The following is a 134,154-nucleotide window of genomic DNA, read 5'->3' as shown; positions in this document are numbered from 1 at the left end:
GAGCGGGTTCCACCCCTGCTGCTGCATGAGGGTGCTGGGAGGGTGGGGAGGCTTTCCAAGGACACAGCACAGCACACATCAGGCCAGGATGGGTCTGAGCTCTGTTAACAGCACCTGGGGTTAGAAGAGGAAGCGAGCAGGATGCTGGGAGGTGAGTGGTGAGGAGCTTGGTCCTTCCAGGCCCCAAAATGTCTGGGCTGCAGCACTGAGAGCAGCTCGGTGCCCCACAGCGCCGATGCAGAGAGGGGGGTGGGAGGGAGGCATGTTGCTACAGTTCTGCCATTACCACATCCAAAATTATCGTTCACATAAACAAAGCAAGCAAGAAGCAAACCTCAGGACAAACCAGAACTCGTCTGGGGGGAGCGGGAAAAGGCAGGAGCCACAGGGAGGGGATGGGAGGTGGGCTCCTGCTGCTGGCACTGCGGTTTAACCCCTCACAGGACCCTCTCAGCCACCTCACCTGGGGCTGAGGGGCTGAATTTCCCCTGGTGCAGGTTGGAGGGGGGAGATGAGGAGGTGAAGGAGCAGGGGTACCTGGGGAGCAGCTCCTCCGTGCTGATGTAGGAGCTTCTCCCCAGCCCCAGGCAAGTATCCAGCAGCAATTATCTCCGGTGGGTGCCACCCAGAGCGAAGCTCTCCTGGGTTTTATTTCCCGGCCATCTCTTGAGCTGCATGAAGAAAGCTCTGCTGTAAAACCTGTGTTCCTCCTCTCACAGTGAGGGCTGTGCCTGGCTGGCTTGTACTCGGATAAATAACAGCAAATGGGCTCTGTGCAGGGCACTGGGCAGCAAAGGGACCATCTGCCAGGCTGAGGTTTAAAGCCTAGGCTGGAATGTTGGAATAAATCATCTTCCCATTCAGCTTTCCCACCTCTCCAGACTCCGATGCACCCCTGTGGTAATATAGGGAGGTTTTAGCTCCATGGAGCCCAGTCAGTGTTGTGTGCCATGACTGCCCCTTGGGGCTGAGAATGGCGATTTGACACTGAGTTTTAGAAGAAGTCATCAGGTATTAGGTGGCTTCTCTTAGGGAATTCAAAGGGAATTAACCTAAGGGTTCACACACCTGGCTCTGGAGGGGATGTCTGTGCTTCAGGTGGCTGAGTGACCACTGGGGTCATTCTGCCTTCTGAGGGGCTCTCCCTGGTATCTGGAGAGTGGCTCACTTCAGCATTTTCTTGCTGATAGGGTTTTATTTATTGCCAAATGAGTAATCTGCAGTAATCTGCAAAGTGAGCAGTTTGAACATCCTCGGTGTCAAATCAGAGGAGTGAAATATCAAAGTGCCTGAAATGTGGAATTTGAAGCACTAGGAGAGCAGGAATTGAGAAATAACCAGTTCCTTGACTGATCATGGGAAACCCATCCTTCTAGTCTGCTGCAGCACAAGTGTTGCAGGGATGCAGGCAGGCAGATGGATGGGTGAGATCTCATAAATATGGGCCAATGCTGACATGGCTTGGTGTGTGTGTGTACAGGGGATGATTGTGAGCAGCCTTAATGTGATTGTTGGGCAATAGTTTGCTGTTATGCAAATCACACCAGCGTTGCACAACCAGGGAGGGGTAATTCCTCAGGTGTCCCAGTGCCTCAGCTGGGGCTCTGCTTGGCTGAGATCATCTTGAGCAGCACTGCAGGAGCATGATGAGGGGCACAATGTGCAGATTAATGTCTTTTTCTGGGCTCAGAGGACAGATCCTGCTCCCTCTCTTTTGCTCTGTTGTCACAAAATCCACCCAGCTGGCTGAGGTGCTTCTCTCTGTGTCCATCTGCCACCACCTATCCCTTCATTTAACACTGTTCAAAGCTGGACAGGGGCACAGGTGCTGTGGCTCTTGCACAGAGCCACTCCAGACACAGCTCTGCTCTCAGATAAGCTTGGGGCCAGGTGTTTCATCCAGTTTTAAGTCTGGAGAACTTCTTGCTTGCAGCCCCAGGGCGTGAGGAGCCCAGGCTGGCTGCAGCTGGGAACACACCCTGATGTCAATGCCTCTGCTGGGAAGTGTGGCACTGTGAGCTGTTCCCATGTGGATCTGCACTGGCTGATCCCTGGCCAAGCCCAGATTGCTGCTAATGTGCTCTTAATGCTCCCTAAGCTGGTTATAGAGGAAATTCTCCTTTAGACACCACCGTGAGCTCCCTGCCAGTCCTTAGCACAGCTCAGTGGCTTTCAGCAGCATGCAAGGTTCCCAAATGAATAGGAAATTATGGGGCATAGCTTTGTTAGGTGCTTGGAGAGGATTTCCTTCTGCAAAGCAGCGTGTTGTGTTAATGGGAGAAATTATAAAGGGATTAGGAGGGAACATAACTCTGCAGCGGATGGGCAAGGGCAGAGCAGTACAGGAAAGTGCAGTGGAGCTGGACCCTGTGGGAGCTCCCTGGGCTGGGGACAGGGAAACCTGGGGCGTGCAGAGCTGGAGAGGGGAGAGCCAAAGCCCCTGGCTGTGCACGGTTCTCTCAGGGCAGATCAGATCAGATCAGATCAGCCTTTGCAGCTCCTGCACCATGGGCCTTATCAGTGGTGGTGACTGATAATCCTCAGGTGAGGGGCAGAGCTGTCAGCTGGCACTTGTTCTGAGTGAGCCCCTGGGGAGCCTTATTCAGGGGGGCTTCAAACCACTGAATCCAAGGGGTTTAAGGGGAGCAGAACCTCCCTGCTGGGCTGTGCTCTGCTCTGGGGAGATGCAGTTTCAGGGTGAAGCAAGTGCTGGGTGCATGCACTGGCTCTGGCTGTGAGTCCTGGGAAGCAGGACATCCATCAGCCTGAGTGCCAAGGCTGGTGTAAGGTGAGAGCAGGTCCAGGTTCACCAAACCAGTGCCTTGAGCCAAAGCTTACAGCGTTCCTGGAGAGTGGGGCAGGTCAGGGGTTTCTGTGCCAGCTGGTGTGCCTGCTGGCCAGGCTGGCTCCAAACACGGCCCAGTGAGTGCAGCAGGGAGTGTGTGCATGGACAGGAGCCCCACAGTGCCCAGCAGGGACGTTTGCTTCCTGGCTGCAGGGTTTGACATTCTTCTGCTCTTTGTTTTCTGGCAGAACAGGAGAGTGTGTGGATTCTCACAAGTTCTGGTATCTCTGATTTATCTCCTTTCTCTTCATACCTGAAATCACCGAGGATGGGGAACAGAAAGCCTGACTGCCAGCAGCACTGAAAGTGCCCTCAATGTTACCTGTGGTTTATAATTTCCCAAGTGCTTCTGTCCAAAATTACCACAGGGCAGAACGGCTGTGGGGAATGTGGAAACAACAACAGGATGGTCACAGCTCGCTCATGTTTATACAGGAATGGACCAGCAAGGCAGTGGGAGTGTGTGAGTGCCAGATGGGCAAATGGACAAATCCCTGGGAGCTCCTCACATGGATGGACCTGGCCAGTGTCTTCTGCTGTGATGGATTTGTGCATGTATGGGCTGCAAACAGAGGGGAAAGGCAAAGTGACCACAGGCTGTGGTGTTCCACCACCTTCCTGAGTGTGCTTTTGTTCTTACAGAGACACATGGACCCGTGTGGGGCTCAGGAGACAGCAAACTGAAGGTGGGGGGAACTGTTCTCTACCAGGGCCTTTGATGAGAGGCAGCTCTGGAGGCAGAGGTAATTCCAAGGGAAAGAACACAGACGTTGGGGTGTTTTTAGGATCAAGGGATTGCCTTCAAAGCTGGTTGGGCATCTCAGGCTAACCTACGGTAGGTGTTGCAAATAAAACAAGTGACCTGTGAGATACAGCAGCTCTTCACATCTCTGCTTTCCCTTCTGCTGGGCAGCCAGGATGCAGAGGCTGGGGCAGGTTGGTGGGGAACAGTGCTGATCCAAGGACATGACAGCAGCAGTGGAGAAAACCAGGCCAAAGTTGTGCATGTGCAGAAATGAGTGGTTTTAGGGACATGGGATGAACACTTAACACACACATGTGTCAAAACACCTCTGTAAGGTGCAGAAGCAGCTGGTGGTGCAGAATGTATTTATGTGGAAATATGTCTGGGGGTAGTAAACAGCAGTTTGTGCTCCTCTCCATGTATGTGCACAATGCCTTTCATGGCATAACGTGAACATGGCTGAAGGGGAGGCCTGGTAATCGAGATGAGAAAAGATATGGAAGCACATGAAAGGCAGAGATTATACATTCTTGTACAGCCTTCAAAGGTGAATTCATGCACTGGTATACAAATATGCAGGGTGGGGGGAAGAGATGTACCCAAACACATCAACAGGGAATTATACCCACAGAGAGGTGAGCAGTCCCCCTCTCCTTTTGGAGGTATGTTTAATACCTTTGTGATGATAATTAAAGCCCCTGTTTGGGTGTTGCATCTTGTGATTTACTGCGGTCTTATAAATCTTTCAGCAATTTGAAATCTGCAGGGAACAAAGGTACTGCAGAGCTTGGAAAAGAAACAAAGAGAAGGAGCTGCACCGCATTGAGCAGAGGGTACCCTGGGCTATCTGGAAAGGGTGGCTGATAGGCAGGGAGGGTAGGAGGTCCCACAGGACTTTCCAGCCCAGGAAACCAAAACCTGTTGCCTGTGGACCCCAATTCCTTCCACCAAAGGGAGGCACCCATCCAAAGCACCTCTCCCTCTGGCTGGCTCTTGCACTTGTGGAAGGGGATCTGGGTCTGATTTCTCTCCAAAAGGGCAGAACCTTTCCTGATGGCTCCGTGCCCTCCTAGAGAGATGGAAGAGGAGGGGAGGGCTGAAGGTGGGCAGGGAAAGGCACGTGTGAGGGAGCTGTGGGTGGAGGCAGGCAGAGAGAACACTTGGGAGCAGGCAGAAATGGGGTGGAGATGGTTTTTGGGAGCTGGGGAGGGAAATGGAGCCAGTGAGGGATGTGCTGGTGAGTGATAGAAGTAGAGCAGAAATACTCAGATGAGATGTGTGAAATGGGGAGCTGTGGCAAGAGGCACTGGATGCAGAATTAAGAGGGTGAAGATGGTAGAGTCTGGAAGGAAGAGCCAGAGGGCTGGAGAGCTGTATGGAGACCCAGAGGAGTGGAAAAAGGATGTCACAGTGGGATGGAGAGCAGAAATGAGATCTCTCTAAGAGGATGGATGTGCAAGAGGCAGCTGGGCCAGGAGGGCTCCACTCCGCCACTCCAGCCCTGCTGCAGGTCAGGGAGAGATCTTGAGGAGGGATCTCTGACCCTCTGACAACGGGAGCATTGCAGTGCTGTCTGTGGACATGCACAAACCACATCTCCCTGCCCTCTCTGTGACCTTGCAGGGTGCTCCTGTCCCTGCTGATCCAGGAGCTGATCAGGCTGGGTCAGCAGGGCAGAGCTGAGGGCTCAGTCGGTTTCCTTGTGCCACCCCAGCCCTCTCAGACAGACTGTTTTCTTGCGCCACCCTTCTTTGGCGTTTGTTTTGCTACCCTGACACTGAACTTGTTTTCCTCTCCTTTTGGCCAGCTCGCCTGGTGCCCAGTTGGCATTTGGTGGGATAGCAGTCACAGTCATGACAGCAGTCCTGACTATTCCTGCCAAGAAATCAAAGCTGGAGAATGTGGAGGTGCAGGTGATGGTGGGACTGAGGGGTGGGGAGGCATGAGAGGCCATCTGCAGAGAGCACGGGGTGGTCTGTGCAGCTGACACGGAGCACCATGACTTGCCCGGTGGAGATGGTGATTTCTGGCTTCCTTTCCAGGGTGAGATCATTCATTGGATTCCCACCAAAAAATCAGCACTCCCTCCCTCAAACAGTTCAAGCCTGCTGAGGGCATCTGTGCTGGTTATTGCTGTGGATGAGGCTCCAGGAACGCTGAGGGCTGATCCTTCAGGGAATCGAAGCCTGGCCATGTGTGGGTGGATGGGGAAGGGAATAAAAGGATGAAGAACTTGGTCAATCGATGCCTCCCAGTGCTGGAATCCTGCTTGTCATCATCAGTCAGGTGAAATGGGAGGCACTGGCACTGAGCAAAACTGGAAATGGAGAGAAGTCAGTGGAGGTTTTGGGTGGTTTTTTGTGTGATTATTGTTTCAAAGCAGCACATGGCTTAATTCTGGGTTCTGCAAGGAGGAAAAACGTTGTTGCCAGGCCACTTCCAATACCCTGAATAATCTACAAGAAATCCAACCATCTCTTCTTCAGCAAGGCAGGGTCACACTCAAAGTACTCAGATCAGAGCTGGGCCCCACAGCTAACCCCATTCCTGGGGTGCCTGCAGATGAACAAACTCAGCTGGAAGGCTGAGACCCTTCAGTTTGGGCTCATGTTTTACAACTTTGCTCCTCTGCAGGTCTCTAGGCAGAGGTCACAGGCAGGGTCCTGCCTGGAAAACGTGCTGAGAGATCAGTGCCTGCTCAACCCCTGAGGCTGAGGGGGGAAGGAGAGGCTGATGGGGCCAGGGAATGAAGGCTGATATTCCCCTGTGGGTGAGCCATGGACTTGCCAAGAGGGTGGGGAGCAGAGCCTCCTGTTTAGCTCTGGGGGAAGGTTGACTTCACTGCAGAGGGATGGGAGCAGTGCTGGGGTGGCTGCTGGCTGTGGCACGTCCCTGGTGATTTAGATCTGGAGATATGGAGGAGGAAACCCCAGCACAGAGAGGCAGAAAATCCCTTCCAGCATTTCCTGGGAAGTCTGCTGGGTTCTGGAGAAGGCAGGATGGAAGGTGGGCAGGACAAAGGGGTCCTGGGCTGCTCAGAGGAGCTCAGAGTAGCTCTCCAGCCCTGTGTGGGGACCAGTTTGGGGACAGCTGTGGCTCTGAGGAGCTGGCTTGGCAGGATAAGATGGAGACAGGGAATGCAGAGATGGAGGGTTTGAATGGATAGATGAATGGATGCTCCCATCCAGAGGCACCCACCCACCAAGAGTTGTCTCTTGGGTTAACAAGCCCCAGAACAAGCTCCTGTTCTCTGTTGGGATGGTGTGTCAGAGCCAGAGAGTCAGAGCCACCTGGACTCAGCTTTACCCTCAACTCAACTCACTGGGAGGGAAGGAGCTGTGCAAGGATAAGCTGAGCCCAGGGAGAAGCAAGAGAGGGAGTAGAACATGGAAGAAGAAGTAGAAGCTTGTCACGTAACCCAAGAACTCCTGTTTGTGTGTGGGTGTGCACACGTGTGTGTGTGAAGCACAGCTCTGCCATTTGGTCTTGGTTTGGTCTGCATGGAAGGGGAAGATTTTTGCTCTCGCACCTGGATGGAAAGAGGAAACATTTCCAAAGAAGCAGGGATGCCAAGGCAGGTTCATTCACTCTCTTCACAGATCCTTTGGCACCCTCACAGAAGGAACCTTTAGCAGCAGGGGCATGTCTCAACCCCATCTTGTTTCCTCTGTCCCTGTGGCTGCCAGCGGTTCCATCCCTCTCTGCCTCCTCCCTGGGTCCATTCAGAGCCTTCCCAGACAGGGTTGGATCAGGAAGCCTCTCCCAGCTTTGGCAGTCCAAGGCTGGCCTTTCCCCAGCAATTCAATCATTCCTTCTCTCCCAAACGGAACGTGCCCCAACACCTTTGCCTTGAACCGAGCTGCGTTCAGGAACCTGGGTTTGCCCACACATGTTAAAGGTACAGCTGGAGGCCAGGAGCAGGGAATCCAGCCACAGCTCCAGCGTGGAGGGAAAGGGGAGCCCTCAGCAGAGCCCCGAGCTTGGGGCTGAGGAGGGGGGGCTGGCTGCTGGAGCAGCAAGGTGTGCCCTGACATCCCAGCTCCTTTCCAAAGGAGCTCCGCCTCAGCTAACATTTGGCTTTTCAAGCCAGAATTGAGCGTCCTTGGGGAGAGAAACCATCCAGAGTAGGAGGGCTGGGTCTGCCAGGGGGTCATTGCCTGCATGCCTGTGATGCTGCAGCTGTGTGGTGTAATGGGGTCTGGGGGTGATGCTGCAGCTGTGTGCTGGTCATGGGCTCTGGGGGTGGCAGCAGCAGGGATGGGCACAGCAGGGTGGGAGCACCAGGCTGAGCCCTGCAGTGCCCAGGGCTGTGAGGCTGCTTGGCTCCAGCCCTGCTCTCCTCCAAGCACGGGCAGGGGTTTGTAGGTGTGAGCTCTGGGTGCAGCACTTTCATCCCCGCCAGTTTTTAGGCAGAGGCAGCCAAGGAGAGGAGGAGGATGGTCTTCTCCTCCCTTCCTCTTTTGCCCTTTGCATACAGAGAGGGAAATTCATTCTCCTTCCACCCTGTGTGCCATGCCAAGATCTCCAGGGGAAATGAGTTTCCATGGGCAGGGATTGAAGTTTGCCAGCACAGGCCCTGTGTTATGGTTAATGTGCAAGGGATATGGGCATCTCCTCTGAAGGGCAACAAACCTCTGGAGCCCTCCAGATTTCCCCTCTGATTGTTACAGCATGTTTCTTCCTGCCACAGTTAGTTCATCCCATGCCAGCTGCCAGGCAAAGGAGAAGGATGCAAACAAGACATGTTAAGTGAAATACTCCTGAATGAGCAAGCTGTAAAGGAAAAGGAAATCATTCCTGTGGAGCAGGATAAAGGCTCCCCAAACAGACAGCATGTGGGCAGTGCTCAGAATAGGGAAGGGCTCTTTGAAGGGCATGAAAATCTGCACCAGAGCTAAAAGCTGGAGCTGGCTCTCAGGTGAAGGGGGAATCATCTGATGGAAGATAAGGTAAGGTTTTCATTGAGGACACCATGGCCAGGAGGAAACAACAGGAATCCTGCAGGATGAATGGTGCTGCTCAAGCCCCAGCAGACAGGGCATGATTGCAGGTGTGGTTAGTGCAGAAGAGCAGCAGGACTGGGTCAGACCAAAGGTCTGCCCTGACTCATCTCTGCTCTCAACAGCAGATGCTTCAGGGAGAAGGAGCAGAGCAAACAAGTGGTGATACTTGACCCAGATATTAACCAGCTTCCAGACTGCATCCAGTTCAGGCACCTGTGAGCTGAAGAAGCAGCTCTTCTGGGGACATTGGTGTTGGGGGAGAAAGAGCCTCCAGTTTCCAGGAGATCCCTCATTTCACGGGAAGGAAATGCACTGCATGGTGGGGCACCACTGGATGCTCAGTGTAGGAGTCCTGTGGTGGTTTTACACTGCTCCTGGCTGTGAAAAGCCCTGTGAGTGTCAGGCACAGCCCTGGCCACCAGGAATTGTCCTGCCAGGCATGGCTGTGGTGCCACAACTGCCCTGGGCAGCCGCAGACAGTCACATCAGGCTGTGGCCAGGCTTGGCTTTGAGCATGGGGAATTTCAGCCCCAGAGCTGACAGCAGCAGAGTCTCCAAAACCCAGGCAGAGAAGGTGATCAGTGAGGTGTTTGGACAAGAAACAACAAGAGACTTGTGCAGTCTCTCAAATCCAGATGGAGTAGCAATCAAAAGGAATATGAAATTAAGAAAAATGTAGAGAATGCACATAAAAATGTGTCCTGGAGCGAGTTGTTTCCCAAGAATCACAGAATCAGAGTTTCTTTGATTAGGAGCATAATAGTGAGCCTGGCAAAAATGGGCTCAGTTGGGAAATGGCCCTTGTTTATGTGGTAGGACAGAAAGTAATGGAAGTTCTCCATGGGCAGTGGAGAAACTGGATAAAACCTGACACAAATAATTACTTATTGTGCAATTACCTCGGCACCAGAGCATCAGGCCGAGCCCAGCTCCTGTTAGAATTCAGCATCACTGTGCAGTGAAGTACTTGTCTGTCTGTCTGTCTGTCTGTCTGTCTGCATCCTCTCTCTGTCCTCAGGCCACCCAGAGGAGCCCTATGGCTGTGGTTTATGTCCTATCAAATCAAGGTAAGACCAGCCAGCAGGTTAAAAAATTACAGAGAATGGTAATGAGGAAGACAGAGTGAGCTGCAAAGCACAAAGCTTGGAATCTATAAGCCATGAGTCCTTGAGAGTGCAAAATGAGCTGTGCTCCAGAAGGGCTGGGGGAGCTCAGGCACCTCGGGGTGAGGTGGGGTGGTGTCATTTGGTCACTTAAAGAGTCACTGACAAAGATGTCAGCAAAAGCAGGTTTGAATGAAACTTTGTCAGACTGCAACTTAACAGTTTGATGGGCAACATCCACTCTGTCACTTCCTATGTGGATGAAGCATACAGAGGAAAATTGACCAAAATCATCTTAAACGGATTTGCTTGGAGACCAGGGACACAAAAGGATAAGAGTGCAAAGGGTGAGGAAGAGCCTCCCATCGAGTCATGAGGTTCAGAGTGGATCCCCTGGCCAAACTTAGCCTGAGATTTGAACAACTACTTCGATCAAATATAATATATTATACATAGTATAAATATAATAAATAATTAATAAATATTTAATTATATGTATATTTAATAAATAATTATTTAATTTAATAAATAATATTTATTATAAATGTCATAAACCATTATTTATTGTTCATTATAATAAATAAATAAAAATAATGAATATAAACAAATAATAAATATTATAAATAAGTTTTATAATTTATAAAATCATTTATTATATAAAATCTATAAAATTATTTATAAAATAATATAAAATATATTGCACATATCATAAATATAATAAATAAATAATAAATATTTCTTTATACATCTATATATTAAAGAAATATTTATTAAATAGAATAAATTATATTTATTATAAATGTCATAATTATTTATTATTTAATATATTAAATAATAAATACAATAAACAAATAATATTTTATAAATTATAAATAAATTTTATAATTTATAGAATCAATTCTAAATAAAATTTATAATTTATAAAATAGATTATAAATATTATAAATACAAATATATTTGTATAAAGTGTTTAGCAAATGGGATGGGATGGGATGGGATGGGATGGGATGGGATGGGATGGGATGGGATGGGGTGGGATGGGATGGGATGGGATGGGATGGGATGGGATGGGATGGGATGGGATGGGATGGGATGCGATGGGATGGGATGCGATGCGGTGGGATGCGATGGGATGCGATGGGTTGGGATGGGATGGGTTGGGATGGGATGGGATGGGATGGGTTGGGATGGGATGGGATGGGATGGGATGCGATGGGATGGGTTGGGATGCCGTAGCCCGGCGCGGTGGGCACGGAGCCCTAAAGGGAGCAGGGCTCTGAGCCGCTCCGCTGCGAGTGGCAGAGCCCTCGGCTGAGGGATGCGGAGCGGGTCCCTCCTCTCTCCCTGCGCCCGGGCAGCCCCGGCACAAGCTCCCTGTGCCCGCTCCGCTCGGGCAGCGCCTCCCGCAGCCCCGGCTCCATCCCCGGCCGCAGCGCTCCCCCCGCCGGCCGCTCCGCGCCGCTGCCGCTGCCGCTGCCGAGGATGGCACCGGCCGGGAGGAGCGGGACGGGGAGGGAGGAGAGAGAGGAGGCGCGTCTCACAGCTTCAGGGGTCAGCAAAAGTGTGTGTGCTTCCCTCCCCTCTGCCGTCCCTCCCGGCCGGCCGCAGGAGATGCGTGCCTCGAAGGGTTTCCCCCGGCATTGTCTCCTCGCTGGAGGCTGGACAAGATTTGACTGAGTTCGTGCATCTTTCAAACATAAGGGATTTTAAGACCAGAGGATGCTGCACAGGGGATAAGGGCAGTTTGGGAGCTGCTCCTCAGGCTGGAGCAGGGCAGATGGATGGAGGAAATCCTGACACTGGGGAACACCCTCTGTGCCAGACCCATGGCAAGATCCCCCCTAATTCTGGGGGTGTTTGAGCTGCCGTGGCAGAGAGCTGTGTGTGAGATTCCCACTGGGAATGGTGGCTCCATCGACCCCACCACCCTGGGTGCCTGAACACGGGGCAAAGCCCTCAGATACATGGTCAATCTTCCTTTGCAGGGCTGATTTTAGCTGGTGAGGCTCAAACCTGTGTGAAATACCAGCCTTCACGCATGGAGCCTAAGGGAATGGTGTGAAGCTGTGTCAGGAGAGGCTTAGGTTGGATATTAGCAGATATCCAGAGGGTGTTGGGTGCTGGAAGAGGCTCCCAAGGGAAGTGGCCACCGTCCCTGCCTGATTTTTAGAATCATTTGGACAGCACATGTTGTAATTCTTGGGGTAGTCCTGTTGCAGGAGTTGGACTCAGAGATCCTTTCCAGCTCAGAATTTTGATTCCATGATTCTGTGCTGTAGGATGAGTTTAATTCCACAGGTTTCCAGTGTCACTGTTAGCTAGAGCAGAAGCAGCTCCAGGTGCAGCTGCACCTCACAAACAGTGGGGCTCTGAGTCCAGGCTGTTTCCAGGTGTGACTGGAGCCGTCCTGGTGATCCCTGGCTTGTCCCTTTTCCATCACCTGCATTTTGTACATTTCAGCCACAAACCTCAATGCAGTACTTATGCCACAGTTTGTTTCTCTTACAAAAAGTAAGGGTCAGGAAAACAGACAGGACAGCACAAATCTCTACAGAAATCTTTGTCTGCCCCATCTTTCCTCTCTTGAATGCAGGAATGGCTCAGTGGGTAACTACACCAAGAGGAGCCATCTCTGCAGATGCACTGTAGCACTTGGGTCAGGCTGGTGCTGGTTTTGGATCCAGGTCTGTCTGTTAGTTTTCTATTTAGTTTGTTGTGTTTTTTTTTCTTTTTCAGGTTTGCAAACTGTGTCCTCAGTCAGCACAAACCACAGGGAGAATTTCCACTCGGAAAGTACAGGGCAGTTTCTTTACTGCTGTGCAGCACGGGAAGGCTCCATTTCAGCTCCAACAGGGAAAGGGCTGTTCTGTTCCACCCTTGCTGACTGTCTGGGACTGAAAGCTCAAAGAGGCCAGCTTATTCCTCAAGTCCTGACATAACCCCTTGTATGGCATTTGCCCCAAGGCAGTGAAATTCCAACCACTTGATACTTCAGGCTGTGAACTTGGAAGGGTTAAGAGAGCCCCAGCTCAAACCTTCTGAGCTCATTCTGATGCTCAGTTAAAGCCAGGCCAGCTGCACTTTGTTGTAGCTCTGGGTCGGCTCCTTTGGGCTCTGCCAGGCTGCTGGGACAGCAGTGTTGTCCCATGGGGTGGGACATGGCCTTGGAGAGAGATCTCTGCACGTTCAGAGCTGTGATAGCCAGCTCTCCTGGGGCAGCCTGTTGGCTTTCCTGAGCTTGCTGGGGAAGGCAGGGGAGAGCAGGGCTGGAGAGCCTTCCCCTGCACAGGACCCAAGCTCCTGTGCTGTTTGGTGGCACTGGCAGGAGGGCTGGGATGGAAGGAGAGGAGGAGCCTCTCACAGAGGAGCAGAGTGAGGGTTTCTGGCTGAGAGGGAGTGACAGGACAGCAGTTTGCACTCATCTCCTGCAGCCCCTGCCTGTCTTCCTGTCCTCTCCCCTGCCCAAACCTTCTCCCAACAGGCCTGGGGGTGGGTCACATCCAGCTGGCTCTTGCAGGGGACATGGGCAGTGGTGTCGCTCTCTGTGTCAGGTCTGCCAGTTTGTAGAGCTGCTCCCACCGTGGGGAGGCATTCACCGTGTCTCCCCTGAGAGCCCCCTTTGGCTAACAGCCCTGGGAGGCAGTGTGGCCAGGGGAAGGGTGCTGTGCTTCACCTGGCCTCTCTGGGCTGAGCTTTTCCCCCCATGGGGGTCACACACCTTGGCCATGCAGGGTGTCTGTGTCCTGTGGGATCTGCCCTGCAGGAGTGTGGCCCTGTGCAGGATCCTGACAGCACATTCCACAGGGGCTGTCAGCAGGGACCTCACAGCTGAGCCAGAGCTCTTCAAACGTGGCTATTTTTAGCCCATGCAAATGGGGGTGTTTATTTTCCTACTCTCGTGCCTTTTTGCCTTTCCCAGGGATTTTATTGCTGATGAAAGCAAGGGCCTGAGAGCCATGTGAGTGTCTGTGCTGGCTGCTGCAGCGACCCCATCTCTGCCCACATCCAATATTCCCCAAGCCCTTTACAGTGATGGGCTGGAATGGGCAGAAACACCTCATCTTACCTTGGACCAGAACCTTTTTGGGGCTGGGAGATCTGTGGGAACAACTTGAACCCATGCATGAGGTTGGTGATGAGGGGGCAGTCCCTCTCACCAGGATGGGATAAAACAGAGGAACATTGCAGGCTGGTTTATTGTCAGTGTTTCAAATCAGTATTTTTTATTAGAGAAACTCATCAGGTTGCTCACACTGTGGCAGGAATTTAATAATATAAGGCACAGGGAACATTCAGAGGTAAAAAAAGAGTTCTCAGCCTGTGAGATTTAACCATCACTTTGCTCCTGTCAGGACCCCCTCTTATAAAGCAAAATCCAAATACCTTCTCCCTTCCATCCTTTGCATCCCTTAAATCCACAACAGGAAAAAAACATTACAGCATTTCCCTCGAGCACGTGGCACACAGGCCACTTTCTGGGCAGAAATATCCCTTCCAAGTGTGACACAGCTTCCCTGGAAGAGCAGGGCTGGAATTGAGGCACAGCCAGGGCAGAGGGGTGGGAAGTGCTTCGGGGCACTGTGATTTGGGGAGAGCCAAGAGCTTTGTCTCACCTGCAGCTGAACCACAGCACCAAGGTGAGCCACACATACACCCTGGGGAACAGGCAGCCACACAGAAAACACGACAGCAGCGTGGTCATCGAGTGATGGTGAAGCATGGAGCACTTTCAAACCTTTATTATTCAAGAGGATTTTACAGGATGGGAATAATTTCATCTTATTTGTTTTAAATTCTGTGCGCTTCCCTATTTGCTTGTTGAGTTTATATTTTTTTTTTCTGTGCCCAATAACTGCTAAACCCTGGGAATGGGAGGGAAAAAAAAAAAAAAAGAAAACAAAATCCTACCACTCTCTGTCTTTCTCACCCCTCTCCATCCTTCCTGCCACGAGCTGGGTGGCCACAATGCCACCTGCAGCTGCTCTGCTTGAGAACCCAATCCTCCTACATCCTCTGGCTCTGCCTTCCCTCGCTGGCATCTGCGCCTGGGGTGGTGAATCAGCTGAGAGGGTTTTGTGTCTGAGTGTCCAGGAACGTGCTGCTAGCGAGAAGTCAAGAGAAGCCTGAGAGCGGATGGTGAGGCAGAGCGGATATTTAGCACAGGAACAATCAGCAGTGAAGACGCAGGAGAGAGAAAAGGCTGGTGAGAGCGTGTGGAAACAGCTGGGTGAGTAATCTAGTGGTGATAGATAAGGCTATGAATGAGGACTGTTATTTCTCTTAGCACCGTTACTACATATGTTTTGACCTATATTAGCACCTTGTTCCCAGGGAAAAACAAAACAAAACAAAAGCAGTTTAAAAACCAAAGGAAGTGGGAAGGTTAAAACATGACAAAGTTGGCAGCAGAGCAAGAAGGTGAGCGTTTAGATCACGAGATCCTTGTCTATGTCCTCTGTGGAAGGAAAAGAGAGAGACAAAGTTAGGAGGTGGATGCTGCCAAGCTCCCACTGTTCCTGCACCCTCCCCTCACCCTGTGCTGCATTGTTTCATGCACATTGGGGGTTCTGGGGGTGCTCTCCAGCCTCCCCCACCCCATTCCTCCTGGGTACTTACTCTCCTTGATGCCAAAGCAGCTGGCCCACTCCTCCAGGGCGATGTACTTGTCGTTGTCCAGGTCGCAGGCCTCGAAGAAGCGAGTGGTGCAGTGCTCCATGGGGATCAGGGGGGCACGCAGCGGGGCCAGCTCCGTGTGGGACAGGTACCTGCCAGGGCCACCACACCCTCACTGCAGGGAAGGTGCTGCCCCAGCTCTCTGCTCTGGCTGCTGTCCCTGTGCCCTCCCAGGATCAGCCACTGAGTGCCAAGGGCTGGTCACAAAATAGCCACCAGCTGGGGGTCCCTGCCAGCTGCCCCCACCCCACAGGCCTGAGTGTGTGATCACTCCCATGCCCCTCTGCAGCCCACAGCTAAGCCAGCAGCTGCTATCTCAGCTGCTGCAGTTATCCCAGCCTTTGCACTAAGATATTTTAGGGGACTGTCATAGAACAGTAAATCTGAGAAGAGAGAAACTCCACACCCAAGGGAGTGGGAGCAGCTGGGGCTGGGGGAGGTCCCTCTTGCAGGAGGCAGAGGTTCTTCTACCCCAGCCTGGTTTGCCACAACCTCTGCCACCAGCCACCCGCTTGTGTCACGTCTCCAGCCTGCCTTGACACCTTCCACTGCCAAATCACCCTGCTCCTCAGGCAGGAGATGGTTCTGGGGTCCTCGTCCCGCTCTGGTGGCACTCACCCATCAATGGGGTGCTGGTCCAGCTGCCCGAACTGCCAGTGCACAGGGAAGATGTACATATTGTAGTTCTTCTCAAAGTCCCTGGCCAGGAGCTCCACGGTGTGGTCACCGGCCTCCAGACGCTTCTCGTTCTCGTGGATCTTCTTCACCTGCCGTGGGAGAGGTGGGGAGGCCTTGTCAGCAGGGAAATGGGGGCCAAGGCTCAATCCCCCAGGTCATTTGGATGTGCTGGCCTCCACTGTGGGGGTGAGCCCCCAGACCCTCGCCCTGCGCCCCACCTTGAGCTTCTGCTTCTCGGTCAGCAGGTTGTTGTCCTCGTCGCGCTCGTACAGCGTGATCAGCACGTTCTTGAGCCAGTCCCGCATGCGCAGGGGGAACTCGGTCAGCTCCGTGTCCAGGCAGGCAGGGATGACTGCAAGTCACACACAGGGCTCAGTGCAGCATCTGCACATGCAGCTCCATGCCCCGGTGCCCTCCCACCTCAGCCCCGAGCTTGCCACCACCTTTGCTCCCCACTCGGCTGTGCCCAGTTAGGGGTGCCTTTGTCTGAGGGAGTGGCTCCACTTACATTTGCAAGGCCCAATGTAGTCCAGGTGCAGCTTGTGTCCCTTCTTGGTTCCCTCCAAGGTGCACTTGGTGGCAAAGAAATGGCAGGAGGAGTCGTAGGTCTTGTTGTCAGTGCCACAGACCTGCACGGGAAGGGGAGATGCTGCGTGAGAGGCAGGCAGAGCCTCCAGATGAGATGTTTAACTTGTTCCTGGGGTGGGCAAGCGGTCCTTCTTCACCACCAGATGGGGACCAGCCACCCTGACCCTGTCTCCACATGCCACCATCTCTGGCACAGCCCATGTGGGTCCCTCCCTGCCCTGGGCACTGAGCAGATCCTGCCCTCACCTTCTCGAAGACGCCGGCGCTGGCGGGGCAGCTGGAGGGGTCCTGGCACACACACATGGGAGAGTTGTTGTCATCCACCTCACACACCTTGCCGTGCTTGCAGTGGTGGTTCTGGCAGGGGTCTGCAGCAGGAGGGGAGCAAAGTTAGAGCCAGCCACGTCCTCACATCCCACGAGATGCTCAGGGCACCTCAGTGCACAGGGAAGACTGAGACTTCACCAGGGACACCTCCCACATGTGTTCTAACACTGGGAAGATGGACAGGTTTACAGAAGTCCATGTTAGCCCTGGGGTTAATCCTGGACTCCTTTCTGTAGCCACACCAGTGGCTTTTCTGTTGCAAAGATGGGCTTGCAGAGAGCTGGAAGAGGCCACGTCCCTCTTGCTTTGAATGTGCACCCAGGCTGGCATTGTCCTTGTGCTACAGCCCTTCCCAAAGGAGCCCCTCACTGTTTGGGGTGACTAAAGCTGCCTCACACAGGGAGGGGACAGTGTCCCTGCCAGCTGGCGAGCAGGGGAGGTGACTTACTCTCTGCAACAATCTCCTCTACATCCTCGGTGGGTTCCTCGAACTCTCCCACCTCCACCTGGACAGGGTTAGCCCCCACGGGCTCCTGCAAAAGAGGTTGGTGTTTCTGCTGGGGGTGCACAGCTCCTGGGGGGCAGAGCAGCCCCCCATGGCTCCCCAGAGCTTTGTTTGGAGATGCTCTTTGCAGAGCAGTGGGTGCTGAGGGGATGGGTGAGGAGGAGGAAGGACAGAACCACCTACCTCTGTGGTGGGATCCTCGATGACCTCTGTCTCATCGGGCAGAGCCTCCTGCTGCAGAGGAAAATGCACATGAGTGGGGGTCCAAGGGGGATGACCCAGCCTCAAATTGTCCCTCATTCCTCAGTACTTTATTTTTTATAAAAGCAAATTCCCTTGGCTGCTCCAGATGAACAACCCTGACAGCTCTGCTGTCTCCTGCACTTACCGGTGCTGCCAGGGCTTTGCCTGCCAGGCAGAGAAGGAAGAAAATCCAGGCCCTCATCTTTCAGCAGACCTTGAATAAAGCAGAGGAAAAGGAGGGATGAGGAAGGAGGCCCCTGTGTGCTGCTAGGCTCCAGGCTGAGCAGACACTTCGAGGAAGGCGCTCTCTCCATTTCCTGCCTCGTCTGTTCGGTGTTACAGACCCACATGCTGGCTTCTCTAGCCAGAACCTTGGGCCAAATCATGTTTCCAAGATAAATTAGTTTGATTTTGCAAAATGAGACAGTGGGGTTTAGATGTCTGTTGCTCTCCTGGACGCCTTTAGGAAAATCACAGTAAAAATGGCTCCTTCCCTGGAGTTTTTTCTTTTTTCACCAATCCCCCACATTTTTCACATTAAAAATCCCCTGATGTGAGTGCCAGGTACAAAGAATGAAACTCCATCATCTTAGTTGCCAATCAGAATAAATATGGAAGTGGATGAAAGAAAGAGATAACAGAGAGACAATGAGACAGAGTACTTGAGAGTTAAATCCTTTAGAAAACCCCTTCCCCCATGGACACAGACACCCCTAGGGGTATCAGAGACCAGTCCCTCATCCCCAGCACCCCAAAATATTGGTGTGTCTATTGTTTTTCCCTTTCCTGCTCAGACCTAGGGGTATCAGAGACCAGTACCCCATCCCCAGCACCCCAAAATATTGATGTGTCTATTGTTTTTCCCTTTCCTGCTCAGACCCGAGGGTCCCCAGACTGGATTTGAGGGATCTAAGGCACTTTGGGGTTGTGTCCTGCTGTGATACCAGCTCCAGAAGGACGAGCCCTTTGCACCCCCACAGTCTGGGCTGCTGCAGAGCCCCTGCAGGAGAGGCAGAGGCTGCTGTGAGAGCCAGCAGAGCACAGCTGGTGACATCCCCGTGTCCTTGTCCCCCCCGGTTCCTGTTTGGCAGGGCGCAGTGCTCTGTGTGCGGGCAGAGGGAGCTCAGCTGCCCGCTTGGTATGCGGCTGGCATCGCTGCTGGAACATCCTCTGTGCCCTCCATCCTGCCAGCCAGGGGACCTGTGCCCCTGCCAAGCCTCCCCTTCCGCCTGCCCTCCTCCCCTCCACCTGCACGCAGCCCGCCCTGGGGCCGGCCACGGAGCTGTTCATGATTATTGCTGGGACAGAAAGCTTTGGGTGAGGTTTCTGCTTCTCCCCCAGGGTATCCGATGTCACTGCAGCCTCTTCCTGCTCGTTCACAGCAGCTCTCTGGGTGTAAAGCCACCCCAAAGCTGTGCTGCCAGGGCACCAACCCGGCTGGGCTCTGCTGCCTGATTTAGAGAGGTTTGGCCACTCAGAAAATCCTCTTTCCAATCTCAGGAGCTCACCCAGCCTCTAGTAGGGTGTGTGTGCAAAATAGGGGTCAGGGAAAGGAGGGAAGCTTTTTTGGGATGTGTCTGTGTAAAATAGGGGTCAGGGAAAGGAGGGAAGCTTTTTTGGGATGTGTCTGTGTAAAATAGGGGTCAGGGAAAGGAGGGAAGCTTTTTTGGGATGTCAGAGGGCTGGGAGGGGGTGATGGAGATGGCTGGTGTGGTGGCATGAAGGAGAGGGGTGATGAGCTCTTTGGGGCCATGAGCAGGGGTGATGAGCTCTTTGGGGCTATAGGGAGGGGTGATGAGCTCTTTGGGGCTATAGGGAGGGGTGATGAGCTCTTTGGGGCTGTGGGGAGGGCTGATGAGCTCTTTGGCTCTGTTGAGGCTGCAGCTGAGCTGCTCCCTCCTCTCCTGCTTGGTGTGATCTGTCCTTTCCCTTTGTCTTGGTTCGTTCTGGAGGTTTCTGTGAGCTCTGCCAGCATTTGCCAGCAAAGATCACTGGTTCTTTCTTCCTGCAAGGGTTGTTTGGGAAGTGAGGTGGAAAAGTACAGGTGATTCTGGCAATCTCCTCCTTGCTGGTATCCCCTGGCTAGGAAAGGCTCCTCCTGGGCTTGCTTGCTTTGGAAGGTGCTCTGAGGTTCAGTGGTGCCCAGCCTGGAGGAGAGGGCAGTGCATGCACATGTGGAAGGTGGCACTAAGAAGAACCCAACCCCATGCCAAGGCCATCTTAGATCATTTCCCCAAGCTTTAAAAAAGCCTTGAATTTCAAAGTCTGGGCATGCAGTCAGTGGGGTCGGGGAATTAGGTGTTTGCTAGGAGCCAGCAGACAGCTGGAGCTGCCAGTGTTGTGTTTGGAGGAAGAAGGAGCATGAAAAAGTCTGAGCAAACAACCTCTGCAGAACTGTCTTGTGCCTTAGATGGTAAAACAGATTTATAATAAAATAACAACTTTTTGGAGGCAAAGCTGTGCAGTGAGGACATTACAGGGTCTGTGAGCCCCTGGCTGGGTTGCAAATGGTCGTTCCTGAATGCCTGGTGGCCAAAAGTCCTGAAATAACAGCTCAGGAGCCCTGCAAACGGGGTTGCTCTAGCAGGATAACATAGTCCATGGTGCAAGTCTCCCTCCTTGTGGAGCAACCACAGTCCTGCTATGCAAGAGGATGCTCTTTGGAGCTCAGCATCCATCCCCCAGCTGAGGGACCTGGGAGGATCCCTGAGGGGCTCTGCACTGCGAATGCCTGGAGCTGCTTTGTGAGCCCCATGGAGGGCAGAGGGCAGCAAGGGAGGGGTGCAGCCATGGGGTCATTTTGGACAGAAGAAAAGAAGGAAAAAGATTTCAGCAAGCAGGGACTTAGGCCCTTCTGCATCCTGAAGCAATCAACAGACACCAGCACTTTGCAGGATGCTGGAAACCAGCACAGAAAAGGCTGTTGAATATAGAATAGGAGAAGTTCCATGGCCACCACCCTCTCCTCAGGCCTGCCCTCCTGAATGCTGTGGATTGAGCAGACAACAGGGCACCATGGGCTGCAGGACCCATGGGCTGTGCAGATTTTTTAAGACCTGATCCCAGTTACATCCTACACGGGGACTTCAGCTCCCAGTCACTCTTTAAACAGAGTCTGGGGGCTCCCCCAAACTCCTCCCATTGGCTCACGTCTCCAGCACGGCCCTCAGCACCAGCTGCTCATTGCATTTCACAGCCATAACCCAGAGAAGAAAACCATGGGGTGTAGAGAGGAAGAGCCTGACCCTCAGCACCTCCATAAACCCCAAGCCAGCTGCTCAGGGAACTCGTTACCACGCTCCCCCCAAGCTTGTGGCACCACCATCAGCTCCTCCTGACAGGGAACATACCCTGCAGGGATGCACAGAGAGTCTGTGACACTGGGTCTTTCCTGGGGACCCCAGACAGGGCCTCTGTGGGCTGGGAGGACACTGATGGGGCGGGTGCAGCCTCCAGGAGAGGCTCCATGGATGGTGGAGCTGGTCCATGTGGCGCTGGCCCTGGCCAGGGTTGCGTAAGCCCTTTGGGATGCCACGTTAGCGTGGGGAGGAGTCTCTCCCTGGCCCTTGGGCAGCTCCTCCTCAAGCCCTGCTACCCCAGGCCAGGGCTCTGCTGCCTCCTCCCACTGCAGCCACGGAGGCAGGAATGGGCAATGGGGGGCACAGCCCTGCCTGCACCCCAGCCCACCAGCAGGGTCTCCTGCACCACCCTCCCTCTTCTCACTGCCCCTCCGAGCCTCTGGAGGATCTGACCTTCCCCCACCTCACACTGAGTGTGAAGGCAAAGCTGGTCCAGAAAAAGATTCTGCCAAACCCAACTGGGGTCACAGTGCTCAAGGTGCAGGTGGATGACCAAGTGTGACCCCAGAGACACAGCACCAGGGCTGGGTCCCCAATCCTGCCCTGCCCTCCCTTTGCAGGCAAGGCCCTCTGAGCTTTGCTCAGCAGCCACTCCCAGGCTGAAATTCCATTTGAAGCAGGAGATGTTTGTGTGAGTTCCCGTGAAGCTCCCTGCTGAACACGTCCCTGCACGTTCGGTGCTGGCTCACCCAGATGTGCTGCAGCTGCCTGGGGAGCAGGGCACGGACTGGGCAGAAACCAGCCTGGCTCCTGCCACCTGCACAGACCCCTCTGACACACTCAGAGAGCCATGCAAGGCTTAGATAGAAGCGAAATTCCCTTTAGCTCACACTTTCAGTAAACACAGCAAGGGAAAAAAATCCCCCTACCCCATGTGCTTGTGTAGAGTCACTAAAGACACCACAGCACTGTGTGAGCCCATTCCCTGTGTGCTGGGAGCTCTGTGTGAGCCCAGAAATGCTCAGATCTCACAGGGCTTGTTGATACAACAGCAAGAGCCCAGCCCCATCACAGCTGTGTGCTGGAGCTGCCATAGTTTCTCCAGGTTACAGACTGAATCCATAATGGAAAACAATTAAATTAGTCCCAAGCAAAGAGCCTGGATGTGCTGTGGGCTGCAGGCAGCCGCTCATGGATGAGCCCTGTGCAGACAGGCGAGGCAGAATTTTGCTGTCCTGCCTGAGCTTTTCCTTTTGTGTGGGCTGGAACTCGGGCAGTGCCCAAAGCTGCCCGGACGCTTTGTGCCAGGTGCTGGAGGTCCCTCTGGCCCCGGGGGTGCCACCAGCTGATCCCACACAGCTCCACAAAGGAGAATTCATTATATTCTCCACAAAGAGAATAAACTGTCCGATAAATATTCTGCAAAAAATGCAAACCATCTCCAGAGCACTCCCTGGACCTGCCCTGCCACAAGCGCTGCAGCGATAACAGCCCCGACATCCCTCGGACCAGAGGACCCAAAGGTTTCCATGGGAGCCGACATTCCTCTGGGGCTGAGTCATGGAAGAGCGGGGTGCTGTGGAAGGAAGGGCTTGAAAAAAAGTTCGAAAAGTTTATTTCTGCTCTTCCCCCTCCCAACAGCGCCCGCACCCCTGCTCCTGCCGATGTGGCAGACAATGGCTTGGCTTTAGTTGCTGTGCAGGACGCCACAGCTTTTATTTTCTGCTTAAAACTCGCCTGGCCGACCCTAACAAACGGCTGTAATTAATTTCTGTCCTTTTGGAGGGATGCTTTTTGGACTGTTTCGAGTTGGTCCCCTCTGAGGACTCGGGAGCGCTGGTGACCTTGCCGGTACCCCCCGTTTCACTCCAACTTGGAACTTCTGCCTTTTGTTTGGGTGGGAATTCAGCTCCCAACCGGTTAAATTTCCCTTTTTTTTGGCTGGATGCTTTCTCAGAGAAGGGACACAAAGAGCAGAGACTGTCACGTCAGCGGGCCGGGAAGGACAGCGGCTGCCTTTAAAGGAAACGAGCCCTCGTCTCTTCTGTGTGGACCGAAAATTGTGCCCGATGGAACCCAAGTTCTTAAAACTTAAAAAAACTTCCCGAAAGAGTTTTGCTCCTCCTCTCCTGCAATCTCCGTCACCCTAACAGTCGATCAGCCCGAGTTTGGCAAGCCGGGGCAGCAGACTTGAAAGGCATTCAGAGTTTGCTTGGAACAAAAAGCCGAGTGTCTTTTTTTTTTTTTTTTTTTTTTTTTTTTTTTTTTTTTTCCAAAGGAGAAATAAGACCGGCTGCACTGAAAAAAAATAAACCCGCTGACATGAAGCCAGCAGCTCTTTTGTTCTTCCTCTGGATACTCTGGTGAGTAAAACATCACCCTCCAACACACCTCAGGCTGGGAGAAGTGGGGACTGTTCGTAACTACATCTGATTTTTCTGCAGGTTGGTTTGATGTGCCCACACCTTGGTGTCATGGATCTCACTAAAGAACTACCCACCAGCTGAAAACACAGAGAGGAAAAGGGAGGAGAGAGAAGAATGAGGGCAAATCAAACCTTTACAGTCAGATGCCACCAAAGCATTAAAGCTCTGGCAGCGAAATTGAATACGAGACAGTTTAGAAGGGGAAACGCTGCGAAGAGGAGAAGGGGATGAAGTCAGGAGGGGTCTCTAAATGCACCGCGTCCAGCTCCCCATGCCGAGTGACGCCCTGCCAGCACTGGGTGGGGACAGGGCAGGGACAGCGGGACCCCCACGAGTGGGGCCGTGGGACCCCCGTGCCGGCAGGGAAAGCGCAGCAAAGGCAATCGCGGAGCTCGGGCCATACCTCGCAGTCCCGGCAGCACGGCTGAGGGAACTCCAGGCGCTCGGACGGGCTGGAGGAATCTGCAAGTTTTAGAAGGAGGCAGGAGGAAGGCAAAGGGTGGGCTGGGTTTCCCTCTGCCTCTCCCCCTCCTCCTCCTCTCTGGCTTTCCAAATCGGTCTCTTCCTCTCCTCCGCTTCCCAGTGGGCAGTCCCTGAGCCTGGCTCCAAAGGATAGACCAGAGGAATCAAGCTGAAAATCAAAGGGTCCCTGTCAGGGACAGAGCAGTCCCCAGCAGTCACTGTCACAGCACTGCCTGCGCTGAGTTTTCAGTTCTCTGTCTCTCTCGGACTGACAGCACACGGGGATGGGGAAATGCCATCTCTCTGCCTGGTTCTGCACCTCCTAACACCTCGACCTGCTGTAATTATAATGTTAAATGCTGTCATTTCTCAGTCCCTGAGCTGGTGTTTCCCATCCTCAGGGGGATGCAGAGAAAACCAGTTATTTTTCTTCTCCGTCCTGTCTCCTAACATTGCTGCTATCTGTGACTGCCTTGTGGAGAGGGAGAAGAAAGAATGACCTAGAGAATGTGGACGGTAGATAATTTCATATCTGAAATGCCATAAGTAGGCAGAGAAATGCTGGGCTGGTAGATGTGACTCTCAGCACAATGATCTCTCTGTTGTGGTTATCATCCAGCAGATCTGGACTGACTGAACAAAACCCACAGCCAGAATTGCCACTCAGCTGAATTTGGTGGTCTCTTCAGACATCACTCACTATTTACAGATCATAACTCAGCTGGAGCAGCTGCCCAGCCAGAGGCAGCCAAGCAGCAAAGCTGTTTGCAGTTGAGTTTTCCCATCTGTTCCTCTCTTTGCCCAGAGTGAAAACCCAGCTCCTCTCCCCTTGCTTCTCTCTGTGGCTGAGAGGATCTGAGGTGCATCTGCTCCCCCAGCACCAGCATGGCCTTGGCACTGCACTGCAAAGGAGAACCAGTAGCCAAAAATTGCTACAGTTTGGGCATCCCCAAAGAATATCTCTGTGCCATGTCCTGAGCCCTGTGGATAATCCAGCTCTTTGCATCTTGTGATCTCCCTGTGGCTGCTCTCCAGGGCAATGGAAAGATGATGTCTCGTGTAGCCGGCAGGACTGAGGACATCTGGGCACCAGCAGTGAGATTGTGGATGCTGGGTGAAGGACACTGAGATCACAGCAAAATTCAACGTCATGTTTTGTCTCGGCTGCCAGTGGTTTGGGCTCATTCTTGATTATGTGCTATCTTTGAGAGGGCTGAGACATGGACCTGGGTGCTTAGCTCTTCCCACTGATGCTGCTGAGGATTTAGATATCAGCACAGGGACTGGGCTGCGATGACCTGCCCGGCTGTGCTGGCTCCTTGCTCTGTGGATGCCTTTGTGTCATGGCTCTGTATCAGCTCACTCCTTACCCAGCCTAGCAACACTTCTGCTGCATGTGGGAGGTCAGATGTAAGACTAAACATCCCATGGCCAACAAGGAGAAAAATATAAACAGGACAGAAAGGGAAGGCAGAGAGGAAAGAATGGAGGAGGGGTTAATGAGAACCCATCATCACTTCCCAGTGAACAGGCAGTCTCTGTGATCAGGCAGCTTAGGAGGCTGGTGGCAAAGAACAAGAGAAGAAAATCTTCTTCACCCATTTCTTTACCTGGCTGCACATTTCCAAAAGCCATTCCTGGGTGCTGATATGTGGATGTTGATACCACTCACAGAGACATTCTTAAATATTCCATGTGACTCTCCCAGCTCCCTGTGGAGGCTGGATTTGTGATGGTGTCTGCTCCTTCTAATGCAATTGACTGGAGCACCTTGTCCTGCTGCCACAAGTGTCTGTAGATCCCAGGTGTCACTTGTAGGTCCAGTTTGGCTCCAAGAGGTCACACATCCCCTGAACCAAAGTTTAATTTGCTTGAGTCATAACCCAAGGAGCTGGACACAGCTGTTGAATGCTCTCTGCAGTGGATTAGTCACGGCTCGCATTGAAATTGTGCCACTGCTGGTTCTTCTCCTAAGGAAAAAAAAAAAAGACATCTGGAAAAAATTTTAGAGAGGGGAAAAAAAAAAGGAGAGAAAAGAAACCACGACTTTTCTAGCTGACAACGTGGCAATTGCTCTGCACTGCAGCCTGAAGTTAAGCCCTCTGCTAAGGGCTTAAACAAATGATAATGCCACAGAGATAATTATAGCAGGGGTTTCTTTGTGGATGTGGTGATTTAGGCCCTGGGTCTGAGTGAGAGCAAAAAGCAGTGGTGCACTCACATCTGGAAAATCTGGAAATGGCCCCCAAGCTCATCCAGCGAGCCCAGGGGAGTGGGAGTGAGGGGGGCTCACGGTGCGCAGGGTGGGGACAGCCAGGTCTGTGCCTTGGGAAGGACACAGTGCCAGGCATCAGCAGTGGGATGGAGGGGATCACAAAGAGCCTGGAGCAACAGCCTGGCTCTGTAAACTCAGCAGCTTTAAAGAGCTCCAGAAATGACTGAGAGCTTGCAAAGGAAGTCCTGGAAAGTCCTTTCCACTCTTGTAAGGCTTAGTGGGGTCAGCAAAGAGGAGATTTTGCTCTCAGGCTGCCAGGAGGAAACCTGGACCTCACACATATTTAGAAAGCTGTCTTATGCCATTTGGGGCACTGGATGGGCAGGAGATTGCCCAAGGGGCCTCCTCAGCCCCAGGAACCCTGGCAGGGCTGCAGCAGGTCCAGCTCAGGCTCCTGACCCTGTGCCAGTGAAATTTGGGCACAGCAGATGAACCCCAGGGCTCTCGGTGCTCACTCCCACCTCAAGTGACTGCACAAACTCTGATGGAAACAGCAAACAGGACAGGACCCTATGGGGCCTGAGATCATTTTACAGCAAAGCCAAGAGGTTTGGAGGGGTGAAGTTTGAACTCCAGCTAACCCCAGATGAAAATCCAAATTTCTTCATCCTGCTTTGAGCCAGGCTGGGCAGATCTGGGCTGGTGCAGTTGAGAAAACCTTGGTGCTTTCCAAGAGGGGAAAAATTCTGCTGCAAGAGATGGAGAAAAAGGCAAGTGAGCAGCTCTGCAGGAGTGATACAAGTGTAGATTAATAATCCTGCTGTCACAAAGCTGTCAGTGTGAGGAGTCTTTCCTTCCCTCTGCTCTGGGAGGGATTCTCTAATGAGTTTTACTCAGAGGACGTGTCTGCATTAATTTCTGGTGGATGCTGCTGCAAAACAATGAGCCCAAAGTGCATATAAATAAACAGGATGCCCTGGAACCACAGTGGGAATGTAATTTGCTAAATCTTCCTCCCTGGGTGTGTGGCTGAAGGCTGAGCTCCTCACAGGTGCAGGGCAGTGTGCAGGAAGTCAATGGCTGCAGGAGTGGGAGCACCCAGCTCAGGAAAAGTTGAGAGTAAATGCAGAGCAGAGAGGAATCTGCTTATCCCAGGAATTTCCCATCTCTCCTGCTCTCTGGGAGTGTGTCAGCTGGAGGCTGGTTTTTTCCATTTCAGAAGCAGATCAGAGGCAGAAGGGCTGTGCTCTCTGGGCTTGCACTAAGCAGATGCAGGGCACTGAAGCAACATCTGCACGGGGCAGGAAGAACCCAAATGCACTTGGAACATGCCTGAGAGTGGCTGTGTTTGTCCCTGTGTTTGTGGGGCAAGGAATTCTTCCCAGTGGGATGGGGCTCTGTCCCTCAGCTGAGCTGTGGAGCTGCTGCCTGGTTCAGATGGAGCAGAGGGACACTCACAGTCTCTTGGATGCCTGCTCTGGGTGCTGGTCAGAAGCAGATGGAGAAGGAGGAGTGGATTGCAGATTCTCAGCTGTGATCCAGCAGGGCAGGGGATGGAAAGGCAGCTGTGCATGGCTCTGCAGTGACTCATGGCCTGGGAGCAGGCTGCAGAGCCAGAAAGCAGGACAGGCTTACTGTGAGATGTCTGGTTCTTTCCATGAGCTGTGGGGACACTCACAGCTGTCCCAGGGCTCTCTGGTGGAAGGCTCTTCCGTGCCCCATGGGGAAGGTCTCATCTCTGCCTCCATCAAACTGCCCCTGCATTATCATCTCACTCACTTGGAAATGTGTGGGGCTGCAGGCCTGGGAGCAGCCTGGCTGTCCTCCCTGAAACCAAACTGAGGCCAAACTGAGCTGTGCTGGAGCTGTGGCTGCATCCACAGTGCTTGAGGTGCCTGAGGTACTTGGGCCACCCTTGGCTGAGTCTGCACCCATCCGCCCTGAGAATCCACATTTTTATCTCCATTGCTCTGCCACTTTCTGCTCCAGCTGAGCTCACTTCAGAACAAGCCCTGGCTTGAACCAGGCTCCTGCATGCAGGAGGCTCCATAAACAGGCTGTCCCTCAGAGGAGGCAAAATGGGGTTGGTTTTGGCAAAATGCATTTGGGAGGATTGGGTACAGAGGGGAAAGCGTTGGTGCTTGGTTGCCCACTGGGATTACACAACCATAGCCAGTCACAGGCAGCCTTAGAAGCTGGCAAAGGAGATATTAGGGGAGACAGTGGGAAATATTTTTTGACAAGACTTGGGGCAGGGTATTTTGTGAGCCTGAGCCACCCCTGTTGTGCAGGAGCCATGTGAAGGGCTGTAGGGTCAGGCAGGCAGGGCTGGTAGGGGCAGTGCTGGGATTTTGGCGTCTGACTGTGATTTACAGACATGGCCATGCCAGGCTAACACCAAGTGCAAGCACTGACCTCCACACCATCTCTGCTTGCTGGCTCCTTTCAAATCAGATCCTGTGCACCTTTGAACCTCTCTAAGCTCCCCTGTCCAGTGTGGATTTTACTCTGGGAAGTTCAAGTTCCTTAAAGTCTTCTTACCTTGAGCAATTCCGATCTTTAAGGCCACGTCTAGACCCTTGCAAGAGCCAGTCAGTGCAGGAATCATTCACATCATCTGTGTGGAGCTTGATGGAATTTCACTGATGAGGGAGTAAAGGAAACCCAAGAGGACACAACCCCCTTAGGGGGATGAAAATCCAGCGGACATATGTGGGCAGAAAATACCTCATCCATCAGTGCTTCAGTGTGTGAGCTGCGGGGATCTCAATTTAGCCCTGGAGCTTGTTTACTTCCCTTCAGAAACCACCATCCCCTCTGGCCGGGTTTGCAGAGCGGGGCTGTGGGAGGCCCAGGGCTGAGGCCACGCTGTGTCTGTGGGCTTGGGGCAAGGAGGGACGTGGGCAGCCCCAGAATAGTGAGGTCATGTGGGGCCCTGAGCAAACGCTGTGACTTTCCATCCTGTGCCCGGCCAGACCAGGGCCCTCCCTCAGGAGCTGCTGCTAAAATTAGCAGTGCTTCCCCAGCCTATGCCCTGCGTGTGTTATCAGCAGCTGTTTGAGGAGAGGGAGGGACCAAAATCACATGAAAAAAAAAAAACCCTATCAAATTTGGAGAAGTCCCCTTTAAGCTTCTATTTTATGGGAAAAGCAGAGAGAAAGCATCCTTCCTGAAATGTGGGAGAGAGAGAACTCTGGACTCTCCCCTGTGTAATGCTGCTAATGAACATTAATTGTATCAGGCATCTGCAAAGACTAACCAGAAAATTTGAGAGATGAGACACAAGCCCTGGTGATGTCACCCCCCAGTTCCTTAACTTCAGACATGCCCACAAGGTACCCTCTGCAATCTCTCTCCTGTGCCTGCCCATGTTACCCCAGGGAGCAAGATTGCCCAGGATTTACTACCAGCATTACTGGAGTGGATTTTTAATGGCATGAACATTCAAAATATTCTGTTGTTCACTTAGGGGGAAACGGTGGGAACTGGGAAATTATGGAAACAGCAGCTTTCTCAATGAGTGGGGTGGTACAGGGAATTGTCTGAGCCCTTCTGGAGGTACTCAGCTGCAAAACAGGAGGGAGACCACATTGTGCTTTTGGATTATTGAAGGCCACCAGCAGGATCCAGGCACCATGGGGATGTTCCTCTGCTCCTTCAATAATGCACACAGAGGCTGTGGACAACAAGGGCATCTGGGCAGCTGCTGAGGGATCTTGGCTCCTGCTTGTGCCCAAGGGCTCCTTTCCTGTTCCTCTCCCCCAGGGAACTCTGGAGAATCCCAGAACCATACAAGAGTTTGGATTGGAAAGGACCTTTAAAAATCATCCACTGCAGCCCCAAGAACAGAGGTCCTCACTGCCTGAGGTGTGCCTGGCCTGACACTGATGCCATCTCTCTCAAGGCCAGGCCATTCATGCTGGTTTTTCTCCTAGGTATTAGAAATAGTGAGTGCTACCAAGGGAATCTGTGCTGCTTCTGGATGGAAAGTGAAAAGGTGGGTGAGAAGTGACACCTCTTTCTCTGACCCCTCCCCAAATCTCTCTGTGTTCAACCATTTCCAGTGCGATCACAAAGTTCATCCCTCTCCCTGAATTTCTGTGGCTCTGGAAGAAATGAAGGGAGGAGTGAGTTCTCATCTCCTGTCCCCTTTTTGCACCTCCCAAGGGCCACATCTGAAGCGTGGTCCCAGCCTGGTGTGCCTCGGGGGGCTCCAGCTGCTGCCCCCAGCCCTGGAGCAAGGTCTGCAGCCCAGGGAGGGCTCTCTGCAGCTGGGACAGGGACACTTTCCCTCCTGCTCCCCACATGTTGTGAGGCTCAGACAGCTGGGGACAGAGGGACAATGCCAGCGTGGGGAGCAATGCCTGGCTGTCAGTTTTGTGCAGACACACAAACAAGTTTGCTGCTCTGGCAGGAACTGGCTGCTCCTCTGTTGGGGTTGCAAATCTGGAAATAACAGCTGGAGGTTTTCAGCATTATCCTGCTCTAGGGATGAATTTTAAAATCCTCTAGCACTGGGTTGGGTCTATTGTTTTCCACGGCAAAGAGCAGTTCATACCCAGCTCCCTTTGCCTCAAAGTGGATCTTCAGCATTGATTCTAAGCACAGCTCCTGCTGTTCACTGGGTCTCTGGGTGGCCCACAGGGAAGGTTTGTTGGCCTATTGTAAGGCCTGGGGTGCAGCTGAGCCTGTGCCATCCCACTGGCATGCTCTTTGGAGGAATTCTGAGCAGTTCTCTGCCAGGGGAAGGAAAGCAAGGGTATGGCAGGAGGGGGTTGGAGACACTTTGCTGAGTTGATTTCTGGACTTCTTCTGGACACACCAGGACTTGTATCTTCAGCTGTTCATAGCAGAGGTGACCAGCACAAGTGGCAAAGGATGACGATTCATACCTGGGGATATACATCTGTGTCTGTAGCACATGGACCCTTGGTGAGAAGCTCAGCACAGAGCCTTTAGAGCCAGAGCTGGCCTCCTGCCTCCCTATGCTCTTGCTTTGACCATGCTTTGACACATTCTGACCTCGGGGCAAGGCAAGCTTGGAGGGCTGCTCCTGAAACTGGAAAGCTGAAAATCCCCCAGCAGTTGTAAAGCCAGCTGGGAGGACTCTGGATGTGCCACATCTCTGCTTTTTTGGCCTCTTCCCTGGCAAAAGACAGGCTGAATTAAGAAAGCAAACGGAGAGGAAACTGTGGAGAAATAAGAGCGGCTCTGTGAGTCGAGGACACTCTGGACTCAGTCCCGTCCCAGTTGCCCTGGAAATTGGATCATTCCCACCAAGCTGCCTGCTTTGCTGGCTGCTCCTGGGAGGGCACAAGCATGAAGCACTGGACAGATGCAGGGGAAGGAAAAAACACAGGGAAACAGAGATGCAAATGTTGGTGTCAGAGTTTTTTCCACCAAAGGGAGACCCTGTGTCCCATGGCTTTGTGGGGATATAAAATAATACAATAATAATAATAACCAGCTGACAAAGGCAAGGGAGAAGCCAAAGGACCTTAGGCTCTATTTGTAGAGCAGCACAGCACAAGCCTGCACTGTGGCTTTTCCACAGACCCTGGGACAGCCCCAGGGACACCAGAGCTGCTCCCCAGGCACCCCCACCCTGGGCCCTGGAGACAGCCCCGTGTCCCAAGCAGACTGGTGATGCAATTGATGGGATCACCCTGACAATAGCTGTGTGGGATGGGGCTTTTTGAAGCTGTGCACCACAGATTAAGCTCGAGGCCCCTGTTGTCATTGCCAGGCATTGTGCACCCTGCTGACATTGGCTTCTGTGGGCCAAGCTCTGCCCACAGCCCTGCAGGAGCTTCAGAGGGGGGGAAATTGCTCCATCTGAGATGGAACAGGAGGGTACCTGCACACAGTGGATTCCTGCTCCATTCAAGCATCTCCTTGCATTTACAAGGGGATGAGTTGTGTTTGTTGTTTCAGTATTTTCTCACCCATCTGTTGAAAATAGGTGAGCAGGTCGCAGATGGGCTGAGAGAGATAGCCCTACCCTAGGAATTCCATGCCAGCTGGCAATTGTGGAAAAGTCAGAAATGCTGCAAGATCTCTCTTCTGTCTTGCCCCAGTGACAGCAACCCACTAGTGTGGAGTGATGAAGAGGAAACTGAAACCAGCTCTGCAGCACCCAGCAGTGCTTAGGGAGGTGCTCAGGAACAGACATGATGAGCAGAGGGACAATAGCAAGAAGGGCCAGGCTGAAGGCTCCCATCCATGCAGACCAGTTTCCCTCATCCCTTCAGGGTACCTGGACAGGCCCTTGTAGCAGAGGAGTCAGAGGGCAGATCTGCTCCCCCCAGGGCAGCCAGGGTCCTCACGTCATGTCCTGTGCATCCCACAGCCCCTCTGAGGGAGCTGCTCCCTTATCAGAGCTGGCTCCCACCCCTTCCCTGCCTCTGCCCCAATGTGCCATCGCCTGCAGCAGCTGTGGGGCTGTGAACCTCGGCTCTCCAGAGCCCAATAAATTAAACCTTAGTCCAAAAGGGGCTTGGGCTGTCTTTTGCAAACAGACGCTGCACAAAAGCTGCCTTTCTCCCTCTCGTTTGACTTTGTTTTCTCTCCCTCCCCATCTGCTTTTAGCCAAATGGTTGAATAGCTTCAGTATATACTGTGGGAGCCCAAAGCCAAGGCTGGAGCATGGGGAAGGATGCAGAACAGCAGTGCCCTGTGGCCGCTGCCTTCCGGAGGGGCTGGGAACTGTTTGCTACCCTTGCTCTGTAACCCAGCCTCCATCACCTCACTGAACCCTTGGAGAAAGCAGCTCCAAAAGAAAATATTTGTGCTCTGGCAAGCACACGTGTGCACATTTCCTGCTCTTGAAGTCCTTAATTAAGCCTGTTTTTTGTTTGTTTGATTTGTTGGGTGGGTTTTTTTTTTCTATTTATGCTGCCACAGTCTTGGAGGGGGAGTCTGTCAGAACCCTGTGTGTTTTCCTGTTTTGGAGGGGGAGTCTGTCAGTCCCTGTGTGTTTTGCTGCTTTGGGAGCTGCAATGTGGAAAGCTGCCTGTGATAATCACTCAGGGAATCTGCGTGTATCAACAGGGCAGCTGGGAACCAGCCAGGCCTTTGATGTTGCTGTGTGTGTCAGTGCTGCATTGGGACAGTTCTGCAAATCACCCAGCACAGAGGGGCCTCAGCCCAGCTGAGGCAGATTGGCTCTTTGCAGACCTCTTTTAAGAGATTCAAGACCAGCACATTTAGCTCAGAGAGACCACCAAGCTTTTTCCAGCCAGTTTGGGGTCCTCCTGAGGGACACATCATTTGCAGAGAGGTTTGCCCACTTCAGGTGATGCTTTTGACTTTGAACACCCAGCCCAGGGCAGCCCCCAGGCCCAGCTGCACAGCTTTAGCTCAAAGAGCAGCTGCTCAGGGCAATGGTGCTGATGTTGACCCCAAAAGTGTGGGGGTATGATCCTGCCACCAGCCCATCACTCGTGGTGCTCATCACCCCCCAGCTCTGCCACTGGGCTGGGAACAGGCAGGCAAGCGAAGGTGGAAGCCTGGGCTGGGCTGTTTCTCACAGCAAACATTTAAAAGCACAGTAAGACTAGAAAATCCCCATCTTTTGGTAATAAATCCCCCATGGAACCATGCAACACGTGTGTCTTAACACCCAGAGAGCCACGCCTGTGAAATTCCTGAGATTGTTGCAAACTGAACCCTTCTTTCCCACCCTGAAATTTCACAGCAATTTATCTCCTAGCCACCAGGAATCACCATTTGCAGGCACTGAGGGGGATCTCCTGTCCTTTGCCTGCTTTCTGCAGCCCGTGGTGCTATTTTGGAAATTCTCTCATTTACTGGGTGGTTCGACTGAGTACAACTGCTCTTTTGGCTAAAATCATCCCCTGCCTGTCATCAGGTAATTAGAAAGTGCCCAAAAGCCAGTGGTGCTTAAGGCAGCCCTGGGATAACCACGGCTTTTCTTTTGTGGACAAACGATTGGGCTTTGGAGGCTGTAGACTTTTTCCACTTAAATTAGATTTTTGTTTAAAATGTGGGGGAAGGTAACACTGGGTGAAAAATGACACCCAGAAGCACAGCAGCAATGCTGCAAACACACAGGGATGGGTGAGAAAAGCGAATGCTGTCTGCTGGAAACACTGTGGAGGAGGGGTCAGGGGGAAAGATCACTTTGAGACAGGGGAAACAAAAGAACTTTTAGAGCCAGTCCCTCAGGGTTTGCCCAGCTCTTACTGGTGCTGCAGCTAGAGGCAGTTTGTGGATTCTCACAGTTCAGCTGGAGCTGGGCTGAGACCCTTCTGAAGAAACCAGAAGTGAAGAAATTAAATAAAAAGAAAAGAGACCAGCAGTGAAGCCTCCCTGCAGCTGGGACGCCACATTCATGGATGGCAATGAACCATGGACCTGACCAGCTGCTCATCCTGCTGACACATCACTCTTCCAGCAGGCCCTGGGATGTCCTGCACAGTCTGGTGTCTGTGGTATAGGAAAGCTCCTTTTCCAAGTGCCACCCTTTCCTGTTTGCACTGCAAACTGAGCATTTCCTTGTCTGAAAACAGCCTCAGTGTCTGGCATATTGTTTCCTGTGGAAAATACTGTGGTGATGTTATCCGTGCGGGCTTGTCAGGGTCCCTCTCCATGAGATGCAGTCAAGTTCAGGGTAACATGATAAATGATGTTCCAGCTGGGCAGTGGTGGAACAATGAAACTCTGCTTAGGTAGTGACTCTCCAACTCTTTTAGTCTATGAAGTTGTTTTTTCTCCCAAGGCTTTGCCATAAACCTCTCAGGCAGCCACCCTGCAGGCCTGCAGCTCTGTTCAGACTCAACCACCCCAGCTGTATCCAGCCCAAATGCAGCCCACACTCCAAAGTGAGGACTGTCACAGGACGTCATTACTCAACAGGCCAGAGCCTAAAGCAGAGTCTGCCCTCTGCCCACACTGAACAATGAAGGGGAGAGCTGGGAGACTGCAGCCCTGCAGATGGGTGCTGGAGCTTCAGGTATGTGCATGAACCTCCTGGCTGGCTGTGGACAGAAACCTTTCCTTGTCTGCCTCAGGGATAACCCTCAGGCTTTACCCAAAGCAGAGCGAGGAGGAGGGAGCAGAGCAGCCAGGGCAGTGTGGGCAGCATAAACTGCTCCCCACACACCAAGCTGACGAGCAGCTTGGTCTCAGCAAGATGGAGTGGGAGCTGTCCTGTGTGCGCACCACACTGCCCCTGGCCCCTGCCAGCCCGGCAGACAGCAAGTGCCACAAGGATTGTGGCTCCAAGGCCACTGTGCCATCCAGCTCCTCGCCAGGTGCCAGCACACGTCCTCCCCAGCCACCAGAGCTGAGCCACTGGCTCTGGCCAAGCCCGGGAGGAAGATGAGAGCAATAAATAATAACTGAGCTTGGCAAACACCAGCTCAGGGCAGCAAGGGCAGTCCAGGGAAAGGGATTCACTCACTACCCCGGACCCTGGAGGGGTCACACAGGGCATCTGAATGCATGGACACAAAGCAGAAATAGGTCTTGGTTCTGGGTCTTGGCTCTGGAAACTTCCTGCCAAACTGGGAGACTTTAAGGCAAGAAAATGAAGCAATGATGTTACACTTGTAGCCTTTAGCTTCCCTTAATTTAAACATAATAAAAAGTGTCTGTAACACATTCCTTGAAGTGCTTCTCCAGCCCCCTTCAAGTCCACCTAGAGCAATTAATCATGCTTGGATCAAAGGTAAAGAAGGACTTTGAAGCAGTAAACTACTCTAAGAAAGAATAAATTGCAATTATGTCAAAATTAATTTAAATTAGTTACAAAAAAAATCTGAAATGCAGGGTAACCTTTTCCTCCAAACTTTAGTTGTGTTTCCTTTCTGTAGAACAAGCCCTGTCACTGGTAGGTGTGGGAAACCAGACAGCAGACTGGGACACACATATGCGATCCCTCACTGGGCTGAAAACCTGAATTAAATGAAAGTAGCAGTACAGTCCACAAGGCTGGTCACTGGGCCAGGAAATGAGAGACCTTGGATATGCCCACACCCTAATCCTTCCTCCATCCCTTCTGTGTTTCTCATCAGGCCAGGCATTCTCTTTTGCACACTTGTGCCTCAAGGCCACATTGAGCTCTAAAGGACCCTTGGTTATCCTTGATTTACAGGGGCTGCTAAAGTCCCTTCTTCCTAGCACTTGCATCTCAAATGGAAAGTTTGTTTGTTCTGTAATGGAAAAAGGATTTCCAAGATGCAGATTCCCTGAATCTAAGTGACATTCAAGCACAGTTCTCCTGAGATGTGGTCCTCTGGCAGAGGTTGCAGTCAGCTTCTAAGGATAGCTGCAATTTCCTGGGAGACGTGTTGTGCATGGAAAGGGGAGTTTTCCATCCCTAAAAGCTGCCTCTTTCACAGAAAACCACTTAAAGCAGTGCAAAGACACACAGGACACACAGACACACACGGAAAGTTAAAAGCAGTGCCTTCATTTACTGTGGGACTAGAAACACCACACAACCTCCTCCCCCAGCCCTCTCCACTTCTGGAGCACACGGCCCAGCTGTCTCCTCTGCCAGCCCTCTGCTTTCTGACATCTGGCAAAGGTCAAATGACACAGCAAGCCGGGACACATGCAGACTGTTAAGCCATCTTTTTGCTGAAGTCATGATTGAGTTCCTGCAAAATAAATACATAAATGAATAAATGAAGGGGAGAGAACGGCAAGGCCCAGAGCAGATAATGTTATACAGAGATGCCCTCTGCCGGTCAAGCAGGAGGAGGGCCAAAGGAAATCCATCCAGCAGAGCCAAGGATTTGCAACTTCCCTCCCTCCTTTTACAGATGGGCCCCTAAAAACATTCCCTATGTGCTGTGCAAAATTTAAATTTAGTGAATTTTCAGCCTGACTGCTGAAGTGATCTTGCAAGGGCAGTCCAGCCCCCTGCTCTCCTTCGTTTTGAGTCTTGAGATCCTTGGATAAGTCAAAGAACTTGAAACAAGAAAAATGCAACAGGAAAACAAAGGCATCCAGAGAAATGTTCTGCCACGCTGGCCAGCTGAACTGACTCACCAGCTGCCTTGATGTCTTATAAGGAAAGAAATGGGAAAATTGGGCCAGGAAAAGAGACACACCCCCCTTATGTGAGATTGACTTTGCTGTAATAGTTAAATTCTGCAGACAAATAGTCCACAAGTCTCTGCAAGCTGTAACAGCCCTTGCAGTCAATACTAGGAAACTGAAATACACTGAAAACTATTTAAGATACTGATCAATTCAGAACAGCTTCCGTCTGTTAAGTGGGGTTGTTATTTGATTACAGCTATGATTTTAAATAATTTCTAAGAAGCACAGATAGCTTGCTCAAATGATACAAACTGCAGATTTTAAATCTGTTGTCAGCCTATTAAGCAATGCAGATCCATTGCACACACATCACTATCAGCTCAGCTCTTTCTTGTATCAATTTAATTCCTGCTGGTATAAATCCCTGATTTAATTTACTCACTGGGAATTAAATCAGCATGAACTGGTTTCAGTGCATCTGTGCTGGGCATTTGTGATGATCCAACTAGACCATTAAAAAAAATGTCACTGGATCAGAAAGCTGCAGTGACAGAAACAAATTCTTAGGAGACGCCATGTAATAATTTTGCACACTAAAGAATGATACATGCAGTGAGTGGGCAGCCTTCTCCCACTTTATTCTTTTCACTGAAATTGAACCTTGTCTGCCAATATATTTTACAGTCAGCACAGTTTTGTACATGTCTTCATAATGCTGGAATTCTGGGAAAATTGACAGGCTACAACCATCAGGTTGTCATTGGAGTAGAGAGTTGGCCAGGGAATGTGTGTACTGGGAGCTATTCTGAAATCCAACATTTTACATCCAGAAGAGTAGCAGGGAGCTGCTTTTTTTCCATCCTTAAGTGTAATGAAGGATTAAAAGCCTTATCAGGAGAATCAGCTGTTGGAGGTCCTTGTGCTGAGAGCCAGCCCACAGCATCTCACACCCAAAGGGCTCTTTGTGTCCCATCACCCTCCCACCACTCTCTCTGCCCAGCTGTTAAGTGTGTTTGGGATTTGTTTTCATGCACAATGTGCTCTGGCAAACTCTGGGTCCATCTGGGAATGGCACAGAGACTGTGTTCTACCTCTCCACTACAGCCAAGGCTGGCATCACACAGGCTGTGCAGAACAGCTAAGGTTGTGTGTGCTCCAGCTGCTTCTCTGACATGAGGGGTTTGCTGAAGCTGGACCTGCAGATCTTTTTAAATTTGTGCTTTCCAGGAAGATGCTGTTTTACTGGGAGAGCTGGAAAAAGCTCAGATGTCTCTCTTCCACACTGGGTACAGCTGGAATATACCTAGCTCCTCACACCAGGCAAGGCTACTGTGCAGACTTTTCCCCAAGGTAGGAAGCATTCTTTCCAGTCTTCTTGAGGGTTTCCAAGAGGGTGTCAACGTTGTGCTCTGAGTCAATGTACACCTTCTTGTTGGGCAGGTCAATATCAAAGTTGACACCTACAAGGAAAAGCATTTTGCAGAGTTAGAAGCAGCCAAATGGTGTAAGCACAGGGGAAGCTCACCTTCACACATCTCTGCTCCCCAGGGCATCAGTCAAATGGACATTTATCTCCTGCCAGCACACTCTGACACCACCACCAGCCACCAAAACCAGCCTGCTGTCCTGCCAGCCATGGTATGAAGGAAGTTAAATCTGCTCTAGCTCCACATCAGGTATCAGTCTCTGAACTGCTTTAATCTGCTCACACCTCCTTGGATCAACACAGTCACTCATGTAGGAATCTGTGTAAGCTGAGTTCAAACCAGCCACTAAAATTTCCACCCAGCTCAGTCTGTGCTCTGGTTTAGTGTGAATAGGGTTAGGAAAGGCTCAGGACAAGATGCCTAAACTGGCAGTACCACCTACCAGCTGGAAGTAAAAGGAGGAAAAAGACATTTTACCATGTGGATTTCCCTGTGCCTAATAAAGGTGAGCCACTCTCACCCCAGTGAGAGGAACTGGACATGCAGTCTCTATCCAGTTATGTATTTCACAAAACCTGCAGGTATGGATCAGCTTTGAGAACTATGCCTCATCATCACTGAGGCTGATACTGGCCAGCCTGTTGAAGAGTGATGGAGGTGCTGACAACCACACACAGAGACAATGGAATTGTCACAGCCTCATCATCACTGAGGCTGATACTGGCCAGCCTGTTGAAGAGTGATGGAGGTGCTGACAACCACACACAGAGACAATGGAATTGTCACAGCCTCATCATCACTGAGGCTGATACTGGCCAGCCTGTTGAAGAGTGATGGAGGTGCTGACAACCACACACAGAGACAATGGAATTGTCACAGCCTGGTAATGGGGTCTGGAAGAAGTTGCAAGGCCTTTGCCTTGGTGGCTGGAAGCTGCTCTCCCTCAGAGGGGAACAGGTCCTCACAACTGATGAGTGCAGGCCAGATCCTTCTCTCTTGGAAATGCCAGCAAACAAAAGATGGGTTACAATTTTTATAATTTTCCAGGTGGTACTAAAAATAGGCTACACAGACAAGCACCAAAGGCTCTGCTCAGCAGCTCTTCCCTGTAACTGCTGATGACACATCTGGGGAAGCACCACGGACACCCCAGGCCTCCTTGGAAACAGGGCCAGGCAGGACATTCACCTCCCTTCCCTCTGGCAGCCTGAGCAGGGGTCCACAGTGTCCTTCCCCAGGGCTCAGGTGAGGCCCTGGTGACTCAGAGCCACCTGCAGCCATGGCAGCTCCTCCCTCCCTTGACACTTCTCCAAGGGTCACAGACCTGCAAACAACCAGTGACTTGTCACCAGCTAAGGAGCAGCCTCAGAGCAGAGCAAGGACAAGTCCCACAGTGTTATCCTCGAGGATGGAGGCGCCCAGGGCACTGCCCTGGAGCTGGCTGTGCCACAGCCAGCACTGACTCACCTCCCAGCCTGTGCAGGACACGGGTGACTGCATTGGAACAGCCCTCACAGGTCATGTCCACGAAGAACTCGTGTTTCTGGAGACAAAAGAGGCAGTCCAGGGTCAGGGAGAGCACAGCTGGAAATGCACCATGAGCACTCCACACCTGCCTTTTTCCTTGGAGAGGTTCAAAGCCTCCCAAGTCAAAAGGTCCATACACACACCACTAAGGGATCCTCAGCAAAACTGAGAACTCTTGGTAGTCCTCCCTATGGTGTCCTTGTGCTGTCCCCCACAGCATAATCCTGAGGCACCTTTGGAGATTGTGTGGCTACCTCAGAGTCAGCACAAATGGCCATCTCCATGGCCTCTGCTGGACTCAGCCTGTCCAGGGGACCCAAGGAGAGGCAAATCTCCTGCCTCAGCTACTCGCTGTCCTGACTTAAGTCTGTGAGGTTTTCACCTCATCCTACTCTTCTGGCATCTACAAGGCTTCTGGTCCCCAACATAATAAAAATAAAAGCAAACCAGAAATTTAAAGGCCATTAGTGCTGTTCTTCCATCCCTCCACTCCACTGGGGCCCCAGCGATATCTTCACTACTTGTGATCAACACTGGGTCAACAAAACACTGTTTGCCTGTAACCAACCACTGCCTTCAACCTTTGGCACCAGATGGGTCCTAATTTCCTTCTCTTGCACGTGCTTTTTACTTTCCTTTAAAAAGAAAAGTAAAACTATTGTGCCTGCAACCCATATTTCCTTCTATTCAGAACCACCCTGTGCCCCCTGCCACTGTGAAGCTAAAACCCTCTTGGGATCTTTCACCCAGGAAGGAGCCTGGGATGGAAGTTCCCATTAGGGTTTTTTCAGTGTAATTGCCACTTTCTCCAGTTTTATTTCCTAAAGGCCCTGTGTGCTTTGGGGCAGTGTGCAGGCGGGGGGGGAAGGAGGATCCCATCAATGGTGCCCTTCTGTGTCTGAGCCCTGGGGGTCGGGGGTGGCCTGGGGTTTGGGGGAGTTTGGGACTGGGGGAGCCTTGGGGTTTGGGGCAGCTGCAGGATCTGGGGAGGACCTTGGAGGGCTGGGGGAGCCCTGGGGAACTAGGGGAGCACCGAGGAGAGGGGAAACTCTGGGGGCTGGGGGAGCCTCGAGGACTGAGAGAATCGGGGGCTTTGGGGGAGCCCCAGAGCCTGGAGAAGCCTCGGGGGACTGGGGAGCGCGGGGGGCTGAAAGAGCCCCGGAGGTCCGGGGAACCTCGGGGCCTGCGGGAGCACCGCGGGTCGGGGGAGCCCTCCCTGCCCCGCCGCCCGCCACGTCCCCCGGCCCCGCAGCGGCCCCGCACCCACCGGCATGGCGGAGCCGCTCCCGGATCCCGGATCCCGATCGCGGCTGCGGGCGCGGCGCGGAGGAAGGGGCGGGCCCGCCCCGGCCTCGGGAGGCGGGGATGCCGCGGAGGGCGAGGGAAGAAGCGGCGCTGGGGCTTGGGGTGGTGGCTGGGCCGTGTGGAGCTCCAGCACGGGTGCTCTGCTCGCCTTCAGGCTGGGGATCAGCACGGACAAAGGGCAGCGGGAGGGCGGTGGGGACAGCCATGAGGATGGGCTGCTAGAAAGCTCGTTCGTGTCCGACTTTTGAGGTTTTGAGATTTATTGGCTTGGGAGAGTTTCGGTAGACTGGATATTGAGGGCGGGAGGTTTGGGGGAAATCCCTAAAGCAGAGGAGCATGTTGAGAAGAAGGGTCCTGGTCCTTGAAGATGTGTCTGCTTTGTTTTTTTTTTTTTTTTTTTTTTTTTGTTTTTGTTTTTTTTTTTTTTCTTCCCTGGCTGTATGGTCCTTTTGAAGGAAAAATGAGCCCCTTTCTAAAAAACTTGGGTCAAGGTGGAGGACCTGGGAGCAGGGAAGCTGGAGAGGGGGCAGAGCATCACATCACACCAGGGCTGAGGAGAGCTGGCAGAGCTCTGTGTGTGTGACACTTCCCCACCACGTGCTGGCTCTCAGCATCTTCCCCTTGAGAAGCCCAACCTGTAGCGGGCAATGTAACCAGCGTGTTTCTTGTTTTCTGCCTCACCAGCTGGGGGTCTGGGCATTGCTTTTGAGGTGCACAGGATGCTGCTGCTGTACCGATGGTTTTATAAAAGGGGAATTCCCTGCCCCACTATTGCTCTGCAGAGAGATGCCATAGATCCCCCTGGCAGAGTTTATTCGGGGCAGGCTGTTGTGCTGGGTCACTGGGCTCACGTTAAACTTTGTAAAAGTCTGCAGTGCTGATTTATGATCTGGCAGATTGCAGCTTGGCTTAGGCTAAAAATAGTCAGAGGTATTGGGGGAGGATATTAATGCCGAGGGTGGCCCCATGCCAACCCTGTCTATCCCTTGCAAGGCATTGCAGGGAGGGGTTTAGGCAGCACTCAGGGATGTGGCGGTGGGCAGGAAGTAATTTTTATAGGGTGAAATCCATCTCTGAGTGCTTCATGTCATAGATACGTGTGGGATGGGATGTGACACAAACAAATGGAAAGCTATGGCTGCCTGGAAGCTGCTTAGCTCTGGCTCACTGCCTGCTTCCATCCCCTCCTGCTCGCCGGGGTCCCTGGACCAGCACCTGCTGGTGAGCAAGAGGATCTGAGAACTTCCAGGCCTTGCTCCTCCTTTGTAGGTGTGTTAGAAAATGCTGCTGCTTGGCTTCCTCTGGGGCAGACGATGCTGAGTCTGCTTTGCTCAGAAGCTGTGAGGGAAAAGCAGAGCTGGGTGAGCCTCCCGGAATGGGCAGGGGTCAGTGACCACCGGTGACCACCACGGTCAGCTTGGCGTGAGCGGCCGGGCTGGGTGTGGTGGAGGCGCCTTGGGGCGAGCAGCTCCTTCCGCCCACCCGCACTGGGGGTTTCTCTCAGGTGCGTGGGACAGGTGAGCCCCAAGCAGCCTGTGGAGACACAGCCAAAGCGGGCGGCCACTGCCTGGGAGTCCGCAGCGCTCGGCCGCGGGGGCAGGGCCCTGATTCCCCCCTCAGCCCCCTCACGACGCCCGCCGCCATGTTAGCGCCCCCTCCCTCCCTGCAGCAGGGAGCGCTGCGGAGCGCCGGACGCCGCCCCGCGTGGCGGCCGCCTGCCCCTTTAAGAGCCGCGGCGGGGAACTGTCCGTCATTGCAGAGCGCGCCCTCCCATTGGCCGCCTCTCCCCGCGGGGCCCGCCCCATCTATAACGGGGTTTACCACCACCTTCTCAAGGGCGCTGCAGTGCGGCTCAACCACACTGCGGCGTCCGGCGCGCGCCGCCTTGCGCGCCTGCTGGCGAGGGGAGCGTCGTCCCATTGGCCAAAGCGCAAATCTATCAGCAATCGCCCGCCGCCTATTGGTTCACCCGTCTGTCAATCACTCTCCCCGCCCCGCGGAGCGCTGCCGCATGGTTGGCTGGCTGAGCTGTCCCTCAGCTCTCCGCCCGCCTCCTCACGGCTGTGAGCCAACCGGCATCCGAGCGAGGTCGAGCGCCGCTCTCTGACTGGCTGGGCCGCGCCCGCTGGGATAGGCTGCGCGCCGGATATATGTAGCCGGCGGCAGAGCACGCCGCTGCGTGAGGCGCTTCTCGTCCGCCGGGCCCTGTGGTGAAGCGGCGCCTCCGCTCCCGTCCCGCTCTGCCCGCAGGTGAGGGGGTGGGGGGCGCGGGGAGACACCGGCGCGGCCGCGCCTTTCCCGGGGGGACCGCGGGCCGCACGCACCGCCCCGGCTCCGCGGCGCCCCCGGCTCTCAGTAGGCCGCGGGCCGTGCGGGACGGCGCTGCTGGCGCCCCCCTCCCCCTCATCCCGCCCGCTCCCCGCCGCGCTTTGTGGCGGGCGCCGGCGCCCTCCCGCCCGACCCGCGGCCGCGCGGCCCCCGCGGGCTCCGCAGCCTTCGGCCGAGCTCCCGGTGCCGCAGCGGCCTCGGAGCTGCCGGCGGGAGCGGTGCGGGGCAGGGGGGGCGGCGGGGGAGCGGCTGCTCGCGGGCCCGCATTGTGCGAGGCGAGGGGTGCGGGTCGAGCTTTGTTCTCGCCTTTCCAGGCTCGGAGGTTTTTTCGCTCTCCGCTTTTGGGTTTTGTTTTGGGCAGGTGGGGCCGGGGAGGAGCCCACCCGAAGGCCGAGGTGTTCCCGGTTCAGGGGGAGCTGTGGCTGCGGATGGAGGGGCAGCGCTGGCTGCTCGCTCGGTCCGGACCTGGGTATCAGCTCGGGGTGCCTCCCTTGCTGTAACTTTATAGGTGAAGGAAGTTAAAATTCCAGCAGGAGAGCGTGGATCTTAACCTGGTTTACCGCATGACCTTGGCTGAATCCGAGATTAAGCTAAGATTTAAATGCGAAGTCGTGCTTGTAATGAGACTTTCCAGCATCCTGTAAGGTCCCAGATGAACGTGCTGGAGAAAGCCCAGAGAAAAGGTTTCCATACATCTTCCAGTCGCTCCCAGTGTTGATCTGGGTGTTCTACGGCATTACTCATTCTCTGCGGGCTTACCTGGTGACCTCCTGTGTCAAGGCTTGCATGAATAGAATAAGCAGTCTTTACCAAAAAAAGGATTTTTTTGTTCCACCATCGGGGGAAAGCAGCATTTGCAGCACGCCGCCATGTTTCCAGTGTGTGCTATTTTTGGCAAGCCCCTGCTCTCACAGCCAGGAGTGACAGATTTAGGAAATCTGGACACTGCTATCAAGCTTTGGAAGCTGATGCTTCCAGATGCCATAAATCAAACGTGGCGAGGGGTGTGTTGGATATTTTTTTTTTTAGCTAACAAAGCTTGTTAGATTGATGTCATAAAGGGAAGTGCAGAAGTTGACAGACAAAAACTGCATTTTATACCTTTCCTGATATTTTTCCCTTCGACCAAATTTTCACTTTTCTTATTCTCTGTCTGTAAAGAATAAGCCAAACCATTTTTCTGGATAGCTCTGTGATACTTCCTTGGTGCTGATGGCAGCATCTTTTCATCCTGTGAACTGAACTCACCTTTCCTGGAATGTGTCAGTCACCATATATAACAATGTAAAGTTGTGAGTTTAGCTTTTTTGTTTTAGTGGATGGCACATGGAGCTAATTTGAAGGCTGGCTGGAAGTGTTCACGTGCTTAAAGTCTTACATCCTTATCTTTGTGATGGAAATCTCACGACCTTTTTGACAGCATCACGTGTTGCAGGGACTGGTTTGCTTCAAGGCACTACTGAAACCTGCTAGAAAGTGTAATTGTACAAAGTCTGTTAGGAAAGGAAATCGATGCTGGAACCTTTGCAAATGTATGCCATAATTTTATAAATATAAATATTTTTAAAAACCTTAGGCTTGTATACATCAGGAGTAAAGAGTGGCCCCAGTTCCTGACTGGGGTAAATTTGCCCTTTTTTTGCTAGATTGTGTTAAGTGTGGACTCCTTAAGTTTAAGGCAGGGAAACATAATTAAAATGAAAGAAGAAAACCTGGTGGAGAGGACTTAGTCAGTGTGTGCCAAGCCCATCAGGATTTCTGTTGGAAATCTTTGTATTTGCAGCCTGAGAAACAACAAAAGGATTTGTTTGTGCTGTGATGGCAGGACCACTGCTCTGCTGCTCCCTTTGGTGCTGGCACCACAGCATCACTAGAGTTCAACACATCTGGTGGAGTTTGAACACCTGAATTTTAAACAGAGTCTTTAGGCACTCAATGAAACAGCAAATTCTTTGTTTCAGAGCTTTATTTTTCACATTGCAAATTGTAAGGCAAACATACAGAGCAACGCTTTACTGAAATGGAGATAAAGCAAAGGTGATGTTATTTTAAGTACATCTTGATATTTCTGTTCAAAACAGTAGGAGCTGATGAGAGAGCACTCATAAAGGGGCATAAATGGCCTGTTAGAATTAGAAAACACCATTCTAGTTTTTAATATTAGCACCTGGGCCTTTTTGCCTGACGGGGCTGATGGCTGAAGAATGAAGGAGGAAATCCAAGCAGAGCAGGACTTCAGCAGGGTGGTGCTGGTTGCTGTGCTGGCTGGAGTCTGCTCTGCCTGGAACAAACCAAAAGTGATAGTTTGCTCTAGAAGTCCAGGTGATTTTTATTATTTTTTTATAGGTGCCTATATAAAATCAGCTGAGTTAAAGTAGTTATTTGATTTCCTGGGGTACCTACTAGTAGACTTGATAACCTTAAGCTACCCCATTGAGTAATTAGAAAGAAAACCAGAAGTGTGATCCTCAGGTACTGTAAAAGAATCCTTAAACCTTGCAGGCAGTGAGTTGTGCTGGCTTGAGGTCCCAGCTTTGCTATATTAAGTCTGGAGCTCTTCCAGGAGGCCATGGCTGGTGCAGAGCAGCTTTCAGAGCTGGACCTGGCTGCTGTCAGTTATGCAGGAGTGATCTGTGCTGGACCTGATCCTTGCTGAGGCAAACGTGCAGCTCTGCTCTGCACTGCCCACCTTCCATTTCCATCTGCTCTGCCCTGTGCTGTTCCCTGCCTGCTGCTGGGCTGGCTGTGGTTTGTTTTAATGTAACAGTGCTGGGATGGGTCAGTCCTGAGTGCCAGGATGCAGCTGATACATCAGGTTTAAGCCTCTTCTGTGACCTAAGTGGGTAGAGGTGAAAGAGTTGATTCTCTTTACAGTTCTCTGTTGCTTGGCATGCAGAAAATATTTTGAATCTTAATCTTGGTGATTCTAATCTGAGTGGCATTAAGCTTGAATTTTGCTGTAGTGTTGGTGTAGCTCAGGGTTCTGATCTGCCTCTTCTGACTGCTGATGAGTAACTTTTGCTTTTTTACTTTAAGAAGCTGCACTGGAGCCAAATGGAAAATTTGCATACCTAAGAGAAGATGACTGGACCTGCTGCCAACTTCATCGAGATGTTGGAGCAGCTCTTGGATGTCAAAACAAAACCTGTTCTAATGGCAAAATCACAGGGTCTAAGTAGCTGCTTTATCATGAAGTGATCTGGAGAGCAGTAGAGGCAGAAAGCTGACTTATTTCTTACTAAAGAAAAAGTAAACAAACCATTCAGCACTATCCTACTGCCCTTCAGGATGAAATTTATGTGTTTAAAATGTAATTTTGCAGAAAAACATTGCTCCTAACTGAGGGGTCTATGAGGTTAAAGTAAATTCAGTTAGAAAGGCAAATCCTTCCCCCACATTTGAGAGCCTGTTTAGGATAATCTGATTTTAGGATTATTAAAAATGTAGGAATATTTCTGGGAATTCTCAAGGCTTTGCGTTTTCAGAGAACTCAGATTTTGTGTTCCTTTTTGTGAAATTCCTTTTTCCATAAAAAGGAACACAAAATCTGAGTTCCTTTTTGGCTTCTGTCAAATCACAAGGGCCACATGTTTTTCTGTATGCTAAATGCAACAGAGCTCTCTTTTTGTGAGGCTGTGAAGTGTTGCTCCTTAGGCTCAGGACAAATCACTTCAGTTTAATGTTACAGCAGGTAACTGCTGAATAGAAGTGAAGATTGGTATCAAGTAGAAACTTGGAAGCCAGATGAAACAGCTTTAAAAAGGAAGGAAAAAACTCTCAAACCCACACCACACTAGGGTGTGGAAGGGGAGGCAAAGTGTTTTTAGGGAGGAAGAGAAAAGCCAAACACCTTGTTAAAAATTCCGTACTGTATCACTTAGTTTTAATGGCAGGTTTTTAGGATTCTTCTGGGTTAGATTTTTTCCCCTTCTCTTGTAAGCAGAACCTGATTTGCTATTTGTCTTTGGAGCTTTATGCTCTTAGCCACAGGAATAGTGTTTGGGATCATTTTCCTTACCCAGATGAATGTTCATCCCTTACTGTAGGGGTTTGCTTATATCAGGTACCCTGACTTACACTTCAGGTCATCTTTGTGTTTTTAATCTGCTCTTGAGTTTAATGCCCTGGAAATAACATTTCTCCAAAATTATCTCTTTTCTTTTAGATTGACTGAAAGCATTAGAAGTCTTCAGTTTGTCTCTTTCTTGCTTGGTAGAGCTGAAAAACACAAGTGCTGAATTTTGTCTAAGAAATGGCAGACTCCAGCATATCCATCAACTTGTGGATCACACTTAGGTTTGTTAGCAAAAACACAGGCAGACTTCTCCACTGACAGCTCTTCAGCAATTGCTGCCTTGTTTATTTGTATTCTGCCAGTGTTTGAAGGGCTGTGCATTGCTGCTGAGTAAGGCTTCCCATCTGCCACTGGCAAGCAGAGGGGTTTGGTACTAGCATGGGCAGTGCTGAATGTAATTCTGAATTAGTTTTTAATCTTGTGATGAAAACTTCTTTTTATTGTGCTTAAATTTTGTTTGAGTGGATGATTTGATTAGAAAAGAGTTAAGCTTCTAACTTAATTTTTCTTATCCATGTGTTGGTGTGATACATGGCTTTTCTAGAGAGTCCCATGTCAGTGTGTCTCAGAAGGGGCTCAGGTATTGCTCTGCTTTTCTGCTGCATCTGGGTAATTCAGTGTAGAGAAAGCTGATTGCCTGAAAAAATAATATTTTTTTTAGGTTCTAGTTCCCTGTAACACCTCAAGTATCTTATGAATGTAGGCACTGCCTGTCTTTGTAGGTTGTGTGGGTCACACAGTCGAGATGAGTCACAAGTGAAAGGAGAAATAACTGTGCTGTTTGACAGTCAAGATCCACGTTTTATTAGGTGTTTGGAAAATTATTAAAGGCTCCTCTGTCTGCATGATATATCTGACACTTCATTCACTGCTTGCTTCTGGAAGTTCTGGTGAATACATTCACCTTACAGACTCTCAGTGTTTCCTGGAGATGCTTGTAAGAGTTGAATGCTGGTAGCTTCACAACTTGTCCCAATTTGATCTGCAAATATTTATTTATTGCATAACTTATCCCATCATTGAGCTTCCATTGACAGTGGCTACCAAGCATCTTGCCTCCTATGGAATAGTGCTGACTTAAGATAACTTCTTCCAGGCTGAATCCTTTGCCTCTGAATCTGTCAAAAGGCAGAAAAGATGAGCTGGTTACAGGTAGGCAGCTGCAATGGTTTGTGTGAAATCCAGGCTGTGCTGCTGGCACTCTGTCCCAGTGACATTGTCTGCCTCTGCATCAGTGGGAGGCAAGTAATGAGACCTATTTTTTAAAGCAGATTAGTGTTTTGGGACTTCATCTGCCTGCTTATTTGAGGTGCATTTTCAGCTCTCTATAATTTAAGCTCAGGTCAACAACTGGATTGTTTTTGGTGTCTTTGTTGCCCTTGGATAGTTAAGGCTGTATTAAAAGAAGGGTATCTCAGTGGATCTGTCTGCAGTCTTTGTGTTTAAATACACATTTACTTATCACTCTTCTACTTGAGAGCAAGCTGGTGTGATCTAAATCCCCAGCTGAGATGGGCCCTGGAATTTGCCATGGGGTGCAAGTTTAGCTTGTTCACTGTAATATTTTATATCATGGTTCACACAGGTGCCAGCCTCATGGTTTTTTCTTTTATTGCTTAGTCAGCAGCAGAGCAGATGCCAGTCATGTAAAATGTATGGAGAGTTGGAATTAACTGCATTTGTTGTTTTGTAGTTAAACTTTGTCTATATTATCCCTCTTAGAGGCCTGCTGGCGTTTTCTTCCATTGCTTTAATTTTTTTTGTCCATAACAGCAGCAGTAACTGCTTCTAGACCTGGTTATTCCATCTAAATAAATGGTTTGTGGCTTTGAGCATGCTCACCTGTTGCTAAGCAACTTGGAGAAATCCCAAATGACACTTAATTATGCAATCCCATTAACTATGGACCAGACCTTTAATTTCCAGCAAAATTGCTGTTTGCCACATTTGTGTTGTGTTGTGCTTGGATACAGACCCCTCTTTTCTCTGTAAGCTTCTCCTGCTGTTTCTTCAATTTCCAAAAAGCCTTTTTTAGTTAAGGAATTCACTGATACCAAAATGAGGGAGTGGGGTTGTGTGAAAAGTTTGACAGTCTGAAATGGTGTTTTGGCACCCTGTGAACTCCACCAGTTTGTAGAGGTGGAAGGAGTGGAGTTCAGATGTGAGTAGCCAAAGGAGAAAGGGGTGAGCTGTGTGTAATATTCCACTCTGGACTAGAATGCATTGTAGGAACTTTGGGTTTCTTGAGAAGGTTCCTTGTATTAAAATACAAGTCAAAAAAATGTAATTAGAGATGGCAGAGAACAAAGAAATGAGGCTAATATTAAAAACACATCAGAGCCTGTTGAGATTATGATTCAGTTTTAATTTGTCTTCTTGTTAGTTCTAACCTTTTTTTCTTAGCAGAAGTTTAAAATTGCCACACTCTTTGGGAAGTGAAGTTTGGGTTTTGTTCCTTTGGCTTCTTACATCAGGCCAAGGAGCTTTTGCCTGGGTTGTCCTGAGAGCCCCAACATCCTGTGATGAGCATAACACACACTTCTGTTGTGTAGGAAGTCCAATAGAAGCAACATTCAGGCTAAACTTGCCCGATTCAAATTTTTTTTAAAAACCCAAATCCACAAAAACCCCAAACAAATTGAGTTGGGACAGCAGTGATTAGTTTGCTTTCACCACGTTGCAGTTTGGTAAGAAAATAATAACCCATGCTAGATGGGAGTGCTGAGTCCATTTTTCTGAGCACTAATATACTAATAGGTTTTGTGGGCCTAAATCTGAATTTGCTAATGTGGAATTTACATAAATGGCTCTAATTTACATAACACTATTTCAGAAATTCAGTGCCTGACATTGATTTTCTGCCAAGTGGGAGCATTGTGACAGATGGTGGAATTTTCCATCAGCCAGGTGATAACCACTGTAAAGGAGGTATTTGTCTTCCTCTAAGTCCTTGGCTTAAGAAAGGGGCTCAGTTATGCTGCAGAATTGTTATAGTGTACTTGTTAAAATTGGATTTATCCAATTTGTTTTACATATGGGACAATATGAACGCATGATTATGAATGAATCTTAAATAATCAGATTTTCGGCTTTTCCTGTCAATTTTCACCCTTTCATCATTATGTCAATTGACAGGAAAATGTGTGGATAAGCTTTTATCAGGAGTAGCACAGTGACAGTTCAAACATTTGGTGCTATTATGTGCTGTGCAATGAAAATGTAGTATGAAGTATTAGCAGTTTTTTTGGATCAGGGAATAGTGGAGTAGTAAATTGCTCATGAGTGGTAGGGAGCAAATGCTCTCTGAGGAGATGCTTGGCTTCCACCATTCAGGTTGTGCTGGCTGGGGAACAGGAGCAGATGGCAACTGGCAACGTAGCAGCAGGTGCAGCAGCAGTAAAAACAGATTGTTGTCCTCTGATTAGGTCATGTAGGTCTTTCCCATTTCTTTTCAGATCTGCTTGAGAACAACTGGGCACTCAGCAATTCCTCTTTTCATGGTAGGAGTTAGTTCTGATAGATTTTTCACCCGTAGCAGGAGGGAAGTTCTTTTATGCATATTTTTAAGCATTTAAATATGACAGAACTAATCAAGCCACTTCACTTCCAATATTTTTTGAGACCAGCACAGAAAGTGATGTGTCTGTGGGTTAATGTGGGTGAGGGCTTTCACTGAAGATCAGAAATGTGAAAGAGCTGTTGGTGAATCAGCTGTTGAACTTTGAGTGCTGCAGGAGGATTTTGCCATAATGTGAGAATGTCGGGCTTTGTACATTGGTGTTCTAGGAAGCACTCGAAAATAATTCTCAGAAGAGCCCAATTCATCATTTATCAGAACTGAATAGAAAACCTGCCTATTTACATTTGTAGAAATAAGCTTGAATTCCAGGGAAACTGGAATTCACAAAGAAATGAAGTGTGCCTCCTGTCATTCTCCAAATGATGATGTGGTGTATGGTGGGACTGGCTTCCTGGCTGTAAACTGTCAGCACAGAAGCAAATTTTTAACTGTTGTGCAGCAAAGAAATCCTGCCTTGTCAGTTAAGCTGACTGGAGCTAAAAGTGCAGTAAAAGTGCAGGTCATGTCACTGCCATTTCTACTCCCAGTGCTTTAGGCCTGGCCTGCTCCTTCTAGAGCTTCACAGGTACTCAGGAGGAAACACAGTGGGATGAGGAAGTCAGCAGTGGTAGTCACCACTTAGCTGTACTTTACCTTTGCTGGGTTCTTTTACTGTCTGATAACATTTTATGGGGATCTCAGTTAACGTGCAGTAGAAGGCAGGAGTTCATCTCTTGAGGGCTTTTGTCACCTCACACTGTGCTGTGGGTGTTGGACATCTGTATCTGTAATACATTACATTTTGAGTTCAGAGGCTTCTGCAAAACCACAGACAGTAGAACCTTCCTGAAATGAAAATGGTTTGCAGAATCTGAGCATTTCCTGCAGGCCAGACCCAGCCATGGACTCTTTCTTCCTTTCTGCATGGTTAACTCTTGAAAGTCCTCTAACAGCTGAAAGCTTATGAATGTTTTGAAAAGCCTGTTTAAGTTCTAGGTCATATTTAATCTTATTTTTTCTGCACATTATAATGTAGGTAACATTTCTTTATGTGGTGATGATAGGCACATTTCCTGCTGAAAGAGAGGGAGTTCATGGACACATTTTCTGGAGCTCCCCAGATGTTTCTTGCTGTATTTAAACTTAGAGAAAAGTGTGTTTTAAAATAGAATGGGAAATTTTCTCATTTTTTCTAGACTTAAAAAGATGGTAACATGTGATTATATTAAAAGCAGAGCAAAACACCTCAATGTATACAAAATTATGGCTCTGCTGTTGTGTCTTCTGCCTTGAGTCTTAGCTGCATTCCTGCAGCAAAGCTGATTGCAGTTCATTCTGGCCCCTGCTGGGAGCTTGGGTGTGATCACATCCTCAGATCTGTTACCTGGGTGTTCTGACAGTGTGGCTAAACATTGCCTTGTCCCTTGATTACCATGTGTTGCGTGTTTGAACATTGACTGAGATAGATTAAATTTGCCAGGTTCATTGGGACTTGGCTTCACGCACAGTGCCAGCTTCCATGGCATCTTCCTAAGTACATTCATCTCTTTGGGGCTTAAAGCTTCTGTTTTGCATTCCTGGTCCATCCAGCAGTGTGGTTGCGATTTCCTTTGCAGCTCTGTGTATGTTGTGTTTGCAATTAACACCAGCCTGGTCACCTCTGTCTCCTGAAGCTCTGCTCTCTTGTCAGTTTTTGGTGTCTAAAGAACAAATTCTCTGAAATTCACTAAATACAGTGAGTATCAAACGTTTAAGATCCTTGGATGAACTGGGATAGGGTTGAGTACAAGCAGGTGGGAAAGCCACTCTTTCTTTCCCTTTTGCTATGTTTGAAGCATAAGTTGTGGGCAACTGAGTTTTCTCAGGATAGGGGATGCTCTTGGATATTGTGACAAGAGAAAGCTTGTCCTGAGACATGCCTGGCTTGGCACGAGCTTTTGCAGACTCCTTCTGGATTATTCTATGCTAAAAGACTACTTAGTTTGGCTTCCTTTTTTTCCTCCCATTCTGTGTTCTGGCTGTGACCCAGTCTGGGTTTCCCCCCAGTCGTTGATGCCATCATTTCTTGTCTCTATTTATAGTTATCAGTATTAAATAAAAGCAGATAAGTGATCGATGATTCCTGAATTGCTTTTTAGAGGGCTCAGATGAGTAGTGTCAGTTTTGACTTGCTTGTCATACCTGGAGGATGTGCATATGGAGTTTGAATACCATGTGGTTGGGAAAAGAGCTCTGTAGTGAAGGAGAGAGTTGCACCAATCAGTAGAGAGTGGGGGCTTAGCAAACTGAGTGTGAAGCAGAAAATCTGCTGTTGGTTCTGTGTTTGGTACCAAGAACATGGCCTGCTATTGGTGCTTATCCCTGTGAGTTTAAAACTAGTTTGAGTGAGTTTGAACAGTGTTTGAGTATTTAATAACAAGGAAATGTGGGAATCTGCTCTGGTTTGAGCTGAAGATACCTGTAATGTGTAACCAACCTGCAAATACTTTATTTTTGTAACTTACAGCTCCATGGAAGGTAGGTAGAAGTACCCAGATGGATTTGTCCCTGGGCATGGGTGGTGCTGTTCACTTGACTGGTGGTCTGAATTCAAGTGAGAAATGACTTGCTGAGATTGGTGGAAGCAGGGGAAGAGCAGTTTGTGTTATTGTGTAGCATAATAATTTTAATATAATCTAATATTCCTGCAGAGTGCTTGACACTCACAGCAAGTAGTGCTGTGCTGCTGATAAAAATAGATTGGACTTATTCTGACCTTCTAAAAATGCCCTTAATACAGTAGCACAGGCTTTGCCTGAGAACATCTGACTTTTAATTCTGATTGTGAAGTCAAGTGAGGTAAGTAGAATTTGGATTGACTGTAAATGTCTTAGCCACTTAGCAAATCCTCTTGAAGAACCTTACTTGCTTGCCACCTGCTTTTTCCTGAGGATATGTGGGCAGGTTATGAGGTGACCTGCCTTGGCCATGCAGCCTCTCCCACCTCTGGTTTGGTACCCAGGAATCCTCTCCCTGGCACCAAAACTCTGATGACTCTGAAAACACATTGCTTAAACTGCTTACAGGGTAAAACAGTCCTGGTGCGTGCTTTCCACTGTGATTAGGTGGCTTATGCAATCAGGATGAGAACAGCCATTTGAAATGCTCGTGGTTTATGGAGCTTTTGTTTTTTCCCCTAGTTTTCAGTTGACCAAAGAAATGGTGATGGAGAAGCCAAGTCCCCTGCTGGTCGGGCGGGAGTTCGTGAGGCAGTACTATACCCTGCTGAACCAAGCACCTGACTATTTGCACAGGTAAAGCTCTGCTTCGCTTGGAGCTGGTTTTCTGGGGGAATTTCTTAACTTGTGTGTTAAAATTGGTGAATGATCTTATTCCTGTGTCTTAGTTTGCTGAATTTTGTCACTTAAACTGATTTATTCAAGATGCTAAGCATCGTTTACTTTTGATTTTGTTCAGCTGGGTTAAAAGATGGATAATAAAGATTACAGGAGTTCTTTAAATATCTGAGTTCTGGTTCTTGCTGAAATGCTGCTTGCCACTTCTGCTTGTAATCAGTGTAAAGTGAAGTTGGAGAAATACCACTTAGTTGGCTATTTCTGTCATTTTTGGCTTGATAAAATGCCCTCTCACTAGAAGGAAAGATTGAATAAGCTTTGTGCATGTCTGCTGGTCTCTCTTGGGAGTCACACCAGCTCTTTCTTAAAAGGAAAGTCAAGGTAATTGTGGATATGCAGCAGACTATAATCTATTATCTAAACAAATCAGTCCTGTTTGGTGTGACAGGTACCCTTCTGAAACTAGTCCTGTTTATGAAGAGACACTTCATTTTGTTGTATTTTGATAAAGTTTCTGACAACTTCCCCCCATCCAGTCTCAGGAACAGTTACTCAGAGTGTTTTTCCACTTGGGTGAATAGCTGGCCTCATCCCTGTGGGTCAGGGGACGGTTGACTCTGTGCCATGGAATCCATTCCAGTCTTTTATCTGCTGGCAGAGTCCAGTGCCATGGTGCTTGGGGCATTTCAGCTGGTAACCTCTCAGTTCCAGAAAGGAAGATCTACTTGCAATATATTTTTTACTGTAAGAGAGCAAAACAGTCCCATTGCTCCTTGCTCAAGCTTGAAATCGGAACTTGAGAGGGAGCCTTCAGCATTCCAGATGTTCAGGGTGTTGTTTTGGGGACCTCATGCAGAAAGAGGATAATGGGATTGGATCATGAGCTCTCATGAGACTTTGGTTTTGGTTGTTGGTGCCTGGGTCTCTGACACACCTGAATGCTACAGCTTACATTAGAAAATTTTGGTTTCCCCCCACCCTCTGATTAGTAACAGGATTATGAGATTTTGTGGCTTTATTCTGGTGATTCAGACAGGAAACTTACTTAAAAGTGAATTATTTGTACTGCACTCTAATGTAGAAGCTCAATGTTCTTACACAGCAAAGCTTGGCATTAAAATATTTCTTTCCAACAGGTTTTATGGAAAGAACTCTTCCTATGTCCACGGTGGCTTGGATTCCAATGGAAAACCAGCTGACGCAGTCTATGGGCAATCTGTAAGAACTTTTAAATAAGAAAGCTGTTCTTTCCTTCTATTTTGTCACCTTATGGTTGAGAAATGTATCCAGCTGTGATTCACCCCCACACTGTGCAAGTGCCTTCTGTAAAAGAAGGGAAAAAATGGGGAGGAAAAAAACCCTCTTGACTGTAGACAGCAGTAGTTAGGCAAAATGTGCTTCCTTTATAGAAGGTTTATAATGTAAAATTGCTTGCAAAGCAAACTTAACAAGCATCCTGCCAATCTCTCTCTCTCTCCAGAGTTAGGGACTGTATCTTAAACCAGTTTTTATGATGTTTCTTTCTCTGAAAGCTGCTTACTTGGCAGAAATGGCTTCTGCAGCATAACCCACGTGTACCATTCTTTCCTAGGATATCCACAAGAAGGTGCTGTCACTGAACTTCAAGGATTGCCACACAAAGATCCGTCACGTGGACGCCCACGCCACCCTCAACGACGGCGTGGTGGTGCAGGTGATGGGGGAGCTCTCCAACAACATGCAGCCCGTGCGCAGGTTCATGCAGACCTTCGTGCTCGCTCCTGAGGTGGGTGTGCTGCTGGCACCACTGCTGAGCTCTGGCTGCCTCAGGGCTGTCATCTCAAGGCTTAGACTAGGAACGTTACTTGCCACACAATTCAGCAGTTACATTCTGAAAATTCCTTTGGGAATCACACTACTTCTGTGTGATTGTACATTGACCTTGGATATCGAAATCAGTTATAAATATCCTGACTTTGGACTCCTAGGTTAGTGCAACACTTTTTTTTTCTTAAGCATATTAAAATTATATTGTCTTGATTTGCTATCCTAGCAACTGTTTTTTTTACTGAAAAGGGGGTAGTAGAAAGAGGGAAATGCTTCCTGTCACTTTGAAAATATGGGTTCCAGATTTTCTTTTTCATAAAGTGCAGACTTAGCATTTGAAGTGGGATTTTTAAATAGACTTTTTTAACAAAGCAGTTCACAGAAATGAAAATGATAGTGAAAAAGGAGTGTTGCAAGATCACTCTGTTTGACAATATGACTTGGAGATAAAAATTAATACTTTGAACACCAGGAAGTTGTTAATCACACTTCTTTAGTGTTGTGACCTATTGGAATTACAAGCACTTCAAAAATTTTTTTTTCTTTGTTCCATCCATACCTAACTTGTTAGGAGTGATGTGTTTTTAGTTTCTCGCTTTCCCGCCCCACATAACATTATTTTCTTAAAAGAGGCAAATTTGGATTAATCTTGTGGGAAGGACAGTTTGTTCAAACCTTTCTTGTTTTCACATTATTTCAATTTTTACATTACTGGATTGTTGTAATTGATTCAGTTCTTCCCTTTGATTTGCTCTTAGGGCTCTGTTGCAAACAAGTTCTATGTCCACAACGATATCTTCCGCTACCAGGACGAGGTTTTTGGGGACTCTGATACTGAGCCTCCAGAGGGTAAGCAGCAGAAATTTTTGGATGGTTCTGTTGGTGTTTGGTTCTGGATCTATATCAACATTCTATTCCCAGATTAGATTTCATGTGCTTGTAGGTTTTTTCCTTGCCTGTGGTTCTTTACAGTGCACCAAGGAGTTGTGACATGCAGATGATTATTTTTCTGGCATAATCTGTTTCTATTACAAGAACTGTAAGACTTATTTTGGCAGTTGCAGTCAGATTTGTAGGTTATAAATCTTGTTCTCTGAAATATTTGGAGCACATTTTTTAACCTTGGTCAAAACTGAATAACCAGAGTGATAGTGGAAATATACAAAAATGTCTGTTTCATGTCACATCTCAAAAGTGCTTCTTGTGTGTTCTTTGGCAGAAACTTCACCTGTATTTTGTGATAAGTGACTTGTGTTTGAGCCTCTTACTAAAGATGTGTGTTTTTTTTTTTTCTTTTCTAACCTTATTTAGAATCAGAGGAGGAAGGGGAGGAACCTGAGGAAAGACAGCAGACACCTGAGGCTGTTCCTGATGATAGTGGTGCTTATTATGAGCAGGCTGTCAGGTAATAATATATTTATAGATGAAGTCAGGCATTCTGTGGGACAGGCTGCTTGTAGAACAGGTCACATGAATTTATTGCTATTAATAGTTTTCTTCTGACAGTCAAAAAAATTCTGTTTATTGATCAGCTGAAATTAAAATGCTGTTAGACTGAACATGGAGACTCTGGATTTTTTTGTTTTGCTGCTTCATAGTGTACCAATGCAAAATGTGCATCCTTGTGCAATGTGGCCTTATTTGGCCTTGTTCTTCCTCTCATATGTCATGAGCCTGACTTCTGTATTGCATAAGTAGCACTGCTTATCACCAGTAATAGAATAAATACAATAACACCTCTTTCCTGCTTTTTGTGCTGCTGTGTAATAGCAATGACATTGAGGAACACCTGGAAGAGACAGCTGCAGAGGCAGAGCCTGAGCCAGAGGCAGAACCTGAACAGGAGCCTGAACCAGAGGTGCAGGAAGAAAAGTCAGAGCCAGTATTAGAGGAATCTGCTCCAGAAGAGACTGTGGAAAAGAGTCCTTCTCCAGCTCCTGCTGATCCAGCTCCTGCAGTGCAAGAGGACTCCAGGGTAATGACTGTGGATCTCTCTTTTCTCTAATGTGGTTTCATCAGTGTCTATTTACACAGCTTTATTTTTACCTGGAGATTTTTGTCACTTCTCAGTGTTAAGGAAGGTAAAGTAGACAGATTTGGGTTCAGGAATCCAATACTTTGATTAACCTTGATGTGATACTTGGTGTTTGGTGTTGGGCCACTGCTGTGTCCCGTTTCAACTCTCCATTGTCATTGCACTGAGTCTTTTGAATTTAAATAATTTGAAGGAAATTGTGGGGAAACTGCTATTGGCTGGCTCCTGATTTTCAAGTACAAGTTAAAATTTGTTCCTGGTATCCTGTGTCTGTTAGCTGTCCTGTCAGTAATAAATTTCAGATGGAGATGTAGTTAGTTAATATCATTCTGTTTTTTTTTTTTAAGACATTTTCCTGGGCATCAGTAACCAGCAAGAACCTTCCTCCCAGTGGGGCTGTCCCAGTATCAGGAATACCACCTCATGTTGTGAAAGTACCGGTCTCACAGGTAGGAATCCAGCATCTGGAGAAGTTTAAGTACTAAACTGGCTGACAGGGGAAAAAGAATGAAATCTGCTTGTTTCTGATTTGACTTCCCAGGCCCCAAAGACTTTAGCATTCTGTGATTCCTGGTAGACTTTATGAAGATGTTATTCCTTGGTTTTTGGGTTGAGAATTAATTTTTACTCATGGAGGAAAACAGGGAATGTTCATGGGAATGCTGCTTGCTTTTAGCATATAAGCCAACATGAGCTAACATGTGTTTTAGTCACAGGTGGAAAAACCTATTACCTTTTCCTGTATTTTTTTATTACCAACTTGATAGTGAGCTCTTAAAAGCTGAACCTGCTGGTATTTCTGACTCTCAACTGTTCACTCCTTTTTCAATTGATGCAGCCCCGCCCTGAGGCAAAGCCTGAATCCCAGACCCCCCCTCAGAGACCTCAGAGGGATCAGCGAGTGAGGGAGCAGCGAACGAGCATCCCACCTCAGCGGGGTCCTAGGCCAAGTAAGAGGAGCTGCAAAGAAGCTGGTTTCTGTGCTTAAAGGTTTTGGAGAAGCAATGTGTTAATTGAAGCTTTTGAAATATCATTATTTTTGTCAGTAAGCACATGATTTTTACTCAAGTAAAAATTTAAGCTTGGCCTCAGCCAGGTGATTAAAAAGGAAATCATTACGCACTTGCTAGTATAGACTGCTTTCCTGTTTTGTATATGAATGGATAGACAATGTGAATTGATTCTTTCTAATGGTGATAATTCTCACCATGGCTTGTTTTTCTGTTTGTTCTTGTTCCGTTTGTTTTTTCTGTTTGTTGACTTTTCTAAAATCAGTTTTGCTTTTCTCTTCTCTTGAAGTTCGCGAGGGTGAACAAGGCGATGTTGAAACCAGGCGGATTGTGAGATACCCAGACAGTCATCAGCTGTTTGTTGGGAACCTTCCCCATGATGTGGATAAATCTGAACTTAAAGACTTTTTCCAAAGTAAGTTGGTTTCTTTGCTGCTCTCTGAGGGGATGGGGGTTGCAGCCATGGGCGTGGCCAACAGAGCATTCTAATGTATGACCCAAGAACTTGGCTTTTCTCTTGCAGGCTATGGCAATGTTGTTGAACTCCGCATCAACAGTGGTGGAAAGCTCCCTAATTTTGGGTTTGTGGTGTTTGATGATCCTGAGCCGGTTCAGAAGATCCTTAGCAACAGGGTAAATAACTTTCCAGGCAGTGGTTTTTGGTCTGTTAACAGCAGACAGTGTTTTTCAGCTTAACAGGAAGAGAATGTACTTGATACCTTTAGATTTTTTTGAGCATATTAAAGTAGATATAATGTTTTTCCCTCTTATTACCAAGATTTGTGTAGTCTTTGTCATTGAAGTAGCTTGTAGGAGCTCATTACAGAGCCTTTTTCTAGTGGGAGATTGCTGAACACAGGAAGTGTATAAATAGCTTTCAGGAGGACAAGGTAGAGAGAGTCTGATTCTATGGACAAGTAGAATCTTGTTTGTCAGAGGCTGAAAGGAAGAAGCTGTATTGGTGTGCACGCTGAAAAGAATTTTGCTAACAAAGGCAGGAGGTACCTGCTCAGCCTGTCAGCAATGATTGCTAATGCAGAATGTGTGTCCATGCCTGCCTGCTGTGGTAGGCAGGGACTCTGAATGCACCCTCATAGCCATGCAGGGAGCTTTTCTGAAACCCATCAGAATGTTCTGTGTTCAGCCTGAGATGGCTTTTCAAAGGTCACTCCTTCACATCTTTAATTCTTCTACTAAAGCCCCAAGACTGGATGCATGGTTTTACTATTGCCATTGTTTAGTAGGTAATCCTAAGACCCTTCAGTCTTTCATGGAGAGGAGGATATGAGACAAAGTTGCAGGAATCTGCTTGACCTTGAAGAGCTCCTGGTGACCCATTAATGACAGCACCTTCTGTGCTTCTATTGCAGCCCATCATGTTCAGGGGAGAGGTGCGCCTGAACGTGGAGGAGAAGAAAACACGAGCTGCCAGGGAGGGTGACCGCAGAGATAACAGACCCCGTGGACCTGGAGGCACTCGTGGGGGGCTGGGAGGTGGGATTCGAGGGCCTCCTCGTGGAGGAATGTCCCAGAAGCCAGGATTTGGAGCTGGAAGGGGGATCGGGCAACGCCAGTGAATTCATCGCGGATGTTGACGTGATGGCGCAAACCCTTTTTCCTGCAGATTTGTGAATTTCAGCCTTGGGTATCTTGGAATGTGGCCCTAGCCTGTTATAGACTGCTACGTTTGATACTATTTTGGCCCCTTTTTGTTTGTGTTATGGTTCTGTGATTTATTTTTTTCTAGTCCTTGTCCCAGATTCCAGCTTTGTGGAACAACGTTTTAGGAAAAGTGGATTTTAAAAAGAAAAGAACTGAATTTTCTTCTTCACCTCAAACTTACGGACTGATTTTTGGTTTTTTTGGTACCAGTGGTTTTTCCTAAGGAATGTCTTTCTTTTTTCTTTTATTTTTTTTTCCTCCCCTCTTTCTAATGAATTTGGGTGCAGTCAGCGGAATAATATTTCACGTGCATGCATTCAAGAGCCTGTAGGAAAACATAGTTCTTGGCAAGTATTCCAAGGGCAGAAAAGCAAAACTCTTGGTGTTTCTTTGAGGGTCATATGAACATCCTCCGGTCTGGAGACATTGCCACTTGAAAAAATTGACTTTCACCTTTCTGTGGCGCTGTAAAAGTGGAATAATGGGTATCCGTAGAATCTCTTTTCCTTTTGATACATGATCACAGCAAGGAATTCGAACTACTGTTTTACCACTTTGAAATTTTGGATTGTGGGATAGGTTTTAAATGTCTAGAACTTGACTCTTCAAACACTTTTCCTGAACTTGTGAAATTTTTTATTGAAATAGGGAGTTTTTTTCATGTTTAGTTTGTATTTGTATAAAAAAAAGCAAAATTGTTGTGCCTTCTATTTATCTCTCATTCCAGTTTTGGCAAATTGTTTAAAAAAAATAAAATAAAAAAGGTCTAGATTTGCTTTATCAAGTCAAGAGTATTTTGGAGTTTGTCCAAGGGGAAGAGGCTCTTCAGTCACTAGGTTTACATGGTAGAGGTGGTTGTAGCTAAAGGTCTTAATACCTTCTGTGCATCACTTTGCATTTAAATTATTGAAAACAAATACTTCTTGGATGCAGAAGTTAATAACTTGAACTTGAAGCTGGGCAGGTCCTGTTGTAACTATTGCAAAATTACAAGCAAAGCAGAAATACCTCTGTCACATACTTTACATTTCCAACTGCTGTAAGTAATAATTATTTTTGCAGTACTTCATTCCTTGCTTCAGACCTGAAGTGGATAAGAAGGAATTTTTGTCAGAAGTATGGAAGGTGCTTGTCTGTCCTGGTGTTAAGATGTTGAACACCCTCCACTGCCTCTGGAAGAAGATGAAACTGAAAATACAAAACTGGGTAATTTCAGACCAAGAGATCCTGTAAGATGGTGCTGCACAAAGCAGTATTTCTGTAATGGCTGGTGTTAAACATTTGGATAAAAATGGTGGATTTGTGTTTCCACTGGACCTGCAGGTCTCTTGGTAGCACAGTAGAGCTGTGTAGGAAGTTGGCTAATCTGTGTCAGGTGTCAGTGTTTCCATGTTTCTTGGTTTATGACTATAATGACTGTGCATATGCAGTGTATCATCTCTTGACCTGTGCTTGCTGTAAGCTCTGGAGCAGAGCTGCCCTCGGTATTACCTGTCCCCAACAGTCATGTTTTGCCTTTTCCTCTGCCAGATTTATTGGTTGAAGCTGGTTGTACTAAATGTTGCTGAAGTGTTGGTTTCTGTTTTATTTTTCTCTTTGCATTTGTTACACTGTTTGTCCCTTCCCTCCTTACACCTGTGTCAGATTGGCCTGCCTACCATCTGTACCTGGAGATGTGATACCTTAGTGAGCTGGGGGAGTGTGAGCTGTGCTGTGCTCTCACAGCCAGCATTTGGGGAAATTCTGCTGCTTCCTCTTGTGGTGGTAACTGGTATTTTTTTAAAAAAACAAAAGCTGTCTGCATTTTTCCTATCAGGAATGCCTGTGAGGTGAAAGTATGCAATGGAGATCTTTTACTGAACCCTGTCCTTGTTGTTTGTGATGTTTTTTTTCCCCTTTGTTGGGTTTCTACTGTTCTTGACGTTGAATCCGAAGACTGCAGTAACAGGTTGCACTTCAGACTTATCAAAGTGCTTTTAACAGAAGCTTTTACAGCTCTTAACCAAATCTGCAAAAGCATCCATAAGCTTGAACCCCCATTTCTGTAGTGGGAGCTGGACAGTTCTGGCTCATTGCTGTCTGATTTGAAAGAAGAGTGTCAGTAAAGAATTTTAAAAGGGTGAAGTGTGTGCTTGTTCTCATATGAATCATACTCAATATGTTGACCCAGAAAGTCATGTTCTTGTCTCAAGATGACAGGCAAATAAAATATTTACATAAAATTCTGTGGGAATGTCTTGTAAAGAAACACTTTCAAAAAGAAAGTTATGTTACAGAATGGCTCTTGGTATTTGCGTTTTGGTGGCTCTGGTACTCACTAATAACAAAGTCCTCTGAAGAGACTTGCTGTAAGATGTTGCACGTTGATTTTGATGTTTAGGCTTTATGTAGCCTCCAGCCCTTCTGCTTTCTGCCTTGCTGTACTGTTAAAACCTCAGTATCTCTTGTCTAAGGCCTCCAGTCCTTTCTGTACATTCTTGAGGATGACTATGAAGAAGCCATGATTTAATTTGCCTCAGCTGGCTGCAGTGGGCTGCACGAGCTCCAAGGAGGCTAATAATAACCAAGGTAGTCCAGCTCTTTCTAGGAACCAAATACTGCAGTCTGAAATGCATCAGACTGTTGGTGTCTCCTTTCTAGTACCTCCAGTCAAGACAAGGAGGTGGTGGCACTGAAGAGCTCTTGGTGTCCCAGTGCTCTGCAGGGAGTTGGCAACTGAAGAAAAGCTGTCTAGAGCCATAAGACTTCTGCACCCATCACAGCCTCATGGACAGATCTGGAATAACCTTCATGGTCAAGATACCTTGATCTGCCCTTCTGAGAATACAGAGAGTGTTTCATGTATGACTGGTGTGATCTGGCCTCTTCTCCCTGATCTTAATAGGTTAAGACAAGTAGAAATGAGGACGTTTCACTTGCAGGGGTGTTTCATGGCACCCAGACCAGAACTGGAAGCCATGAACTGCCCTTGCTGCCTTCCTTCAAGAGCATTGCACAATTAAGAATTCAGGTTACCCCTTGAGCACATCTGCAGTACTGGGATGCACCAGCAGACTTGTGTGGGGCTGTTCTGTAAAGCTGAACTGAGATCTGTGTGTTTGGGCATGCAGATGTTGGTTCTGCATTTCAGGATTCAGACTGGGGTCACTTCCTTGCTCTGCAGGGCCCTTTTTTGTTTTTTCTTATTTTTCTTTAAATTTGCTCAGACTGAAGCTCTGGTGTTGCTGGGTGCCCACCATACAGGTGAGTGTGGAAGTGGTGAGCTTGGCAGAGAGGATTTACTCTGGAGGTAGCTAACAGCCTGTGTGGTAACAGTGAGCTCTGACTTCAATCTGAGCAACTTTTCCTCTGGTGCCACAGGGCAGAGATGCCCTTGAGACCTGGGAGTTCACTGTGCATGGAGAAAAGGATGATTCTGGATGCAGGTATGAGGATCCAGAGTTGATCTCTGCAGCTGCTTATTCTGCATATCCTAGAAGGGCATATTTTTGAACTGTTTTTGCTCTGTTATAAGGGTTTTTTTTGGGATAGGAGCACGCACTGTAAAGTTGTAAGCTGTGTGTGCTGTGGGAAGAAGGAATTCCCTCACTGATTTTGTTTCCCAACAAAACATTATCCTTATTTGAGTGTTATATGGAAGAATGAGGAAAGTTGGTCCATTAAAAACTTTTGGTTATGACACATGAAACTGAAGAAAATTCTTTTAAATTCCATCATCACTTATAGTTTTTAGAGTAATGGCACATTCTCAGAATAAATTTGAAGGGCAGGATCCTGCCTTTCTATTTCCTGTCACAAAATGCCATTTGCCAAGCTAGGAGGGACCTGCTGTTCCACTGGTGATATTTCAAACTTGACAAAGCACCTGACAGTGGAAGGAAAAACACTTTATTGTGACCATCTTTGTGATTCAGTGACAGTCCTGCATTCTGAAATGTCGTTTTGGGTGTTTGCACCAAGGTCACTCCATCCACCTAAGAATTTTAAAGCTCTATATAAATAATGTCCTAGCTTGCAAAATAGTACAAGAAATAGATTTTTCTTTGTGTTTCCAGCTGCTGTGTGGAACAACCAGCAGTACAAAATCCATGGAGAGAAATTTCAGAAAAATCTTTAATTTTTTTTTTTATTGGAATCAGCATGAATGTATGATTCAATAAATATATTTTATATACATTTAACAGCAGAAACTTTACATTCCATCTTCAAACTGCTGAAATAGAACTTCTGTTTTAAAATTTTTTTTTACAAGCCAGAAAAATAATTTGCCACTGTGGCTGTGTGGTCATGCAAATTGTCTAAGTTACAGGTTTATGTCTTGATGTAAAAATACTGATTTGAAGGAAGCAATTGCTTTGCACTCTGACCCATGTAGCAAAATATCCTTAAATGGAGTGTAAGGCCATACCCATTTTGTGTATGTATAGATTTATACATATGTATATATAGTAAATTCATACAGAAAATACAGGGACATCCCTTTTTAAGGGGGGTAGGGAGAGATATGTAAGTACTTAATGATTAAGCTGATTTATTCATTTTGAAAAATTTTATGTCTTACATTTTAAACACAACTGCACTTTATATTTTGTATTTCTCACCTGCCTCCTTTGTTCTTGAGAGGAGAGTAGCGTGAAAATTGAAAAGCACTGACTTTTCCATTCTTTTTTCAGCTTGTCTAAATGAACCAGTAGAGGTACTCAGAGAGCACTTGCATTGCCCACTTCTTTCTTCCTTCTTACTTTAACTCCAGGGATTCTTACTCTGAATATTTTTCTGATTATCTCCTGTGAGGTGTGGATATTTCAGCACCCACCTTGCAAAGAAAAAAGTGGAAACAGCTGCATATGTAGCTCTTTCGTTATTGTAAAGATGCTCATGTGAAGTTAAAGAGAGATGAGTTTTGTCCTGTTAAGAGCAACTGCTCCTTTTTCCTATGCTGAAAAGTTGATCAGACTGGGTCACTTTAAAGTCACTGCTTCTGAGATCTTGATGAGATTGGAGAAAGAAAACACTCTGACCTTGTTGCCATCCTTTCCTGTTGATAAACAATGTTGGGTAAACATCCTTTTTGTTTTGTTTTGGTTTTTTTTTTTTTTTAGCAAGCACATGAAACCCCACATAAATAGCTCCAATCTGGATTCAGTACTTACAAAAGAACACTGATATAGGGGCTGTGTTGGACCTGTGTGTCAAGAGGCTCTGTCCTTCAGCCAAGGTTTGGCGCTGTGTTCAGCCCCACATTCTAACCCTGAGGGAGGGTGGCTGGCATTGCCCTCCCTGGGGACACGGAGTGCTGGCAGAGGGATGGGACACCCTGGAACATCCCCACTGCTGCTGCTGAACCAGCCCAGCCTCTGTAAACAGCACCAAGGCGCTGTTGTGTTTGGGAACAAATGAGCTTTAGTGAGCCAAGTTTTGGAAACAAAGATTTTCTTCATACAAATGGCTTGCAGATGGGAGAGATACAGAAAATGGGGCAGTACAATGCCACTGCTTAATAGGCTTTTATTTTTCTGAAGTTTTTGAGAGGTGTTCTTCCTAGATACCAGATTTTGAGGGTTTGACTAGTGAAATAAATGCTGTGGGAAACTGAGATAATGTTTATCAAGGACAGAAGGAAAATGCTGTCTAGGTGCTGAACTGTTCCCTCTTCTATTTGTTTTGCATATTTTCAATTGGAAAGTATTCCTGCTGTGTGTGTTTGTATCTCCCCTCCAAAGCAAAACCAAATGTGCAATGGTTGTCCTGAAGAGAAATATCTTAATATTTTTATTTTTCTTCTAAATTCATTTACAAAACAATGTAAATGGGTGTGCGTTTATAGTTGGATGGGAGAAATTTGTGGGTCCTCCCCCCCTTTTTTTTATGTCACTTAAGTGTAAGTTTTTCATTACTCCTTAGCTGTAATTTAACAAGCATGATATGCTGTACACTGTGGTGGAAGGTGAGAGACAGCACAGTCCATAAAATGTCACTGTCCACGATGTTTAGCCTGCTCATGGCTGTGGTTTGATCTCAGGTGGGTGGTGACAAACTGGGACAGGCTTGTGCATCTTCAGGGTTCCAAGGCTGCTTCCAGAGTGGTGTCACCAGTGCTGCAGGATGGCAAACTGCGATGGAGTGCAGTGACCTTTGCGTGTCAGGCCATTTTTAGGTGAAGTCCTCTGTGTGTTGCTTTGTCTCTGCTTCTCTCAGTCTCTTAATCCACTGAAGTTTTGCTGTATCTCTCACACACACACAAGTATGAATGGCTTTTAGCACAGTTACCTCCCATTTCAGTTCTTTAGAAACAGTCAAACCTTTGCTGCAGCTCGGTAAGTCCACAAAAGAAGAGGTGAGCTCTGGCCATGATTAGAGCTGTCAGTGTGTCATGGCCAGACTTGGGAACCCCACAGACTTCTCCATTTGTGTAGGAATTCCATTTCACAGTAGGCTTGAGATGCTCCAGGCGGTGCATTTTTCAGGATCATTCATTCCACATGCATGTGGTGAGGTTAGTCCCTTGGCCTTTGTGCCTCAGGTACCTCTGGAGCTGCTGGTGTCCCCTGACCCCCTGCCCTGGTCACAGGGAGCACCAGGCTGGTTGTACAGTGACAAGGAGCTCAGAGGCAGAGTTCAAGCAAAACAGGTCACTCTTCCCATTGAGGGGAAGGTTAACTGCTTACCCGCCTCTCAAATTCTCACATTACATCACTGTTTGGATCTTAATGTTTGTTTCTCCAAAATTACAATTTGAACACTCCCAAAGCTGACAGATCCCCAGATTAACTTGCTGTTGTGACCTGATGTAAGGATTATGGATCAATTATTGTTCTGAAATGTGTATGTGGCTTTTAAGTGCCCTGTCAAGTTAAGTGGCACTGGTCAGGGCTGGAGGGCTGTGAATGGGGTGGGGTGGGACATCTGGATGTGGAGGTCCTGTTTTTACAGTTCTCCACTCTGGGCAGGTTAACTTGGGGATTTGTCAGCTTGGCCCATGCTGTTTCTGAGCTTATTTTCTCTTCTGATCTAACCCTAGAATTGGAAGAATGACAGTATTCAGGACAAAAGCATACCAGATGTGGTAAGATTGGAATGGAAAGGAAAGTACAGATTCAATGTAGGCAGAGTGTTTCAAAGCCCTGGTTCAGTTGTTTCCTTGGCCTAGATAAGCACAAGGCAAAGGAACTTCTGCTCCCTTTGCTAAGATTTTGTTGGGTCAGCCTCTAGCTGAGCATCTCTTGTACAGCTGAGCTCTACTGCTGTGACCAAGGGACTGGCCACAGCCACTCAAAATGGTAAGGAGAGGACGTAACAATAGCCTAAGTCATTAGTGGTTTTTTTAATTATTCTAGTTTTCCTGATCACAAGTGGGATTGATGGCAAGTGGAGGCATGCATCTGTCCAAGGACTTGCCAGGATGGTCACACTCCTGCCTGTGAAGGATGTACCTGTGTCCCACACCTTGGCCTGCAGCAAGGTGTGATCCCAGCACCATTCTCAGGTAACAGGGGCTGTCCCCTCTCCACTTCCTTTCCTTGCTGGTCTCTCAAGCCCTGTTTTTAGAGGTGACACTGTCCATGCTGTCCCATGTCTCCTCCTCCATGGGACAAGTCCAGCCTCCTGAATTCTCTTTCCAGACCCTCAAGGAATGAGCAGCAGTATTTAAAGCCTTGACTCCCAGTAAGACCATATTGTTGCAGTGACTGCACTTGACTACAGCAAGGAGTGAATACTACACGTTCCTCTCCCTTACACAATCCTTAACCTGCTCTTCCTTTCTCTTTTCAGATCCCTGCCTTCACTCTACTCTTGGCTGGGGAGCTGAACTTTCAGGACTCTTCTACTTTCTAACAGTGCAGCCTCAGCAGAGCAGACCTGGCTGAGGTCACAACAGGGTTGTGGCACGTCACAAGCTCCAGAGCTGGCCCTGCTCCTCAGGAACTCCTTGGTTCTTCCCCCAAGCCCGAGTAACGTGGTGAGGACACTTCTGAGAATGTGTGAGTGCATACCCAGGGGAGGTGGCTAAAGTACCACCTGTGGCACAGTCTTCAATATTGCATAGTTTTCATTCAGGAAAGGTCAGTGTTTTGGGATTAGGTGCCAAGCAAGAAACTCTGGAGCCCAGGCCCCAGTTCTGTTCCCATTGCAGGCCCTGCCCTGCTGATGTGTGCAGGGCTCTGACAGAGCCTTGCTGCTTCAAGCAGTTACCAGGCCTCCACTGTAATTGTGACTGCAATGGTGTCATCACTGCAAAGGTGGTTCAGGCTTGAACCTGGAGCAGTAATTTAGTGCCCAAATCCTGTGGTGTGTTTAACCTAGGCCATCTGGCTCAGCTGGTTGCACCCTAAAGCCTGATTCATGTTTTTGTCAGACAGGTAACCCAGCAGTGCTGCAGTGTCATCAAATGCCTGGATAAGGCAGATGTCCTCCCACAGACCCTCTGGGGAAGGGGATTTTGGCTTGCTACAGTGCTAACAGTCCTGGGCCCACCTTCCCAAAAGCCTCAGCAGCAAAAACTACCTGTGTGCCTCAGACCTGGCAGCTCCAGGCAGCTCTACCTGCCCCTGCTTGTGCCAAACCTGACCCATGTGCCACAGCAGTGACATGATCACAGCCTGGGCACGTGGTTACTGCTGATACCTCATGCCCCAGTTTCCTGGATAGGTGAGGAGGATGTCCTTGTTTGACTTAAGCTACTTACGCAATTCAAGTGGAAAATCTGTAAATAAAAGCTAAATTCAAGCTGTGCTGATGGCTTATTTATGCTGGTATCATCCTCTGCCCAGGAAAACATGGATGATTTTGTACTGACATACTTGACCCTCGGTCTGGAGACAGGGTTTGTGTCCCCTCTCCTGGCTGGGAGCGGCTGCTCCCTCTCCCTTGTGCTTTTTGAGGCTCTGAGTGCTGCAGGGATTGTTAAACCCACACACAGCAATCCCCTGCCTTTCCCCAGAGTGGCAACATCAGCTTGTGCTGAATCTGTTCCATCTGTTCCCTCTCCCCGTGCGTGGTCTGGGTCAAACCACAGCTCACCCAGCCCCAGCACTGCTGGAACCCAGTCCTATCCCAGGATGGGCTTCAGCACTGTCTGCAACAGACCCAGGAGCAGGAATATCACAAACATAACACTCCCTTGTCATTTCTGCTCAGAAACCTGGCACAAGGACTGCAGCTTAGGTTTGCCAGACTTGATGGCCATATTTTAATGCAATCATATAATTCCTGCTGCCTTGCACCATCCTTGTTGGCCCTGTTGGCCTTGGATGGCAGGAGTGATGTGGCATGCAAACTAAACCTCTCCTAGTGCTTTTCCTTCCTCTTCCTGTTCTCTGCCACTCTTTGCCAGGATCCTCATTTGACAATTTAACCAGTAATTTCCTCTGCTGGGGGCTGAAATCATCCCTCTTGTTTCCTGCCCTGTGGTTTGGGTCCTTTCCAATGTTCCAGCAGCCAGAATGACAGCCAGAGACCGAATTCCCTCTCACTGACCCTGCTTTCTTTCACAGAAAGCTCTCTGGCCACCTTGGCATTCCCCAGGAGTCCTGTCCATGCCTGGCTGGCCATGAGAGCACTTCCCTGGGACCTGTCCCTGTGCCTGCCCTGGGGAATGGTTTTAGTGCCATGTTTTGCCAAGACACTGATCCCAGGCCCTTCAAAGCTTGCAGTGCTGAGGAACTGAGCCCCACAGGAATGGAAAAAGGGGAGATGAACACAGAGAAGTGCATTAGACTTGAATGAAGTGAGAGACTTTTACAGGTTCATTTGAGCAAGAGATGTGCAACTGCCCTTAAGAAATAATTGTTAAGGAGGAAGAAAGAAGGGAATGGGAAGACTTAAAGAACCTGAAGTAATTTAAGATACTAAAGTTAATGACTATGAACTTCTGCTTTGGTGCTCATCCTAGCACCCTGAAGAACAATCAAGTATCTCAATTTTCTACTTAACCAGTGCACTCTCTCCATGCACATAATGAAAAACCATTGATGCAGGAGCAGCACAAGATACCCCTTCCATCCACCTCCTTTGGAGAAGAAGACAGGAATGTGTGGGTGCCTCCAAGCTGGGAATGGACCAAATAATTCCTTTGCTGAGCTGGAGTCTGTGGGATGCTGCAGCAGGATTGGGGTTTCAGGTACTGGGGTCCACATTGTGCTGTCCACTGCTACCAGTATCAAGGTTTTGGAGTAAGGAATAGGATATTGAAAGAGATGTCTGTCTTTGGCACATGGATAAGAACTATGTTTTATTAAGTAATGGTAGTACAGTACAAAAATATGATTGTATGCAACCTTTGAAAAATATGGCACCGCTGAAAGCAGCCTTTTCTCCTTTCATATGCTCCTTTCTTTTCATAAATATACATTGTAAATGCTTCTAACCGTTTTTCTACCAGCATTGGGAAATGAAGTCTTTAAATCACAGTCAAGATAAAGGGCAGCCAACAGTGTAATTTGAATAATCTTTGCTTTGCAAAATGAAAGATCTTCAGAAGAATAAGAAAAAGCTTCCAGAAAAGTCTGAGGAAAACAAAGCCAAAAAGAAGTTCCTGTTTGGAGGATATGAGATTATTCAGCATTTGAAATTGTTTGATAGTTTTAGAAGCAAAGTCCCCCAGGCCTGACAAGCAAAGTCTTCTAGGACAGGAGAATTAGGGCACCACCAGAGCCATGGAGGGAATGACCTGAGTGTTCCCAGGCAGCTGGTGCTTGGCCAAGGCCAAGGCTGAGCTCTGCAGATTGCAGCAGCCCATGTGCTCACTGCTCTGTCCTGGACCCTCTTCAGCACCTCTCTGGCTTCCATGGCACTGGGATCCCAGACGGATCAAGTATTAAGCTGGGAAGAACTCTGCTACCTGATCAAAATATAGTAAGCTGGTGGTTTTTTACTCTGGACAATTATTTATGTGTAAGGAAAAAGAATTCCTGCTCACAAAGCATTACATCTCCAGCAACATCTGGAAATAATATTTGGGATAAAGTTCTCTTTTTCCAAAGAAGCCAAGTGAATTAGGACCCAATTTTCTCTCTTTACTGCCAGAAAACTGCTGTTTTATTCAGAGGTTTTGCTGCTGAGCCTCATTCTTAAGGAAAGATAACAATTATGGAGTTAAATTCCATCAATATGCTGGGAAGTTACCCTGCAATATCAAACCCTGTGCATTCTTACTAATGAGCATAATTGCTGGCACCATTAAAGCAGCCTACTTTAAAGATGAGATAAGTTATCAAAATGAGTTCTTTTGCAATACAGAGAGTAAACAACCTGGCACAGATGGAGGAAAATCTTTGATTTTGAAAACCACCCAGACCTGCCAGGGGGTCATGGGACAGTCTAAAGTCTTGTCTAGGTGGTGAAACTCTCTGGCAGGACATCCCTGGGACAGTTATCTCAGCACTGTCACACCTTCACCAGGATTCCCGTGTGTATCCTGGTGGGGTGTGACCTGCTCACTGTCACCTGATGGCCCAAATGGAAACTGGCAGCTTGAGGAGAACAACACTGCTTATGGTGAGCATCAGATGTGCCCAGAGCTTGGCAAAGCTGAACTGGAAGCCAAGGCAGGCTGGTAAGGGTGTGATTCTTATTTCAGTCCCTAAACTTCCCTGGGCTCCACTGGCAGCTGAAGTACTGGCAAGAAAGAGCATCTCTCTGATGGTTTTCAGTCCCTACATGCCTTATTCTGTGCCAGGAAGTGGCACTGGAGCTCCAGTGAAGCAGCAGCTGTGACATAACTGCATCTGCACCCAGGAGGTCCAGGATGAACTTGGGATTCTCCCATGTACAGCTGGAGCAGAGTGAAGTGGGGTGGAAATGTTCTCCTCCTCCTTGCTCTGCTCCTGCCCTCTGTGTTTGGGTTTGATGTAGGACCAAAGCTCAGCTAGGTGGGAAGATGGGGCACGGGATTTGTTCACCTACAGGCAGATCCTTTAGGAAGGAGCCCTGCAGCCCTGGAGAGCCAGCCCAGGTACCCTGTGGGGACAGAAGGTGTGTGAGCCAGGCCAGGTTGCCCCACTCCAAAGTGCAAGGTCCAGGCAGTAAGGAACCAGGACATTTTTACCCAAATGACAGCAATTTGAGGTCATTCACCTGCATGAGGAAGGAGCTGTGGTATGTGGGCTGCCAAGCCTCTGCTGTGCTGCCGGGCAGGAAGGAAATTCCCTGGGTTTGCCTTTCATCTCAGACAAGGACACGGCGGCGTTTGAAGCAATCACAAACCGCAGCTGGCACAGCCGGCCCTGCGCACGCGGGGAGAGTTCAATAATTCAGCACAAACCCAGAGCCAGCAGCAGACTTGGGCTCCAGCCAAGGCTCGGGACGCTGCCCCAGCATCAAACAACGCCTCTGCCTGAGATCTCCCTGCCTGGGAAAGCACCGCCTGCCAGGGGAAGGAGGAATCCTCAGCCCACAGAATTTCTGTGCTCCAGTGCAGGGAAAGGGCTGATGTGCTGGCTCGTGCTCCCACTGTGTGACCTGGTGACCTGTCCCTGTCTCAGCAGTACAAAGGGACTCAGAAAACTGGGTGGCCTTTGCCAAAACATTGGCCCTAGTCCACACAGTGACTGCTGTGGTTTTTATCTTTTTTTTTTTTTTCTCCTTTTTTCCTCTTTCTATTTTTGTCCTTTCCTCTTTCTTTCTTTCCTTTTTTTTTTTTTTTAATTTTTTCCTCTTAAACTAAAGTGATTTTAGTGCTGGTGAAAGGTGCTGAATGGCAGCCTTGGAGATGGATGTCCCTCTACTCAGCCCCAGCAAGCCCTGCTGTTCTCTCTGGTGTTTCTCCTCCTGGCATCATCCCTGTGCAGGACAGATCCCAGGTTCCCTTCTTCTCTCACCTGCTTCTTTCTGGGCTGGTTGGGACACCCATGGCTAAGCATGACTTCAACTCTCATCCCAGGCTTGGGTGCTGCTGACTGGGCCAGGCTGGACCTGGCAGTGCCCCAGGGCACTTTGCTGTGAGCTATTCCAGCCTGTGCAGGAGGGAGCTGTGTGCTCCCACAGCAGATCCCCAGCCCAGCTCAGCCCTGCTCCCATCCTGAGCAAGAGAGGGAGGACAGTGGATGCACCCCATGGGTGCCACTTTTCTCTCTGCCTTCTTTTGGTGCCTAACCCAGAGCTGACCCCAAGTGCTTCAGTGCAGACTGATTGTCTCTTCCTTGGTGCTCTCTTTCACCTCTCTCCCTAAAGTGCAAACGAACACAACGGAGTCACCCTGGGTGCTGCAGCCAGCTCACACCCAGGGGCCCAGAGGGACAAGTGGGACATCAAGCCCTTGGCTTGCCCACAGGCCCCAAGCCAGGCTTTCAAGTAACACCCTAGAGGTGCTTGGCACATTTCTCCCCACCCCAAACACCGATGCCAACCTGTGCTACCTCTTGGGCAAAGAGAAACCCCTTTGCTCACCCCTTCCCACCTCCCTCCCCCCTGTCCCCATCCCCACCAAGCTGTGCCAGCCTCCCCCCTCTCTCTGCCAGGCAGCAGAGAGGGGCAAAGCAGCCTGCTCCATCTTCCCATCCGTGTTCAAGGTAAAATGCAGCACCAAAATTGATACAAAAATAGAATTATGGGTCCGTTGGCCCAGCTTCGCTATTAATATAACTGCTATGAAATGTCAGAAAATAAAAGCTGCTCTCTCTATACACACCTGCCCCCCACCCCCCTCACTGACAGTATTGCCACACGCCCGGTCCTGTCAAAACAAGGCATCAAGATGCCTGTTTTCTCTACATTTTAAATACAATTGCTTCCATCCCCCCATTGTAAACAAACATGGCAGAAAGGGGTTTGGAAAAACAAAACAGAACAAACAAACAAAGCTTTTTAAAAAATCCTTCATCGTTTCTAGTGCTCTGAATAATATTTCTGCCTCCTGGGACTTGAATCCTGCCACGCTGTTTAAAAGGACAGAAGGTACCTGTGATTTCTGATGAAGGCCCTGATGTCCTTCTCGGGTTTCCTTTGGATGCTCTCTGGTGGGGATGAGAGAGATAATGTATTTGCTTTCCTCTATGCAAAAGTCACAAAGTGTTTGATCGGCAAACCCGTGACTAAAAAAAGTAAATATATAAAATAAACAGCAATCCACAGCCTCTTTCTTAAGTTTCCCCATCTATCCAGTTTTCAAAGTGCAAAACCTAGAGAAGCACAGAATTATTTTCTTGAGGTGTTTTTCCCCCCGCGTGCTTGACTGGAATGGCCTTTCTATAGCAAAAGTCAGATAAAGCGTAATTGCAGTAGTTTCTGCACATGGAATCATGAATCATTCCAGTGACTTGAGAATCTAAGCTGTTAATAGGCTAAAAAAAGGATTTGTGTTTGTTGGTCTTTTTTTTTTGTTTTGTTTTCTTTTTGCATTATAATTAAGCATGAATATATATTACTATATTACACTGCTTGGATTGCTGGAGCAATCCACATCTTTCTATGCTGTAAAACTAACTCCCACCCTGCGCTCCCCAGATCAAGAGCTTCTTTTCTCCTCCCTGTGCCAGACGCCCTCAGTTCACATGATTAAAACTCCCTCCCAGCCCCCCTCCCCTTTTTTTTTTTTTTTTTTTTTTTAAAGTAGATATTGCCGCATTCTTAAATTCATGCATTGCTGCATTGCTATTGCACATATATAAAGGATTGCTCGCTCCCTCCCGGCTGCTCCCCTCCCCTCACTGGTTGTGCACGTCCTCTCTGCGGACTATCTTGTAGATGATCCAGTAGAAGATGTTGAAGATGAGGAAGGCCATGGGGAAGCCGATGCGGGAGATCTTGTCGATTTTCTTGGCTCTCTGGATGAAGAGCTTCCTCATCTCCTCGGGCGAGCGCGACGGCGGCGGCACCGGGTTGGCCGTGTTGTTGTTGTTGGCTCCCTTGACAGAGATGCCGTCCTTGGCTTGCAGGCAAGCCGGCCCCATCCCGTAGGCGGTGAAGTTGAACCTGCCTTCACTAGCTTCGTCCTCCTGGAACAGATTGAGCATGGGACTCTACTTAAAATGAGATATAGACAGTGCACCCTCGCTATAAGGCTCTCCGCTGACAGCGTCCTGCTCTGCTGAAAGATGTTCCAACCGAGCCCCGGCACCCTTGGGCAAACCCCTGCTCTTGGGAGATCAGCCTTATAGAGGGGTGCCAGCTGTGTGATGCACAGATGCAAATCAGGGGATCCAGGCACCCCGTGGAGAACAACGCTGACTTCCACCCCGTGGAAGTCTTTGACCTATTGGATGGTTTGTGGCACTGCTTTCATTTTTCCAATTGCATCCCCTGTTTTGCTTCTGCCTCTCCCTACCCCCTCCCACCTCCTATCAGCACCTTCTTTGCTTGGCCTGTGCAGTTTCAGCTTGCCCAGAAGGAGTGGGCTCCATGTAACTCACGTAGCCAAAGCTGCAGCTGCTTCCTACAGAGTTACATGGATGTGCAGGAGCCAGGAGCTGTCCAGGAAAGAGCTCTGCAGGCAGCGTGCAACCAGCCCTCACTCGCCTGCCCACGGCACCCCACAGCCATGCCCAGGAGCCAAATTTCAGGTGAGGAACTGAAGTGCCCTTCTGTGGGTCAATGGGAAGACATGGCTGCTTGTGGTAATGCCAATTATTGACAAAAAATATAATTTGTGTTCTAATAAAGGCAAACGGTGTTGCTGTTTGGATTTTTTTTTGGTGAAAGCTTTGCTGGAATCCCAGAATGATTTAGCCCTATTTTATTGAGCACAGGGATGTAATGACAGGGAAAACTAAGTTTGGTCCAAGTAATTCAATCAGTGATTTGCAGAGGCAGAGTTAGAATCTCAAGTCTCTTGACTTCAGGTCACCGAGGCTAATTGTACAGCAACGGCCCTAATTAATCATTAACAGAGGCTGATCCATGCTGTGTCCCCCAACACTGACCTAGCAGCCCCCTCCCTTGTAGCTGCCTGCCCACTGTGCCCTGCTGCCCCTTGCCCTGTCCTTTGAAGAGTCTTTTCTGGATGGCCCCTGCATCCCGTGGGCAGCTGCATGGGATGAGGAGCAGGACACAGAGGATACTGCCATATCTGAGCAAAGCAAAGTTACCCAAATAAAATCAATATTTGGTTTTCTGTGATACTCAGAGCTTATGGACCTTCCCATCATGTCTGTAATGCAGGGTAAAACTGCCTCTGCTCTTTTCACATTGCACAAATAAACACTCACCCATGTCTGGCTTAACCTAAACCTCTTGATCCTTAATTTACTGAATTTTTAAATATTTTCATTGCTGAGGGCCCACTGGTTGTGACTTTGTTTTGGCCACCATGGCTTTGTTTTGGTGAGTGGCATACCAGGGTTAGAGAAGACAATAGTGCCTTTTCCAAGGTGCCATGTCAAAGGATAAAGGCAAAGATCACCAGCCATGCTGGGAAATGTTTCCAAATGCACTCCATGTGGGTCTGATGATGGTGTCATGTTAACCAGACTGGCCCATACCACTGCAACATCTCACTGCGTTTTTGCCTGGTGTGTCATGCCTAAACCAGTCAGAGCTACCCAGAACAAGTCAGGACATCAGGACAGAGCAATTAGTGCCTTTGGCAGCTGCATTAGCCCATTTACATATTAGCAGTCAGCTTAGTTTTCTGATGAGCCTGCAAACCTTGTTCATTTAGCTTTTGCAAGTGTTTTTGTTGATGCTTTGCTCCAATTAAATAGCTGTGAGATTGAGCAGGGACTGTGCTAACAGCCTTGTGTTGAATGGAACAGCTCTCCAAATATCTCATAAACGAGTCTCTGTATTAGTGGCTTTATTTTCTTTCTTACTGTTTTATCAACAGACTGATCTGCATACAACAGCACAGATCCAGAGACAGGATGCCTGAATCTAGATGAAGAGATAAATGCACTATGGAGACACCCATGTGGGTGGCTTTAGCTCTGCCTCTGTTCAGCTGGATCTTCTGAACCAAAGCTTTGTTGATTTTGGGATGGCAGAGCCCTGTTCTGGTTAAACACAATCAGTGGGTGCTGAGGGTCTCATCTGTTATTTCTTTTCCTTTGCATTTGTCCAACACTTTTCATCCCTGGTCCTGACTGGGTTGAGCACAAATGAACAATGATCTCCTGTTTTGCAGATAGGATGACTGAAGCAGAGAGAGACAAATCTAGAAAAATACAGGGATTCCTGCTCCTCAAACCCCACTTTCTCCTGGAATGGTAGCAGTTCTGCAAGCGTACACTGTGAACTGCTGCAGGACAGGTTGGACCCTGGGAAAGAATTTTCATGGCTGGGACAGTGAAACAATGGAATGGGAGAAGGTTTCTGGGTGGGACAGATCCGGGAAAGTAGACAAATACCTATGAGGAATATTTAAGGCAGATCTTGGTGGTCACCTACGGGCTTGCTTGAGATTTGCATCAGCAAAATTGTCTTTGTTTTTCTCTCCTAGAAAATGTACTGGATTCTAATGCTCTCCTGAGGGCAGCCTCTCAGGCCTGGTGCTGAAATTTTGCTAACCCCTTTCCTGGTTCTACCAGTTTTATAGGGACAATTCTCAAGTGCCTTTGGCCTTGTGATCACAGCCACCTTTATGTTCCTTTCTAATGTGAGGTGAAGTGTTTGCTGTTGGAGCCCAGGCTGGGGAGCTGTGGGAGCTGCGTGCATGCTCAGATTGGGGTTGGGATCAGCCACGGCAGGTAAGCATGGAGCAGGCTAAGGCTCAGAATAAAGCTCTTTCCTTCCAGGAGGAATTTGCAGTCAGTCTGAGAAGCAGATGCTTTTGAACACGGAGATGGCAGAGACAAAAGAGGTGTCACTTACCTCTGGGCTGCTGCAGGCTGTTGTGTTGGGGGTGCTGCTCTCTGACAGACAGACAGACACCCCTCACACCGCCCTGCCCGCCTCCCCCAGCCCTGGCTGCAGCTGCTGGGCAGGAGAACTCACCCCAGAACATTGCTGTGTGACACTTGTCCTGTTGAGAACACCCCTTTTGGCTAGCAAAACCCAGCTTGCTGGACTCCAGGGCTCAGCAGGCTGTTAGAAGAGGCACAATCCATTGAGGCAGCTCTGCTTTGTGGTGTGTGAGCCTCCTTAACATCTGACCAGACACTGGGGACCTCCCTGGGGGCTAGAGGCTTGGTTCAGTTGACCATGGTGTTCTGCTGGGACAGATTTCACTGTGTCCTCCATGCTTTATGTATTACCTTATGATGCCTCCTCTTCCTCCTGAACCTGAGCAGCTCTTTGTGCTGCCGGGACACGAAGTTGACAGCGGCGTATTCCAGAAGGGCAGAGAACACAAACAGCAAGCACACAGCCATCCAGATGTCTATGGCCTTCACATAGGACACCTGTGAGTCAGAAAAAGAGATGGAAATGGGGTGGCTTCCTTACCCAAGTGCATTTTTACTTGGTGTTTTACATGGCTGACATCTGTTCTTGGATACCAGAATCACACTCATTTAATGTCAATGTGTTATCAGGTCACTGAAACCCCTCACGGGCTCTTAAGTAGCAACAATTCCGCAGCTTTTAATTTGTTCAGGCCTTGATTGTGATTGTTTATATGCAATGAAAACAGTAATCCACCATACCAGAAACCCTTCATAAAGGTAAAATCAGTACTGGTATAAAAGTAGGATGGTCAAGTGACTAAAAAGTTAAAATGTAGAGTGCACATCCATGTGTGGTTGTTGCAGGGGTTTGTAAGGTACAGAGCTCCTGGTTACTGGGAGTTGTGGTGAGTGCTGAATCTTAGGGGAAGTTTTGCTGCAAGCCATTGAGAATTTAAATTTTTTTCATGATGTGACTGGAATTTGCTGTTTGTCCTTACACAGGAATTGTGCAAAGGCAGCAGGAGGATCTGTGTAGGGATTTCCTTAGGTGCTGTCCCCAGAAGGGGCACGATTTCCCTGGTGTCCCAAGGGGCGCCCTACCTTGGGCAGGGATGCTCGGGAGCCAGAGCTCTGCGTGGTCATGGTGAGCACGGTGGTGATCCCCAGCCCCACACGAGCAGGAGCAGCATCCATGTTGATCCAGAAGGAGATCCAGGACAGAATGACAATGAGAAGGCTGGGGATGTACATCTGGATCAGGTAATAGCCCATCTGCCTCTCCAGGTGGAAACGAGCTTCTATACAGGTGAACTTGCCTGAGGAGGATGGGAGATACAGGGGGGGAGGTTATTGGGAAGGCACAGTGAGCCTCCTGTTCTCAGCCAGTGTCTGGGGATTTTCCTTTCCCTTGTGTTGCCTAAACCAGGGTCTTGTTAGGGGAGGAAATGAACAGCTGGGGATTGGCTTCAAACTGAAAGAGAGAAGGTTTAGATTAGATATTAGGAAGAAATTCTTCCCTGTGAGGGTGAGAAAGCCCTGGCACAGGTTGCTCAGAGAAGTTGTCACTGCCCATTCCCTGGAAGTGTTCAAGGCCACGTTGGACAGGGCTTGGAGCAACCTGGGATAGTGAAAAGTGTCCCTACCCATGGCAGGGTGTTGGAGCAATATGGTCTTTAAGGTCCCTTCCAAGCCAAACCATTCTAGGATTCTATGAACATTAACATAGCAAAGGAAGCCCTTTTGTGGTATGTCCTATGTCACTTAAATGTCAAAGACTAAAGAAGGATTTAGGAGAGAAGATCCAAACCAAACACCCTTGAATTGATGCAGTTGTTACCAGTGACAAGAGGATTTTGCACATTTATGTCCATTAGCCTTTCATTTGCTGCATGTGTTTCCACATGTCTCTTATCTCTGTAAGTGTAGGGCAAGGCCAGAGTGCCATCAGACAGAGCAAGAGACTGGTAAATGCATAATCCTGAACTCCTCTCCACTGAGCCCCTCAGTTAAGGGTTAACAGCACTGACCTGTGTTGTAGTGCTTCGTGCAGTATCTCAAGTCCTTTTCTTCTTTGAGGATAAACTGAGGCAGTGTCAGCCCATCAGCAACTTGCACTGCTCCTTTTTCTTGCCACTCAAATATGAGATCATTCATTGTGTAGCCAACTGTTGAGAGGAAGGGACAAATGTCACATGAATCACATTAAATACTGATCTGGAAAGGGGCAGTGTTGCAGAAGAGAGCTTGGAGGCAGGGGGCATCCTGGCCTTCCCTGACAGTGCTGTCATGAATGGGGTTTGGGTTGAGGCAAAACTGCTTGTTCATGTGGGAAGAGCCAGGGCAGCCACCTCCACTGGAGCTGCAATGGATTTTCTGCAATAAATAACATTTTTTTCTTCAATTTGGCTTGCTGAACTGTTTTCTACTGTTTCCAACTCGACTGCTTTCTCTGGAAGGAGCTCATCATCTTTCCCTCCTCTGGGATAAGCAACATGTACAAGTGGCAGATGTTCATCCAGAGAGAAAAAATCCCACTTGCAGCTGAAAGCACTTTCACCTCTCCTGCAGAGTGAAAGGCCAATGTAAACATGAGCAAGCCAGGGCTCCTCACATGGGATCTTGTGAGGTTTGGCTTCTCTAGCAAACATCACATGGGCTGAATGAATGGAAAACCCCAAGCAGGAGGTTGTCCAGCGAGGCTCCAGTGAAGGCTGGGCTGGGAAAGGAGAGGGCAGGGAGAGCAGCAGGGAAAAGAGGCTGTCTCCTCTCTGAAGCGTGCACAGGACTCACAGCTCTCCAGCTGCATGATGCACGTCTGGACGTCCATGGGGAAGTTCTTGAGGTCCATGGGGCAGGCCAGAGTCAGCGTGATCCTGGGGAGAGAGGAGAGCACAGGGCATGGCAAATGGTGGCACTGCTGGGGGCTCTTGGAAGGTTGCAGTTTATTGCAGCCCTGAGACAGGTAAAAAATCTCTGTTTCAAAGAATGAGTCGGAGTTCTTAATTTCTCGGTCTCAGAGTTGTTTATTGTATCTTATCTATAAAAATTTTTCTCCTGCCCTGCCGAGGTCCATCCAGCAGGACAATTCCAGGCACTCTGCCTGCCCCTGGGGTGGTGTTATGTCTCTATACTAAAAACTATGTGTATAATATTTACAGTTACTTTCCAGTAACTATCACCTATGTCAGACAGTGATCTTCTACTCTAAACCAATCCAAAAGTGCCACCATCACAGCAGAAGATGGAGGTAGAGAAGAAGAAGAAGAAAGGCTGGACACACCCAAGTCCCTCCATCTTGTCCCCAAAACCCTGATTCTAAAAACCCCAAAATCTACTTTTTCACCTAGTGATAATTTTATTATTACACTACTTAAACTTCTGTGGCTTTCAGGTCCTCATACAAAGCAGGTAATTTGCTCCATGGGTCACAATCAAACCCACAGGTGTTCTGGGCTGTGTGCCAGGGTCTCTGAGCCCCCTGGTAGGGTCCCAGCAACTCTGGACATCCAGAGGGATGCACTGAGTTCTGACAGGGGGCTGAGCTGGGGGAATGACAGATCATCCATCTCTTCCTGCCTGTGCTCTCACTCTGGTGCTGGACAGCATTAGAAATGCTGAACATTTGGATCTGTGACCCCATTCCCATTCTCGTTTCATTGCAGAGCTCCCTCACAAACTGCTCTGCTGCTTTTCCTGTTCTGCCTCAGGTTCACAACAGGCTGGGTGAGCAGAAAGCCCAAGCCCACTCTCTGGAACCCCCAGAGGCATTTCTAGAGATAGGCACTGTTTGTAAATCTCTGAACAGAACATTTGTGTGTGATAAAAAAAACACCAAAAAGAAGTTTGATCAAGATCATATGTTTGTGTGTGTTGGGAAAGAAATACTTCAGTGGGATTTTCTGCAGGGAAAATGCCTTGTGCTAAGCCAATATGAACTCCTGCACCTTCCTGAATTCCTGCAGAGCCCTTGAGACCTCTATTTCTGTCTCCATTTTCCACTAGGTGCAGGCTGCATTTTCTGTGTTATATTGCTGTGCTGCTCTGTACCATGATCTGTGCTTAAAATGTTTGGTTGGTTCAACAAGCTGATACTAAATGATTTGCTCCAGATAGTTAGACTTGAGTTATTTGGTTTGATAATGTTGAAAATGCTGTTCCCTGAAGTGTTTAGGGCTTTCAGCTTTTTGCCTTGATGTAGAAATATCAGAGTTACCCAGGGGACAGAAATTGAATTTTTCTATCATCAGACCTACAAGAAACGTATCAGGATGGAAAGATACTTTAATTTAAAATCTTATGTTGTCAGAAATTCTCAGCTTGAGTTTGGAGACATGTTGGGACAGAAGATGTGACAAAGTCTGCCTTGTAAATGCCTTGCCTGGAGTTTGATTATTGCTAGTAGTAGCAAAGAACCTGCTAGAAAATGGCACAAGAAAGACTATTTCTCCTTCTGGAAACTCTTTGAGCACTCAGTGTGCTCTTTAATTTTAATTTACAGTTTCTTTTTAATTTTCACAGGAAAATGTGCTTATAAAGAAACCTATATTTTCATTCAGAGATGAGTGAGATAGGAAAGTTGTTCTTTTAAACAAGAACTGAAATATTTTCAGGTTTTTGCCTTGAAAATGGTGGTTTTTCCATGCTGAGCCATTGCTCTGTTGGCAGAGCAGCCCCAGGGCTGGGGCACCCTGTGCCCCTCTGTGCCCCTGCAGGAACAGGACTCTGTGTCCTGCTCACTGCTAAGCTGCTGCTGTTGGTTTTGCTCCCTGCCTGGTTTTTAACACGAAGAACTGTGAGATTTCCTCATTCAGCCAACACACACTGCAATTCTCTTGTTGTTTTGGCCATCAGGGATTGGGTCTTTGGGCTGGAACCACCTTGGTGTTTGATGGAGGCCATCTACTTTGCAGCATTAAGCTGCTTATTTCCCATTTTACAGCTCCACACTGCTTTACCTTCCCATTGCTGCCACTGGGAGCTGCAGTGTGAGATGGGGTGTGTGTCCCATGGGCAAATTTACATTATACATGAGGTGGAAAAGTCTTCAATACAGAGTTAAACTTTCCCAGTCTAAGCCCATGAAGTTTGATCTTAATTTCATTGATTTAAAATAAAGTTCGAATGAATGGATTTGGAAGTGAAGGTGGGGGCTAAGGTTGATTTCCTGTGGGAAATTCAGTGCAATTAGTTCAATTTTCTGATGGATTCTTGGATCTAGCAATAAATGGATAACTGGGAACAACCAGGCTGAGACAAAGCCATGGGGCTGTACTTAACATTTTCCATGATTTTCACTTTTTTTTTGGTCAGGAAATGCTGCAGCTTTGAAAACAGAGTGTTCATGAGCTTCTACTGGTTTTCACACAGCACAGCTGGTTTTAGGCTTGCACTAACAGAAGATATCTGAAGTAATTTTACATTAGGGATGTTAAGGAATCTACTCCAAGCAGAAGTCCTTGAACTGAATGAGGTAAAGATGAATTCCATCCCAGACCAATCCTGTGTCTCAATATGCTTTAGCAGAGGTCCCTTTTAACCACATTGCTTCATCACTGCTAATTGAATGATCTCTCACCTTAAAATCCCCTAAATTTCCCTTTTCCACCAGCATGCCCAAAGGCTTGGGTGACCTTGGTGGAGTCGGCTCACCTGATGCTGTAGAGGACGTTGCCGTTCCGGGAGATCCTCAGCAGCTTGTTGTCCGTGGTGATCTCATGGAAATGGGCCCCTTTCTCGTTGGCAAAGAACAGGTCAGGCTTCCAGATGGAGTCCAGCATGGAGGGGTCCAGGTCCAGGGAGTCGTCGGGGTACTCGTTGTAGGCCAGCCGGGGGTCGTTCCACTGCTGCCGCAGGAAGATGTTCACCCTGTAATCCTGCACACAGACACACAGCAGGGCTCAGGGCAGCCTCAGGGTGCTGGCAGATGGGGAGCACACACTAAAACCATCCTAAAATGAGCCAGACCACGTCCAGGCCTATGGCTCCCAAGCTATGCCAAGTGGTTTTGGTATTATTCCTCAAGCAACTGTTATTAATTTTTAGCTTCGTAGCTTGGCATAGCATGAGCAGCTGCCTGTCCCTGCATCCCTCTGCTACAGCAATTGTCAGCTGTGTGGGAAGGGCCAGGACCTCTCTGTCTGGACCCTGGGGCTGCAGAGAACAGGAGCAGTTGCAGAGAGCAGAATGGCCACTGTCAGCAGGAGGATGTTCCAGGGGAGTAAGTGGGGAAAGAAACTGAGACCAGCTTCCTTTCAGTGCTGAACTGTCCCGTATCGTGACTATCTGTAGTTCACCCAGCACTGGGAAAGCAGAAGGCACAATGAGAGATATTGTCCATGAAAGAAAAATTCCCTGTGTGTCTGCTAATGCAAGGATAACTCAGATGAGCTGATGGGAGCAGCTGCCCCTGGTTAGAGTTTATGAGCAGGAGAGGGATTTGCATGAAGTCTGCTCTCCTAATCCTGAGTGTTCTGGGTTTCCCCCCTCTAATGTCAAAATGCCATAAAGGCAACAGATTTTATAGGGTGACCATCTTCCTTAATTGAAGGTAGTCCCTCAGCACTATGCAAAATTATACTTGCTCCATAACCACAAGTCTGACAGCTCCCCTAAGTTCCCAGGTCAAGGTTAGCTGCAGAGGCTGAGTTCAGACACTACTGGAAAATTAGGGGCAGTTTCTCTTCTCCCTGTCTGACCAACAGCTTCCCATGCTCCTTTTCTTCTGACTTTCACATAAGAAAGTGAGCCAACACATTGAAATGGGTAGAGGATGTGCCAGCTATCAGGAGAGGGGCGAAAGCTCCACAACCATAAATTAATTGACATTTTCTAAGTATAGAGGCAGACTGCGTCTGACGAGCAGCATATAATAAACCAATCCCACTGCCCAGGCCCAAATGAATAGTCCTTCTCATGATTAAGGGTTTATTTGCTGCCTTTCTAATATAAATGTACTTTGAAGACTTTTATTAGGACACAGTTAATGGAGGGTGTCTGATGTGCTGGCTGGTGTCTGATACCTGCTGCAGGCACCCGGTGAGAGGCTCCCCTCCCTCTGCCACCAGCTCTGTTCTTTCCAGCTGGAGAACACAGAGCTCTGCAGCTGAAGGGTGCCTGTATAGGAGAGTTGCCTGCATAGCAGAGATTTTCTCATGCTGCTGCCTCAAGAGCTCACTTGACCGTGAACCTACAACCTCTTGTCCACAAGGACACAACTCTTGTGGTGTCCAGGGCACTGGAGGGTTGGGAGAGGATGTTGCAGCAAGGTAGAAAAATCATCAAGAAAGGTTTCATAAAATCAAGCCTGCTCTCCTGGAATCAGTGGCTGGCCTTGTCAAAACCAGCACTTTGCAAGTTCTCATGTGAAAGCAATCCTGGTGGGAGCAGTTTGTCAACATAATCTATTCCTGGGTAAAAACAACCTGTATAAACTGTTTGTACACCTTTAGATAGAAAAATGAAGTCTATCTCTTATGAACAACTTTCCCTGCATGTACACACTGAGTTTGAGTGACCAATCAATACAGGATAACAACTTGTTACTAACCAATAAAAGTAATTGGCAAGAAAGCTCCTGGCCAATTGGAGTTCCACACTGTCTGCAAAACTGTACAAAAAGGAGTTATTCAATAAAGAATAGCCTTTTTCCACATGAAGAAAATGGAGTCCCATGTGGTTTATTCCCATAAGAGGATTGTGTGGGGTGCTCTGTGTTTTGGACAAGGCGCTTCTAGCCAAGCACATGGTCTGGAGTCTGTTTCAGACCACTTGGTGCCATCTGCACCCTCAGAGCACAGGAGCTGCTAATGACATTAATGATTGTGACAACAGCAAATGAACCAGGGACTTGACGCTAAAAGGAGCAGACCTCTGAACACAAAAAAGAGTTGCAACACTCTTCCCTTCTGCTGATATTCCAAGTGTCACCTTCACCAGTCCTAGTGCATCCCTCTGACTTAATTATTCATCTCTGTCGACCCTGGATAATGTGTCTGGAGGAAATGTGAATAGCTGGGGACAGCTGGGGACCAGGGTCTCAGCACAAGCCTGGAAAAGGAAAGGAGCCATGAATTCCCACTTTCCACAGCAGGCAGCAGCTTCCAGAGCTACCTGTATATTTTCAGTTCTCTCTTTTCTGTGCATCAAGATCTGCAGCCATTACAGTCAGGGGAAATCAATGTCACTGACCTAATAGGTAGAAAGCAAAAGGTTGTTTTGCTTATTCAGCTACAAATAAGCTGGATGCTAGCAGGTCAGCTCCAGTTTGGGACTTCTGTCATGTACAACACAAATTAAACTCATGTTTGGAAGAAACTTCAGTGGTAGCTGCCCAGAAGTGTGCTCAGCCTGATGGAGAGGTAGAAGGGGGGAGGGAATGGAGCCAAATTCCCTCCGACAGCCTGAGTTACTGCGGGTAAGCTTTGTTGATGGAGCAAATTCACTGCTTCAGCTCCAAAACTTGCTGAAAGGATAGGAAAGGGTGAGACAGAAAGTGCTGGGTGGTTTGTGCTGCCACCACAGCAACAGACCACAGGCAGAATGATATCCACAGTCTTTGTAACCATGAGGAGCCACTTTAATTAAACAGTTGTGGGCCAAATGAAAATTAACTCTCACAGTGGGTGGGTGTGAGAAGGCCCCTCCTAATTCACCTCTAGAGTGACAGTGTCCTGTCCTCAGGTCCTGCTGGGAACAGTGCAGGGGCACCTTGTGAACGTGTGGAGGGAGAAACTGCACCATGTCCACCCCAGGGATGTGCAGCCGTGTGGGGAGTAACTCTGGATTGTTTTACTTTGTGTTCCTCCTCTGGAGACAAGTGTTGGCTGTGGGTATTTTTTGTTTTGGAATACAGAAAACAAGGCATTTACGTTGTGATATAAAAAGGGCAAGGACGAAGAAACACGAAACATGCACTGAATGTAATTCTCTGGCTTTGCCATTTCAGGGCATGAATATTTTACCTGTGTGTGCATTTATGCAGATCTTCCTACTCAGGGAGTTTACTCCACAGTCCTGGGCTGCTCACTGAGAGCGTGGTTTTCTCCCAGATGTCTTTGCCCTCATGTCATTGCACTGCAGCGTTGAAGGCTCTGAGCAGCCTTTTAGGTTCCTTGTGTCGAGCCTCATTTGAACATCGCTGTAAAACCAAGCTCTGTGACTGCAAACTGGACATGGCACTGCCTGGGGAGCCCGCAGGAGGCATGGAGAGCAGTCAGGGTGTGTCTGTGCTGTGACACAGGCTAACAGAAGGGTTACAGTGCTCTGCACCGGCTGAGCATCCTCTGTCTGTCCTCAGCACTGCAGTCAGGCTGAGGGGTGATGAGCCAAGCAGCACTCATTCCTTGGCTACCTGGAGAGATGCAGCATTTCTCCTGCATGCTGTATAGGACATCTTAATTAGCATCTCTAACAAGTTCACAGTTATTCCTAAGTGATGGACAGCACTGGCCAATTTCTGATGTGAACTTTCAAGCAAAGAAAGATGTTTGACTGGGGCTGCAAACTTGGCAAAAAAAAAAAAAATAGAAGTAAAAATTTCTTTCTCCATATCCTTCTTATCCCTCACATTGCTCATTTGTGTGCCCATCACATCCAGGCATTGATTATCTTGTGCAGCCTGCTCCTCTGGCTGGCTGGGGAGAGGGGAGCAGCAGCTCTGTGCAGGGAAGGCATTCAGGAGCTTTGCAATTTGGCACAAAGGCATTTCACTCCCAAGAGGGAAATGACACAAGGCAGGAAGAGAATAACTGGAGTGATCAGAGTAGTTCAATTTGATAATGCTGGAATGAAATTCTGCTTGGTGACCTCGCAAGGAGACAAGGAAACAGAAGATCGTTTGAGACATTCCCTTGCCAGATCCCAGAGCCTTGACATCTCTGCTGAAAGCAGAGGAGGCTGCAGGCAGAGCTGGGCAGGAGGGATGGAGCCCCTCAGAACACTCCTTTGGTTTTCCCTCCTGACTCAGGGGCCCTGTCAGAGCAGCCTCCGCACTGAACAGTTCTGGGGAGAGATTCCCCCTTGGATAAATTTACATTTTGCTGGTAGAAATATCAGGGTAGAGACTGATCTTCTTCAGAAGGGGATTCTAGGACCCCACCAGAGCATGAGGGGCTTTGTTAGCGTTGAGTTAATTCTCTAGGATGGGAATGAACAAACACTTTGAGAGCAACCTGCCTTGTCAAGGAGCACTACAACAGACTGCAAGAACACCAAGAAGCAGCCCTAGGAAGGTTTAATAGCCAAGTAGCCAATTTGAAACCAGCGTGAAGCCACACCTGGGCAAGGGAGGAGGAGTCTGTACCAGGGAAGGGCAGGCACCTGGGGAGGGGTGGGAGCAGTACCCTGGTGCTCAATAAGTGTGGGCATTTTTATGCTGGAACCCACACAAGGAAGGTTTTTCTGTGTCTTCCTCCAAAAAGTGGGGATTATATCTCTCTGAGCCAGCAGAACTGCTGGGATATGAGCTCTAACCAACATCCGGGATTGCAAATGTAGGTATTTAGCACTGAAGTTTTGTTTTTCAGCTTGAGGAAGTTTTGTGTCCTTGTATTTGAATTGCACAGTCCTATTTCATGGCTTTTTGTTTTTTTTCTTTCCCCCCTCCTTTCTCTATTAGTGCACAGACAAACTCCAATCATGGACAGCTGGAACACTGCAGGTCTAAACACTGAGATGGCAGCAGACTGTGAGTAGCTGTGAAAACCTTTTCATTTTGTGTTTTGTGACTTGTTAGGTGCTTATCATCTCTGTGGGAATGATGGTTGGGTTTAAGAATGACTGACTGCAGTACGTTTTTCTCAAAACCTAACTTTTGCTATGGTCTTTGTGCATTGAAACTCATATATTTTGCTGATTTTGGAGTGAGTGGGACCAGTATTAAATGTGGGACCCAAGTTCTTCATCAGAATCTCTGCTGTACTGGGGTTTGTGAGTCTTGATTGAATTTCTTGGTCTGCTTTGCTTTGTTTTCTTGTTGGGAATCTCGTGTGCAGATGTCTCTGAGCAAGCATTTAGCATTTGGACAGTTGCAGCCTCCAGCTCCTCCTGTCCCCAGGAGATGCTGGGAGCTCAGTTGTGGCTGTGCTGCAGCTGGCTGGAAGGTCACATTTGCTTTGCTCTTTTCAGATGAGATAACTATGGCATGAAAGCAGCAAAAATGAATTTGCATATTTACACTGTGTCTGAGGGAGGCTGTGCTGGCTCTTCTGTGATTTTTTCTTTCTTTTTTGGTCTCTTTGCTATGTGTGGGTCCTTTTTAAAAGGAGAGTCTAGAAAAGCTCATCCTGAGTCCAGCTGCTAGCATTGCTAGGTGATGATATAAAAATGTATAAAAAGCCAGTGGAAGGCCACAAAACTGCAGCTTCCACTGGAAGAGTGAGCAAGGGCATCACTCAATTCCAAGTTTCCTGTTATAGCAGGGAATTTGTTAATGAAATGCTCAGATAATCCCATCAGTTGCCTCATGCCTCAAAGAAAAGCCAAAGATGGTGCAGTTTATTCACTTAAAACCCAAGACCTGTTCCCAAGGTGCTTCACTTCTGTTTATTTGGAATGAGGAATTTCTCCATTTGCTATAGGTTTCATAGTCTGGTATGGCTGGGGAGTTGTTTGTGCTTTTGAACAGCAAAAAGGGATTTAAGAGCTTGTGTCTAGGAGTTGTTTGTTGTTATATAATTATAATAATTGCAGAGAGTGGCTGCACCTTGCACTTGTCCTTGGGGATCCCTCCTGTTGGATGCACAGTTGCAGCGATGCTTTGGGACGGGAGGGTCTGGCTGTTGGGATTAGAGCTCTCCCTCCCTCTGGAGCACAGCCAGGGATGTGTTCCCAGTGTGACCCCTTCTTGTCCCCAGAGCTCCAGGTAAGTGGGGCCGGGTACCAGCTCTGAGCTGCAATCCAACACAAATGTCCCATCAATTATGTGCACCACTCTAGAGGTTTTTATGTTGGGTCTCCAGCTCTGCAGGATGCTTAAAGGAGTTACTTCACTTCCCTTGCTCTAAATCAGATGTGCCTTAGGAATGCAATTTGGTGGATGACTTTGCCTCTTAATTTTTGTTAAATTCCCCCTAACCCTGCGGCAGTTTTCAGATCTCCATTTATTGCCTTGTTTGTTTTGAGCCTTTGTGGGGCAGACAGCAGCTTTCTGCCCACTCTGGGCAGTTTGTGCCTTCTCTTGGCTGCAGCTCATTTTCTTTCCTTCTGGGGTTTGTATTCCCAGATGTCTACATAAAATACCTGGTTTTTTTTCTACTTTTCTGTGTTTTCTCCTCTTCCTCTGCCTTCCATGAGGCCTCAAGCCATAAGTGAGCACTCTCTAATGTCTCTAATCCACTGCATGGTGAGCTCATGGTCTACACTGATTTGTGATATTCAGGCAATGTGAACTCAGAAGGGAGCAGTGGTATATTCTATAGGAAGTATCAGCCCACTATGGAGATATTTTAAAGCCTTCTCTAAGTATGTGTGGGGTACCCATAAAACTTGTGATTTCTCCTGCAGGTAATAGTGTAATAATAATGAAATATAAGGTGATGGAGCACTCAGACCTGAACCTGACCAGGCTTAGAGTGCCTAATGATGTGTGTTTAAAACATAATTTTCTGCCTCCTTTTGGCCAGTGAGGCAGCTGGGGGAGTTTTGCCATCATCAGTCCCAGGGGTCAGTGATAGGCTGTGGCTTTCTTTCTGGTAAAACACTGATTTGCCCCTCTCCATTTTCAAGCTGCCCCCCCTTCCTCTGATGTTTGACCACTTGTTTGAATTCAAAATGGTTTCAAGACAGGACAGTCTGTTATTCCCAGGAGCTGCTGGGGAGCTGACCCTGCCTGTTTGTCCTGCTGCACCCTCAGACAGCAGGGAGGGACTGGCAGCTCTGCAGAGCAAACCCCAGGTTCCAAATCCCCAGGACCTCTCCAGCTTGCTGACATCTCCTTTTCAGCTGCTCCAGTACCTGTGTTCCTTGTGTTGGTGTTTACAAGCAGAGCTGCTGCTCCCACACGAGAGCATTAGCTCAGGCTGTGCTGCTGTGTCAGCCTGACATCTGGGCTGCCTTGTCAGAGCTGCTTTGGATATTTCCAGACAAAGCAATGTGCCCACAGGGTGTTCTCGGGCTCCCATGGGGATTTTTTTTTTTCCATGGAAGATTGCCTATGAAATGAGTGGCATCTGGAGATGATAGTGAGTCCCTGCAGCGTGTCTTGGAGGTGAACTGCGTCTCCCTTGTGCCAGTCTGTGCTAATTTTATGGAGCATCCTGCTCACAGGGATCATGTGGCATCTTTGGCTGCTCCAGTGCATCTCTCAGTGTGGGACAGATGCACTGAAAAACGCTTCAGTGGAATGTGCTCTGAGCATTGCGCAGATCCTTTGTGGGCTTGTCCTGCTCCCTTGCACTCTGGGTTGGTGTGCAGGAACAGCACTTATTGCCTGTAAGGCCAAAGGAGGTAACCAATAAAGAGTAAATTAGGAACAGATGTGCATTTCAGTGGCAGCTCTTCCTCTTTTCCTTTCTATACAAATGAATCCACACTACGCTCCCCACCTGTGAGCCCTGACAAATTCTGCAGTCAGGTAGGAAATCTGTTTCCTCGTGCTTGGACAGAATAACAGCTTTTGTTTTCTCCTCCACTAACACAACTGAACCATCCCAACCCAAATGTTTCCAGCAGAATGATGCAGTGTCAGAAGAGACTCAAAACCTGAGCTGTGGCTCTCCTTTGACAGTCTGTGCATGCCAAGTAATTTGTTCAATTCAAGGGGTGTGATCTCTATGCAAAGCCTAAAACTTCCTGCCTGAATGCACAGAATGCCTGAAGCTGGAGCTTGGCATTCTTCATTCAGCATCTTTCTAGAAAAAGAATTACCAGAGGGTAATTAAACACCATATTTCTGGATTATCTTTAATTAGCACAGCAGTAAGGCACAGTACCTCCAGAGTTTTCCTTTGCTGTTCACTGGTTATGTCACAACCAATCTCTAATAGTTTTCAGATGGAGCAATTATCTCCTGTTCTAGTGATCCTCTGCTCCTAGTGCCTTGCCAATTAGATACAGCCTTTAGCCATGCTCACTAATTTTGTATGAAGTGAGCCTTAACTCAGAAATATTGGTTTTGATTTTCTACTAAACATCATTGTCTACCAGAAATGTCTCCAAGAAAACAATCATTGTAACCTTTAATAATTCTTTTAGTCTTGGGAATCTGAAATCCTGGTGCAAGCTGAATTTGAGTTCAGCTGATTTCTCTTCTCTTTGGTTCCAGATTAATTTTGGATTTATGCCCACTTAAACACAAACTATCTGTAACTGTGGCTGAGCTTGGAGCCTCAGGCAAATCTTCAGAAAAAGATTATTTGTTTTCCTTTCTGACCCTTGTCCTTTGCTCATGGGGTGTTTTTATAAAATGCAGATGGAGACTCTGATCTTCAGCTACATGAAATGAGTCTTGTTGACCATTAATTTACTCAAACTTTGAGCAAGCTTGGGAGCACTGGGTGTTTTTCCCTGGTCCCTCTGAGGAGGAGGAGGAGGGTGATGCTGCATTTCCTGGGAGTGCAGTGAGGCAGAGGCAGCAGCTGAGCAGCTGTGTGCTGTGATTTTTACTTACCATGGTTGTTTCTGCAATCGAACCAAAGCTGTTGATGAAAATGTTGCAGCTGACGTTCACTGGAGGGCCTGCATGACAAACACAGATTGAACAGCAGCTCAGAGCTTGTGGAACAAATGATTTCCAGTCTGCAGTTAAAACCTGCTGTGGGAATGGGTGAGCAGGGGAGGAAGGCCTGGGTGACCCAGTGTGGGTTCTGATGCCCATTTGACACCAGGCTGGGCTCAGGCTCTGCCTCTGTTCCCCTCTTTGGCAGTGTTTACAGATCTCTGCTCAGATGAACAGGAATAGATCAGAGCCAGCCAGGACAGTTTCCAGGTGTCTTGACCTGGCTATATGAGTGGTAATTTCACCTTGAATGTGATAGCAAAGTATCCCAGAAAGGAGCTGAGAGATAATTGACTTTTATTTAGATCTATACTTATGAAATAATCACTGTTCCTGAACTAGGATTATGTGCTTCCCTCAAAGCCAGTGCAACAGGGTGGGCTGTAGGCATCAGGCTGGCAAAGCAGCAAATACCCCACATGATGATGGTGACCCTCTGCACCCTCAAACAGCAGGGAGGGACAGGCTGCTCAGCAGGGTAAAACCCAGGTTACAAATCCCAAAGGCCTTTCCAGTGTCCTGAGATCTCCTTTTCAGCTGTTCCAGTACCTGTTTCTTGTGTTGCTGTTGGTGTTCCCAATCAGAACTGCCCGTAAACCCCAAACCCCAGGTGGTGATCCTGACCCAGGTCTCTCAGCTGGGTAGGAGCATTCAGGGCTGTGCCAGCAGGAATTCTCTGGCTGTCCTGTTTGGGCAGGAGCTAATCCTGGTATCTGGGCCGTGCCTCTCCTGGGCTGGATTTGCTTTCAGACCAAAACTGTGCGTACCCTGCTTGTACTGGAGAAGTCAAGTGGTCACCAAAAGAAAGGGGTGAGGGCTAAGGGATGAAAATATTGTGGTTTGAGGCCATGGGAGTCAGTCTGTTTGTGTAGTACTGATGCCCAAAGGAGTGGCTGGAAATGTTTCATAGCATTGCCTGGGAAATCTGAGGTGGAAATGCTGCACTTACACAGAGGGAGATGCCGAGAGCTGCAGTTCAACACAAAGCAAAATGCTGGGGAATATTTTGGAGCCAGGGCACACCTGGAGCCTGGCAAACCTGTGGCTTGGATAATTCACACATAATGATATCTCACACGTAATGAAATTATTTTTTGTAGGGGGTTGAAGCAAAAGGGGCCTCTGCTCTGGGAGCTGTGGAGCCAAAGGCTGCTGTGGGCACTGCCCAGGATGTGGTGGGGAAAGGCAGAGAGCAGAGGCACAGCCCCAGGGACCAAGGTCCCCTTTTACACTGGAGTTAATCCCATATCATCCCTCTGACAGATGCTTCTGGGCAGATAAGATCTGTGCCAGCAGAGAGTGTGGATTTTCAGATTATTCCCCCATTTTTTATGGAATCAGGGATGGTGTCTGCATTTCAAGCACTGCCTGGTGGCTCAGCCTGCTGGGGGAGTGATGTTCCTGTTAAGGTCACATCTGCAGTCTGGCAGTTGCTGCAGCATTAAATACTGGGGGGAGGAATGGCTTTAACGAGAGCCTGGTGCCTCTAATCACTGCAAATGTGTGGAAATTAATAGATTTTCCTGATCGCTGAGGAACATTTGGAGCTTTGTTTTCTCCTCTCCTGCCTTGGCCTCCTCTGAAAGTTTGTGCCTGTTCTCTGCAGTGATGCTCTCTGCTGGGGTTTTCTTGGTGTGAGTCCCAGGCAATGTGAGCAGGCTGTGCCCAACCAGCCCCCAGACAGGCACTGCCAGCTCAGCAGCATCTCACACTGCTCAGTCTGTGCAGCTTTCTCCAGGCTGTTAAACACTGGCATGGCTTGAGCAATCAGACACAATTAAATGTTTTTTTCCCCTACTTTCGCCAACCCCTCTTATCCAGAAGTTTATCCATATGCTGAAAGCACACAATTATTAGGCTTTAGTACTTGTTTCATCCCTTCTGTTGAGCTCAGCGGTGATGTTTTTCTGCTCTGGACTCATTCACAAACCTCATAAAAGGTCCTTGAGCAGGTGATTCCCCTCCCAAAGGGCACAGTACAAGGAGAGCACTGAGCTGATCCCCTGGATGAGTGCACACGCTCCTGACTCTGACAGGTCTGGGATATTTTGGTCCCCCTGCTCCTGATCCAGTGCTGACATGAAGCTGAGGGTGAAGTGGGTGCATGTGAAGGCTTTTTGGGGCAGCCCAGCTCTTCTTGAGGCACTGAGCTCTTCTCAGGATGTCCAAGGTGAGCCATGAGCTCCCTGCAGGATTTGGTGATTTTGGGGATCTTTTAGCTTGTGAGAGGCTCTAGAAAATTCCCTGGCTGCCGCTGAAATATTCCTCCTCTCTGCAGGGATGCAGCTGTGGAGGAATGGAGTTTTCCAGCAGTGGGGATGAGGGCACAGCCTGGGTGAGAGGTCCCTGCCAGGCTCCTCTCTGTCCCTGCTGGAGCTCCTGACTTCATCCTCCACCTGAAAACCCAAATACTGCTTATTTGTTCTCAGAATGTGAATCCACAGCTAAGTCCAGACTTTACAGCATTTACAGAAAAGCTGCAATCTTCTTTTTGTTAATCTTCCCCTCTCCAAAAATCAATCTGATATGGATCTTCAGCATTATTTTCATTTAGATCTAAGCAATTAAAATGTCCTTATGAGTTACTGCAGTTAATTTAAATGATGTGCTTTGAGAGCTACAACCCCAAGCTCTGTAAAACACCTCCTATGCCTCCCATATAAATTGGAGCCTGATTTATGTGTGGGAGGCTAAGCCAGCAAAACTGCCCTGAGGGGAAGGTGTAGTTCATTGAAATAAAACTGAAATTAAATTATCTCAAATAAAATACAATACAGCTGCCTTCAGCAGGAAGTGACTGTATACATTTCATTAAATATTAAAGTTTAATTTGTGTGTGTGCATAATTTAGAGGTAGGCAGGTTTACAGGGTGGTATTTTAGCTCCTTGTCATTTGGATAAGAACAGCAGTGTCCTCTGCTGCCTGGTTGGTTACTGGGACACAGGGTTCCCATCTTTCTTTGGGTTTAAAAGCCCAGCACAGAGTTTATTGCTCAAAGCTGGGTGCCAGGTGCTGTCACCAGTGATTAATGGGTCCTGGGGATCCTGTCAGCCCTGCCAGTGCCTCCAGGGGAGAGGGAACTGGTTGCAGGAAACAAAAGAAGTGAATAAAATGAGCTTTGGAGATGGGCAGTGGCTGAGAGGAGCAGGTCCTGCTTTATCTCTGGGTGTGATCTGGGGCTAAGGAGCCCCTGGGAAAGGGAGCTCAGTTACAAAGAAAGGAAAACAAAAAAACATAGAATGGTTTGCATTGGAAGAGCCCTTAAAGCCCCTCCAGCTCCATCCTCTCTACCATGTGCAGGGACATCTTCCATTAGACCAGCTAGAAAAAGCCATCCAGAAACCCCACACTTGCTAGAAGAGGTGTTTTGAGGAGAAAAGATGTTCTGTTGCCTCTGCCAGGGCTTGATTAATCAGTGCTGCTTGGCTGCCATGGAATTTGGGGCAGGCTGGAAATGTGGGTGGGGAGCACAGAGCAGGGCTGGGCTGAAAAGCCCCTTTAATGTGGGGACAGGGGTGGGTTTGGGCTGCCCTGGCATCTTGTGGGGTTTCTCTGGAGCTGATGGGAGAGGCTGCAGTGGCTCCAAGGGGGGAGCACTGCCTTCCATTGGTGGGTGCTGTGGGCAGTGACTCCAGGGGAAAGCAAAGTTGGGCATTTTATCTTTACCTCTAAAGAAGTTCAGCTCCAGTCACTGCTTGGTTTGACAGGATCCTTGATCTCTGTATTGAGATTGATGCACTGAGATTCCCTGATCCAAGCAGGGATTGGGGGGTCCTATATTTACAGTATGTGAAGTTCTTACAAGGTTGTTTCCACTCTGAGCAGACATTTGTTGATGTCTTTCCAGAAATCTACAGGGATCCATGTACCAAATAGCCTTATAATACATACTTGGTAAGAACATAAATATTCATATTTCATACAGCATTAGGAAGATATTAATGAGGATTGGATGCAGTTTTCAGTCCCAAAATGAGAAAAAGCTGTTTTTTTTTTTTTGCATACCTTTAAAATTTGGTCTGATCCTGGCATCGTATCCTGAAGTTCTCCCCATCAGCTTGTCCAAGAAGTCAGAAGGAGACATGGGTTTGGGGGCAGATCGAGCTGCTGCTTCAGCTTCCTTGGAGGCTGCCAGGCTGTGCAAGTAGAGATAAAGAGGAGATTTCAGCGTGTATCCCATGCTGGGGAGGGCCTGGGGTCCAGAAACAGAGCAGTCAGCATCTTATTCCTGCTGAGGCAGGATGGGTACCCATGTGAATTCCTAATGAGGCTGGTCTCAGCTAATTTGTTTGCCCAGCCCAAACATCTCCAAATACAGAATCCCAGCTGCCACCAAAGTAGAAGAGAGATGATGAGCAGTGAAAATCCTTTTGTGAGTTTAGGTACAGCTCCTTGGTGTGCCACTAAATTACAAATGTGAACTCTGGCGCTGAGCTCCACAGGTAAAATACACTCTGAGATTAGCCTTGGGCAGCAATTACTGCTTAATTACAGGGCAAATAGCAGGGAGCATATGCAGTACTCTGGCAGTATGATTTTCCAAAAGGCAAGTAGGATCAGAGAAAGATGGAGTTTGAGGTTTAAATGAGCATCATGTGGTGGCACAGCTAATGCAGAGCCTGTGGGGCTGGAGGGGACAGGGGTGGTTCTGCTGATCAGCCCAGCCTCTGCCACTGGTACCTGCAATGCAGGGTCTGAGCTCAGCACAGAACTGGAGTGTCTGGAGTATGATCCTGACTTTTTTCTCATGTTGGGTTGAAGATGAAAGGAATTTTTCTGGGACCTGTGTGGACTCTGGGGCAGATAAATTTGTGATTTCACTCTTTCTGTAGAAGACAAAAACCAATGGTTGGTAATTTGCCTTCTGACTCCATGGGAGTCTGCAAGATCTGCAGGGTGATAATTTGGGCTTAGGAAATCTGTTGTTGCCATCTACAGAGGAGCAAGTAACCCTTGGTATTAGCTGCTCATTCTCAGCTTTGCAGGAAGGTTTGACTTCCTAGACAGGAGCAGACACCATTCAGTACCTTCCCTCTGGTTTTATGGTTTCTATTTGAACGTCAGTCTCTTCCCAGCTGAAAGTGTTGAGTAAAACTGCCTAGATGATCCAAAAAACCCCATAAATCACCTATGCAACGTGGTTAGGATGAGCCTGTGGGTTCAGGTGCCTGGTGCTGAGTAAAGCCTGCAGGCAGCATTGCAATGCAAATGTACAGTGAGCCAAAGGAAGCTGCTCAGAAGGAATTGAGTGCTTTACACTCTGCAAAACTGATTTTTTTAAAGTATAAATGCTGTGGGAATGATGAGGAGCCCCTGACAGAGCAGCTGGGAAGTCTAAGGGAGTTTACAACAGGCACAAGTTATTTGGCTACACATGTCCTCACAAGTGACACCAGAGTCCTCACCTTGGGAAGTTTCTAGTGCTAAGTACTGACACAAGATCTCTTGGGAAGAATTTGGGACTGAAACTATGCATGGTATTAATGTGATGCTGCTCCCAAAGATGGGCTCTTCCAGTGCAAGTTTGAGCTGAAACCCCAAAGAGTGACATTATCTTGACAAAGCCTTGATAAGAGCGTTTGAGCAATTTGATTCCTCAGAAGTTTAAAAATTCAGATGGGATTCTACAGTGCTTGGGTGCCTAATTTCAAAATCAGGAATCTGGTAACTGCATTGCTTTGAGTTTCTTTTCTGGTGTCAGCAGCAATGGTTTGCCAAGCCTTGGTTTTCAGTCCTGCAAACTCACAACTGCAGTCTGGCTCCTTTTGCAAGTTGCAACAGAGTTCTCTGATTGCTGGATTTTTAACTGTTAAAACCATTTTAATTTGCAGTGAAGAGGGGAGATTAATTCCAGTGAGAGCCTAAAACTAGGACTTTATTCACCCCATTGTGTACTCCCAATCCACTCCCCCACTGGAGCATTTCTGAACAGGATGCTGCACTTCCTTCTCTCTGACCAGCTGTGCATCTTGCTCTTGCTACAACCATGTCCCCTTTCTTGTCTTGTCCCCATCTCTGCCCCAAGGAAATACTGCAAAGCAGAACCAATGTGTTTCAGGGGTAAATGGGGTTGTGAAATGGGTGATGGTTTTTAATTTAATTTGTTTTTAGAAGGAAAGCAACAGGGTGCAATTGATTTGCAAACGCAGGAGAAAGCTGGGAGTAGGAGGACAATCAATACTGGGCTTGACTGCTGCATTCCAATGGAGTGTCTGCATGGCAATGAGTCCAGAGAAAAGATTTCAATTAAGCAGCAAATGACTTGGTAACCAAAGACTTCTGCCATTTCAGCAAGATGCCAGACAGTGCAATACACTGATTCCTTCTCATTAACTGTAGACTGGATGAAGTATATGGAAATGGAAAATGTGTGTGGGAGGGGAGAGGCAATACAAACCTAATAAGCATCTAATAATCTTTAAGTGGAAAAAGATAATTAGAAACTGCAATTCCCCTGGCATTTGTTTTAAAAATGAGGTAGAAAAAAGAAAAGAAATCAGTGCTCATCTTTCCCCTAAATTCAGTGTGAAAGTCTCTACTCAATATATACACCCCACTTCCAGTGAGTGAATCTGTGTTTCTTGGGTGCCATTTTCTGATCCTTTCTGCATCAAAGCTGCAAATAAATTAATTTCATGGGCTCACTTCCCACATGGAAATAAATATTTGGATAACTGAAGCTCAGAATGCTCTGGGAGAGGACCACCCTCTCACAAGCTCCACTGTTTTCTGCAGCTTCCTGCCCATCCCTGTGACCTGTCCCTGGGAGCACCCCTGGGGATGTGCTGAAACTCTCACACAAGGCTTCAGTGGCTTGATGCATGGTTTAAAATCTATCTGGCTGCTGTGTTTCTTTACCTGGGAATGGTGAGTTCTGAGTTCCCCCAGTTTGTTTGGTTACTAGATGCTTTCCTGAAACGAGACTCCCCCTGGATTTACAAGAAAGCAGTGCAGAGGGAGCAGCTTTTCTAGAAGCAGGTAGCTAAATCTACTTTCTATCTTAGAAATAATGGCAGAAAGCACCACTGGGAGCTAGAGAGGCTGATCCCCTGAGGTGGATGGGTTCTGTCTAACAGAGCCCCAAAATCTTTACTCTGCTTGTGACAGCTGAGCTTTGGAATGGCAGCTTAGCTCAGATAGCACCCAAAAATTCTGTCAGCTTCCTCTGTCTTCCAGGTCTGTCTGGGCTAGTGCTTTATGTGCTGTCTCGGGAGCTTTCTGGGGTTTTCTCCATCTCTCAGTCCTTCCAGAACAGGACTGTTTGTCTCCTGGCTCACAGAGACAAAGAGAGGGAATTGCAGAGTGATTCCAAAATTATTGGCACTGGAAGAGAATTGGAAATTTAGTGGGGGTTGTGTTGCTCAGAGAGAAGATTTATTCTGTGAATAAACAAAGGGAGGCAAAGGCTGTGACAAACCCACCGAGGATGGAGTTTGCAGTGGTGTAAGAGTTGTCTGAGCTGAGCATTTTAATAGCAGTCAGACAGAGGCTTATCTTATTTATGCTGCTGTAATCCCTAGTGGATCTGGCTGAGAAAGTGCCATCAGGCAATCATCACAGCAGCTACAATGGGAAGGATCTCTTCAAAGGGTCGATGAACTAGCATAATCTTTTGTGATATTAATGCTGGTGTGTAAGCAGACACCAGCAAGCCCCCGGGAGCTCCAGCCAGGAGCAGGATGTGAGAGTGGTGATGAGCAGGATTGAATCCCTTAAAACAGAGCTTTGCAGGACACCTATTGCTGTTTTTTCCCAGCCTATACAGGCACTGTTTACTCTGTCTGTATCATTTTGTTTCAGCTAAACAGATTATATATTCTTATAAACAATTATTTGGTTTAGAATGTGGCTCTTCTGCAGTCTGGATGTGTCTGTTCACTTGATTCCAGGCTCTCCAGTTGGCTGTTTCCTTCTCTTCCTCCTCCCATTTGCATGATCCTTGAGCAATATTTTTGTCCTTTTATTCTCTTTTTTGGCTGTGGCCATGGTTGTCCATCTAATTAAGTCCAGCATCACAAAATGCCCTGTTCTGACTGAATGCTGATACTGAGAAATAAATTTTTCTCTTTTTTTTTTTCTTTTCAAAGAGGAGTGATGAAGGAATTTAATTAGCACAGAGCCTCAATTCCCTTGTCAAATAATTTAATTGTTAATCATTAATTCTGAGTGTAAAAAAATCATGTCTGGCAGCAGAAACAAACTGTTGCCAAACAAGTGTTTGCAAAGGAAATATCTCTCTGCAAAGTGTGGAGGGCTCAGGTTCCTGTGAAGGTAAAGTGATGCCACATCAGTGGCTCCAGAGAAGTAGGATCTCTGCAGGCTGGGGAGATATAGAAGATGCTTCACCCCTACCCTGGTTCTGTGCTGCTCAGCAGAGGTTTCTGAAGTGGTTGGTTTGGGGTTTTTATTATTATTGAAACACAGCAAGCCAGAAACCTTGGCAGGGATGTGTTGGGAGTAGCGTTCAGGTGAGCTGCTTCACACGTTTGTCCTTCAGATGTGATGTGTTCTTTAAGAAATATCCCAGGGGAGGGAAATACCCATCAGGTCTGAGGCAGGCTGAGGTGTGCAGAGTAACTGCTTCCCCCTTTACCTCCAAAGCCAGCCTGGGGCTGGGGGATGTGGGAGAACACATCAGCTTTGTTTTATTGCCTCCAGCAGGCTCTGAGAGGGGCAGCTGCACATCAGAGCATTGTGCTGCCCATGATTAACAGTGTAGCCTCTTCCTCCTCCTCCTGAACCCTCCCCAGGCACAGAGCAGATCCTGGAGCCCAGCAGAGCTCAGAGGATGCTGAAGCTGCCTGTCTCTCTCTCCTCCTCTGCAGCAGGAAGGACAGGTCATCCTGAAAAGAAAGAGGGGCAGCCCTAAACTCTGCACCCAGACATTTATTTCTGACTGCACACCAACATGTTATCTAGAGGGGAATGCTGCCAGACCCTTGCTGGGAAGGCTTGGCAGAGACTGCAAGCAGACTTTTTATTTTAATGATTAGATTTACTATCAAAATTAATAGCACAATCAATATTGATATGCAATTCAATTAAATAGGATGAAACTCATTGCCTGCCTGTTTTTCTCCATCACCTTGTTCCAATTTCTGGCCCGCAGCATTAGAGGTGGAAAGGAGATGGAATAGTGGAGGTGAGTGGGCGAAGAGAGTCCCAATACTGAATTTTTGGCCTATCCTGGTGCTGAGTAGAAGGAGCTGAGGGTGTTACAGATGTGCTGCCTGCACAGTGGTGATCTCAATGCCTTGGTCGTGCTCAGCTGCTGGTGTTTTACAGCCCCTGGTGGAGGGTGTACTCAGGGGGCAATTTTAAAGTTAATTCTCACAGGTGGGAAGGGAATTTGGACATAGTTGTTTTCTTAATCCAGTTGAGTGTTCGGGCAGGGAGCAGGCCTGAATACAGGAACGGGATGGGAGAGTGGATGTGTACAGTGTGGCTGGGGAAATATGGAAATTGAGAACCTGGGGAGAGATTTCACTTGGAGAAAGAAATGGGCAATGAGCTATTATTTGTTACCATTAGTGGAAGGAGGATGGGGACAGGAAAGGAAGAGTAGGCTTGTTAAATGTTTCTGTCCTGGATGGCTGTGCCCTGCTGCTGAGAGCTCTTTAAACCGGTTCTAGCTCTTGCACCAGAAGTAACTGCATTGCAGTAGTCACAGGATGTAATCAGTTAAAGTTTTAACCCAAAGGATCCCAAAACACTCTCAAAGGTCCTTCACCCCCCCCTGTTGTCACTGGCTCCTGTGGCTGTACCTGAGGAGAGGAGCTGGGAGGCACTTGTTCGTGAACCTCAGGGAATTAACCCTCTGCGGTCGTTCCCATCCATGGAGAGCTGTAACAACTTCACCGGGGTGAGAAAAATCTCTTCAGACTGCAGCACAGACTGGTGTCTCTGCTCCACTGCCACGTTCCTGCAGCCCATGGCTCCTATGCCATATGGCAAAACACTCTGTCCAGAGCTATAAACCATCCCAATTACACTGATTAACTCTATGGAAAGACACCAGCACTTGGAACATTTGCTGACGCTGCCTGGACAGAGCAGTAAGAAAATAATAAATGACTAGACAATTGGCTGGGGGGAGGAGAAATCTGCATGTTGTATATAGTTGGGAATGGCACAGGGAGACCAATGAATTGTATGGAAATAATGCTCAGTTTTGTGCTAAGTCTGCTCCTCACAAGGATTGTGAGGTTACTCTTGCTTATCGCATACTAAAAAGTGTTTGTTAAATTAATTTTTGAGCCACAGGCATTATCTCTAGTGACTTTCTCAACTATTCCCTCTTCCAGAAGCATCTATGGCTCTTGGAGTCCATGCAGTGACTTTTTGGAGATGTATGATCCTAAGCCTTTGAGACAGGTCTGAAAACAGTTCGAACAACAGAGAAGCACAAGTCAAAGCTCAGGTTTTAAGCACTTGTGAGATAAACCCAGCAAACACCAGCACTGACTCTCACCTGTGCCTATACTGAGAGGCTTACAAAAAACACAAAGTTATAATTGCTTTTTGTCTTTTGTGGAAAAACAAAGGGGAAAACATCCTTGCACAGACAAAAGCATGTGTCTGTTGCTTCACACACACACTGCATATTCCTTTTAAAGTCAAGAGGGCTAAGTCAGATATTCAAAGTCGCGCATAAACAGCCCTCCTGAAGGCAGTAAATAAAGGGGGAAAACGTCTTAACAAGGTGAAACTTCATCATCTAGGTAAGAATATTCTCTTTGCTGATGTGCTCCTGATTGGGTGTTTGGATGGAGAGCTGCAATGGGAACCTCAATTGACGTCAGAGGGTTTTAGATCACAGACCAGACAAGTGTCAGAGAATTCCGAGAAGTCGTGGGTGCTCTTCTATCTATAGCTCTGCAGTCACTCCCATCAGTTCAAATAGCTCCCTACAGCAGCTTTTTAAAAATTAGTTTTGCTTTAAGCATTTATGCTGCTAGTAAAGGTGGGGTAAGGATATTGTAACTTTTTTTTTGCGAAATCAGAAGTGGTATGAATAGAATTCTTTTAAGGGATATGACACGTAGTTCAGAGTGCTGGTGGATTTTATCTTCTGAATCTGAACTTTTTGCTGCAGATCCTTTCAAGAGGTCTCCTGAGCTAACCTATGTAACCTACCTGCAAAAGTGGGGATCCTGTGGTAAAACTGGGGTTCTCTGATGAAGTCTGTGCTATGTAAAGTGAGTTGTGTGATGAGAGCACTCATGTTGATATGTTCTGATGGAATTGATCATTGTAATTGCAACACAAATACCCTGCTGGACCTGATTGTTCCCTCTGTGCCATCTGTGATTCCTGGTCTAATTCATCAGTTTATTAATGAGTAATAATGAAGTGTAACTTCTGCAAGGAATGGCCGAGCCCTGGGTCCCCTGCCCAGGAGGGATTTTCTCCTCCTCACTCTTTGTTTAGCCGGGGAACTGAACAAACCAAACTCCATTTTTTCAGCCCTGGTGCAGGAGAGCAAGTTGTGTTTGATGAGGCTGCTGCTTTGTCAGCCTCACTGCTGGGAGATGATTTCAAAGTCCACAGCTCTGTGTCAGGGTGTGATGGATGGGGCTGGAAGCTGGACAATGCTTACAATTCCCAGGCCCATGGGGTGGCAGGAGAGGTGGGATACACACATTTTGGGTTGTAAATGAGATCTTGGGAGAGCTGGTGCAGGAAAGAATTCTGTGTTGTTGTGTGGGTGTGCCAGCAACTATTGCCCTGGTCAGCATTGCTTCCAGAGGGTGGAAGCACGGGGAGCAAACAGACAGGATTGTAAACATACCCCTCAGAAAGTCACTTTGTGGAAACAGGCTGTGGACAAAATTGTTATAAGGAAAGGTTCCCTCACCCAGCAAGCCAGAGGTTCTCCACTCCTCACTGAGGTAATAATACCTGTGTGAACATATCCTGCTGTAATGGGGGACTGAACCAACATTGCACAGCCACCAGCAGGGACATTTGGAATTAAGACTTTTTTAAAGGGTGCTGATAAGAGCTGGCCCTTGCAAGCTTTCAGGTTTTGTAACTCCCCCATAAAAGAGAGGAGGAGGGGTCTCTGCTCGAGGCTTTACACAATGCATCTTTTTACGGGCATCAGCCGAAACAAAAGAATAAAACCAACAAAATTGGAAGAAATCACATAAAGGCGAGAAAACCGTGGTTTTGTTTGGATTTCCTGCAGCATTCCTAGCTCAGCTGCGTTTTGCTGCCGAGCCCGACTGATCCAGCCCTGATCCCCCTTGCGCTGCCGTTTAATTGATTTGTGTTGCTCCGGCCCTGCCGGGGCTGGGTGCAGGATTTGCATTCTGGGCGAGTGGTCGCGGGCAGGGCTGGGGAGCTGCTGGCAGCAGCTCTGCTCTGGAGGCAGCCCGGGCTGATTGATGGCACTGCAAGCCCTGCTGTTCCAGCCATGCGACACTCCGGGGCTGGCAGCCCCCGGTGCTCTGTTCCCTCTTCACCCACCCACAGTGAGGCACTGATAAACACAAGAGGCTTCCCTGGCTGGCTCCTAAGGCACTTGGGTGTTTTGTCCTTTTTTTTCCTTTTATTTTGTTTTATTTCTAGCAGGCTGTGAGCCTCAATGGAAGAGCGAAGAGGGAGAAATCAAAAGGAAAGCAGAGGCGCTGAAGTATTTTCTTATGTTTTGACCTCTCTCTCAAAATCTTAATTTTGTGAGGCTTGGTAAATTAAGATTTCTGCTGCTCTTTTTGCTGGCACTCATACCCAGCAGAGATGTATGTACAGGATGCCAATGGTGCCCATGCACCAGGCAGATGTGGTGCAGTCCCCAAATCAGCATCACTGTATGGATGAACTAATTGTCTGCACAGTTGGCAAAGCTCAGCTCCTGTGAACAATGGGTGCACCTGCCTCCATCTATTTCTGTTCTCTGCAGGCCCCCTCTGGGCTCTGGCCTTGCTGAGGGGAGGAAAAATATTGTATTTCTGGATTTTTTCAGTTTTGGTGCATTAGTCTCTTGAAGCATCAGAGAGATTTAAGAGCAGCTTGGAGGTGTGTATGGGATCGATAGCACCAGATCAGCTGGACTGTATCAGCACTTTCCCCAGAGGGGAAGGGAGCTGTTACATTTTGCACCAATCTGGGCTAAGAAATCCCAATGCAAACCACCTCCTTTGGAGGGAAATGGTTCCTGTTCTGTCTGCCTCTGTAAACACAAATGTAAATTGTATGGATACTTGGGGGAAAGGGTGAGAGAAAAGAAATAGGTGAATTTTTTGTCTCTGTAAAGGGTACTGACCTGTTGAATTAGGAACAGTTTATTGTGCTGATACAATGCAAAAATGCTCTTTCCTGGGCTGTGCAAGTAGGTCTGGAAGGCAGCAGTCAGACTGGTGTTGAGTTTTCTGGACATGGTGCTGCTGATCCTTCCAGTGTCTTGCAGCAGGAATTCCTGCTTCTTTCCCTCCTTCCTTTTTGTTTCATGTATCCCAAGCTGATGTTGGATTTTGGTGTGTTGTTGGTTTGATTTGGGTTTTTGTCATTTTGTCAGTTTTTTTTTCCCCAAACTAAAGTTATCGAAAGTTCTTGGAATTACTTTTTTTGTCCCTTAAAAAATTGAATAAAACTGTGGTGGGAAGGGTGTGCTGGAATGACATTTTCAGCTTTTGAAATCTTATGATGAAACCTTTCTCTTGGAATGTGAGATGCACAGGTGTAACCGTAGTTCATGAAAAACCCAATAATTTGTGCCCTAGATGATAGATGAAGGTCAGTAGAAACATGCCAGGTAATGAGAGCAAAAGGGTAATTTACTGGAAATAGTGAAACCCTAATTTAATGTGCCACAACAGTGAGAGCTGATACAGGCAAATAAACCAGATGGAAGTCATAACTTGTTAACAGCCTATCTGTTGTCTTAGCATTGATCACTTTGGGATCTCAGAAAAGCTCCAGGTTATAGAAAATAAGCAAGTGAGAATGGGTGATGTGATTTGACATAATTAAATGCTGTGAGTTAGTGTGATTTTTAAATCATGATTTATTTTTATAAGACTCTTGTCTTTCATCAGTACCTAAATAGAAATGCTATTCATTAGGTGGTCTGACACCTTGTTTTGACTCTGGAATTTGGAGAGTCCTTTTAAGCTGCATGCTGGGATGAAATGAGAACCAGGCCTATCTGCTGCTTTCCTATTGCAGATGAATGATTGCTGCTCAGTGCTGGGATAATAAAGTAATTTAATTTTGGACATTGATTAACTTCTTAATTCAGATATTGAGATCCTTTTCTATCCAGGTCAGCTCATGAGTGTTTGGTGAGATGAATTTCTTCAGCCCACAAGGGATGTTGTTTGCCCAGGACCAGGGGAGATGCCCTGTGCTGTTGCTTATGGGAGCTTTCCTTTCTGGCTGGAATCACTTGGTCAGCAGCAGAGTGAACTTCCTGAGCCTTTTCTTGTGCTGTTAAATCTGGGACACTCAGTCAGGGCTGCTGACCTGCTTCACACCTAAGGGACTCCAACTCCTCTTACGGGAGAAGGAGAATAAGAATTCCCATGCCTTCATTGTTGTTTTTGAAGAAAGTCTCTGTAGTGCCTTTGCATGTAATGGCAGGGTCTGACCATTCCCTCCAATCTCCATCTCTTTTCAGAAGCAGCAGCTCTCAGGTATTTGAACAGTAAATCTCTGTTCTGCCAGTGGCACTTGCTGCAGTGTGGGGTAATGTTCAGAGTGAGCCAAGGTGGACAGCCAGGCTGCATTACCTAAAATCTGCACAGCACCACTGCCTCAGGCACCAAGGGTATTTTATTAGCCCATTGTGAAACTGCAACATTCCTTGTAATGGTTTTGATAAACAAGTTGGTTATTTAGGGTTTTCCTTCTCTTTGTACCCAGCCTAAGGTAGGGGGGAAAAGAATGGGTTTTTTCCCACAGACATTGGTGGAGCCTGTCTTCTGCTCTGAACCATCCACAGAGCAGGTCTGGAGTTGTTTCAGGCAGATGTCTGGCTAAGAAGGAGGTTAAGACTAGGCTGTCAGAAAATGTTTTATGTAGTTTATGTTGATTTGTCTTAAATGCAAGAGTCAGGACGGATGGATCAAAGTCCCTGCAGAAGGCAGGGTCCCAGACATTTTGTGCTTTTACTGCAATGACACCAAATTCATCTTTCTTTACAGAATGATTTATAAAGATTTCTAGAACTGTCTACATGGTCACATTTTCAAACCTTGGCTCTGTAACCCTTTTAGCAGGGTCTCTAATGGGGCTATTAAAGGTTGCAGACCAAGGCAGCTAAAGAGTATCCTTAGAACCATCTGGTCCAAGACTTGCTAAATCACTTTTATTTCATGGAGATGAGGGACACTGCAGAGGCACAACAGGTCATAAGGCACAACTTCTAGTGGATTTTAGTTAGAATGGAAAATATTCTGTCACTATTGACAACATCTGCTACATCATTTATCTTGTGGCTCTGGAAGTCTCAGGCTGGATCTTCACTGTGTAATGTTACCTCTCCCTGCAGAGCTATAGCAGGAACCTAAGAGATACGGTGCAGGTTATTCTTATTCTTGGTATTTTCAAGGAGATGAAGCCAGCAGCTCTCCAATCATCCCCTTTACTTGCCAAGACCGTTTTAGGAGATGGTTTGTTTGTGTTTTTTTTTCCTCCCTGCAAAGTTGAGGCTTCATGTTCTCAGTGGCACTTTCTTATTGTTTATCAACTGGCAATGAAGAGCTCTGTTATGACAGGAGGGAATATAAACAGGCCAGGTGGAGCAATCCAGTAGGGACTGAGGCTGGCAGCAACTTTTAGCCTGTGACTCACTTGGAGCAGTTGCCTGGAATCACTCCTGCAAGCTGACAGATTGTTGTTCAGAAGGGGCCAACCCTGATCTTGAGTCACGAAGGTTGTGCTGTTGATTCCTGATATCAGGACCAAAATCAGGCCCAGAGGTTTTCGAAGCCTCACAGGACAGTGTCCATTTGGGTACGGGGTCAGTTCTAGGGCATCTTTTCTCTCCTAATTTTGACAAGGTGCATTCCTACCTCTAGCTTATGCAGTGGTGTTTCTGGACCATTGCAGCTATGAAAATTCAATGGTACCACAGAACATCCAGGATAAGGGAGCATTTTGTTCTGCATGAAGGAATTCACAGCTGAACACTCAGGGTGTGTAGTTAGACTTTGGGAGAATGATTGATTGTAAATGTCTCCACGGGTATAAGTAGGACATCTGGAAATCCCTGTGTCCAATTTTGCCCCAAACTGTCCAATCTATTTTAAAGAACTAGCACTTTGCTTTACCTAGATACCTGTAAGGAAAGCTGGGCCAAACAAGCTGTCTTAATCTCCCATCCCAGCCCAGTTCCCATCCCTGCCCAGGTTCCCAGGAAAAGCCTGAGTCACAGTTAAGTGACTGCAGTCTGAGGAGGCAGGTAGCAGGATGGGAAGTGATCTTCCATAAAGAAAGGCATGTCAGAATAAGCCACATATCACAAATTCCTTCTGAAACACTCCAACTGGAACAGAAACAAATATTATATTGGCAGTACCATAATGTTTGCATTCACACACCAGCTGTTACTCTTTCCCATGGGGTCTTGTTTTTTAAATGGCTGGTGGAGGACATTTCTGTTAAGCAACAAATCTAGCTTTATTTGCTATATTGGCTTATTTTTCTATATTGGCTGTATATAATTTTCCTTGGAACATTAGATTTTCTTTTTCTTTTTTTTTTTGGATATATATATTTGTGTGGTATATATTCTAACATACAATGGATTCTCTTTGACAGGCTGACAATAAAGCGTGGTGCACTTTGTAATTTAAATTAATGCATACTTCTCTTATGGATTATTGGATTATCAGCTTTGGGTTTGTTAAACATCATGTATGACTGAGTTTGAGTAGGAGTAATTGGCACACATAATTTATGAATGACTCTTAATTAATAAACTTCTCTTACTGAAACTGAAATAGCAAAGTTATTCCTGGACTAGAGAGGCTGGTAGATTTTTGGCCTGTAATAAATTGAACACATACCACAAAGCGGGAGAGAAAAAAAGAAAAACATTGCGTAGAGTCAGTTCTGAGCAGGAATTACTGATTAGTTTTTTGCTTTTGTATTTTTTTAATGTATTTAAAACATTATTGCAGTATAGAAACCAATCTGATTTCATCCTTTCCCTGTAATTGTCTTAAAGCATTTTCAAATATTCTTAAATGGCGATTTTGAGGAAAATAAAGTTACAAAAGTACCTTTTGGATGCAATATGATGTAATACCACATATCTCTATGTATAGTCTATAACATTATGAACCTTTGCATTGGCATCTGAAGTGACTGGTTTACCAGGGGTTTGAATTGCTCATGGCTGGGATGGATGTGCTGGGGACCTGTCAGTGCTTACACATGTGGTGTGATGGAGCACAGGTGTGAGCAGGATCTGCAGGACGAGTGTGCATCAATTTCACTGTGAGTGTGCATCAATTTCACTGTTCTGGCACTTCAGAGGCTTCAGTACCAGGGACATAGCAAATGCAAGCCTGGAAATACTGTTTTTTTTTCAGTTATGCGATTTTCTTCTTGCTTTCTGGTGTTTGTGTTGTTTAGTCTTGTTTGTTTTGTTTGTTTTTTAACCCACTCTTCCCCAGTGTTGAACTAAGAGTTTATTGCACATCCATTTGCTCCCTGTCAGCCCATCCCACTGTGTCCTGCAGGGCTGCAATACACTTGTGACTAAGATGAGAAAGGATGGCTCTAAAGTGTTGGTTATTGAGCACTGCTTCTCAGAGATTGGTGATTTTAGTTATTTCTAGAACTCTTGTTTTACCTAACATAAACAATTACTGCTTTGAGTTCATGAGACAATCTTGCTGTCTCTGAATTTCTGTGGAATTACAGGAACAAGTGGGGATGTTCCATTGTTTTTTTATATCTAGAAAGACTTTTGTGTTCAAAAGGAAAGAGGATGCTAGCTCAAAGTCTGGCTAGTACTGGTTGGTGCTGTGATTCATAAAATAATAAGTATTATGCCAGTGATTTTAAGCAAATAATGCCTGTGTTTTCACATTAAACTATGAGATGAGACTTTGGCAAAACACAGAAGTAAGAGCCATGCAACTGAATGGAAGGCTGAGACTGATGAGCAAGTTTAGATCATGAAACACGGTTTGTTTTTTTTCTCCAATTGCCTATATTGGTGTTTCTCACTTGCTACAGCAGGTTGCATTTTTCATTGAAATATAGAAGCTTCTACTGTCCAATTTTTTTTTCTATTTAATAAAAGCACTGCAAGGATAGATGGACAAGAAGCAATTCTTTAAGACTAAAGCTGTTCCTTCTGTCTTAGCCTTAATGAGAAACTGAACACATCTAAACCAGAGTCAAAGTACAGCTGGGGGATAATAGGCATAATTGGAAAAAGCTCCCCCCACCCCCTTTGGCTTTCATTTAGATTCTGCAAAGACAGAATAGTCAAAACAGCATGAAAGAGAAAAAAATAACTTGGGAAGGAAGGAGATTATTCTTTGCTTTTGGCGATTTTAAACACAGCCAGCTAAGGACAGAGGGTGATCCCTCAGAGGCAGGCAGTGGAAGCATCCCACGGAACTCACCTGCAATCTGAGCATGGGGAGGGGGCGAGTTGGGAATATTTACCCGGGCAAATTCAAGTGCAGCATTGCCAGCCGCCACTAGCTGTCACTTTGCAAGCAGCGGGGCTCGGTGTTTTCAGCACTGCGGTTAGCGAGATTGCGGTGCTAATTAAACGGAGTAACTCCCCGAGCCGCTGAATGTCCCGAGCCCGGGGCTGGGTGACAGCGAGCCCGGGGGGTACCGAGGGGAGGCAGAGGGCAGCTGGGGGCAGGGGTGCTGCCCTCGGCTGTGCCCCGAGCTGGGCTGAGTGCCGTGCCCAGCCCGGCCGCGCTCCTCGCGTAAAGCCGAGCCTTACCTGAAGAAAACGATCGTCTCCCACACGTAGACTCCGAGCGCGTTGACGTTGCACATTTTTCCAGCTCTCACTGTTGTGTTGTTGTCTCTTTTTTTTTTTTCTTTTTTTTTTTTTTTTTTTTTTTTTTGTACTCCGTGAAGGGTGGGCCGGTGGGGTTGGCCAATAAAGTAACCGGGCACTTGGGGAGAAGCGGTGGGGAGAGCGGCGGAGCCCCGGCACGGGCGGGCTCAGCACCGCGGACAGCGGCGGGCGGGCTCAGCACCGCGGACAGCGCCCGGTGCGCGCCCGCTCAGCACCGCGGACAGCGGCGCCGCTCCCGCCTGGGCTCGGCCCTCCTCCGCCGGAGCCCCCGCCACCGCCGCTGCAGCGCCGCTCGGGGCCGGGGCTGCCCGCACGGAACCCTCCCTTCAGCGGGATGTCGCTCCGGACATCAGGCTGGCGACAGGGGCGGCCGCAGCTGGTGTAGGTTTGCCATCAGGGTGCTGGCGGTGAGGTGGGAGAGGGTGGGGGGACGCGACGACCCTCAAGAACCCAGGGTTTAATCTCCGCTGCTGGCCGGAGTGTCCTCCTAATTACATCCACAGGAATTTGTCAGTGTGGAGCCGTGCTGCAGTCCCGCTTGTGGCGCTTTCCTGCCCGCCGTTTGGCTGCTGTTGATTCCTGCTTCCTGGGCTGTTTTCCTCCCGAATAAGTTATTGCTGCTGTAGGGAAGGTGTCCCATCGCTCAGGGCTAGAGCGGAGGGGAGCGAAGGGGAAGTTTCTTGGGAAGCACTTCCATTGTGCTCGGAAAGAAAGTGGCTCAGTGTCCTTCTAATGCATCTCATCTCCCCTCTGCCCTCTCTCCCCTGCTAGGACTCGCCAGATCTTGGGAGTTTCTTGCTGCATTAATTTACTAAACTAAAAAAAAAAAAAAAAAAAAAAAGACAGAAAAGAAGGAAAAAAAAGGAGGGGGAGGTGGAGAGAGGGAAGGCAGAGGGGAGGGGGTAACTCAGCCTCTCCACCATCCCAAGGCCCTCCTCTTAGCTGTGCTCATTGGTCTCGGGGCTGAAAAAACTACTCTAGGACGTGGTTGGATAAACGCATGTTGTTCAGCAGAGGCCGTTAACCTTTAAAGTGCTGATACGTTTTGGTTTATTTCAATTTTTTTAACCCGAATTGCTGTCTTTTTAAGAAGTCTCTGAAATCGTCTCCCTTGACAGGGCAAGCAAAACGTGCCTTAAATCTCCATCTCGTGGAAGATCTGCTTGGCTGGCAGCTGATGTGTGTTGCTGTTGGGTTTTAAGGAACATCTCTGTGTTGTGTTTCTTTTGTTGTTTAGCTTTGATTTAGTATTTTTTTTCCTTTTTCTCTTTGTTTTATTTGATTGGTTGTTTTTGGTATTTTGCATTTGGTTTTCAAAGAGCTTTGGCAAACACCAGAGCCATCAAGGCCAGGGCAGGTAAGGAGCTTTCAGCAGTTTCTGATCACAGCTCCAGCTGTGCTCGCAGGGTGCTGAGCTGCTGGTCGGTGTGGGGAGGATTGGGCTCCTTGGTCTCTTTGTCAGTGTCACTCTGCTGCTTCTCATCAACTTCTGAGAATTGAAACTTAGCTCTCTTAAATAATCCAGGATTAATTTCCTTTTCTTCTCTATTGTCCCACTGTATTGGGATTATTCTTCTTTAAGTTCTGTTTGTTTACTTGTCCTGTGCTTTGCAAAACTCCCCACGGCAAAGGTTTGGTTTAACCCCTGTTTAGCTGTCATTAATCTGTTCAAGGACTCTTCTTATCCCACATTAAAGGGTGGAGGATGGCTGCTTTCTCCACCACTATTGCAGCCCCTCCAGACTGGGAAATAACTACGTTTTTCTTCTCATTTGAGTTGCATCTCAAAGGACCTTATTACCATACTAGAATTCACCCGATGTTTTTGATCTTCTGATTTATTTTTATTTTTTTGTTTTGGTTCATTTTGTTTTAATTTTGTTTTGTTTTAAAGCAGCGTGTCTATGTAGTGAAGCAGACAGAAATATCCTTTGGGTCACCATTCAAAAGAAAAGAAAGACCTGCTTGGCTTCTAGCCACTGGTACAGTGGGAATTTAATCGGATTTACTCCAGCTCCTGGGTCTCAGTGTCTGGATAGATTAATAACAGGCTCTGATTTCACCTCATGGAGATTCCTGGGGACGTGATTCCATGCAGCACTCCCTGCCTGCTGCTGGCTGGCTGCTTGCTGTCCCTTCTCTCCTGACATTTGTCCCCACATGGATGAGCCTCTGTCGCTGTATTTTCCAGCCCCCTGTGTGCTGACAGACCAGAGGAGGAGCTCCAGACTGAGAGTGTTAACAGGACCCATGCAGCAGAAAAGAAATTGTCTTTCTCTGTTTTGTTTTTTTTTTTTTTACTGGGAAGCAGTACAAAGAGCAGGAAGCAGAATCATCTCTTGGCATCTGTGGGTTAATTGTAGAGGCTGTCAGCCTTCTTGTTCTCTTAGAAATGGAAATGGGCTCTGTAGGAGATAGGAATGTCTCATGTGATATTTCCCTTGCTTGCAAGTTTGATCTTTATACCAAAGGAATCTGGGCTTGTCTCCTCTTGTCCCCACTTGCTGTCCTTGCACTCTCTTGGGTCAGGAGAGCAGGGGGTTTGTGCTTAAGATCAAAAAGCAGATAAATCTGTATTTATATAGGATAAAGAGTCTTCTTGGTTGTTAGTGTTGAAGGGTCTCAAAACTGCTTTTCCCAGGGAAAGAACTTCTCTGCTTTGCTGTCCTCTCTCCTGGTGGTGATGGTGACCAGGGGGCCCAAGGACTCTTCAGCTGATATTCAAATATTTCTTCCTACTGGAGAGAAACCAGAGCATTATTTGCTTTGACATTTGGAGAAATGGAGGAAAAAAAAGTTGCAACAGAGATTTGGAGTAGGTCTAGGCACTGAGTAATTTAGACCAGGAAGTAAAAAATAAATGTGAATTTAGGGATATAAGTTTTGCATTTTTTGCATGTCTTAATGCGATGGCACCAAAGGTACCCACACATTCTGCTTTGCATTTTTGCCTGTGCTGTACTATCTCACCCCTATCTGCTTGCCTTGGTACAGTGCCCTGTACTGTGCTATGTGAACATGTCAGGCCTTGGCCAGGATGATTTCAGATCCTTGGAATTCACATCCTCTGATTTAACCCTATGGATTCCAGAGACAGCCTCACTGATAGCCATCTGTACTTTCTGTGTTCTGTAGTTCCTGGTGTTCTTTCATCTGTAGATATCTCTGATGAAGCTTCCCACATTTGTTCTGTACCATGTCAGATATTTAGATTGTCTTCTGTTCTCCCAGAAGTTAAGGGCAGATAAACTGGAAATCGAATAATGTCTGCAATCAATTTTATCACTGCTACTTTAAGTCACCCTTGTCATCAGGTACTTCTCTCCCTGGGTCTGTCCTGGCTCCCTCTTAGACCAGGTTTTAGCTTTATGCTTGGTTTTGCTGCAGTGGTGTTTGATTTATTTTTTTAGGAGAAGGGTTCACTTGCCAGGTCTGCTCCTTTTCAAGCAAAGTCCAAATGGTTTTGAAAGGCATTAGTCTTTCTCTGGTGGCACTTGCACAAATTCAGAGTTGAAGATAACATATGTCAAATGAGGCTCTAAAAATTAGAATTACCTGCTGCATGTTCATCTTGTTTTTAGTTTCAAAGTAGGTGAGTCTTGTAAAACTCTCTTGGAGGTGAAATTGTCTGGGAAGATTCTTTGTCATCTTCTCTCTGGGCTGTGAGTGATGGATTCTCTTCAATGTAAGACACCACAAAGATAATGGTTTTTATTTGTTTTTCAGCACTGAACTAAAACTTGGGGACATCTGCTGGGAAGGGTGTGCATGAGGACTGATAAAAGCCAGGGAATGGCTTTCCCTTTGAGAATTCTTCTCTGTGAAGAAAATTATTCTTCCTGGTAGACTGTGGCTTCATTCTGGTTTTGATAGTTGACAGAATTGCTTAAAGACAAGGAGAACACAGAAGGGCGTGGAAATCACTGCTGAGAATTAACCTAAAGATTAATTCACAACTGCAAGTTGATTTCATTCCTGATCTGTTTTCCATCTCTAGCTTTTACAGCAGGTAGACTTATTTTAGACTCTTCTTGCATTTTAGAATTCAAAATCTGATAATAAATTCATCCTGGTGATAAACTCCTTCAAGTTGACCATGCACTGCCTTCCTTCCTCAGATAAATGATAGAATTTTTGGTGAAGAGGTGGCCAGCACAGCAGTAAAGTACACTCAGCATTATCTTGGGAATACAAAATCCATTATTGTCAGTTTGTTCTTTGGAGAATGGCTAATGAGGAAACAGTGCCCCAAGAACTTGGATTCTGCTTCCCAAGGCAGAGATTCAAATTGCTACAGCAGCACTACTTGCCTTTTTGACACTGAGCAAATGAAAAACAAATTTTAAATTAGAGTTAAGTTCACAGAATTTTACAAGGTTCTATAAAGTAATTTCCTATTCAGCTAATTTCCATGTCGAGTAAGCTATTTCTATGCAAGAGGGTTCAAGTAAATACAATTTTCTTAGAAACTTGAGAACCTGGAATTCTTTTTTTTTTGTAAGAAAGTAATTGCTGGTGAAATAACACCATAAACTGTTTCTTCAATAAAGTGCAGAAAAAGATTCTTTACTTAAAAGATGTACAGATGAAAGAATTCACTGGAACTAATGTAAAGGTCCATCTTCCACTACTTTTGGAAGTATCCATCATCTAAAAATAGTTTTAGAATTGAACACTGATGAAAAGTTTTGTAAATTCTCTTTTGATATGCATTGGCTCTTTGGAAAACAATCACTGGTGTCTTGTATAGAAATTCAGCAGCCCAAGGAAGGCAACAAGGGATGATGGTGAGGGGTTTGTGGTGTAGGTGATTGATATTTTTGACTGAAATTCAGAACAAATATCACTTTGACAGCCTATTATCCCACATGTTTTTAAAATTACAAATCTGACTATATTTGAAGTTCAGCCCTACAATTTCCGCTGCAGACAGAGAATTTCCATGGATTGTCCTTGACCCCTTCCCACTCGTGGGCACTTTATTTTCTGACGAGTAAGAACTGAGTTTTCATCATGGGAAACGTGGGTCCCATGAGCCTGGTGACATCCAAGCTGTGATCACAAACTCTGGAAGGGCAGTGGAGCCCTGGGCTGGGGTGACTTTGTGACACACTTTGCAGTGTCATGCAGGAGGCCAAGCAAAGATCTCACTTTGTGCAACATGATTTGAATGTGTGTTTGTCCTCCCATGTCCAGGTTAAGGCAGTAATCCCTGAGGAAGAGGAAATAAAAAAGAATGGATGGTTGTTTTCCCTGAGGAGTGCTGAGTTATTAATAAATTTCCATGTCTCATGTGTCACAAAATGACACTTGAGCTGTGAGTAGTCTTGCTGAGCATCACAGGCTTGTCATGGTTACAATTTATGTAGTGTCTTGCAGTTAGAAAGCAGCAAGGACCTCATAGCCCTACAAAAATCACACTGCTAGAATTGCAGTGCAATCCTAAAAGAAAATTACACTCTCTCTAGAAACCTGCAGTATTTAGTTAATTGTTTCTGACCTGTACAGAACAATTACCAGGCCATTCCCAAAAATCCTGAAGTATCATTTCTTTCAAAAATTTTGACCAAATCTTTTTTTGGTTACATTACTATGTGAATGAAAAGAAGCCAAAGCTACTTTTACATCCAGTCTTGTCAGAACTTGTTGGAAGTTGTTGGAAATATTCTGCAGTGGTAGGAAACATTCTCATACCTTTTAGTGTTGTGAAGCCCGTTGCTCCTGCCCTAGCTGCCCTCAAGTGCCGTGGGAAATTGAACTTTTCTACCCTTTATCTTGCTTTTAAATGAAAGAAACCCTCTATTTATTTTGTTGTGAGCAGGCACCAGGTTTTGCAGAGGTACAGGGCAGATCTAGAGTTATTCACATTACTGTCTTCATTTCTGTTGTCCTGGAATAAAAACAAGCAAAACAATAATTGCTCAATTAAAAAACCCCACACCTGTCAACAAAAAAAAAAAAAAAAAAAAAAAAAAAAAAAAAATCCCCAAACTAAAAAGATATAGGAGGATAAAGAGGGAAATAAATGGAAACAAATACATTGAACACTTTCATTGCTTCACTTGTCTTGTGATTTCAATACACTGTGTGTGGGAAATACCAAGAGTGGAACCCTTTAGAGGAAAAGTTTGACTGGAAACAACAGACTTGGAAAGGAAATTGAGAAACAACCAGTGATGCTGAAGTGGTCCCTCAGTGTCCAAATGCTTGGATACAGGAGCATCCTCTTACATGCCCCAATTCACTCACAGGACCAAGCAGCAAAATTTATCTTCTGGAGTGAAAAAAATAATCTGCATTTTTGTATTATTGTTATTTTTTAAAAGCCTTTGGCAACAGAAATATTTGCATGTCAGACATCTAAATGATAAAAAAAAAATCCTTGTAGAATTCTTCTTCTTTTAAACATTGTGAAGGGGTTGATCTTCCATCCATTTTAATGAAGCCTTTTGGCTTTGAGGGAGAAGCGTGGAGCTGCTCTTGTTCAGGATCTCAGTTGCTGAAAGTGTTGATGATTGATAGGCTGGGATTCACATTGCACTAGCAAAAAAAGGGCTTTTCAGCCATCTGAGGTGCCTCCAGCCTTGATGACACAACTGAGGTTTCACTATCAGCAGGGACTTCCCTCTGGTAGGATGTGATTCCTCCTTCAGTGTCACAGTCCTCTTGACCTGTCCCACTTAGTTATTTTAGCCACCTGGGAGTGGCAGCTTTGGCTGTTCCATAGCCATCCAAAGCAATCCTGCCATCCCCAGTGGGCTGAGCAGAGATTTTGAGAGGTCATTAGGCAAAGGATTTATTACCTAGCTTTATTTTATTGTTTAAAACCGTGTACTTGCAGGGGTTTCCCTTAGCATCGTTGATTTGGGTGATTTGTTTGGTGTTCACGAAAGCCTCTTGTTTCTGCCCCTGTGTTCCAGGCAGAGAGGGCTGATGTAGGGCTGGGTTAGTAAGGACACCTCAGCACCAAATTTACTGATAACTGTTTCTGTAAGTCCCAGAGGGAGGTAAAAGATGCCATTTGAAAATCTCAGGGTGGGTGAGTTGAGATGCTTACCTCACCTAAAATCCTCGCCTCAGGTGTGTTATCTGTGCCTCAGGTGAGAGAGAGAGAACAGAGAATTTACCACATTTGCTAAGTTGCTCGTTATTGCCTTGGGCTATGTATTTCTTTGCAGCTTGCTGAGCTAAACCCTGTGACAGATACAAGGCCTTTTTCATGCCCTCCCTCAGCTCAGTGTTTGCCCAGGGCTTGGACAGAATTCCCCTCCTGCCACCCCTAGGGTGTGCAAAGTTTGTTCAGTGAGCTCTGATTCCAACATTTGGTCCGACACAACTGATGGTTCACCAGCTGGAGAAGGGGATTTGCATGGGCCACTCCTGGGGTTCAGCAAAGGGAATTTGGCAGCTCTCAACAATGACTTATCCTCTGCCAAATACGGTTGGAGTGAGTGTTCCTCTGTGGATGAGCTCTGCTTGATCATAGCACGTGATAAAGCTCCTCCTCTAAATGACTGCCACCATTAATGAATGGAATTCCTTGATTTTCCTAAGATACTAATAATTAACTTCCTCATGCACAGTGAATATTCCAACAGGTGTATGTTGGAGAATCTTAGATCTCAATTCTTTTTGCCCTAAATGCAAGATTGCTTTTTCTGCCAGAATCAAAATTTTCTTCCCTCTTCATATATTAAATTATATTAATATATTAAAATCTCCATGGGTTCTACCAACTCTCCAGGCAGGCAGCTGCTGTGTCCACAGTTCAGACATGAAACCAAAGTGCTACTGCTTGCAAGTTTTGCAGCATTGCTCTGTTGCTGCTTTTACATGCTCTGTGCTGGAAAGCCCAACATTCCAAAACTTTTGCAAATCCCTGCAAGCATCAGTGGCCTGTATTTATTAGAAGGAATGAATGCAAAAAACTCAGGGTGTAAACAGAATATATTTTTTTTTAGTAAAAATACACTAGCTCTGGGTTGTTTTTTTTTTTTTTTTTTTTTTTTTTCCCAAGCATCAATACAATTATTTGTAGTAAAAAATCAGAGTGTTACCATGAATTTTTCCTTTGGACAAATCAGAAAAAAGGAAACCTCCAGCCTGTTCATAATGTTGCACCACATTGGCCTTTTTGTCTTCTATAGCTTTCCCTTCCCATGAAAATAGTTCTCTGCCAAGGCAATTGAACTGAACAGAAGTGATTTATGTAGTCTGTGCAAAGAGAAAAGGCTTTGTTAGATTTCAGGGAAGACATGGAAACACCCGGGGTGAGAAACAGCTTGCGTGAGAGATGGGAATCACAATGCTCTCATTAAATCCCCAGCCCATGGCCAGGCTGGCCTCTCTTTGCATTTGCTGCCTGATTACCGAGTCCATGGAGCTGCTGTCTGGAAACAAAAAGCAGCAAATCAAAGCAATGGGCAGCTTTCAGAGGGGACAGGAGGATGCCATCTTCTCCTTTGGCTGGTTGTCTAACACCAAAGCCTGTCCCTGCACAATTCTGCTTGCACGTGGAAGTGCAAATACACCTCAGCTTTTTAACTCTTCATGCCATGTTATCGTGGTCTAGGAGAGACTTCTTAAGGAAACAAATCTTCCATTCTCCTTCCAGGTGACTTATCCATGGGAAAATCACTCCCTTCAACTGGTAGGGAATTTTGTTTGACATTGTGGGCTGTGACTGGGAGAGAAAAGGGGGGAGTAGCCTTGGTTTGAAGCAGTTTAATTCGACATTAGGCCGAACTTTGAAGACGATCGCCTGACTACAGGTTAGTGCCTGTATAAATTATACACAAAATGCTTTTTTAACTTTGCTTTTTTTAATTGGTAAAATACCATCTTTTCCTCAAAAAGTCTGCACTGTTTTGGTGGAAGGCTGTGGAGGAATCCAGCATGAAATTGCCATAACAAAAGGTGGAGAAAGTTCTAAATAAAATGGGGGTTACCGTGGACTTTGGGCAGTCTGACACTGCTCCTGGCACTGGGCAATGTGATGTATTTATTGTCTGATAAATTCCACTTAGCATTGCACCAGCTATCCATAGAGGGTGTTCCTATACTGCATAAAACCTGGGACCTCTGAGACCTTGTCTGCTAAAGTTTGTTGGCCCAACAGACTGGCTCACGTGGCAGTGCTGGATGCTAGAAATCAATACAGCTGCTCTTGCCTTGTCCTAGCCCAGGAAGGGAAAGCTCCAGGGACTGATTAAATTCTCTTTGCGGAAAAAGCTACTGCATCCTGAAACATTTTAAATAAATGCCACACGTCTACAGGTAGTTCTGCATTTAATTCAGGTTTTATAAGAGGTTTGCTGTACACTAAATAAATGCAACTTGATTATAAATAGCTTACTCACTGTAAACACACATCTTATTTAATAGATTGTACATCTCATTATGCTGTTCTCATACTGTTTCTTAATTAGTAGGGTGAGTTGTCACAGTGAATTGTCATTGGCCAGGCTTTCCTGCTGCTGTTGTGACTAAATTCAGTTATCCATTTACCACCACAGCCTCAGAAACAGGCATTTACTTATGAAATGTTTTAATAAGCCAGATAACATTCGTGCTCCTTTTCACTTGGCTCAAAGATGCTTTATTTCGTGTCCAAAGCCCTCAGTGGCATCAGCTGGCCAGACTGTCCCATGGGGCTCTGAGGAGGAAGAATCTCTGGGAAAGGCATGAGAGGCGTGGGTGTGGAGTGGATTTGACAGATCACCAAATTTGTAGGCGCCCAAAGATTTTGAAAACCTCTTCCTCTCTTGGACTTGTGCTCATGAGGAGTCAGAGTGAGGGTTTGGAGAATTTTGGCTGTGCTGGTGGCTGGGTTTGTGTATGGGCTGTGAGTGTGGTACTTGTGCCAGCCCTGGTGATGGTGAGTGCAAGTGACACGTGTCTGATGAGTCAGGTCTGTCCCTATGTGCCCCTGAAGGATTCAGGACTAAAATATCACTGAGGACCCATTTGGGAAGGGAGCTAGAGCTGCCTCAGGGCCAACACATGAGTTTCTTTCCTGTTCCAAGCACCAAACTGGAAGGGTCATGCAGCTGGGAACGTGCCAACACCTCATACTTGCATGTCTATGTAAGTCTACATGCCCATGTCTATTTTATGTGCATGTGTTTATCATGAGCAACAAAAACACCCTTTCCCCAAAGAAACTGAGAGAGTTGGTTTATGCTGCCCTGTGAATGACTTAGGTGAAGCTTCATGCACATGACTTGTGTGGTTACCAATTACCATTCCCAGAGGAGGAGCAGAAGGAGGGAGAAAAGGCGAACTTGGTATGATGGGAGTTAATAATCAGTTTAATTCACAATCTCCAGCTCTTCAAAGGAGTTGCTAATAAGTGTTTGTCTTCTCTTTCCCTCCCACTCCTTTCCCCTTAGGAGCCTAGTGAGAGACATAGACAGCACTGATCAGAGAAGGCAAATTGTAAAGGAGGGAAGAAATCCCCAGTGGAAACTCTTTAATCTGCCTCTGGAAAGGCCAATTTGTGTTAATAGGACAAAACTGTAACGTTTAATATTAATTATAGGGACTGGGGGAGGAGCACATGAAGGATGGAGGCAGAGAATAAACTGGAGGGAAGGAGAGATCCCATTGCAAGAGCTTTTTGCTTTACCAGGAAACAGAGCAGCCAGATGAACTCTGTTTTTCCTATCAGTGAAGTGAAGGAAACTTTATCTGCAGCAATCCAGCTGGATTCTGCTCCCAGCAGAGAAGTTTCAGGTGCTGCAGACAGACCCTGCTCCTCTGTGTGCCCCAATGCACTCAGTGGACATTGCTGAGCTCAGGCAGGGTCTGTGTAAGATGAGGAAAATTGTGTGGAGTGGATTTCATTGCACAGAAATCCCTCCTCACCTGGGCTCTGGAGCACCTCAACCTGGCCAAGGAAAGGGACCTTCCCCTCTCTGAGGAGCCCACCTCCAAAATTTCTAACTGGGTGTTGTGGGCAGAGAGCAAAGGGGAGGAATGTCCTGAGGGCAGCAGGGACCTGCCTTGCATGCCTGAATTAATGCAGCCCTATCAGTGTCAGCTCCTGCTTCTGCTGCTCATCTCAGCTCTGCATTTGGCACCCGTTCCTTCCCTCCAAAGTGTGATAAAAAGATGATAGGAGATTTAATTTCCAGAAAGGGACACCCAGGCAGGCAGCAGGATGCCAGCTGTTGGTTAGATTAATGTGGGAAGTTTTCCTTATCAGATGTTTGGAGTCTCTGTTACGGATAAGCAATGTCTCAAAAAAAACCAAAAACCCATATAAATGTCCCTTTGCTGATGAAGCATCTTGGTGATGTTCCATTACAAGCAGGATGAACATGAGCTGGATTTCATCTGACCTTTAAATTACCTCCATTTTATCAGTTCAATTTCATCAGCAGCTCCTTTGAGAATGAGCTCCCACTTGGAATTAATACATTCCTTCACTGCAGGAAGCTGACAGGGGCCTGTGAATAGCCCAGGCAGAGAGTGCTGTTCCAGAAGAGATCACATCTGGAGAGAGGAGCACTCTGACACAGGGGGAGGTGCCTGGCAGGGCTGTCTCTGCCTTGATAAGGCTGTGTTCCTTATAGGAGAAAGTTCATTACAAATGGTGACAGTGGCATAAAATCCTAAATCCATTTTCTCTCATCTGCCAGACCTGTGGGGGCAGGAGACAGGTTCTGTCCTTAGCATCTAAGAATAAAAGAAAAGAGCTTCTGTGGTTCTGGAGATAGAAATCAAATTACTAGGTGTGTGAAGGGGCTGGATCTGGGGATTGTTAGGGAATGATACTGGATTTTTTTGTTTTCTGTGGTGCCTAGTGCTGAGTGACTTTTGTTACACCTTCCCAAGGCTGACTTTAGCAGCAAAAGCCACCAGCCAGGGGCAGCTCTTGCAGTGAAGGTTTCCTGGAGGGTTCTGGGCCTCCATCCCTCTCACATCTTGGTCTGCCCCTTGTGGGACAGAAAGAGACCTCAGCAAACACCCAGGCTTTGCCACTCCCCTCACAGAGCTGTCCACAGCCAAACCACCACAGTGAATGGAGTTTAAATCTCACAGATAGATGTGTCTGGGGGTGAAATGGTGCAGGGAAGCTCAGGAGACTCAAAGCTGCTTTCCTGGCCATAGGGGAGCTGGGGGTTGTTCTGTGTTTGTGATGGTTCTGAACCTCAGCAGTTTGGGGAGGCACAGCTCCCAGGACCTGCATGGTACAGAGAGGATGTGAGAGGCAGGCATGGGCTCCCAGCAGAAGGTTCCTTCATGTTTAGCTGAATTCTTCTCCTGAGTGACCTTTTGGAGTGTGATTAATCCCTGGGCTATGCATGCACCGATGGGTTTTGTTGTCTAGACTGTGCTTTGTCATATCAGTTCCTGGCAGTCTCATCTACATCCAAGTGAAACTTTTTTGGGTGTTTTTTTTCATAGTTTTCATTTTTTTCACGGTGCTTTTAGAAAACTCCACAGTGAATCATAGTCATAATATCATGTATTGTCTTCCACAGCCATTTTTAGGTTGATCCATATATTTATATTGCAGGATGTCACCTCTGATTGAACCTCCCTCCTTGCATCACCTTTAGGGCTGCTGCAAACAAAGATACTCCTGCATTTGGTGAGGAAGATGGAGTTTTATAATGGAGAAATAGCCTGTTGATAGTAGCTAATCTCCTTGTTTAAAGAAAAAAGAGCCATTTCATCTTCTAATTTAATGATAAATTGCAGTGATTCATCAGGGAAGGAGGGTTTATTAATAGAGAGGATAATAAATGGGCTGCAGAGAGATATGAGAAAATAGTTTTGTCAAATAAGGGATTTAGGGGGGGAAAAATGCAGAGCTTGAAGTCAGAATTGGAATCTTCAGAATCATTGGTGCCTCTCTGTACCCCTCACATCAAATCAGGGACCTTCCCTCCTTGTGTCAGACTTGCTGCTTTGGGTTAAATTCACACTGTAAATGATCCAAGAACAGAAACACCTACAGAACTATGACACATCTCCAGATCCAGAGGAGGAATGAAAATACTCTAGGAATGTTCTGTGTTGAGGGGAACTGGAACTGTCTATGAATTTGGGTTGAACTCAGGGAATTGTTTCTGACAAGACTTCCAACTGTAAGATAAAAAATACAAAGTACCTTTTCTTTGATAGAAAATGGGTTTTGGAATTCCAGGGTCTGGTATTCACTTTGCAGAGATGGTGTAGGCAAAGCCTCCCATGCAGTCATCTCCCTTCAATACATGAAATGGGATTTTTCTTAGGTTTGGGTTAATAGGAACTGAACTTTGGCATCTGCCCCTGCAAATGCTGTTTAAATTTGCTGAGGACAAAAACTGGGGATGAGATTTTCTAAAAAGTCACTGACAAAGTCCTTTTTGTTAGGAAATGTTTGCTTAGGAGTGAAGATAAACTCTCGTTTTCTCCAGATAGAGGGAAAAGTAAATCTGCATTTCCCTTTTCTAGCAGGGCTTTTATTGAAGAAGAACAGGCAGAAGCTGTTGATCTTTTGAGAACATCTACCCCTTCCTGTCCTTTGCTTCTCTCAGGAGAGACTGATGTAGAATATATTTCCTGTAGGGCACTTCAGAGGTTCCATTTGGACACATAAATGAGATCCTTTAAAGTGTTATTTTGGTGAACAAAAAAAAGTTACATTTTGATCAGATTTTGTGTTTTTTCCCCATTTGGGCCACCAGCTAAACTGATTCTCCAGCTCCCAGCTGTTTTCCAGGCCACAGTGCTGCTTCTGACCAGCATTGTGAAATGGGTGATCCTCCTGATGCTTGTTAACAAACAGTTATTAATTGTGCTTGCTTTGTGCCTCCTTTGAAAGAGGAAAAAGGTTGGGAGGTGCAACTGCTCAGCTCCTCTTTGCCTTGGAGCAGAGGAGGATGTGGTTCAGGCAGAGGCATCACCTGCTGTGCCAGGGGATGGCTCCCGTGTCCGTGCTGCTATTTCAGGAAACAGATTAGAACCGGGGAGGGAGAGGGAAAATCCCTCTATTAACAAACTCATTAGTGCTGGGACAAGGCAGACCAAATTGCTCTTCAGAAAAGCACTGTCTAGCTGGATTTATTATTCTCTGTAATTAGGGCCAAAACAGGATGGAGTGTGGTACAAGCAGGGGCTGAGAGAGGAAATGCGGCCTGTTCAAAGCCAATTATTTGTAATTACTCAAGTCGAGTTGTGACATTTACACCGAGGAGAGAATAAGATCACAATGGTATTTCCTCACATGAGGAGGCCGTGCTGTGCTTGCAGGCTGTCTGCAGACCAGAAACGCTGTGAGGGAGATGGTTTAAAGGGATTTCTCTGAGACAGATGAGAAGGGGGATGCCTGGACACATTTGTATACTGGTATTTAGGGTTGCACCTGGGGAGGTGGATATTTGTCTTGGATTGGAGATTTGTCTTGGATTGTATGGACCCAGCAGCTCTGGGCACCAATCACAGGCTGGCAGAGGTCAGAGCTGGGCATCCTTAGGGAAAAAGAGCCTTGTATGGAAGTGACCACCCCAACCCAAGCCTCACAGCTGCTGTTGGATCTCACAAAGCTTTCCAGGGAAGATTTTCTCTGCTGGATTTGAGTTCTCAGTGCCCTGCAGTGACTGCTCTGGCAGCAAAGAGAGGGGCAGAGCCTCCCATGGCAGGGAACAGGAGCTCCAGCTTCACCTGCCCCGCCTGGGCTGCCAGCAGAGCTGTCCATGGCAGAAATTGGTGCAGAAGGGAATAAAAAGGGTTTCCCCAGGGAAATCTGCCGCTTAGTGCCTGCCCAGGAGAGACTCTGAAGGCACTAGTTGCAAAGGCTTTTGTCTCTGCCTCTTCAAACACTGCAGCCTGAGGGGTTTCTTTGAAAGAGGCTTTTTGGTGTGCTGCTTTCAAGCGGCAGGAGATGTGTGCTGGAGCTGCAGGTGGTCAGCTCCACTCGGAGCAGTGTGTTTGCAGGGCTGGCAATCCCAAACTCCCTGAGCAGAGAGGAAACATCACAGAGATTTGAGGCTTCTCCGTGCCAGGATGTGGCCTGGACTTTGGAAACAGCACAAACTCAAAATGCTTTCATCACAAAAGTGTAAGCATCTCTGTGGAGATCCACAGCTGGCTTTAAAAGTGACCTTTTTATTTTTTTAAATAAGTTATTAATCAGAGTATAATCATAGTTAGTTTAAGTCTTCTTGAGTTTAGCAGTGTATGCCTAAAATGTATTTAAAGTAAATATAATAAAAACTTAATCTGGTGGCGTTCCCCTACTCCTGCACCTCCCTCAGTGGCAGTTTGGTGCTGCCTCTGGCACTCTGCCACCCCTGGTTTCTCCTGTTGCCTTCCTTCCTCTGTCCCAGTTGCACGTGTGCAAACCTGACTTTGCCTCCATGTCCCTCCTTGCTCCTTCTTCCTCCTCCATCTGGAGAAAGAGGTTCTGTTTGAGCTCCACCGTTTGATGGAAGATGCAGTTCACGTGCAGCCTGCAGAAAAATCAACAACATATAGTCCCATACTTTTTTGCCCTCCTTTCAAGTATTTGAATATGTGAATTCTGAGACAGCTCCTTCACCTTCCCCTGTCCTGGGTGGTTCTGTTTCTCTGCGTGTGTCCCTGCTGCAGCACAGTCAGCCTTAAATTAACCTGCTTTGGAGGTTAATTTAAATTAACAACCTTTGGAGCTGTCAGGCCCTCTGCAGCAGTTTGGCTGCTGCATTCCCAGGGCTGCTCTGTGCCAGCCTGTGGGTTGTGGTGCCTTCCAAAGTGACCACAAGCCTCGTGGCAGGCAGGACTGTGTGACAAAGTCATGCAGGTGTTATCTGAGCTCCCTACAAGCACAGGTAATGGTAACAAAAGTCTTCTGAGGCAGCACAAAGAGGTGTCCCATGTCCTCACAGAGCCCCCTTGCACATTTTTGAAATTCTCTTAATTGATTTCAGTTTTTAATTCTCTGGTGTGCAGGAGAGGAAAGGCTGTACCTGCGGTGTGGCACTTGGCAGGGATGAGTTTGTCATGCCCAAGGATCCTCCTGTGGAACAATCTCTTGTGCTACCCAGGGGGTGCTGGGGCAGAGAAAATGCCATTTTTGCACATCCCTGGTGCTGCTGTGTTGGAGAGATGGGCACCAGTGGTGGTGCTCACAGGGGTCCCAGGATGAGGGAAGAGATGAGAATCTTGACTCCATGTTTCAGAAGGCTGATTTATTATTTTATTATACATATTAATTAGAAGAAAATTATATACTAAAGCTATACTAAAAGAATATAAGAGAGGATTTCAACAGAAGGCTAGCAAGGAATAGGAAGGAATGGAATAATAACAAAATCTTGTGACTGACCAGAGAATCTGAGATAGCTGGACTGTAATTGGCCATTAATTAAAAACAACCAGATGAGACTAATCAAAGATGTACCTGTTGCATTCCACAGCAGTAGATAATTATTGTTTTTCTTTTCCTCTGAGGCTTCTCAGGAGAAAAAATCCTAGCAAAAGGAGTTTTTCAGAAAATATGTCTTGTGACCGGCCTCCTTCCATAGTGCATTGTTGGACTGGTGTTAGTCCAGCACCTTGGGCTGGCAATTCAGTCCTCATTTCTCAGCATATCTCACAGCTCAGCAAATGCAAAAGCAAACCAAAGCTTTCTGTCTCAGCCACTTAACGTGGGAAGGACTTGCTGGGAGCCTCTTTGTGTGTGGTGGACACATCTTTGTGTCTGGGGCCACCTGTGCCTCGGGGAGCTCTGCTGGGCTGGGCAGGGTGGGTTGCTGTAGTGAGAGTCCTATGTATTGGATAAGTGGGTCCTAGTTATTCCAAATGAGCCACAGCTGCGAAGTCCTTAGTTGGGCAGCAGCTGTGGCTTGCAAAGATAACTGGGATAAAAGGGGGTGGGTCGAGAGCCCAGGAGGAGCCCTTGTGAAGCCATGAGGAACTGCACAGCAGAGAGGAGCTGCATGCTAGAAAACCAGCGAGAAGGTATGGAACAATGTATGGGACTCTAGAAACATGAACAACAATAAGATAGCAACATGAAATGACGTATGGGACTCTAGAAATATAATAACAATAACAATACAACAGGCTGCTGCATGCTGGAGCTCACCTGGCGCTCTGCAGAGGCACAGCTGCAGCCTGGGTGCAGCACCAGCTCAGATGTCCCTCAGTGTGGTCCCAGGAGAATCCCAGAGCTGCCTCCCCCCTCTCCCTTTCCCTCCTCTCCAGCCCTGATTTAACACAAAACTCCTTTTGCTTCGAGTCGGTTGACTCTCAGTCATGTCTCTCTGCAGCACTGAGCTGTTTCCAGATATGCTCTGAGAGCACAGTGAGGGGGAAGGGAGGCAAGTTTCTTATTGATAATAGCTATCTTTAACTCTACAAATAGCCCAGCCTCTGAGGATGGCCCTGAGCTGATGAAAGAAGCGTTTATATTGGTCCAGTTCCTGGGCAAAGCTTGAAAACTGACAGGAGAATAATGCAGAAAATGTCTTTCTCTAGGAAAGCACAGCATGACTCGGTGCTTTCTCACATTTCCTTCAGGGAAAACAGGGTTAAGAGCTGATTTATACAGAAAGAAAGGAAAAGCAAGAAAAAAACCTCAGTGCAAAACAAGCAAGGCTGAAACTCTCCTGTTATGAGATGGTTTCACAAACTAGAAGAGAAATTGGGTGCTGGACTTCAGTAGAAATGAATGTTATCAGACAACTTTCATTTTTCTTCTTTCACCTACTGGGCCAAGCATCCAGAGAGGATATGTCACATAGCAAATGGGCTTGTCAGCCTCTGGAAAACACAGGTTTTGTAGCTCAGGACTGTTGGAATCCATAAAGTTAGAGGGTTTTTGGGAAATGGTTAAAATGTTTAAAAAAAAGTATGTAGGCCTCAGGCTGAAGTTCTGTTACAGCAGAAAAGTTTCCCAAGCAGTAGACGTGACAAATAACAATAGGCCTCTGTAGAATTGGCTTTAGGATGGCAACAAGGTTATTTTATGTATATCTTTAGAAGGTTAGCATGAATAGAACTCTGTTCTTTGTCTCCTATGAACTAGTCTTTGTTTTAACTATCATTGCGTGTGCTTTGTGGGATTGGATGGAATGCTTGTCAATATGTGGTTTTCTGTGTATGATTGGCTGAAATCTAGACTGAGATGATTTTATGTCTTTCTGTATCACCCTACCCTAGAGAGACATTTTGTGTAGATCAGTGAGCTGTTAACATCATGTCTTGATTGTTTTGAGACTGATGTGCTGGAAATAAAAGCAAAAATCTCTTCACTGGTCTGGTTCCAATGCTGTCCATATTTGGACGTTTTGCCGCGGCATAGTGGGTTCCTTTTTTAAGACGTGGGTTCCTGACACAATTGGACTTATATCTACCCTTCTCCCGCAACGACAGGAATCCAGAAATGAGAAAGGGTGATCCAACACCAGGAGCCTTGCAGTGGCACAGGCAGGGCTGCCATGGGGTGACTATGCAAAGGAATCAGGGACAGGGGGAGAAGACAGGAAATCTGCATGGATGATGTGATTGTGTAGAGGGGGAGAAGGTGGCTGAGCTCTAAACATTTTGATTTTCTGTAGAATTAGATATATCTTGTCTGCTTTGGCTGCTAGAGACACGACCCTGAGCTAGAAACTTCTGCCAAATGCTGTGTCAGTTGTAATTTTCTAATCAAGTTCCTACTGCAGCCCATCAGAGACAGATAAACAGATTCTCTTCAGTCTCCATCCATGTATGAGCCATCACTGTGTGCTTTGGGGCATTCACAGCTACAAAAGTACTTTTTTTGGGTGTGTGGGGGGTGGCACTTGTATATCTAATAAAAATAGGGATAAAATAAGTGTGGAGGATTAAATAATGACAACCAAAATAATAAATTTGGTTCTTAACATTTGTGGAGGTGTTTGGTTTTGTTAGTGTTTTGTTACACTTGTGTGATTTCTTAAACTTCAGCAAATGACCAAGATTATTAAAAACATGCCCTTAAATCTGACACAGTTTTCAAACTGTTCCTTTTGACTTGGTCATCCATTATTCTTGATGTTTGAGGGGTCATTTAAAGTCCATGGTATCATTAATGAATCTGAACTGGAAGAAATCCAGCCTAAATTATGTCTGGACTATTGTGAGGACGGTGAAGGAAATTATACATTTTTGATGCCTTCATTCCAGCAATGCTTCTGAATCTGTCTTTTTGTTTGTGCATTTGTGAGCTCTTTGGAGTCTGTGACTGCATCTTTGGGGGGACAAAAGGCATTTCTGTGCCTGCTTGTGGATGCTGTTCAATAGCACAATATATTTGGGTATCTCCTCTCACTCAGATTTTTGTGAGAGTTCCTTTCCTTTTTATCTTCCTTTTTAAATTTTTTTTGCTTGAGAATTTAATTTCGAGGGTTACTTGCTAAAAGCTCCCTCCCCATTGTGTTGCACTGGAAACGGGCTCATTAATGGACTTATTCATAATCACCAGCCAGACCTACCCAGGGAGATCTGTGGGCTCTGAGCTGACGTGTCTGTGGCTACCTCTGCCAAGTGGACATCTATTATTTTCTCACCTCAGCCACAGAAATGGCTCCCCTGACAGAGGCACTTTGCTATACCACAATAGCCAGAGATTGCTGAATATTCATTATATCTGACTGCCCAAAGTGCTTTGCCAGCACATGGTGCTGGAGCCAGGATGTTTTATTGCCTTCTTGCCTTTTGCTTTGCGCAGAGAACGTGGTGTGGCTGCTGTGGCAGCTCAGTCAACATCCCCATCTGAGCTCCTTCATTCCTGCTCTGCTTGGGGAAAGAGGAACAAAGGGGAAAAACTGATTCAGGCTGGGTGCTTTAGCTCCATGAAAGTGAAATTTGCAGCCCTGTTATTCTGCTGGGAGATTGATTAAGGAAGACAAGCCTTTGAACTTTGTTTCAAACAAGAGGCAGTTGTAATAACTGTAATTTTCTGCTTTATATTTCCCCATGTAAAGGAGGGAGGAACTCCATTTCCCTCTCTGTCACGGTGGAAATGAAGGGTGTAGGTACCCTGCATTCAAACAGAGCAGCCACAGATGCTCTTTGTACCTCTCAAAATCCCATTTTGTGTTGTTTACTGAGACTTAAAACTGGCTCAGCTCCTTTGTGGGCTCCCAGCCCAAGTAAGGTGAGCAGCAGAAAGCACCTGGCCATCGTGTGGCAGGCTCATGGGCTGTGATCTCCATCTCCCAGCTGGAGTGAATCTCCCTTCCCTGGCGTTTCCCAGCCTGTCCTGTTTGCTGCTGGGCTGCAAACACCCAAATGCTCATAGAGACACAGTCTGCAGGTCATGGGGGGATTGCCTTTGATCAGCAGCAAACAGTGAAAATAAAGTGCATGGAAGGGAATACAGGCATAGCTAGCTTTCATCTGTTCTGTAGGAGCAAATGCCAAATCCTTGTGCTCAAAGAGCTGTGTACTCTTCAGGCTTATGCAAATTTACAAAATTCCCCTTTTGACAAAAATCCTTTTCTATTCACTGTCATTGTAAGAAAAGGGTAAAAAAAATGAGATGCACCTTTGATCATTATGTAATTACGTGAGGATTTATCTTCATGGTTGTAGGAGATAACTTTAAAAAGCAGTTTTCTGTTAATTCCCTCCTCCCCATGTTTTGAGTGACTTTAAGTTTAATCCTTTCCCCTGTCTGACTGGGTTCAAACCTGCTTTAATTGTTTCACAGAATGTTTATCTGGTAATAAAGTTGTAGGCAGGGGTTTGTGTGTGTGCATGAAGGCAGAACTCCTGCTTCAGTAGTTGTACTTTATGTGTAATTCAATATTCAGCAAGGGAAAGAACTTCTCCTCACCCAAATGTTGAGCAGTCCTGCATGATCTGAGCAGCCAAAATTCCACATCTGGTGGGCAAGAGCCCTGGGGAATTGTGGCTTATTTGGTGGCTTGAGAGGTCTCTAGAAATGCAGATTCAAATTGTAAATTGAAATGTAAATTCTGCCATTAGGTAGAAGGGGGAATTGAATCCCAGTGCAGCACAGGGCATGAAAGAAAACCTTGCTGTTATAGTCTGATGTTTGTGGGTTTCTGTGCCTACCTAAAGGATGTGGCTCAAACCACTGATAACCTGCTAAGCCATGCCTAACTGCTGTGTTAGCTCTTGTCTTTCATTAATTCTTTTTTAATTAAATGCTCATCCAATGAATGTAGTTCTTGCTGAGATGCTGAGCAGTATTTAACTCTGTGAAATTGTTAGGGCTCTGCTGCATTGACCCAAACTTTTTTCACTGATTGCATGATGAGATTTCTACTTTTCCTTCTTCTGCAGGTGATGTTTTCTCTCCTCTAAAGGAATTTAGTTATCAAAAAACAGGGATTGGAAGGACAAATATGCCTTATATCTCTGATACTCTGCAGAGATCCCTTTATACAAGGTTTTATGTGCAAGGAGTACACGCAGGAAGATGTGCATGGAAAATAGTGTCTGTGATGGCAGTGATGTGGAACTACTCTGTTTGATACCAGTTTAGTTTGAGGGTCTCTATTCAAACTCTCTTGACATT

At 47.3% G+C, this 134,154-nt stretch overlaps 4 protein-coding genes across 7 annotated transcripts; 1 reads left to right on the top strand and 3 right to left on the bottom strand.

Moving 5' to 3' along the window:
* Window positions 1-14,404: 14,404 nt before the first annotated feature.
* SPARC (secreted protein acidic and cysteine rich) lies at window positions 14,405-23,985 on the bottom strand. Its single transcript, XM_058034678.1, has 10 exons — window positions 23,839-23,985; window positions 17,856-17,924; window positions 17,651-17,701; window positions 17,411-17,495; window positions 16,882-17,003; window positions 16,556-16,676; window positions 16,266-16,399; window positions 15,988-16,136; window positions 15,313-15,461; window positions 14,405-15,151 (listed from the first exon to the last, which is right to left on the bottom strand). The coding sequence occupies exons 2-10, from the start codon at window positions 17,910-17,912 to the stop codon at window positions 15,123-15,125; spliced, it is 897 nt and encodes a 298-aa protein (XP_057890661.1). The 5' UTR covers window positions 17,913-17,924; window positions 23,839-23,985; the 3' UTR covers window positions 14,405-15,122.
* Window positions 23,986-36,528: 12,543 nt separating this feature from the next.
* On the bottom strand, window positions 36,529-41,429 carry ATOX1 (antioxidant 1 copper chaperone). Its single transcript, XM_058034716.1, has 4 exons — window positions 41,347-41,429; window positions 40,020-40,095; window positions 38,429-38,585; window positions 36,529-36,737 (listed from the first exon to the last, which is right to left on the bottom strand). The coding sequence occupies exons 1-3, from the start codon at window positions 41,350-41,352 to the stop codon at window positions 38,452-38,454; spliced, it is 216 nt and encodes a 71-aa protein (XP_057890699.1). The 5' UTR covers window positions 41,353-41,429; the 3' UTR covers window positions 36,529-36,737; window positions 38,429-38,451.
* Window positions 41,430-43,526: 2,097 nt separating this feature from the next.
* On the top strand, window positions 43,527-61,978 carry G3BP1 (G3BP stress granule assembly factor 1). 3 transcript variants are annotated; one of them, XM_058035010.1, is made up of 12 exons: window positions 43,527-43,634; window positions 54,526-54,639; window positions 55,818-55,899; window positions 56,273-56,446; window positions 57,246-57,336; window positions 57,799-57,892; window positions 58,258-58,462; window positions 58,870-58,971; window positions 59,361-59,472; window positions 59,822-59,947; window positions 60,056-60,165; window positions 60,903-61,978. In XM_058035010.1, the coding sequence occupies exons 2-12, from the start codon at window positions 54,545-54,547 to the stop codon at window positions 61,107-61,109; spliced, it is 1,398 nt and encodes a 465-aa protein (XP_057890993.1). In that variant the 5' UTR covers window positions 43,527-43,634; window positions 54,526-54,544; the 3' UTR covers window positions 61,110-61,978. The 3 variants fall into 3 exon arrangements, with proteins under 3 accessions (XP_057890993.1, XP_057890991.1, XP_057890992.1); XM_058035008.1 differs by having other exon boundaries at window positions 60,035-60,165; XM_058035009.1 differs by having other exon boundaries at window positions 43,541-43,634; window positions 54,533-54,639; window positions 60,035-60,165.
* A 13,843-nt stretch (window positions 61,979-75,821) lies between these two features.
* GLRA1 (glycine receptor alpha 1) lies at window positions 75,822-112,664 on the bottom strand. 2 transcript variants are annotated; one of them, XM_058034810.1, is made up of 9 exons: window positions 112,587-112,664; window positions 97,670-97,800; window positions 93,556-93,623; window positions 84,600-84,823; window positions 81,741-81,823; window positions 80,978-81,115; window positions 80,052-80,266; window positions 79,320-79,466; window positions 75,822-76,151 (listed from the first exon to the last, which is right to left on the bottom strand). In XM_058034810.1, the coding sequence occupies exons 1-9, from the start codon at window positions 112,640-112,642 to the stop codon at window positions 75,837-75,839; spliced, it is 1,377 nt and encodes a 458-aa protein (XP_057890793.1). In that variant the 5' UTR covers window positions 112,643-112,664; the 3' UTR covers window positions 75,822-75,836. The 2 variants fall into 2 exon arrangements, with proteins under 2 accessions (XP_057890793.1, XP_057890794.1); XM_058034811.1 differs by having other exon boundaries at window positions 75,822-76,127.
* Window positions 112,665-134,154: the final 21,490 nt, after the last annotated feature.

This window comes from Melospiza georgiana, chromosome 15 (assembly GCF_028018845.1).
Source record: "Melospiza georgiana isolate bMelGeo1 chromosome 15, bMelGeo1.pri, whole genome shotgun sequence".
Classification (NCBI taxonomy): domain Eukaryota; kingdom Metazoa; phylum Chordata; class Aves; order Passeriformes; family Passerellidae; genus Melospiza; species Melospiza georgiana.
This window is presented reverse-complemented; position numbering and strand designations above follow the sequence as displayed.

What these genes read in the sequence shown, in the direction of transcription:
- SPARC (XM_058034678.1), bottom strand. Translation starts at nt 17,912, where the DNA reads ATGAGGGCCTGGATTTTCTTCCTTCTCTGCCTGGCAGGCAAAGCCCTG. An exon ending in GCAAAGCCCTGGCAGCACCG is followed by an intron (nt 17,702 to 17,855) that starts GTAAGTGCAGGA and finishes TTTCCTCTGCAG; the next exon opens with CAGGAGGCTCTGCCCGATGA. An exon ending in TCGAGGATCCCACCACAGAG is followed by an intron (nt 17,496 to 17,650) that starts GTAGGTGGTTCT and finishes CCTCTTTTGCAG; the next exon opens with GAGCCCGTGGGGGCTAACCC.
- ATOX1 (XM_058034716.1), bottom strand. An exon ending in TGTCCTGCACAGGCTGGGAG is followed by an intron (nt 38,586 to 40,019) that starts GTGAGTCAGTGC and finishes TTTTCCTTGTAG; the next exon opens with GTGTCAACTTTGATATTGAC.
- G3BP1 (XM_058035008.1), top strand. Translation starts at nt 54,545, where the DNA reads ATGGTGATGGAGAAGCCAAGTCCCCTGCTGGTCGGGCGGGAGTTCGTG. An exon ending in TGAAAGTACCGGTCTCACAG is followed by an intron (nt 58,972 to 59,360) that starts GTAGGAATCCAG and finishes CAATTGATGCAG; the next exon opens with CCCCGCCCTGAGGCAAAGCC. An exon ending in ACTTAAAGACTTTTTCCAAA is followed by an intron (nt 59,948 to 60,034) that starts GTAAGTTGGTTT and finishes GTATGACCCAAG; the next exon opens with AACTTGGCTTTTCTCTTGCA.
- GLRA1 (XM_058034810.1), bottom strand. Translation starts at nt 112,642, where the DNA reads ATGTGCAACGTCAACGCGCTCGGAGTCTACGTGTGGGAGACGATCGTT. An exon ending in GAGACGATCGTTTTCTTCAG is followed by an intron (nt 97,801 to 112,586) that starts GTAAGGCTCGGC and finishes CTACTTGCACAG; the next exon opens with CCTGGCAGCCTCCAAGGAAG. An exon ending in CACGAAGCACTACAACACAG is followed by an intron (nt 80,267 to 80,977) that starts GTCAGTGCTGTT and finishes CATCCTCCTCAG; the next exon opens with GCAAGTTCACCTGTATAGAA.